General features: G+C 42.0%; 4 protein-coding genes across 8 annotated transcripts in view; 3 read left to right on the top strand and 1 right to left on the bottom strand.

The window, feature by feature from the left end:
- The first annotated feature begins 23,007 nt into the window (after positions 1 to 23,007).
- On the top strand, positions 23,008 to 48,217 carry LOC111950608 (histone-lysine N-methyltransferase, H3 lysine-36 specific). 3 transcript variants are annotated; one of them, XM_070434426.1, is made up of 23 exons: positions 23,008 to 23,115; positions 24,470 to 25,296; positions 27,245 to 27,386; positions 27,616 to 27,788; positions 27,905 to 29,939; positions 30,170 to 30,282; positions 30,370 to 30,625; positions 30,812 to 30,900; positions 31,028 to 31,073; positions 31,302 to 31,504; positions 31,702 to 31,839; positions 32,003 to 32,126; positions 33,059 to 33,259; positions 33,562 to 33,741; positions 33,927 to 34,083; positions 34,412 to 34,617; positions 37,793 to 37,905; positions 38,020 to 38,289; positions 39,853 to 39,969; positions 43,292 to 43,433; positions 43,734 to 43,840; positions 44,108 to 44,309; positions 44,585 to 48,217. In XM_070434426.1, exons 2-23 carry the CDS (start codon positions 24,487 to 24,489, stop codon positions 45,226 to 45,228), a joined length of 6,468 nt encoding a protein of 2,155 aa, XP_070290527.1. In that variant the 5' UTR covers positions 23,008 to 23,115; positions 24,470 to 24,486; the 3' UTR covers positions 45,229 to 48,217. The 3 variants fall into 3 exon arrangements, with proteins under 3 accessions (XP_070290527.1, XP_070290528.1, XP_023824101.2); XM_023968333.2 differs by lacking the exon at positions 23,008 to 23,115 and adding an exon at positions 23,343 to 23,799; XM_070434427.1 differs by lacking the exons at positions 23,008 to 23,115; positions 39,853 to 39,969; positions 43,292 to 43,433; ... (1 more) ...; positions 44,108 to 44,309; positions 44,585 to 48,217 and adding exons at positions 23,338 to 23,799; positions 39,358 to 39,581.
- A 1,619-nt stretch (positions 48,218 to 49,836) lies between these two features.
- Positions 49,837 to 56,952, bottom strand: LOC111950720 (ras-related protein Rab-24). 2 transcript variants are annotated; one of them, XM_023968537.2, is made up of 9 exons: positions 56,580 to 56,952; positions 55,866 to 56,041; positions 55,678 to 55,746; positions 55,402 to 55,480; positions 53,954 to 54,021; positions 50,802 to 50,901; positions 50,612 to 50,662; positions 50,427 to 50,486; positions 49,837 to 50,273 (listed from the first exon to the last, which is right to left on the bottom strand). In XM_023968537.2, exons 2-9 carry the CDS (start codon positions 55,977 to 55,979, stop codon positions 50,209 to 50,211), a joined length of 606 nt encoding a protein of 201 aa, XP_023824305.1. In that variant the 5' UTR covers positions 55,980 to 56,041; positions 56,580 to 56,952; the 3' UTR covers positions 49,837 to 50,208. The 2 variants fall into 2 exon arrangements, with proteins under 2 accessions (XP_023824305.1, XP_023824306.1); XM_023968538.2 differs by having other exon boundaries at positions 50,109 to 50,273; positions 50,616 to 50,662.
- A 30,238-nt stretch (positions 56,953 to 87,190) lies between these two features.
- Positions 87,191 to 89,618, top strand: LOC111950599 (membrane-associated progesterone receptor component 1). Of its 2 annotated transcripts, XM_023968314.2 has the most exons (4): positions 87,191 to 87,525; positions 88,303 to 88,458; positions 88,542 to 88,599; positions 89,028 to 89,473. In XM_023968314.2, the coding sequence occupies exons 1-4, from the start codon at positions 87,231 to 87,233 to the stop codon at positions 89,035 to 89,037; spliced, it is 519 nt and encodes a 172-aa protein (XP_023824082.1). In that variant the 5' UTR covers positions 87,191 to 87,230; the 3' UTR covers positions 89,038 to 89,473. The 2 variants fall into 2 exon arrangements, with proteins under 2 accessions (XP_023824082.1, XP_023824081.1); XM_023968313.2 differs by lacking the exon at positions 88,542 to 88,599 and having other exon boundaries at positions 89,028 to 89,618.
- Positions 89,619 to 122,984: 33,366 nt separating this feature from the next.
- LOC111950397 (phosphoglycerate kinase) overlaps positions 122,985 to 140,362 on the top strand; it is a 38,745-nt gene continuing 21,367 nt past the window's right edge. The window contains exons 1-4 of the mRNA XM_023967941.2: positions 122,985 to 123,239; positions 132,175 to 132,225; positions 136,619 to 136,774; positions 136,973 to 137,117. Of these exons, the coding sequence (XP_023823709.1) occupies positions 123,175 to 123,239; positions 132,175 to 132,225; positions 136,619 to 136,774; positions 136,973 to 137,117 (417 nt within the window). The 5' untranslated portion in view covers positions 122,985 to 123,174. The remainder of the gene's footprint in view (positions 123,240 to 132,174; positions 132,226 to 136,618; positions 136,775 to 136,972; positions 137,118 to 140,362) is intronic.

Here is a 140,362-nt window from a genome sequence, read left to right as displayed (position 1 = left end):
TGTATTTCTGATCAATTTGATGTTATTTTAATGGACAAATAATGTGCTTTTCTTTCAAAAACAAGGACATTTCTAAGTGACCCCAAACTTTTGAACGGTAGTGTATGTAGTACTGCATTGACTCAGATGACAGATGGTTGGTTAAAAGAAATGGATAATAAAATTATATTTGGAGCTGTATTTTTAGATTTCAGTGCAGCCTTTGATGTTGTTGGTCATAAATTGTTATGGAAGAAACACACTTGCTATGGATTTACATCACCTGTCCACACATGGTTGGAGATTTATTTATTTAATAGAACCAAGAGAGTGTTCTTCAATGGAAGATTCTCTAACATCAGATACTGTATGTGCAGTTTGGTGTCCCTCAGGGCAGTTCCCTTGGGCCTTTCATTTTCTCTATTTTTTACAAATGATTTGCCACTGTTCTTACACAAAGCTAAAATGATTATTTGTGCGGATGATTCGTCACTCTACATGTCAGCACCCAAAGCCAGTGAGCTCACTGAAATTCTAAATAAGGAGTTTGAGTCAGTATCAGAATGGGTGATTCATAATAAACTGGTCTTAAATACATCTAAACTAAAATCTTTTGTATTTGGTTCAAACATTAAAAAGACAAAGCCTAAACCTCAACTGGAGTTGTGCATAAAGGGTGTGACCATTGAGCAAGTTGAGGAAGCTAAACTCTTATTGTAGGTATAACATTGAATGGTGTCATAACTCTCCTGTGACAATCTGAAGGATTAGGTTACAGTGGGTCCGCTCCACAGCGTGCTCTCTCTCGTAGAGAGAGAAGTCGGCTGTTTTATGGCCGGTCATAAAATACGCTGCCCCTATGCTCTGTAGTGTTCGAGATTGGAATGTAAACTGTGGAACACAGAGAGACACTTGGACATCAAAAGTTTAAACAATATTTCTAATTTTGAGAATGTGGGAGTGGTCCGTGGACACTTAACTTCTCTGCGCTACGGATCCCTTTTACGGAATAATTTTCCTAAACAACCGCTGATTTGCAGGGCGCAAAATATTACAAAAAATATTTATAATCATGCAATCACAAGTGAAATATACCCAAACACAGCTTAGCTTGTTGTTAATCCACCTATTGTGTCAGATTTTAAAAATATGCTTTACAGAGAAAGAAATCCAAGCTTTTGTGAGTGTATCAATCAATGCTRMAACAGCTAGCCATAAATTAGCATGGTMACGAAAGTCAGAAAGCAATAAAATGAATCGCTTACCTTTGATAATCTTCGGATGTTTGCACTCACAAGACTCCCAGTTACACAATAAATGTTAATTTTTGTTCGATAAATATTACTTTTATAACAAAAAAATGCCATTTGGGTTGCGCGTTATGTTCAGAACACTACAGCCTCGTTCCGGTGCTGAAAGGCAGAAGAAAATTCCCAAACGTATCAGATTCAAAAATATTACTAAAAATATTTATAATCATGCAATCACAAGTGAAATATACCAAAACACAGCTTAGCTTGTTGTTAATCCACCTATCGTGTCAGATTTTGAAAATATGCTTTGCAACGAAWGCAATCTAAGCTTTTGTGAGTGTATCAATCAATGSTAGAACAGTTAGCCTTATATTAGCTTGGTTAGCTTGGTCACRAAAGTCAGAAAAGCAATMAAATKAATCGCTTACCTTTGATAATCTTCGGATGTTTGCACTCACGAGACTCCCGGTTACACAACAAATGTTCTTTTTGTTCGATAAATATTACTTTTATAACAAAAAATTTAATTTCGGTTACGCGTTATGTTCAGAAAACCAAAGCCTCGTTCCGTTCGGCGAAAATTCCAAAAAGTATCCGTAATGGTCGTAGAAACATGTCAAATGTTTTTTATAATCAATCCTCAGGTTGTTTTTAACAAACATAATCGATAATATTTCAACCGGACCGTAACCTATTCAATAAGACAGAGAAAAGAAAATGGAKAGCTACCCTCTCGCGCGCAGGAACTAATCAGAGGACACCTGACTAGTTTTGAAAAATCTCTCTCATTTTTCAAAATAAAAGCCTGAAACTATGTCTAAAGCCTGGTCACAGCCTGAGGAAGCAATTGGAAAAGGAATCTGGTTGATACCCCTTTAAATGGAAGAAAGACGGGCCAGGAAACACAGATTTAACAAAAGAAAAATAATTTTCGCCTGCAGAATCAGTTTTGTTATACTCACAGACAATATTTTGACAGATTTGGAAACTTTGGATTGTTTTCTATCCTAATCTGTAAATTATATTCATATTCTACGATCTGGACCTGAGAAATAGTCCGTTTACCTTGGGAACATTATTTTGAAAAATAATAATAATCTGACCCATACAGTCATGACGAGTGTGTTTCATTTGGTGATCTCATGAAGGACAGGAAACACACATAACTGTATCTCTTAAAGTGTACATTTCCCAGATGTCAGGTTTACATCTAAATATTGTGAAACGTATGTGATTAAACATGAAACTATTTGTGAAAAGATGTAATGTGATGTTATTAACCTTCTAAATGAGAATATATGGGTTTTCATGTAAAGTTTTACCCCCTCAGTAACCACACCCACGTGAGCATAGACATTACGTCGGAGTCGTGGACCGCCCTTTTCTCAGAAGTGTATAAAACCCACTCCTGACGAAATTTACATTAGAGCAAAAAATATGGAGCTGTCGCTACATGTTGAAATACTTAAGAACTACAACTCTATAGGCGAAAGAGACCATACAGCTGTAGTTTTGGCTACACAGCTGGAAATGGTTAAACTCTGAGACAATCGATCACTACAGAATAAGAGCAAATGCTAGACGTATAATTACTAGTCTGCAGCTGTAAATTACGTAAGTCTAGTACAAGAATACCGACAACCGCGGAAGCATCTATTCTATGCAATGACCATCTGTAGGCCTGACGTATCCATTACAACAGACACTATCCAGAGCCGCAGAGAAAGCTACAACCACGAAGAACATTGTGACTTCTGGGGAAGTTAACCAGAGACTCTCTGAGGAACTGACTCTCCAGCAGACGAACTGGCAATTCCAACAGAGAATACAACAATGACATACGGTCGTAAATATATACATTGCAATTATTCTCAAATGAGCGGCTGTTCATGTGCAAAGGATTAGCATTTCAATTAATATAATTATCAACTGTGTGTAGTGAATCCATTTTGTCTTTCCCGCTCTTTTCGCAGTCCCCACCCCTTTCCTTTGTCTACCAAGCTGTCATATCGGCTTCGTCCGCTAGGGACTTTTTCTTTGTATCATGTAGTAACCCAAATATCTACTGTTGTTTGTTATGTATTTCTGTGATTATTTAGTTAGTTAGTAAATAAATAATTAAGCCAATTTGTATATTGCTGATTCATCATTTAGGCTAGGGTTCGTGCAGAATATCCTAGGGTTTGCAACGTTTAGTAATGAGAACTGCTGAGGTAATAATAATTCATTAATAAGCGGCTGTTTTGATAAGATATGAAAGTATCTGATGAGTCGATTCGGGAAATAGAGACTCTATAAAAAAAAATCCCGTGGTGCCCCGACTTCCTAGTTAATTAAAGTTTACATGATTAGTTTAATCACGTAATAATAATTACACATATAGAATTGATTTGATAAAATAATAGACTATCATTTAATTCACATTTAATGATAGTCACAGACACGACAATGGTCAATTATCATGGTCAAGACATATTCAATATCATGGTGAAGTTGTGAAGATGGGGAGGGGTATGTCTGTTATAAAAAATATGATAGCATTTTTGACACAAAAATCAACTGTACTAGTTGTTCAGGCTCTGGTCTTGTCCCATCTTGATTACTGTCCTGTAATATGGTATGGTCCAGCACAGAAAGACCTGCAGCTGGCTCAAAACAGAACAGCACACCTTGCCCTTAACTGCACCTACAGAACTAACATCAACAAGATGTATGCCAGTCTTTCCTGGTTGAGGGTTGATGAGAGAGTAGCGTTTTCTTGATGTCAATGACCAAAAGCACCCTCTTAGGCCTCATGGGCGGAATGTTATTAATATTTTTCAAAATGTCATAATTAATTATGTTTATTTTTTTTACAGACGAAAATCCAGTGTTTCTATGTCAAACAGTTTTGTTATATTTCAGTCTTTGGTGATGTATATAAAGTGTAATATTCTGATGCAAACTCAAAATGAAATACATTTTAACTCTATATCTGACATTGTACAGGTATCTTCTTTTTAAAGGCCATAACCATGTGTGTGAAGTGTATACTTTTGTTTCAAAGTAGATTTGTTTAAGACTACCAAGAATCACTCTGTGTGACCCTGATTTAGCCCACTGCAGAAAATATTTTTAACTGTTTCTCTTCCAGTTTTTATGAGAAATATTACTGTGATGAGAATTCCAGATTGTCTGCATAATCAAATAACATTCAGCTCAGACACCCATACATACCCCACAAGACATGCACCAGGGGTCTCTTCACAGTCCCCAAGTCCAAAACGAATTCACGGACCCGCACAGTATTATACAGAGCCATGATCACACGGAACTCCTATCCATAACCAATTACTCAAGCAAACAGCAAAATTACCTTTAAAAAACGGATTCAACAACATCTCCTGGAACGGCGGGGACTGTGAGGTGACACACAAACACAGACACACTAACACATACATCATTTCTTTGTTGTATTATTTATGTTGTTTTTTAGGTGTATTTGTTGTGTTTATCGATGTATTTTAAATTTGTGTGACTGTCCTTGTCTATCAGTGGATTTTGTTACTTCTCATGTGAACTTTTTTATGGACCCCAGGAAAAGTTGCTGATGCTTCTGCAAAAGCTAATGGGGATCAAATAAACAAATATATGTCTCTACCTCCCATACTTTCTCTGTCACTAGGATTTTCCTCTAATCTTGTGTCCCTGCTTTCATTTAATTCTCCCGCTGTCTCTCTGTCTCCGTCACGTCTTTATTCTATGTGTCTCCATCTCCCACACTATCTCTTTGTCTCTCTCTGTCTCTCTGTCACTCCCACATTCTATTCCCAGCCAGCCTTATTGTCCTGATAGATGTGGGATTTTGACATCTCTCCTTCTCTCTCATGCCCTCTCTTTCGGTCACTCTCTCTTTCTCTCTCATGCCCTCTCTCTCGGTCACACACACACACACACACACACACACACACACACACACACACACACACACACACACATGCACTGCTGCCCTCCTGTCACAACTCCAGCAAGTCCAATGGTCTGGCATCTGACAGACGTTCTTTCAAAGGTTACATGTCAATCAGTTTTGACAACCATGATGAAGATTTAACCCTGCAGCAGCCAGACTCTATGGTCATGAACTAACCCCTTAACCTTAATCTAGCTACTGAAACCTAAAAGATGGTTCGATTTCTCTCAGACTAGTCCTTATCAGCCAAAAATATACATCCAGGTGGCTTAACCCTATTTGTCTTGGCATTTTTGTATGTTTAGGAGATAGACTAGACCTCCTAAAAAATATTTATTTGCTTATCTCCCAAGTATGTTCCCATGGTGCTGAGTTTTAATGCAGTATGTTATTGGATACAGACATAAATAAAGAGAAAGGCTCTGTATGGTTGCAATACAATCTGCCTCTTCTTCTTCTCCTCCATTCCCCAAATTTGGACCTGATGGGTCTGTAACCATGGTGCTGCAGGGATCATATTTAGAGGTGGTGGGAGTGTCAGTTAGGTCTCTTTAGCAGAGCCAGAGGGAAGAATAGAGAGGGACTTGGTTAGCATTAGGTCATCACTCCCCCTCCCCCTTTACACACCAGCCCCCATCACCCCCCAATCTAGACTCCCTACTATTAGTCTATCTCAAGCTATGACAGAGCTCATCTCACAGTGCTACGATGCAGATTGACATCTCAATGAGAGGACAGCGGCAGTCTTTTACAAGGACCATTTCACGGCTGCAGGCTTTGTCTCCCCGCGCCCCTCTGGGCAGAACCTCCGTTTTTGGGGGGTTCAGAGGGGTGGGAGGTGACCACAACAGGCTGAAGGGGAGTGCGGGGTGGGGTAGGAGGGGACACCGTCATGACCCAGTGCCCCTCAATCAGAGTCTGTGTAACTGGCCGCAAAACTGGCTCGCTCCATATACCTTGCCTTTGCATATGAATTGGCTAGCCATTGTCCAGGCCAAAATGCACATTAAACCTGACTGGAAACAAGTGAAAGGAAAGGAGGCCAAAACCTTTTTCTCTCCCTCCTTAATAAAACAATTAATTAGACTATGGGTTTCTAGAAGAAGGACCTCTTAGTGCAAATCTCTTTATTTGTACCCAATGGTATAATGTATCCTGTAAATAAATAGGATGTTTATTGTTTTACCAGAGAGAGATAGCATAGTGCTCGGTCTGTATCTGTGCCTTTGTCTGGCTCCAGATTGAGATTTGGGTTTTCTCGTCTTGGTGTGGGTGGTAATAGACTCGTTGAAGGCTGACTGGTCTGTGGATGACACCTTGGTCTCAGAGACGCCATACGCTTTTGTGCTGGTCACTGAGGAAACAGAGCAGTAAAAGAGTGTCTGCTRAAGAGACAGTTTATTTCAGAGTTTATGAAGCTAATCAGAGTTGGGGTCAATTCCAATTCCATAAATTGTACATTCCATGGCTAAAAGTAAAATGACTGAGTCTATGTGTTAGGTCTAAGGCCTAGATTCAATCAGATCAAGCATTAACCGGCGATAGCAGTCACGCGTATAGCGGATGTTTTGGCAGTGTCAGAGGTGGAACTGCGTTGAAGCCGTCAAATCGGTGAGCAGCTGCTCTTGCGATCACTATCACGAAGCCACACCCGCCCCACTTGAGTTTGAAGTTCAGAACGAGAAAGTGCATGTAGAAAAATCACGCTCAAATTGAAAAATCATTAAACAAAATAATTTGTATTTCCATCAGCCTAATCAAGGTGTAGATTACGTCTCACATTCCAGTGTTTGAACTTGTAAACAAGGCTGCATGGGATATCTGTTCATGCAGCTCCATGCAGCCAATGGCAATGTCTGCTTTAGGTATAATGCCAGGAGCCACTTGTGGATTTGGCAGCTCTAACTCAGTTCCACCTCCGACACCGCCAAAACAACCTCTGTGTGGATGTCGGCTAAAGCGGGTCTGATTGAATAGAGCCATGAGTATACATGTAAACATAAATGCCTTTGGGAGAACTGTATAGGCCGAAAATATTGTATTCTAACATTTTTAACATAAAGGTTTGATTTTCAACATCTTATCAACTCTCTTTTTGTGCCTGATCAATGTAAAGCACCCCTAGCTAAACTCTCTACTGTTAATTCAGAGGCATCCCTGTCCACGGTGAAAGAGTGGAGAAAATTCTTCTGGCATAGCCCCTCACTGTGCTTTGTGCTCTAGGCCTGACAGGCGGTTTGGACTGGACGGGCCCCATGTAGGCCAGCCCCGGCCTTCTCTCTGGGGTCCTGAGGAGCAGGGTCCTGGCGGGACACTGTCTCCAGCTCCAGGCCCAGCCATGCAGCCGTCAGCAGCCCAGTGGGGTTTGTTTGTGACGGGTCCGAGTTGGTCCACAGCAAAGATCCGGCACAATGTCCAGCCTGCTGGTTCGGAGGCCGAGCCAAGAGGCCAACTGTAGGGGCCTCTCAGTCAGGGGCCCCCAGGGCCAGTGCTGGGCTCTCACCATCACAACGCATGCAGCTGCGGTAGGCAACGCAGGCACAGCCCCCTCTCCCCTCGCCTACACAGGTTCCTTCAGCAATGTGGCAGGCTGTGGCCCTATGAGACACAGCTCATATACATAATCCAGCAGGCCCCCAGCTCTCTGAATAGGGGCTCCCCTCCTTTAGGGCCCAGAGCCCCTCAAAAGGAGCCTGCACCTCCCGGTATTGGGGGCCATGTGCGCAGTGAGAAAATGAAGACCTCTGCTCCCCTCTAAATCCCCAGGAATTTCTCATTAAACGCAGGTCTCGGGCTCCTGAAGACCCCGGCCCCCCCTTGAGGAGACTCAACCCGGGCAGAGAGAATGGCTACTCCAGTCCACTTTGTGTCGGCTGCTGTTTCCCAATGCTTGTTATTCACATCTTCCCTTTCTCCCGGCACAAGAGGCTTCTCCCAATCGCTCTTTTCAAAGCCACTCAAGATTTCCTCTTCTTTTCACTCTATTTTAATGTGTGAGTGAGTGTGTGTGTGTAGGGGTGTGTGGAAGGGCCCAAACCTTGGGTTGGAGAGAAAATAGTAATTGAAGTGACATGTTTTTTATGGTTTCCTAAGATATTTGGTGTGGAAGTAGCGAGGACGGATTCATCCGGACACTCATATCAAACAATAGGTTTTTGGTGCCTTGTTCTCAAGTTAGAGATATGCTCAATGCATGTGTATGGAGAGAGTGAAGAGCTCTGAGAAAGGCAGAGAGGATGTTTAAGGCAGTCTTTAAAAACATATCTGGCTAGTGATTCAGCCGAGGGCGTTATCACTTCTAACTTTTTGCTGATGTAAAGATGATGATTGATCTAGTTTATTTTACAATTATGAAAAAACAACAGTGTAATATCAAATCCCTTCTTGTTTTATTGTAATTCTTCATTCCATAAGTAGGTTGCTGTGTCCTGTCCATCCCAGTCTATTACCATTGTTTAAAACTACAAGCTTTGAATATTGTTTTAGACAGATTTTGAATATAAATCTGAAAAACTGCATTTAGACTATATAGTACCAATGGAATTGATGGAGTGCTCAGATCCCCCTCTGTTATCCCCATAAATAGTGCATGTCATTTTGCAAACACAGCTACTGTCACGACTTCCACCGAAGGTGGCTCCTCTCCCTGTTCGGGCGGTGCTCGGCGGTCGTCGTCGCCGGCCTACTAGCTGCCACCGATCCATTTTTCCTTTTCGTTTGTGTCTGTCTGTTTTTGTTTACACCTGTGTCCTATTAGTTCATTTCGGGGGGTTTATTAACCTCCTCTGCCTACTAGTCTTTGTGCGGGATTATTTGCTGTGTTTGCTCTGTTAGGGGTGCGTGTTTGCCCCACAGTTTTTTTTCTCTTACAGTCGTTGTACCGTTGGTACTGTATCAGGAGTAGAGGTTTCTCCTCCGTGTGTCTCATGATTTTCCCTATGTGTGGTGACATCGTTGGGGTGTGTTTCCCCACCTGTTGTTGCTGGGTTGGGACTTTATAATAAATGACTGTGCCACTGGAAATTCCTTGCTCTCCTGCTCCTGACTGCTGCACCTACCTCTTCTTAGGAGGCACCTAACAGCTACTGTATAAGAGATGCCCTTACCTCCCCTTAAGGGTGTTAACGTACCTACAGGAGAAAGTTAAAAGCAATCTTGTTAACCTCTTATGGCTGAGATCGGCTAAGATCCCGTTAACGGGATTGATTTGACAACAGCCAGTGAAAGTGCAGGGCGCCAAATTCAAACAACAGAAATCTCATAATTAAAATTCCTCAAACATACAAGTATTTCACACCATTTTAAAGATAAACTTGTTGTTAATCCCACCACAGTGTCCAATTTCAAAAAGGCTTTACGACGAAAGCACACCAAACGATTATGTTAGGTCAGTATCTAGTCACAGAAAAACACAGCCATTTTTCCAGCCAAAGAGAGGAGTCACAAAAAGCAGAAATAGAGATAAAATTAATCACTAACCTTTGATGATCTTCATCAGATGACACTCATAGGACTTCATGTTACACAATACATGTATGTTTTGTTCGATAAAGTGCATATTTATATCCAAAAATCTCAGTTTACATTGACGCGTTACGTTCAGTAATGTTTTGCTTCCAAAACATCCGGTGATTTTGCAGAGAGCCACATCGATTTACAGAATTAGTCATCAAAAACTTTAATATAAGATACAAGTGTTATGCACAGAATTAGAGATATACTTCTCCTTAATGCAACCGCTGTGTCAGATTTCAAAAATCTTTTACGGAAAAAGCAAACCATGCAATAATCTGAGTACAGCGCTCAGACACCAAAACCATGTTGGAGTCAACAGAAGTCAGAAATAGCGTTATAAATATGAACTTACCTTTGATGATCTTCATCAGAATGCACTCCCAGGAATCCCAGTTCCACAATAAATGTTTGATTTGTTCGATAAAGTACATAATTTATGTCCAAATACCTCCTTTTTGTTCACGCGTTTAGCCCAGTAATCCAAATTCATGAGGCGCAAGCAGACGAAAAGTCCAAAAGTTCCGTTACAGTCCGTAGAAACATGTCAAACGATGTATAGAATCAACCTTTAGGATGTTTTTATCATAAATCTTCAATCATGTTTCAACCGGAGAATTCCTTTGTCTTCAGAAATGCAATGGAACGCAAGCTAACTCTCACATGAATGCGTGTGGTCAGCTCATGGCACTCTGCCAGACCCCTGACTCAAAGAGCCCTCATTCCCCCCTCCTTCACAGTAGAAGCATCAAACAAGGTTCTAAAGACTGTTGACATCTAGTGGAAGCCTTAGGAAGTGCAATATGACCCCATAGACACTGTACATTGGATAGGCAAACCTACAAACCTCAGATTTCCCACTTCCTGGTTGGATTTTTTCTCAGGTTTTTGCTTGCCATATGAGTTCTGTTATACTCACAGACATCATTCAAACAGTTTTCGAAACTTCAGAGTGTTTTCTATCCAAACATACTAATAATATGCATATCTTAGCTTCTGGGACTGAGTAGCAGGCAGTTTACTCTGGGCACCTTATTCATCCAAGCTACTCAATACTGCCCCCAGCCATAAGAAGTTTAACAGCAAGCGATTGAGCAGCATAACTCCTGAAGAATTTCAACATGGGCTATCCGCATGTGGGCTACAAACACAGACAGTGTATTATTTGTTTTCGAGACTGCCACAACAAACTGCAGTTCCTCACATTACAGTTAATTTATCAGCTGTGCGTAATACTGTGCCCATTGGGATATGTAGGAATGAATGGGTCAGAGGCATGTTACTTGAGTCCTGTCAACAGATTTGATGGGAGAGGGTCCATATGTTCCTTTCACTCATCATGTTCTCTATGAATTCACCATGATGCAATCAAATCAGTCCCCAAATCCCAGTTTACATGAAACTACCTTTGTAAATCAAGGTTCTCTGTGTGGAGAGATGGGTAGAATAATAGGGCAATAACGAGAGAGAGAGTAGAGAGAGAGAGTAGAGAGAGAGAGAGCAATAGAGAAAGATAGAGAGCGTAATAGAAACAGAATGGGATAGAGAGATAGACGGAGAGAAAGAGGAGAGAGCTGTCACCGGCAAGGACAGCTGACAGCTGAGATCGGGGAGGTGAAAGGTCGGGGGTGGAAGCAGCGGGGGAGTGGAGCGGAATTTAAAACAACAGGAAGAGTATTCCACATACTGAGTTCCGGGAGGGAGAGGAGGATAGCGTGGGCCTCCGGAAACTCTCCTTTGTGAGATAGTGACAGAGACGCCTAAAACTTAATCAGCGAGGGACCTCACCCCCCCACACACACACACATACATACACACATATGAACGTACAAAAACACAAATAAGCATACACACACATACATAATTATGCATACATGCCTACACACACCCAATTATCACCCCAGTCGGTACAAAGGTTAATGCTATAGCTGCTATTCAGTGCCTAATGATGGAAAGTTTAAACTCTCAGATATTGTCCTGTTGGAAATTATGTTTCTGTCATTTGTGAATTGAGGAATTCAATGGGGCCTTATTCAAACAATTCCTGATGTGAGATCTATAATTTCCTATTCTAATCAATCTACATGTAAAATAGATATGTATTCTAAATTTTATTCATTTGTTACAATGTTAAATTGCATTATTACACATAAGACATAACACAGGTGTTACACATATCTGGATTCAATATGGTTTACCATGATTACTGCATTGTTGGGTTTTTAGTTTGCAAGAAAGGCATATCACTGTACTTGTCCATGTGACATTAAATACATGAAAGATGTGCTGCCCCTTGGTGGTAGAATCATGTCACCACAGGTTTATTTCAAAGTAAAAACATTCTAAACTCAGCAAAAAAAGAAATGTCCTCTCACTGTCAACTGGATTTATTTTCAGCAAACTTAACATGTGCAAATATTTGTATGTACATAATAAGATGCAACAACTGAGACATAAACTGACCAAGTTCCACGGACATGTGACTAACAGAAGGGGGGGACAAAATCAAAAGTAACAGTCAGTATCTGGTGTGGCCACCAGCTGCATTAAGTACTGCAGTGCATCTCCTCATGGACTGCACCAGATTTGCCAGTTCTTGCTGTGAGATTTTACCCCACTCTTCCACCAAGGCACCTGTAAGTGTAACGATTGTCGTCTGGAGAAGGAGAAGAGGACCAAGGTGCAGCGTGGTAAGTATTCATAAATATGTTTCTTTAATAAATATGAACACTAACAAAACAACAACACGACAAACGAACAGTTCTGAAAGGTGACGACAAACACTAAACAGAAAATAATCCACCTCACAACTCAAAGTGGGAAAATGGCTACCTAAATATGGTTCTCAATCAGAGACAACGATAGACAGCTGCCTCTGATTGAGAACCACACACGGCCAAACACAAAGAAATAGACAACATAGAACACCAAACATAGAATGCCACCCAAACTCACGCCCTGACCAACCAAAATAGAGACATAAAAAGGATCTCTACGGTCAGGGCGTGACAGTAAGTTCCCGGACATTTCTGGAGGAATGGCCCTAGCCTCACCCTCCGATCCAACAGGTCCAGACGTGCTCAATGGGATTGAGATCCGGGCTCTTCGATAGGCCATGGCAGAACACTGACATTCCTGTCTTGCAGGAAATCATGCACAGAACGAGCAGTATGGCTGGTGGCATTGTCATGTTGAAGGGTCATGTCAGGATGAGCCTGCAGGAAGGGTACCACATGAGGGAGGAGGATGTCTTCCCTGTAACGCACAGCGTTAAGATTGCCTGCAATGACAACAAGCTCAGTCCGATGATGCTGTGACACACCGCCCCAGACCATGACGGACCCTCCACTCCAAATCGATACCGCTCCAGAGTACAGGCTCAGGATTTACAGGATTTGGCCTCAGTACAGGAGGCCAAATCCTGTAATCTCAGTACAGTCAGCCTCAGTACAGGCCTCAGTACAGGATTTGGACTTCCGGCGCCGAAAAGAGATGGCCGCCTCGCTTCGTGTTCCTTGGAAATATGCAGTATTTTGTTTTTTTACGTGTTATTTCTTACATCGGTACCCCGGGTAATCTTAGGTTTCATTACATACAGTCGGGAGGAACTACTGAATATACGATTAACGTCAACTCATCATCGTTCCTACAGGATATGACTTTCCCGAACCGGATCCAGTGTTTTGCCTTCCACCCAATACAATGGATCTGATCCCAGCCGGCGACCCTGTGCGACGCCGAAAAAGGGGAAAACGAGGCGGTCTCGTGGTCAGGCTTCGGAGACGGGCACATCGCGCTCCACTCCCTAGCATACTACTCGCCAATGTCCAGTCTCTTGACAATAAGGTTGATGAAATCCGAGCCCGGGTAGCATTCCAGAGAGACATCAGGGATTGCAACGTGCTCTGCTTCACGGAAACATGGCTAACTCAAGGGACGCTAACGGGTCGGTGCAGCCAGCTGGTTTCTTCATGCATCGCGCCGACAGAAACAAACATCTTTCCGGTAGAAAGAGGGCGGGGGGTATGCCTTATGATTAACGAGAAGTGGTGTGATCATCATAACACACAACAAGAACTCAAGTCGTTCTGTTCACCTGATCTAGAACTCCTCACAATCAAATGTCGACCGCATTACTTACCAAGGGAATTCTCGTCAATCATAATCACAGCCGTATAATTCCCCCCCAACAGACACATCGATGGCCCTGAACGAACTTTATCTGACTCTTTGTAAACTGGAACACCACACACCCTGGGCTGCATTCATCGTAGTGGGATTTTAACAAGGCTAATCTAAAAACAAAACTCCCTAAATTCTATCAGCATATCGATTGTGCTACAGGGCTGGAAAAACACTAGACCATTGTTATACTAATTTCCGCGACGCTTATAAGGCCCTCCCCGCCCCCCTTTCGGAAAAGCTGACCACGACTCCATTTTGTTGATTCCAGCCTCAAACAGAAACTCAACAACAAGCTCCCGCGCTCAGGTCTGTTCAACGCTGGTCCGACCAATCTGAATCCACGCTTCAGACTGCTTCGATCACGCGGATTGGAATATGTTCCGCATCGCGTCAACAAAAATATTGACGAATATGCTGATTCGGTGAGCGAGTTCATTAGGAAGTGCATTGACGATGTCGTACCCACAGCAACGAAAAAAACATTCCCAAACCAGAAACCGTGGATTGACGGCAGCATTCGCGTGAAACTGAAAGCGCGAACCACTGCTTTTAACCAGGGCAAGGTGACCGGAAGCATGACCGAATACAAACAGTGTAGCTATTCTCTCCGCAAGGCAATCAAACAGGCTAAGTCTCAGTACAGAGACAAAATCGAGTCGCAATTCAACAGCTCAGACACAAGAGGTATGTGGCAGGGTCTACAGTCAATCACGGATTACAAAAAGAAACCAGCCCCGTCGGGACCAGGATGTCTTGCTCCCAGACAGGCTAAACAACTTTTTTGCCCGCTTTGAGGACATATATGGCCACTGACACGGCCCCCTACCAAAACTGCGGGCTCTCCTTCACTGCAGCCGAGGTGAGTAAAACATTTAAACGTGTTAACCCTCGCAAGGCTGCAGGCCCAGACGGCATTCCCAGCCGCGTCCTCAGAGCATGCGCAGACCAGCTGGCTGGTGTGTTTACGGACATATTCAATCAATCCTTATCCCAGTCTGCTGTTCCCACATGCTTCAAGAGGGCCACCATTGTTCCTGTTCCCAAGAAAGCTAAGGTAACTGAGCTAAACGACTACCGCCCCGTAGCACTCACTTCCGTCATCATGAGAAGTGCTTTGAGAGACTAGTCAAGGACCATATCACCTCCACCCTCCCCGGACACCCTAGACCACTCCAATTTGCTAACCGACCAATAGGTCCACAGACGACGCATCGCAACCCCACTGCAACACTGCCCTAACCCATCTGGACAAGAGGAATACCCATGTGAGAATGCTGTTCATCGATTACAGCTCAGCATTTAACACCATGTACCCCAAACTCTCGTCATCAAGCTCGAGACCCTGGGTCTCGACCCCGCCCTGTGCAACTGGGTCCTGGACTCCTGACGGGCCGCCCCCAGGTGGTGAGGGTAGGTAACAACATCTCCACCCCGCTGATCCTCAACACTGGGCCCACAAGGGTGCGTTCTGAGCCCTCTCCTGTACTCCCTGTTCCCCCACGACTGCGTGGCCATGCACGCCTCCAACTCAATCATCAAGTTTGCGGATGACACACATGTGGTAGGCGATTACCAACACGACGAGACGGCCTACAGGGAGGAGGTGAGGGCCTCGGAGTGTGGTGTCAGGAAAATAACCTCACACTCAACGTCAACAAAACAAAGGAGATGATTGTGGACTTCAGGAAACAGCAGAGGGAGCACCCCCTATCACATCGACGGGTCAGTAGTGGAGAAGGTGGAAAGTTTTAAGTTCCTCGGTGTACACATCACGGACAAACTGAATTGGTCCACCCACACAGACAGCGTTGTGAAGAAGGCGCAGCAGCGCCTCTTCAACCTCAGGAGGCTGAAGAATTCGGCTTGTCACAAAAGCACTCACAAACTTCTACAGATGCACATCGAGAGCATCCGTCGGGCTGTATCACGCCTGGTACGAAACTGCTCCGCCACACCGTAAGGCTCTCCAGAGGGTAGTGAGGTCTGCAGAACGCATCACCAGGGGCAAACTACCTGCCTCCAGGACACCTACACCACCCGATGTCACAGGAAGGCCTAAAGATCATCAAGGACAACAACCACCAAGCCACTGCCTGTTCACCCCGCTATCATCCAGAAGGCGAGGTCAGTACAGGTGCATCAAAGCAGGGACCGAGAGACTGAAAAACAGCTTCTATCTCAAGGCCATCAGACTGTTAAACAGCCACCACTAACATTTAGCGGCCGCTGCCAACATACTGACTCAACTCCAGCACTTTAAAAAATGGGAATTGATGGAAATTATGTAAAAATGTACCACTAGCCACTTTAAGCAATGCCACTTAATACAATGTTTACATACCTACATTACCCATCTCATATGTATATACTGTACTCTATATCATCTCTGCATCTTGCCATCTTTATGCAATACATGTACCACTAGCCACTTTAACTATGCCATTTATGTTTACATACCCTACAGTACTCATCTCATACGTATTACTACGTACTCTATACCATCTACTGCATCTGCCATGCCGTTCTGTACCACCACTCATTCATATATCTTTATGTACATATTCTTTATCCCTTTACACTTGTGTGTGTGTGTAAGGTAGTAGTGTGGAATTGTTGGTTAGATTCTGTTGGTTATTACTGCATTGTCGGAACTAGAAGCACAAGCATTTCGCTACACTCGCATTAACATCTGCTAACCATGTGTATGTGACTAATAAATTTGATTTGATTTGATTTGATTTGATTTTCACTCATTCCTTCTACAATAAACACAATCTGACCATCACCCTGGTGAACAAAACCGCGACTCGTGAGTGAAGAGCACTTTCTGCCGGTCCTGTCTGGTCCAGCGACGGTGGGTTTGTGCCCATAGGCAACATTGTTGCCGTGATTCTGGTGAGGACCTGCCTTACAACAGGCCTACAAGTCAGTCCAGCCTCTCTCAGCTATTGCAGACAGTCTGAGCACTGATGGAGGGATTGTGCGTTCCTGGTGTAACTCGGGCAGTTGTTGTTGCCATCCTGTACCTGTCCCGCAGGTGTGATGTCGGATGTACCGATCCTGTGCAGGTGTTGTACACACATGGTCTGCCACTGCGAGGACGATCAACTGTCCGTCCTGTCTCCCTGTTTAGGCGTCTCACAGTACGGACATTGCAATTTATTGCCCTGGCCACATCTGCAGTCCTCATGACTCCTTGCAGCATGCCTAAGGCACGTTCACGCAGATGAGCAGGGACTCTGGGCATCTTTCTTTTGGTGTTTTTCAGAGTCAGTTTTAGACGAAGCGCCATACATTCTAGGTGTCGTAAGCTTTTCATGAACTTGTGACCTTAATTGCCTACCATCTGTAAGCTGTTAGTGTCTTAACGACCGTTCCACAGATGCATGTTCATTAATTGTTTATGGTTCATTGAACAAGCATGGGAAACAGTGTTTAAACCCTTTACAAAGAAGATCTGTGAAGTTATTTGGATGTTTACGAGTTATCTTTGAAAGAAAGGGTCCTGAAAAAGGGATGTTTCTTTTTTTGCTGAGTTTAGTAGGCCTATGTATTGTATTGCTTTTTATTTAAATGTTTTCAGTGAAGGCCCAAGATTCAACATACTTCTGCTGTAGGTCAATGTTAATGGTTAATCAGGAAATTATATTTTAAATGTCTAAACATTTACCATTACTGTACGTCTAATTATCTTTACATTCATTATGCTAATGTATAATATCATATTGAATGCTTTTGTTTTTACTGAACAAAGCCATATCTATACATCCCTTGTAGAACCTATTACAGCCTACTGAAACAATAAAAGTCGCTTTGGGTGGCAGAGGTCAAACTTATATGTGACCACTAGGTGGAGTAAGGAGTGAGTTGTGCAGTGGCGCCTGTTGGCAGCAGGCCCGGTAGAGTCGTCTGTACAGCCAGAGAAAAAGAGGCGAAGCGAGATGTTTCACTGCCCAAAATCTCCACCGAAAATAAGCCCACGAAGTGAGGAATTTTTGTATGGAGGTCAATGAGAGTCTTTCTATGCCTGCTACGTTAAGTTAACGAGAGTGTCGAATTTTGTCAACAAAAAATGTAATTGCTAATTTGCTAAGAGGCTTATTGGATAAAATAGGAGTTTCGTAATGGTTACGTTGTTACAAATACCCGATATAAGTGGATGCACGTGGCATTTCGGCAACTTTGAAAAAAGAACTTTCCATCAGTGTGCTTGTTTTCATAGAGATAGATAGAGGACTCATCATGCATATGACAGATTTTGCATGGATATTGCCAATAAGCATGGTTACATGCACACAAAAATATAATTATGGTGGATAGTCAGATTACTATAATAGTTTAAAATGTTTACATGCTTTGCAAGAAGAACGATTTCCCTAATAATCCTGTTTACATGGACACCAGAGGATGCTGGTCGAAAGAGCTATAGGAGGACAGGCTCATTGTAATGGCTGGAACGGAATCGATAGAATGGCATCAAACACATCAAACATATGGAAATCAAGTTTGACTCCGTTCCATTAATACATTCCAGCCATTACAATAAGCCGGTCCACATATAGCTCCGCCAACCAACCTCTACTGATGGACACCTCTGAAATCAGGCTACGTGATGGGACTTCTGTTAATGCAGAAAATTGGCAATCAAAAATAAGCATTCTACCACAGTGACCATGTTATTTTTGTGAAACGTATTTGATTCTGAGTTTTTGTATTTTTWTTTAWTTTTTTTWAACTAGTCAAGTCAGTTAAGAACAAATTCTTATTTTCAATGACAGCCTATCCCGGACGATGCTGGGCCAATTGTGCGCCGCCCTATGGGACTCCCAATCACGGCCGGATGTAATACAGCCTGGATTCGAACCAGGGACTGTAGTGACACCTCTTGCACTGAGATGCAGTGCCTTAGACCGCTGCACAACTTGGGATTTTGGACATATAAAGTTTGTATGTGAAAACTATTTGTAAGACGCATACTTACTCACGCATAAGAGCGAGGCTTGCGCTACTGGTGCTGGCACATGTGCAGATCAAATACACAGCTGGGATGAGATTAAACTGTTTATATTTCCTAATCATTCAAAAGCTTGCTCAGAAAACCAGATGTTTTAATCGGTGTATGCTTACTTCAATTTTGACCTTACACCGATTAAGATAAGCAGAGTAAGGTGTTTACATTACTATTTCCATACTCGGCCTACTGCCATAATTAGTTTAATATTGAATAATTAGTGTGCATGTAAATATACTAATTGAGGGCTTCCACCATTTTAAAGTAGTCAACTGGCTGGGGATTCCTATGGTTTGGGCCATTGAATAATAATAAGAAAATTGACTACTTTAAAATGGAGATAGCCTCAATGGCGCTGCCCATTCAGTCACATACGTTATAATGGCACAGATAGAAAGAAGAGTCCTCTATCTATCTCTATGGCCATTTCACACGTATCTGCCCTCTCATTGGCTAGAATGTTCCCACCTGATCTCGCCTCCTCCCATCTGCATTCCGTCTTTCAGAACATGTATTTCCATTGTCAGAGCGGTTACTTGACTATCTTGTCAATATAATAGACCATCTTTACTACACCTACAAAGTCACAGTTATGGCAAAATCCCGCCCATTTCTATAATTTATCTTCTTAAAATCGGATTTTAAACCTAACCCTTACATTAACCCAAACCTAAACCACACTGCTAACGTTATGCATAATCCTAGCCTTAAATGAAGACCAGAAAGCACTTTTTTTTGTTCATGAATTTTTCATGATATAGTCCATTTTGATTTTGTGGCTGTGYTAACTAGTGACAACCGAATGAACGTCTGGGACATTTGGCCGCCACACTTGAGAATGAAATAATTATTTTGTGCCCTGAATTATATACCATACAAACGCCATACAAGTACAGTATGCCAGTTCTTCTAGAGTCTGTTTCTGTTTTGGGGTGCACAGAGAGAGGTTGTATTTGTCAATGTAGTTGAAATCGTATTATAATAGTGTTATTTACTGTAAACACGTTCTAGAGAGAAAATATAGTGCTTTCTATGTAAACCAACATAAAGTGCAAACACGTTTTTTAAATTATCTTATCTAAAGATTAATTATATTGCACTGGATGTTTAAATATTTAAGACTTGGAGTTGTAGGGCTTTCTTAGGCCCTCTTGATTCGAACATCTTTAATAAGTGGGTGTAGCCATGTCCAGCTGCATATCCTCTGAGCCAATTGGCTCCTGTCTCATACATAATGCTGCAGGTGGGTGGGGGGAGGAATGGCGTGCCACTAAGGGGCAGCCTAGTTCCTGATCCCAGGGCCGCGGGAAACAGCCGCCCTCCCTCCACCCTTCTTCCCTCCTCTCTCTCTCTGGCTTCCAACAACAGAGCCTGGCGCGAGCCTGTGAGTATACCAACCAGGGCTTTAACTCACTGCTGCATCCACCGCACAAACAGACAACGATGATAATGCAATGCATGCATCGTGATAATTTTGATTTGATTTCAACACACAAAAACATGTTACTGTAGTTTTGGTGGTTCTGCCCTCTTCCTTCCCCACCTGAATATGTGTCTGCTTGAGGAACACTGTATGGTATTATGCTCCAATGGCTTAGCTGAAGCACTCATTCTTATTCAGGAGAGAGGTTGTTTCGTTCGAAGACACTAGTAGCAATGTGATAGATGAGATGACAGAAATAGAAACTGTCACTCCTCTGAGACATCTAATTTATAAGTAATAAGGACAGTTTCTGTTTTTTTGCCAAATGAGTCATAACTCATAAGTGTAACAGTATAACTTTAGACCGTCCCCTCGCCCCGACACGGGCGCGAACCAGGGACCTTCTGCACACATCAACAACAGTCACCCACGAAGCGTCGTTACCCATCGCTCCACAAAAGCCGCGGCCCTTGCAGAGCAAGGGGAAACCCTACTTAAGTCTCAGAGCAAGTGACGTAACTGATTGAAATGCTAGTAGCGCGTACCCGCTAACTATTTCACATCCGTTACACTCACCCCCCTTTCAACCTCCTCCTTTTCCGCAGCAACCAGTGATCCGGGTCACGGCACCAATGTAACAGTATAACTTTAAACCGTCCCCTCGCCCCGACACGGGCGCGAACCAGGGACCCTCTGCACACATCGACAACAGTCGCCCACGAAGCATCGTTACCCATCGCTCCACAAAGGCCACGGCCCTTGCAGAGCAAGGGGAAACCCTACTTAAGTCTCAGAGCAAGTGACGTAACTGATTGAAATGCTAGTAGCGYGTACCCGCTAACTAGCTAGCCATTTCACATTCGTTACATAAGCAGGTTGGTTTGATTGGATTTGAAGGTGATGGTGGGTAGGGAGGGGTGTGGCATCTTCATTGTGGTGATAGTGTTACAGTGGATTTGAAGGGTTGACTGTCACCATCCTCAGAGCACAAAACCCAAATTAACCAGTAAATACTGTAAAAAGTWATAATTTGCTGTTACACAATTACAGTCACACAATCATGAAGTTGTATTATGTATAATCAATGCATCATGACTTAGTTGTTTAGTTTCCAGGGTTAGTGACTTAGTTTCCAGTTTTTTTTGTATTCACCACCAATAACTGTAGGGTTAGAGGTCGTCTAGGGTTAGATCTGATTGACCCACTGACCTCAAATGATCAATGGGCCAATTACAGTTTTCTATACTCTTAGTAGTGTATTGAACAGATAATTAAACTTTACATAAACTTTCAATCATAAGGGCTACATAACACTGTTGTAAAAATACATTATATATATAATTCAAGGTCATGACAACGTTAATTAGCTAAGCCAGTGGGGTCATTTTAAACCTAGCCAATTAGCTGATCATGGCATATGTCATCATAAATCATAAGCTGACTACTGTTTATAACAAATGGCAGTGTTATAACAGTGTTATAGGCCTAACAGTGTAATGTAGCTTTTTTGACAGAGACTTCATTCAAGTAAAGTGTTACCAAATAAAGTATGAGTATGAAGACTGAACAAATGACTGAAATACATTATAGTCATGTCATGGACAGAGCCATTAACATAAGTGACAACATTGAGCTGTCAGTAAGTAGACTAATGGACAGTGACAGACTTTATAATGGGCTTGTCAATCACTCTGCCACAAGAAGACATGATGGAGACTTGTGTACAGGTAAGATACTCCTAAGGGTCCACATTGTAGGGGTGATTAGTGAAAACACAGCTCGGGTAAAGATGGAGGAGCACAGGTCTATAAACCAGGCATGACAGGTAAGCATGTTGTGTAAAAGGAGATAAGAATAGAGTGGTACATATAGCTGAGTATTGTGCAACTGAAGTGCTGATGTCTCTAACCACCATTGTTTTTCTGTTCTGACTGACTGCCGACATTACGAACTGCACAGACAGAGCACAGCGTAGAGGAACACACTTCACATACTGTATAGCAAGATAATGATTCAACAGTTTACTTCAACTCGATTTCTTGACGGATATGTAAATAGAGAGGCTTTAAATCATGTTATGGTATTTTTCTCGTTACAAATCTGTCTAAAAACGAAAGAAAGATGGGTTTATTAGGGCTTGGAGACGCATGAATGTGTTTGATCTGTCGGGGCGCTGTTTTGACTGTGTGTTTGCCGTGCACTGCAGGCCCTCTCCCACCAGGCTCATGCGAGCGAGGCTGAGCAGGCAGCGCAGTTCTTCCGTAGGCTTCAGTTTTTCCACTCGACGAAAAATATCGCATATTCATCTTATAGAGAGTGTGAAGACATATCTCGCCTTTTCGAAATACAGAACTGTTAATCAAGCAAATAAGCCAATACGTGATTAAAACCACATTTTGATGTTCAGGGCAAGATGGATTCTTTATGGAAATTAGCATTATGGCACACTGTCCCCCTACACACACCAGTTACAGTTGCCCGTCGTGAGTCTTCTGTAACCTGTCATATTATAGCATATACACTAAATAGCGTAGACTAAATATTATTGTGGAATGTAGTTTCTTCGAAGGTGTGTAATTAATGCAGCTTTGCATTGAGGCTTTGGAATGTTTTGGATTGATTGGAAACGTGTGCGTAATTGCGGTTACATTTTGTGCGCTTTGATGTGAACTTTATATCGAGCATATTTTAACACTTTGTGGCCTGTTTTTTTGTGAACAGACTCCATTTTGAAGGACCCGGTGAGCAGAGGAAATAAGGCTTTGCAACTCGTCTAAAGGAAAGGAAGCCATCTGTTTTCCGGGTATAGCCATATTAGAATGCATCTACATGAAGACATAATCCTTTAATTTAAAAAGCGCATGAGGTTTCCATTTGGGGTATGATATTATGCCATTGTTGGCACAAGTTGAGCAAATGGCACGCATGTCATTAGTGATACATGTGAATGACAGTAATTAGAAATTAATGTGATAATTCATCGAGGATTGGACCAGTAGAGAGGAATATCTGCGTCTTTTTTCCATCCCACATATCTTTAGGATTTTTGGTGGCACTCAAAGCCTCAGAAATACTTCATGCTGGGGGTTGGGAGGTAGTGACGATTGGTCCGCTCTCACAGACAGACACGGGCAGTCAGGGGCTGCAAGGGGCAGGTCGACAGCTAGGAAATAGTAATAATTGATTAGAATATGCATTGAATATGAGGTAACAAGGAATTAGAAACGTATAGCACACTATGATATGTTGCTGTAAAGGGGTGGTTCTCTCAGTAAGTGAAATGCATGCATATATTTATCTTTTGAAGGGGCCGCTGGTGGAGTAACAGCTATCGCAAGTAGAGACAGTGTATGTCCACAGGATCCTGGCCTAGTATTGCTGCTACTGGGATTCTCCTTATCCGATTTCACAAAATTGGAAAACAGCACATTTAATTATATAAATTAAAGGGTTGACAGTTGTTTTTGCGGTGACGGACATTTCAATGGTAAGATTATTGCGGCATATCATTGACATCCGCTTTTTTTGTTTAAACATTCCGTGATTGTGTATGTACAGTAGACATCGGTCGATGTTAAGTCTGTACGAATGTGTGGCTGTGTGAACTTGTGTGTCCATACTGTATTGTAGCTTGCCAGCTATGCACTATCTCTGGTGCCTCGTGAGCCATGGCACACAGAGTTGATGCACAGGCGGCAGGCGCTGTCAAGAGCTGTCCATTTTATTCATGGGCATTCGCGATTTCTACATCAGCCTTTTGAAATCAATTTAACCCTTCGTTGACGCTGGGAAGGACAGCGTGTCATTACAGTTATGCTGGTCTAATTTGAACATGACCGTTGGCCTTCCAAACGTGCAGTAGGTTGCCACGATTCCACGTTCTTGGCGGGGTGGAATGATGACGATATTATGGCTGCCTGATACCTAGTTTCATTCTTCATCTTTTTTTTTGAGGTGGGGCAAGATAACTATTTAATAGATAATGAAGCTCAGTAATAACTTTTTATCATATTTTTGTTGACATGCTCTTTGATAGCTTACAATAAATAGACTATAATTATAGACAACAAAATGTATGTGATCAATAATTGAAAATCCATCCAATTAAAGTTGCTATCACTTTTTTAAACCTATTTCTGTTTTACTTTTATGTTTAGGGTGGAGACATGGCAGCATGAGTCAGCCCTATGAACTGCCCATCAAAGATGCTCAGGCCTGCTGCTCTGACCCAACATTGACCTCTGCCCCCAATGACCCTGTCTCCCCCTGCTCAAAGCACCATAACCACAATTCAAGACTAGACCCTCCACGTGCCATGCAGCTGTCCACCGCCCCTGCCCCGAAATCTACATCCACCTATGGGTTCATCAAGGACCTATCTTCCTCCTACAGCCCTCTGAGAAGGCTACAGCACCTGACCACCATGGTCAGCCACCCAGACCTGGTCCTACCTGGAGTCGGGGAGAGGGCCTCCCAGGGCTCCAGGGAAGACTCGCATACCCGGAATGCTGTTGGGAAAACTGACATCGGAAATTCCTTGGCCCTCACAGCTACCCAGCCAGGCAGCAGAGACACAGACAATAGTAAGACTAATCTTAGTGTGGAGAAGAAGAGTGACTGTTGCTTCTCTGACCCACCCAGTCCAGCTTTCTCACTGGATAGCAACAGCCCCTTTGCAAATGGCTATCTGCACTTTGAGTCCACTTTGTTTGATGATGAGAATGATGATGATAATGCAGAGGATGATGAGGATATAGCGTTGCCTCTGACAGACAGAGAGAGAAAAGTTGGAAAGTCACCTGAACCTCTTCCTGGACTTTTAAACTTGAAGGTTAAAAATATACCAGAGCCAGGGCTCTCTGTGGGTAAAGGCTTGCAGTCCCCTGGTGTCCCCCCATTTACAGCACATGATGGGTCAGACGAGGACTGGGGGAGTGACTGTGAGCCTCTCTCTCTTGGGAATAGCCCCTCTGGGCCTGCAATGGCAAGTCCTACTACTGAGCTTTTACATAACATGGCTATTCACAGCAACATCATACAGTACCAAACAGCCCTCGTATTTAAATCCTGTAACATGTCACAGTTCTGGCCTGGGTACTTCCTTGTCAGTCCAGACCACCTGTTTTACTGTGCAACATAAATTGTCAAGCTTATGGGTTTTGATTATATGTGAAATGTTAATGAAGATAGTGAGAGGCCTAAATTCTGGTTAATTAGCCAGAAAGGTCAAGCAAGATCACTTCCTCTATAATCGATAAGCTCCTCCTACTGTAGCTGGAGAGGATCCATGTCATTCAGTTGCTGTTTGGCTCAGTATACGCCAGCATCTCATGGTAAATTATAGTCAATAGTTTTTCCTTTTGCAATCAATAAAAGATGTGCACAGAGAAACGTCATTAGTCAGTCCATATCCAGAGCTTTGTTTAGTCTCTGGGATGTTTGCATGATCAGTTGATACAAGGTTAGGGGGATTCCTCGCAAAACTAGAACTAAAAATGAGCATGATTTTGGGGGTTTCACAAAATTTTATCCATAGAAGGGTTCTTTAGAGGAAGGATTCTTGACATATATTTGACATTTGTATCTAAAAGCATAGGCCCAGGCCTCCTTTTCAGACTCCTTAATGTTTCATCTGTAGGTGCTACAAAGCAARAAATTGTGTCATATGAAGCTTTACGGCTTGCTCTGTAATATGAGTAGTATTTTGATTTAAAGAAAACATTTATTACATTAATTTATGAATTTTGAAACATATAAACATGAATATTGAAAATAACCCATATTTGATTTGGCACATTTTTTGATATATTGTTGAACATAATATATTCTATGGGCATTTCAAAGTTCTAGAGTGGAATCTCTGCTAGTTTTAAAGTTATGGCCCATTTTATAGAGAGAAATTGGCATAGTAGGCAATGTAACCACAGCCCTCCTTGTATCATTGCACATCCTGCAATTCATGAGCAGAAGGTGAATATTTTAAATCCATTTTCACATTCACTGTGTTGGTAATGCTTACAAATTGGATCATAACTAAAAGTAGAAGAAATCCCACTCTGGAACTTTCAATGCCTGTAGAGTTTATTATGTTCAACAATATACTTTTATATTTGTTTGCCAACTCAAAAGTTTAATATTTTCAAAATTCATAAATGAATGTAAGTGTTATTGAAATCAAAATACTACACATATTACAGAGAAAGCGGTAAAGCTTCATATGACAMCATACATTTGGCTAAGGCCAAAATGTCACAAATATTCCAACTTCTATTAATTATGTCTTAATTATGCTTTAAGATACAAATATAAAATATACTGTATGTCAACAATCCTTCCTCCAAAGAACTCTCCTATGGATTTAATTGAGTGAAAATCCCCCAAATCATGGTCGGTTTTATTCTGTATAGTTTCGTGAGGAATCACTCGTTAGTAAGGTTGACTGACATCTAGGCCAGAGAGTGTGTACAGAGCTGATATATGCATTTAGAGTGTTTAAAGAAAGTTTCTTAAACATTTTAAAAGATAGTTGATTATATAATATTGGTTTGCACTATGTTGCATCTGGCAAAAATTAGAATAGAGTTGCAAGGATTTAACTTTGCCTATCGACGCCGGCTCTGTCATGCGCCAGCAATTTGAGACTGGGGACGAGTTTAAACTTTACCTAACCTAATTTACCTCAATACCAACCAGATTGGTTGTAGATGTTAAATGACTGTGGTCCTGGCCACTCGTCAACGTATAGTCTTGGAAAATATTGGAATGCTTGTATATGTTTGAAGATAAAGATTTTGACCAAATTTTTACAGACATATTTGCATATGTGAAAGAGCATGTACATTCTGATATAGTAATGTAATACATAACATGAATTGTTTTGAAACATGACTTGAAGTAATTTAAATATTGTCTTATTTGGTGTCTGTCAACAGATGGGCAGCCCAAAGAAGAAGTCCTTACCACCTGTAAAGTTTTTAGAAGGTGAAGTTATATGGGCAAAGTTCAACCGAAGACCCTGGTGGCCTTGTGAGGTGACTGTTGACCCACTACAGGGAACCTATCACAAAATGAAAGGTAGGCCTTGGTCCTGGATATTATTTTAACAAGCCGTTGTTTGGTTTGAGTTAATCTTGTTGAACAGATTTGCACTACCATGGAAGTCTTGTGTTTCGCAATCCACTTGTCATATCTTGCTCTTGCAAAATATATGTTATATCTGTGATAAAGGTTAAATTAATAGAAAATCTACAAACACTAATACCTAGTGGCCTTGGTCCTTTGCCCCTGTGTGATGATGCTGCAGAGCCCAGTGACAGGCCTTGTCGGCTGTACCACATCAGGACCTTTGGGCAGCCTGTGGAACTGGCCTGGGTCACAGGGAAAGCTATACACACATTTCATGGAGGCTTTGAGTTCGAACAGCTCCCCTTGCTGCGCAGGAGAGGAAGGCAAAGGGACGAAGACTACAAATACATTGTAAATATGTGGCACAGCTTTTGTATATGTTGGACAATAATGAATCATGTTTTACCTGAATGTACCTAAAAATACAAATATTTGTGATTACAGAAAAGCTTTATTTGCCTTCATAGATACCCAAGAGGTTTAATGCATCTTGGAAAACCAGTGTAGCTGAAGCAGAATCTGTCCTCCCAGAGCGACCCAAAACGGATGTCTCTATACCTGACTCCATAGATACAACCCTCTATGATGGGTCCACATCAGAAAAAGAGGGCAAGGCCCTTCCAACTCCCCCTTCCAATCCATCCAACTGTATACCCCTTGCACCAAGCAACTTAACATACGGATCTCTGTCACCACACAGTAAACATTCCCCAACAAAAGTAAGCACTTCAAAGAAGCCTCAAAGCAAAAAGAAGCCAAGTAAAGCGTTTAAAGCTAAAAATGAGTGCTTGAACACCAAAACAACATTTGACAGCACTAACAAGCCAGAGGGGGACATAAAAGAATGTCCGTATTCGGACCTTGACTCTATCCCCAATATTTTGTGTCCTAAAGCACTTGAGCGTCAATCCAAGCATGCTCAGACTCAGCCCTCAGTTCCAGTAGTAAAAGAGGTGAAGAAGCAGCCTGAAGGACACAGTCGCCTGTGGTTCAGCAAACCAGGAAAAGACAGGCGTCTCAACACTACCGCCTCCTTATCTAACCACAGTGCCTTCAGCAAGGGCCCCTGCAAGAAAAAGACTCAAACTGCAGCTGCTGTCAACAGAAAGACTCAAGCGTCCAGTGCGGCCATCAAGGAATGCTCTATTGATCAGTCGAAGACTCCAGTGTCCAGCGTAATAGTCAAAGAACACCCTTCTGATCAGTTGAAGACTCCAGTGTCCAATGCAACATTCAAAGATATTACTGGTGATCAGTCGAAGACTCCAGGGTATAGTGTAACAGTCAAAGAACGTCCTGTTGATCAGTTGAAGCCTCCAGTCTCAAGTGTGCCCAAGCCTCCTGATGAGTCGAAGGCCCTGGGCAAGCAGCCTGCACATCTGCCTGCTAGCAACCGCCTGATGACCAGAGCTCTTAAAGCTATGGAGTTAGCAGTGCGGAAACAGAATCTGTTCTCCAGCCCAAAGCCTGGCTGTTTCCTTCCTATCAACAAGACAGAGGAGGAGGTGTCATCTTCCACAAACACTCCTTCTGATAAACCAGAGACCAAAACAGACTGTTATACAGAGGAAAAACTTTTAAAGGTTGACAACGATAATCAGTCCTCCTCAAAGTTCACCAGGTCGAAGGACTTTGAAGCAGAGGTTAAGACTGAAGATGAGGGCTTCTTGATATCCCAGATGCCTGTGGACTTTATACCTCTGACATCTGGGAAGGCAAAGAAAAATAACTGTGTGTCTGACATGTCCTCCTGTTCCTTGCCATGCTTCTCTCCCATGGACGCCTTCAAAGACATTAAAGAGTTATCTTTCAAGTCCCTGGAATCAAGTGAGGGTGATGGGAAACCTGTGTCTTTTAAACCAGACACTAACTACAAGTTCAGTACTTTCCTCATGCTGCTGAAGGACATGCACGATACCAGGGAGAAAGATGGAACTCCCTTGGAGCTGGAAATCGGACCACCTAGTGCTCATGTAAAAGAGGAGCCTTCCGTGATTCCACCCTTACTGGGAGAGGAGTCACTCGGTCAAGGCCCGAGTCTCAGTAAAAGTCAACAAGGCAAGAGCAAAACCAAGGCCAAGCCCAAACCCAAATCTACTCTGAAGGTAGAAATCCCACAACTTGAAGGCAGCACAAACCAGGTCGTGAAAAGGCTAGCCAAAAACAGAGGCTCGTCCGAGACTAAAAAGAAACCGAATGGAAAAGTGCCTTTTGGTAAGAGGTCTCCTGGACCTGGCTACCTTGGGATAGAAGCCTTGCACCATCTTCCGAGCAATTCTTGGGAGAAGTTTGACCAGGATTTAGAGACATTAGGGGGGGTGGGGGAGGGCTGCAGTAGGCTAACGAATGAGAGACTACAGAACATGGTGCCTTTGGAGCAGGGTGGTGCAGAACCATCAGTGTCCTTTCAGCCAAAGACAGCATTGGACGAGCAGACTATCGCTGCCACAATTTCTGCAAACACTACACAAAGTACTGGGGAAGGCCAGGAGGCACCCACAGGTAAAGAGTTTTTGTTATTTCCTTGGTTTTACAGAAGGGTATCCTAAAGGAGATAATTACTGGTCAATGCATTAACTTTGCTTCTGAAGTCATACCATAATGAAAATATCAACAGCTATGAAGTAAAAGTGTCCGATGCAGGGCCATGAACTTCTGTAGATCATGACATGTAATGATTTAACATGTGTGGTGTACACTAATCATACTTTTTGCACACTTATCCTCCACAGCACATAAACGAATTCGAAAACCAAGCAAAAGACTCATAGAATGGACAGAAGAGTACAGTCAGATAATCTGCACAAGGAAGAAACAGAAAAAGCCCCTCCAGTCTTTGGGAAAGGTAGCTCACTCAAACATATTGCATCTCTTGGATTTTCAGGGTTTTGTATTATGATCCCAGCTCTATACCCTCTTCATGTTATTCCAGGTGGCACATTCCAACAGCAACAAACCAGATCCCCTACCATCAGGGAAAACCACACATGACCACGCCCCTCTGAACCCACTTCCTGAAATACAAACTCTGCCCCCAGACGAACGATCCAAGACCCCCACTGGACAAGCCCCTCCCCCAATAGAGAATACTCCCCCTCAGGATGCACCTATCCTGTCCATAGATACTCTAACCCCACCTCCTGAAGCAGACCCTTCGCTGCTGAGTGACGGTCTGACAAAGAATGTTGGTGAGAAACTATTTATATATAAAATGTATACTTTGGTTGGATTGCAAAAAATTACTAAATGTTTTCAAAATGCAATGTGCCGTGAAACCAAGTAATTGCTGTTTTTATTACATTACTCCTCTGTAGTAGTAGTCATTATCCCAGATGTGTGTAAAGGTCCATAGTAACACTGTTGTCTTGTGGCAGGTGACGTTCCTTACTTGGAAACCATCCGTAAGAGACAGAGGAAACCAACTCCGAAGATTATGGAGGCTGCCACAATTCCAAAGAAGAGGGTATGGAGGTGTTAGGGAATAGTTGTGCTTTGTTCAATAAGGATTTTTTTTTGTATCTGATGGTTCCATTTATCTTCACAGTAATGAAGGCCTTAAAACAGGTTGACTGGTTAATTATCTATTACAGGTCAAGTCCCTGAAGACCATCTTATCAAGTCATCCTCTTCCTTCAGGTCAGTCTACACAGGAAGGATCTCCCTCAAACTGCCCATATTACACACTTTTTAAGAGTCTTTCTCACTTTTGATTAAGATGAGTATGGAACTAGCATCAATACATTTGAGACTATACACTGTTTATCACAATTCTTTGTCATACTGCTGTTGTTTACTTAATGATTGTCAATTCAAAGGGCTGATTGGTCTTGGGGTCAAAGTTGACTTGACTGTTTTTGTTCCCAGGCTCTGGACAACTCTTTTCTAAATCAAAGATCAAGCAACCTACCACAGCTACCCCTGCACCCTCCACGTTTACACCCTGCACCCCTGCACCCTGCCCCCTGACCCAGAGCAGCCTGGAGAAGGGGTCAGACTGTGACGTCACCAAGCCCCCCAGTGAGGAAACTGATCTTCATGACGATGGGAGGGATACCCTAGACCCAGAGGTCAGACAATAGGTCAAATCTCAAGCTCTATTTTATGGTCCATGTTTGACCCGATAATAACATAGAAAGTACATGGTAAAATAGACATTACTCAATAATGATCTAATAATGAAAATAAATTTAAAAAATGTTTCTACATGGAATCGTGTTACAGTGTTTGAACTCTCCTGCTGATTTTCCTCTTCTTTGCTCCTCAGGGTTTTACATCCAGTTTGGATGACAGCTTTTCATCCATGAGGGAGGAGTCTTCACTGTGCGATGGCCCACTCTCCCCCAATAAGAAGATCATAGGGGACAGAGGGGGCGCTGCCTCATTGAAAGAGAATGTGTGTCAGGTGAGTAGGCCTCGCATCACCAATGTAGGAGTGGTTACCTTGTGTTGTTTTAATTTGCAATATGTGATTATGGACTGACTGCATTTGCTCTTTACTCATTGTTTCAGATAGTTGTGTAAATGTTGTTGTAATGTTGTCTCAATGTTTATGGACTGTATGGTAGGTGTGTGAGAAGACTGGGGAGCTGCTGCTGTGTGAGGGCCAGTGTTGTGGGGCCTTCCACCTCCAGTGTATCGGCCTCACAGACCCTCCTATAGGGAAGTTCGTCTGCCAGGAGTGCAAGTCTGGTGGGTCAAGCACATATTCCTTAAAAACACAACCACTCTATACTCATTAACCAGGTTTCCATCCAACCTTTTTATGGGAGTAAAGTTCATGTCGGATAAAAAATGTCATTACAGGTCTGATGGAAACAGAACATTTTTCAGTTAAATGTTCAAATGTTGACAAAACAAAATGCGGCAAAAAAGGTGGGAATGTTTTGTGTCTGTAAAATGATTTATGTGAGAAATGTCAGTGGAAAAGCTTTTAATGCACAAGTATTGATATAATAACCATCTTATCGAAGTAAACTTGGAGTCACGCGATGACATGTTGTGTGGACTTAAACGTCACAGGGAGATGAGGTGCAAGGTGATGATCTTGATGCTCCTTTCCAATAAATATTGATGGTCTTATTCTGGTGACATGATCATCAATACTTGGCTGCCATTTGACAAATAAAAATAATCTTGCTCTTTTGTCCATAATAATCTCATCATGTAGGCTATACGTGCGTAGAGTTGAAAATGCGATGGAAATCCATTTGAACTTGTATTTGTTATTCGGTACATGGGAATTTAACCGCAGAAGCTATTTTTATGTGCACTACGTCATCACGCACAGCCTTTTATCTGCAACAAGTCAATTTGATGGAAACACATCTCTACTGGGAAAATGCGCATATTGTTTTTATGCGGATTTTAGAATATTTGTATGAAAATCTGTCGCCAATTCAATGGAAGCCTAGCTAGTGTCATGTTTTTAAGCTCCATTACTGCTCAGACCAAATTATGGAAAGACTATTATTAGTTGCACATAGAGTTTTAAGTGTTCTCTCTGATTGTTTCACACACTATTTTGCTGATTCTCCCCTGTCATCCTCTCATCGTAGCATCCATAATTCTCTCTGGCTAGTAAAAGCAAATCCATTGATTAAAGCTGATGTGTTTGTTGCTAGGTCTCCACACCTGTTTTGCGTGTAAGAAGCCCGGGGAGGACGTGATGCGCTGTATGATCCCAGTGTGTGGGAAGTTCTACCATGGAGAGTGTATAGCTAACCACGCTCCCACTGCCCCCCTGCACCTGGGTTTCCGCTGCTCTCTCCACGTCTGTCTGTCCTGCTTCATAACCAACCCTGTCAACCCCTCCGTCTCCAAAGGTGGGTGCTGCTCTGCTTAACCCAGCACAGTTTAGCTTTGTTTTATGCAATTCTGCTCAATTGAAATCCYGGTATATTGCTAACTCCACAGGAGAAATTATGATGTTGGAGTTAATAAATATAACAATTTTTGCACACGTTTGTGCTAAAATAATTTACATTTTTGCACAGCAGTTCAGTTTATTTCAACAGCATGATAGAAAGACAAACTAATTAAAGTGAGCTGTGGGAAGTAAATGTATACCAGATATTCTAACTAACAGCTCATTCTGCCTGTCTCCCCTGTGTTGTGTGTCCTGTAGGTCGTCTGACGCGCTGTGTGCGCTGCCCTGTGGCGTACCATGCCAATGACTACTGCATGGCAGCGGGCAGTGTGGTCCTAGCCAACAACAGCTTCCTGTGTCCCAACCACTTCACCCCCCGCAGGGGTTTCCGCAACCATGAACACGTCAATGTCAGCTGGTGCTTTGTCTGCTCCGAAGGTACGCCGGCCTCCACATATGTTGTGTTGTTAGAGTCAGATATGCATAGGTACGCTATTATGTCATGTACATTACATGATCAGCGTCCAATTTTCGCAGAACATGTGATCAGCGTTCTTAAACACTAGAGCCCAGCCCGTAAACCAGTTCAGTAGCCAAACTGTTATTCTTCTCCCATGCTCCAGGGGGCAGTCTGCTGTGCTGTGAGTCGTGTCCTGCTGCCTTCCACCAGGAGTGTCTGAACATCGACATGCCCGAGGGCAGTTGGTTCTGCAACGACTGCCTGGCCGGGAAGAAGCCCCACTATAAGGACATCCTGTGGGTCAAAGTGGGCCGATACAGGTTAGTACAGCTGCCTGGGTACCAACCTTACTGGCTCAGCATTGGTTTGGCAAAACAACAGCAAGTTGGCTAAAGCAGAAGCAGATTGGCATCCAGTGTATTAGTAAAAGTCCTCCCCTGCCTTAACCACATTCCCCATGCTAAAATATCCTAACTCTGAAGTGTTCTGACATTACTAAACAACCAAGGTACTGAGAACCAAAATGCACCTGCATTTCTATTCACAATATGGCAGTGGTTGCAAAATGATAGGGTCTTTCTGCCATGGGCCGTGACCCATTTTCTTTTCTTATTCATATCGTCTTTTCCCTTCCTATCCTCTGTCTAGGTGGTGGCCTGCGGAGGTCAGCCATCCCAAGAACATTCCGGAGAACATCTTACGTATGAGGCACAATGTAGGAGAGTTCCCTGTGCACTTCTTTGGCTCCAACGACTACCTGTGGACCTACCAGGCCCGAGTCTTCCCCTACATGGACGTAGACACCAACAACAAGGAGAAGATGGGGAAGGGTGTAGACGCCATCTACAAGAAAGGTATTCACACCAACAGACCTGGGCAGAAAATAGTTGTATTTTGTAGTTTATTTTAAAATACCAACTTTTAAAATAATTGAGGTAGTCGAATATAGTTTATATAGAGTTTCAACTAAAAGGAAACTTATTTTATATTTTATAAACAATATAAAACATACACATACAAACTACAACATCATACAAACATCAACTACATAATACCTGCACAGACCCACTAGCACACACCCCCATCTCCAGCGCCCCCATCACTCTACGCCACATGGTCTCAAAATGCACCATTTTGTTTCTCTCCCTCGCCCATGCAATTTACATTTTTAGATAATAAAGCATTTGAACTTTCCATTGCGTTAACGACGGAAGATTGGTTGATTTCCAGTTTTTGATTGACGAGAAAAGTATCGTCCAACCCATCGGGTATCTCACTGCGCCCTCATATGCCATGTCTTGAAATATCCAGACAGACGGACTAAAAGTGAATTTACATTGTAATAGTTCTGACAGCCAACTTTCTAACTCCACCCATAACTTTTGGACTTTATAACATTCCCAGAAGGCATGGATTATTGAGTCATCGTTAGTGTTACACTTCAGACAACTCTGCCGTTGTGCTGTAGAATTTGTGAATTTTGTCTCTTGTATAATACATTCTATACATTCATTTATACTGGATTAAGAGTACATTTYTGTTAACTGTAATCTCATTAGTTTTGTTCCAACATTCCCTCCATCTTGTGCCATTATCAGTTATTTTTAAGTCTGGATTCCAATAGTTTATATTTGTTTCTAAGAGATTGTCAGTTGGATAGGCTCTCTGCAAGGTTTTGTACAGCTTACCTATCATATGAATATCCTTCTCTGACTCAAATAGGATTACCTCAAGATTGCTCTGATGTCCAAAAGATTTCTAATCAACATTTCGTGATATAAAACTTAAGTTGGATGTACTTGAAAATATCTACATTAGTCAATTCAAAATTTTAAGCTGTCATGGAAATACATTTATTTCCTATTACCAAGTAATTTATGGTTTTTATGCCTTTAGTTTTCCAAGTGGACCAATTTATCGGTGAATTCTGAAAAGCTATCCAAGGATTGTTCCATAGGGTTGTGTTATAAGGGAGTGAGATTGGTTCTTGTAGAATACGTTTCATTTTCTTCCATGTTGTTCTTAACTAGGAAGTTGTTAATATTCTTAGCTTTATCCTTTGAAAATTGACACATAAAAATATTCTGAGGGATGAGCATGCACATCTTCAATATGTACCCATTGTTCCTCTTTAGTGCATTTAACTATATGTCTCAAGTAAAAGCCTTGGGTGGTGAGTTGATACAATTCCACGTCTGGAAGGTTAAAACCACCCTCAGACTTAGGAAGATGTAATACTTTCCTTTTAATTCTATGAGTTTTATTTGCCCCTCTGAAGTCTGTTATGACCGAGTATACTTTTGTAGCCCTTTCCTGCAGTTAAATGACCTAGTGGCCTCATGTGTGGAATGTTATTCATATATTTCATTATCTCATAATTCATTTTTTATTTTTTATATATGGTGTTTCTATGTCAAACGGTTTTGTAATATTTCAGTCTTCTGTSATGTATATAAAGTGTACTATTGGGATGCAAACTTGAATACATTTGAACTCTATTTCTGACATGGTGTAGGTGTCTTCTTTTTTTTAAGACCATAACATTGTGTATGAGGTGTATACTTTAGTTTCAAAATAGATTTGTTTAAGACTACCAACAAACACTGTGTGACCCTGCAGTAAAAGGTTATTAAAGAATGTCTTCATGGGGTAATTGGTATTACCGAGAATAAGTATGAAAACTTTGGGAGCCATGCAGGGCCGGCATTATGGGAGGGCCTTAGGGGGCCTGGCCCGCCCTACCTACCTCCTTGCCCGTCCAAATAAAATATTGAAATATTGATCATTTATTTGACCGAGACGCACGCCAACAGAAAGACGCATCAATCTCAGATAAAGTATCCAAGAGAGCGAATCAGCGCTCTCTGGTTGTGTCTAAACTTGACACTTACATGCGACTTCTGCTATCAGAATACGAAGCTTGCAATTGTCTAGACGCACGAAAGTCGCTTTGTGGTCTGATTGTGTTCAGATCTGTCTGTCAGATCTGTCTGACTTCAGGAGGTGGTCAGGGTTGCATTTTGTGCCGRTTTTTCCTCAGTCTGGACGCAGTCAGGCTACCGAAAGCGCATACAGTGGGCGAAGTCATCAGCACTCCTCCCACAACTCATAAAATGTGTGTTTTTGGGACAGAGGCACCTTTTCATTATAATGTTGACGGAAATACGTTCCTAGGGTGTGGGGAAAGTGTTTGCTGGCCTCATAAATGCTAGCCAGCGAGCTAATATTTAGATGTATTTATTTTATTTTTATGCTAACTCGTTTGCAATCCCTCTWGCATTGCTTGCTAACTTGCTGGCTGGCTACAGAGCTTAGCTGGCTACTTAGCTACAGTAGTTAGATACTGCCATCAGCTGTTGTTTTACCTATTCCACCTTTTATAGAATGCATACTGGCATTTGAATATAGTGCGGGAATGGATACAATGTGGGCAAGGTGGACACATTTAAATGTAAATGTAGACAGACGCATGACGTGTTCGGAATTTTATGATCAGAACTCCATTATCAGAATACAAAAGCGTCATGAACTGTCAAATCCAACTAGACACGGCCTCTGTCTCAGTATGTGTAGACCATATATAGCTGATGCTGTCTGGACCAAAAGAGTATGACATGTCATACTATTTCTAGCCAGACTGGATTAGATACATGGGCTACATATAGTAAGACCGAGGGGAGCTGTTTCGCTCACTCGGATGCTTTCTCCGGTGAGAGTTTCAGCAGAGAGGAAGAGGCGAAGCGAGAGGGCTCACTCTCGCCAAAATCTGTCCAGAATAAGCCCAATGCGTTTCTATGGGCATAATATGCAGACCTAAGCTTGTCATCTGCCTTCCCGCTTTTGGGACAACGACTCTCATTGTTAGGGCGGAAACATGAGCATCTCGTCATTAAATACACATCTCAGGTTTTTGCCTCTTGCGAATTGGAAAGGAAAACTGGCAGGTGCACAGTGCACTATTAGGACACTGACTTTCCACAAAGCAAAGTTAAAAGGATTGTTTTTTACTTAATGTTAATCTTTCCCCAGCTTTGGAGGAAGCTGCTAGCAGGTTTCTGAAACTGCAGGCAGAGAAAGAACTGAGACAGCTTCAGGAGGACAGGAGGAACGACAAGAAACCCCCGCCATACAGACACATCAAGGTAACTGCCACACCTTTTGCCACACAAAATGTATATATGAAGTTTGAGCTGTAGAAGTATTAGAACATCCCCTTGACATCTTAATTCCTCTGACATCACTCTCCTACCCCTCAGGTGAATAGGCCAATCGGGAAGGTGCAGTTCATTACGGCCGACCTATCAGAGATCCCGCGCTGTAACTGCAAGGCATCGGACGAGAACCCTTGTGGCATTGACTCTGAGTGTATCAACCGCATGCTGATGTATGAGTGCCACCCTCAAGTGTGCCCAGCAGGGGAAGGCTGTCTTAACCAGGCCTTCACCAAGCGCCAGTACAGCCAGGTGGAGATCTTCAGGACGCTGGCACGAGGCTGGGGCCTCCGCTGTGCCCACGACATCAAGAAGGTAATACATGTCAACTATAGAGTAAATTAAGTAGAGATCAATGTGCCGCCATGAAACTGTMTCCCCTGGGGCTAAAACTATTTTCAAAAAGCTATGGAATTGAAAGGGGACTTTGATTCTTCTGCAATCCCGACAGATTTCAGTCCCAGCAGACTTTTTTTCTAGAAAATGTGCACAATCTTTTGGCTGTTCAAGAAATCATAGATTTAATTTCTTACCGGTACGGGACCCCCCAAGTATACTACAAAAATTACAGGGTAGCCTACTCTGCTGACACTGACAAACAGATCAATAAATACGATATTGTCTGATTCATATAATCGGCCTACGAAAAGGGGAGACACAAATACAATATGACGTCCATCTAACCTGGAGGAGGAAATGATTGTCCAAAAACAAACAAAAGGAACACTGACCCAATGATAAAGACAGTGAATATGCACACTCACCAAGGATATGGCTGATGTTCTCCGCTGGTGCCAATGAGATAGGCTTCTGTTCGATCAATTAAGTTAAGAATTTTGATAACTCATAGACAGATTGGTGTCTTTTCAGTGTTATCTCTACACAGCAATAGCCATTTGCTTTCCAAACAGCTTTTACGCGATTGTATTTTAAATATTGCGATATGCCTGGCTGGCTGGGTCTCTGCTTTTCACTGACAGTCGCAACTCAACAATCTATTTGGTATTTGCAGCACGCGCTGCACAAATTGCGGGCTCTTCCGACTGTAGGCCATGCGATTTAAAACAATCCACAGCTTTTATTTTTAAGAAGTCAATGATCCTCTGTGGCCAAATCATGCTTTCTGTTGTAGTAGCCTATGTTGAATAATTTTATTTATTTCTGTATAGACAAGAGTAAGCTAATTAGGTTATATAATGTTGTCAATTTAATTACATATACTTTAGGGAAAACTTAGTTTCCCTTAGCCTTATGGACACGCCCCCTATCCATTTTAATGTGGCATAAACACAAGCAATAATGATTTTTTTCATCTGATTGTCAAACAATCACTTAACAAAGGCTACCCGCGCACATTAAAACTTGAAACATTTGTAATTTCAGCATCCAAACCCCAACAGTGCACTGTGCACCTGAAATTTGATGAATGGAAAGAGACATCTGTTACAAAACACCTACAGTACATGTATTGTAATGACATTCTGCGATTGTCATTAGGCCTACGCTTGTAGCCTGAATTGATGTATCCACTGTTGTCCACGCGCGCCTTGGTCTCGGCTACTCATCTCTGCCTTGACAAAATGTAAGTGTTCTCCTCGAACCACAACGCAATTTGGAGCGTATACAGTCAATTCGCAAATTTTTCTTGCAGCTGACATTCAGTAATGTTAAGTAATGACGTGATTGACTATATTTTTTKGGGCATGTTGTATTAATTGTGATCGGCTCACGTTTTACCAGCACAGTGTACCCCCACAATTTATTTTGCCGGGACGCCGTACTGGTCTGTACCGCCTTACTTTCATACCTGATGATTAATATTAGAATGAGTGTTCCACCGTATCTCTCCTGCTGACTGTCATGGTTGTGTGTTCTCAGGGGGAGTTTGTGAATGAGTACGTAGGAGAGGTGATCGATGAGGAGGAGTGTCGGGCCAGGATCAAACACGCCCAGGATAACGACATCTGTAACTTCTACATGCTGACTCTGGACAAGGTAGGGTTCAGGAGTCAGGACTTAAAGGTCTAATGCAGCTGTTTTTATCTCAATATCAAATCATTTCTGGGTAACAATTTAGTACCTTACTGTGATTGTTTTCAATTAAAATGGTCAAAAGCAAACAAAAATAGCTTCTTAGCAAAGGGCAATTTCTCAAGCAAGAATTTTTCTAGGACTGTCTGGGAGTGTTTTGAGCGTAGAGAGGAAGCTGTTGGCAGAGAGGTTTGGAACTCTCTTTCTTATTGGTATATTAACTAATTTACCACCAGGTGATGTCAGCATACTATGGAACGCCGTTTGGGTCTTTGCGTGTCAAAAAAGATACACGTCAAATAACACAATTCTATTATAGAATGTTGTGTGTGCTGAATTTGCACGTGCAAGCCAAGTGCCCCCACTACTAACAGTAGCACTGTCAAAGCTGAACAAAAAAGTCTGTAAACAAGCACACACCAGCCACGAACGATGTGTTTACAATAGTGCGTTGGTAACAAGCCATTATTTGCTTCACCTCTACTTCTGGGGTAGCTAGTTAGCTTTAGCTTGGTACCTAGCTAGCACCAATACAACTAGCCTGAAATCGATGAGCAGTAGAAACTGCAGTCATTTTCATTATTCTTAGCAATGATTTAGGAATCCTTGTGAGTAAGTATTAGCTAGGTTGCCACTTGTTCACCTATTGAAATTGAACTTCAGTTCATGAAAATAAATAGCTAGCCAAATACTTAACCCTGTTGCCCAAAGCTAACGTTATAAGCACCCAGCTAGCTTCATCTGGCTAGTGAGGCTCAACCGGACCGGGTTATGTGTTTTGAAGCTAGCCACAATAAGGATTAGGCACAATAGTGAAATTTGCGGTTTGCCTTCAAAATAAAAGTACCCCTTTGAAAGTGATGCAGAAGGTTACAATTGGTGGAATTATGCCATATTTAGACTAGATAATGTTAAACAAGGTTGGAATGTGAAGCAATGAAATGGGGTATCAGTCTACTCGGTGACACCCACAGAACACAACTGTGAAGAGTTACGCAAATATTAGCGTTGTAGCTCTTATCGCGGGACTGTAACTGTGTGAAATCACCTCCCCAGTCAGCTTATTGTGTGTATTGACATTCATATTTTACTGTACAGCTTTACCCAAGGATTGGGGATCAATGAAATGGGGTATCAGTCTACTCAATAACCAAGATATTTTTCCCAACGCCCTCCTCAGAGTTATCAGACTCCAAAACATCCACACAGTATTGTTTTTCTTTTGGAATAATGTTCAATACACATAGTAGGTTGACAATAAATGTGGCTCAATTCAGTTGTTTCAGAGTCCCGCAATAAGAGCTACAACGGTAATGTTCTTTGGGTGTCACTGAGAAGACTGATACCCCATGTCATTGATCCACAATTCATAGGTAAGGCTGTACAGTGAAATAAGTATGCCCCCAATGCAATTCTAAATTCTAATACATTCAGTGTGATTTCAACATATTTTTGTCAAATTAACAAATTATTGGCTTTTGTTGATTTTGTATAACAACGTTCCAACCTCGTTTATTATGATCTATTCAATTATGGTGTAACGGATGTGAAATGGCTAGCTAGTTAGCGGGTACGCGCTAATAGCGTTTCAATTGGTTACGTCACTTGCTCTGAGACTTGAAGTAGGGTTTCCCCTTGCTCTGCAAGGGCCATGGCCTTTGTGGAGCGATGGGTAACGATGCTTCGTGGGCGACCGTTGTTGATGTGTGCAGAGGGTCCCTGGTTCGCGCCCGAGGTCGGGGCGAGGGGACGTACTAAAGTTATACTGTTACAATGGCATAATTCTACTATTTGTATTCATTTGCATCACTGTCAATGACATACTTTTATTTTGAAGGCTAACTGCAAAGTCAACTATTGTGGCTAATCCATATTGTGGCTAGCTTCTCATAGATGGGTCCGACCACCATTAATCAAATAAGAACTGTTTTATAAATTAGGGTTATTTTAGAGCTAACGATAGCTACTGAAACAGATTATGTTGTTTTGCTATGTTTTTGGGGAAGAACATTGTTTGCATCCATCAGCTAGCTAGCTTTTTTTATGACCAGTACTGTAGGTGCGAGAGACAACCTTACCAGCATCATAGCATACGTATCGATGAATCGTTGTGACATATGAAATATGAGTGATAGCGTAATTTCCATGGAAATTAACTTACTAAATATGATAGGCTAAAGTTGTGGCTCCGGAATTGACTGGAAATAAATATTGAAAACACATTTATTTGTGTCTGCCTGCAAATTGCACAGTGCTATCAAATATATGCCAGATTATTTCAAAACGGTTATCTTTGTTTTGTAGGCTATTTGCCATCTATTGTATTAAAAGCACCTCTGTTGCAATATTCACAAACTCTAATACCCTCATTCTTGCTGATTGACTAGTTTCAGTAGCCTACATATCTTCTCTTTTGTTGGGCGTGTGAAATCAAGTGTGCCTGTATGGGTGGTCTCAATTAAATAGCATGTAGACTATACTATATGGGTGGAGAAGCACAGCATAGCCCTGTCTAAGCCGGGGGAGGAGAGGGGGGTTTCTACTAAACTACATTATATGGAATTATTTGAAAAGGTTATACCAAGGATCATTTAGCTATTTGATTTAGAATTTTAAGACGCCTTGAGGTATCACAGAATATATATAAAAAAATGATTTGATGAAAAAAATGTTTGGCCTTACTACTATTAGCCCATACAAATGCATTGAATAACAGATTCACTACATGGAACAACAGAAATCTAAAGGAAGTTTGTTCTGAAGTGTCTGTCCCATATCTGAGAGATATAAGAAAGATCAAATCAAATCAAATTTTATTTGTCACATGCACATGGTTAGCAGATGTTAATGCGAGTGTAGCGAAATGCTTGTGCTTCTAGTTCCGACAATGCAGTAATAACCAACAAGTAATCTAACCTAATAATTCCACAACTACTACCTTATACACACAAGTGTAAAGGGATAAAGAATATGTACATAAAGATATATGAATGAGTGATGGTACAGAACGGCATAGGCAAGATGCAGTAGATGGTATAGAGTACAGCATATACATATGAGATGAGTAATGTAGGGTATGTAAACATAAAGTGGCATAGTTTAAAGTGGCTAGTGATACATGTATTACATAAAGATGGCAAGATGCAGTAGATGATATAGAGTACAGTATATACATATGAGATGAGTAATGTAGGGTATGTAAACATTATATTAAGTGGCATTGTTTAAAGTGGCTAGTGGTACATTGATGATTGAACAGTGTTGTTAATTTCGGTGTGTTTGTCAGGATCGGATCATCGACGCTGGTCCGAAGGGGAATCAGGCCCGCTTCATGAACCACAGCTGCCAGCCCAACTGTGAGACCCAGAAGTGGACGGTGAATGGAGATACACGTGTGGGGCTCTTCGCTCTCATAGACATCCCTGCAGGTGAGCGGAGATTTGGCATGAGGAGTTTGTGCTATGTTAAAGCTTTGACTTTTGGCAACACTTTTCATTACATAGGCATTACAGGAGAAATATAAGAGCATTGAACTAGTTAAAGAAGAAAAGGAAGTTGCATAATATTCACCAGGACAGAGTAGTCCATAGGCAGTATATTTACAGTACTAGTCTATTATAAGGTAATTATATAGGTAAATCTATCAGCAGTTCATGTCCATCTCTGCATCACTTGTTGTGTATACTGGTTTATATCTGTCCTCTATGGGTCATTCTGCCTGTCTCCAGGCACAGAGCTGACGTTCAACTACAATCTGGAGTGTCTGGCCAATGGGAAGACTGTGTGTAAATGTGGAGCTCCAAACTGCAGCGGCTTCCTAGGAGTCCGGCCAAAGGTGAGAGGAGACACTGGAACGAGATGTTGTTATTGGGTTTGATAACATGATCCACAGAATGAATAAGATACATGGGATAGTAGAATGACATAGTAGAAACAATATTAATTGCTATTTTAAAATCTCTTTCCACAAATCCAAGGGCACTTGATACAGTAGTCAAAATATTAGTAATGTCAAGGGGAATGAGATATTTGATTGACAGGGGCATCATCAGTTTGGGTGTTTGTGTCTCTATTAACAGCCTGACTCTTCATCCTTCCCCAGAACAACCCTCCAGCAGACGACAAGGGCCGCAAGCTGAAGAAAAAGGTCCAGGCTAAACGGAAGAACAAGATGGAGGTGACCAAGGAGAGGGAGGACGAGTGCTTCAGTTGTGGGGATGGGGGACAGATTGTGTCCTGTAAGAGACCAGGCTGTCCCAAGGTCTATCACGCAGACTGTCTCAACCTCACAAAGAGGCCTGCAGGTCAGTGGCCCAGTTCGGTTCCTGTCAGAGGACATTTTTGAGTAGTTATCATAGCTTGTAGTGGTTTGTTCTATTTCCTCGCTGTTACTGTAGGATTGTGTGATTGTAGAATTATATACATGACGTATTTCGTGCATTTTCACTGTTTGATGTCTGTCAGATCACTGGTTAGCAGTCTCAGTGTGCTGATTACTTCTCTGTTACTGTTGATGCAGGGCTGTGTCTGACTGCTTCTGTCTGATATACTGCGTCTGACTGCCTTTTCTGTGCTGCAGGTCGGTGGGAGTGCCCGTGGCACCAGTGTGACCTGTGTGGTAAGGAGGCGGCCTCCTTCTGTGAGATGTGTCCCAGCTCTTACTGCACACTGCACCGCGACGGCATGCTCTTCATCTCCAAACTGGACGGACGGCTGTCCTGCAGCGAACACGACCCCTGTGGACCAGACCCCCTGGAGCCAGGGGAGATCAGGGAGTACCTACCCGACACTGGGGCTCTCTCAACAGGCCCGGGGGCTGGTATTGTACCCCCTCCTGCTGCTGCTGTGGCTGGTGCTGCTGCTACTACAAGGGGGACAGGGGACCCCCAACCTAGCCCTGGCCCTGAGTCTTTCCCCCCTCTCCCCATCTCTTGCCCCATCTCTGGCCCCTTCTCTGGCCCCATCGGCACCCCTCTACCCAGCTCGAAGGCCCTCGATAGCTCTCACCTATTCCTTCCCCAATACTCACCCATCTCTTCCTACGGAGATGAGAAGGAAGAAATTGAGGATCCTTTTGGTGATGAAGAGGGGGATGGAGAGGGGATTGAGGGAGAGTTGGAGGATGGAGAGATGGAAGGCTTAAAGTTGAAAGATGAAGAGGAGGAGAAAGAAGAAGAGGAGGGAGAGGGAGAAGAAGAGGAGGGTGAGGAAGAAGAGGAGTAAAGACCAATGTCCTTTTTCAACAACTCTGCATCCTGGCTAATCATTCATGGGGGGGTGGGGAGAAGAGCTACCTGCTTGTTCTTGAGGGTGGGACTGTGCTCAGCATCATGTAGATTCACTCATCTTTGTATATAAGGATCCATGTACAGATGATTTATAGATCTGTGAATTTGAACACCACCTTGTTCAGACAGACCCCTGAGAAATAGCAGGATGAAACAATGTGGCCTGGAGCTGGAGTGTCGAAATGGAGTAGGAGGGAGTTTCCTTTGGACACTGATTTATGGTCAATTTTCCCCCTAATAGTCCCAGTTAGGGTTTGTGATAGGTATACTGATCCTAGATCTGTGCCTAAGGGCACAATGGGTATGATAGTAACTCTAGTCATATAGATAGGTCCATTTGAATCTCTTCTTTGTTCATTGTCATAGTTGTTGGTTTGTGGTTTTAATAACATGTTTACATTTCTGCACCTCCTCTTGGAGAACACGGCAACTAATGTATCTGAAGCTTCACCTTTATCAAAGGGGAGACTGAAGAGAGGAGAGGAGCAGTACTGTCAAAGGCACAGAAATCCCCTCATGAGAAAGTAGCCTATGGTGTGTTAGATGGGCCTGTCAAGCTGGTTCTCTCTGTAGCAACTCTCCTACATGGCACAAATGAGTAATGCTGTGAAATTAGTGCGTCAGCAATGGAAATTATTAGTCACGCAATCAGTCATTTCAACCTTGTCATTGGTGTACAGTCTATATCCATACCTATTTGATGATGATGAATCTATCGTTTCTGCTGGCATCTGCCTTACCACACCAAATGATACAGACACCTAGACAATACACATGAAATCAAATGGCTTAGTTAGTAAATGTGGGTAGTACATCAAGGTGATATTGATATTGAACATGCCTATATCCTAATCCATGACTGCACTTTGCGTTTTCCCTTAACCCTGGCATTGCATTGCCGATAGCTCCTCTGTACTGATATCTATTTGGGGTGCAGTTGGCTGTACTGTAGGTCTTTGAACACAACTGAAATCTGATTGAGTGGTCAACTAACGTAAATTCAATGTGAAATCAACCAAAAATGTCACCATGTCATTGGGTTTAGGTTAAAAGTTGCTGACTTTTTGAAAATCCAATCAGTTTCCACGTTGATTCAACGTCATCACATTTCATTTTTTGGGTTGAAATGACGTGGAAACAACATTGATTCAAGCAGTTTTTGCCCAGTGGGAAGCTTCCTTACATGGTCTAGCTTTCCCTTCAAACTGAACTGAACCTTCAATGTGAAAGTGCCAGAGTGTACTCAGCAGTTGAGTAAGCTACTTGACTTAACCTTGACGACAGCTAGCTCACTTGTGTGTATTATATTCTCTATGACATATTTATATTGACTTTTATAACGCACAAATGAAGATGGGACTGACTTCTAGTAGTGATATTGCTGTATGTCACTTTATATAATCCATACTTTCTGTTTGCTCGGCTATACTCCTTGCCATTAGTTTAGCACTAAAAAGTACACTGGTCCACTCCCCTGCTAAAATGCTTTCACTACAGTATTTGTCTCAGCTATGTGTTTTCTCCCTCTTGAAGCTTGTCTCTACATCACTCTTTGTTGTGTCAGTTTTTCTTCTCTGCTTATGCCTTTCCAATTGAGTCAATCAGTGTTGGGGTTTTTGTGAAGTTGATTCTAGAGGGCCAGAGAACAGAATGAAGTGGATTTGCCACTTTCCWGTTATGGAATGTTGTGTTTCCATTTCTGAAGCTTATAACACACCTTTACTCCAAATCTGCACAATACGCACTATTTTTACTGCTTAATGTCTCCCAATTTTGTCACTTTAGTCATGTCGAAGTATCTCTAGCAGCCTTTATCTATTAAAACTTAACTGGCTTAGTTTTAGATGAGGCCCATGAAAAGATATGTGCAATTTCTTATATTTTAATAGAAAACCAACCTGTTTTTTAATGACTTGAAAAATTGGTAAAACGGTTCCAAGGGTCCCTTGTCCATATACTGTACTGTAAAGGTTGCCATGGTGCCCCCTGCTGTTGTTCCGATATACAGATACAGGCACCCACCGTCATGGCCAAAGTAAATATTTATCTGACTTGAACATATTTATAGCACTAAAACGCCTACGAATTTTAACAACACAGATAGATTTAACTGATCTGTTGGAAGAGTATTTGTACATTTTAGATTGGCCTAGCCTGTCCTTCCAAAATCTTATATAATATGTATATACATTTTGTATATGAAAGCTATATATGATGAATGATTAAAAAACAAGAGCTAATAATGAGTGTAGAGCCAGTGGATATCATGCGTTCTCTGGTCTCAGCTTTGTCATCAACCATTCCCACAAACAGGATCACTTCCACTTTGATACATATTTGTTGTTTACGGTTGAGTTGCTGTCAACAGACGTGGTTAATAACACTTTATATTGATGTAACAGTATCACAGTAATCAAACAGATAATAGTAGGCTATGAAAGCATACAGTATGAGGAGGTCGAGGATCATTTCTGGTCACGACATGAGCTGGGAATCGGAAGAGTCGGGAGATTGAAGGCTCAACTATCACTACAGTACCTTTGGGACTTGATATGATAATGAGCTGTATATCTTTTTGCTTTAATATATTCCGTTTCTACATTGTCAGTTACCCCTCCCTCCTCTTTGGAGGGTTCTTTGATGTGGCACAAAGGAAGAGTTGGGAGGCTGTAAAATGTTTTTATACATACCTACGTATGTAACAAAGCTGGACATTGTTTTTCTACTGCTGTTTTTGTTGTTGTTGCCGTCATGCTTCTTAGCTTCTGACTCTCTTCCCTCTCTGCCTTATTAAGCCTTGTGTAATTCATCTGTTCAAATTGTAACTGTTGAAGAGTTCAATAATATCCTGCTGCCTTGTGAGGATATTGAAATGTGCTGGAGTCCTTTGTACATAATAAAGAAAAAAAATTAAGTTGCAATTACATCTGTTTTTCTTCAACTCTGTTTTTGGCATTTTGATTTGGGCCAGAGGTTTGATTGTTACCTTTCCCGACTGAATAATCAAGTTCGTAGGCATATTACTGTAATAACAGTTCACGATTGCATTGAGCAGGGGTAGATTTGTTACCATAATCCACTATAGACATGCTTATGATATAGCAACTGGCTTTAACACATCCATAGCTCAGTGTACTATAAGCCTTGCTAATAACTAAACTGACCACTGTGCTAACCACTGTTTCACTTCACATACTGTACGATAAAGTGAAGGAAAACAATGGTGAATGCAGCAGTCAGTCTGGTTGACCAGGCTAATGTAGTGTAGGTGTCACACAGACACTAACACAGACAGACTTGCAGAAATCTAGTCTTTATTTTTTCAATTTACAACACGCTACAAAACAGTCCACACAATGAATGATCATATCAGCTGACTCTCTGTGGACCTGTAATAGTGTTGGGACTATATGCATGTTATAATATCTACAAGGCCTCAGATAGACGTAGGACTGCAAACAACCTCTTGCTTTGTGCCTGTGCCCCTTGCCCCTTGTAATAACAGTCCTGTAAACCATTCATAAAAATGAGCTATGTGAACTAGTCCTCTTTCTCAGGCACCAGGTCTGCGTCCGTGGGGAGTGGCACCATAKAAGGTGCTGTGTGTGTATAAGCAATAACACATTTGATGAAGTGTATGTACACTTGAATGGAGCCTTCTATACACAGCTAATGATGGATATGTGATTCATGCCTGTGGGCCCATTGCTGCTGCTTACTACTAGTACCCTACAGGCACAACTTCAGTGGGACTGAGATAAACCCTCAGAGGTTTCAGAATTTTCTTTCAATTATCTTTGTACTCAAATGCAATAATAGCTCTAACTAAGCTACATTTTCACACACATTGGTAAAATCAAGTAAAAATCTGCCATTGGCTAGACTGTCTCAAAAGGTCAAAGGTTTCTTAAAGTGTAAACAGTAACAATACATTCACAGAAAATTGCAACTTCTCATTGTGTGGAGTAACGACAATGGTCAGCCACGGTGATGAGGCGTCCGTAACATTGAAATAGTGACTTGATGGAGATTTCTTTGAACATTAGTTAAACATAGCCGTATGTAGGGTTTCTTTGAGTATATATATATAAATAAATAAGCCATTTAGCAGACAGTTTTATCCAAAGTGACTTACAGTAAGGCATTCATATATTTTACGTATGGGTGGCCTAGGGAATCAAACCCTCAACCCTGGCGGTGTAAGCGCCATGCTCTACCAACTGACTTACAGAGGACCACATAAGCTATATCTTGTACTTTTAGCCATGGCGACATAACTATCATATTACATTTACCCACAAGCTTTTTCCTGTGTTGGTGCAATCTTTCTAGTTGCATTCCATACTTTCAACTGTATCAGAACTTATGACGCTAAGAAAAACATATTAGATGACAATAAATGTGCAGGTACATAGTTTGGCAAGTACATTTCACCATGAAGAGTAGACAATGAAAACAGTGTTCACAGAATGCTTATTCAAATCAAGTCATTAAGAAGCACACTCACTCAAGGCATTTGACTGAGTGATGAAGGCCATTTGTGTCATCAGCATAATTCATTTATATAAGGTGGGTTGATAGACACTGAGGAAATCAATGTTATTTTTTWTTTTTTTAAGTGGGGTTGAGGTGCTAGTTCCTCGTATGCTTCATTCAGATATCGCCCTTGGCAGGTCCTTTGTCATGGGAGAGGGGTCGCGTCCAACTATTGTGAGGACTCCTTTAAATGCAGTGAGCATGTAATCGTCTATGGGACAACGGAAAAAAGCTACCAAGAAAAACCAGCAACACTGTTTGGACTCCTCTCTTTCTTTCTCTGTTTTAAATGGACAGGCTCCAGATGGGATGTGTAGCATCCATCCTGCATTTTCAGGTTGCTTTTACAGCAAGTGATCGCTGTCCATCCAGTAAAGGCTCAACTGTGGCAGCAGGAATAGAAAAAAGAGTCCTTCTTCTGACCCAAGTCAATACCGGTCTCTTCTGTAAAGAGAAAGCAGAGATTTGTCAATCAGACCCATTCAGGAATGCATTAATTCGCTACAGTGGAGATTAAATTGACAACTCATGCTAGTAATACTACCATTGCAGACAAAATGTGCACTGACAGCTAAGCTATTGGAGCCAAAGTCTCACCGGTCAAGAATTGAAAGGAGATGCTGTTGTAGTCCTCTGCAACCTTTTGGAACAGCTCATCTGGAATGTGGTTAAAAGACAGTATGAGTCTACATCTGCATTTTTGGAAATGTTGTCTTATGAGAATGGGTTATAAATAAGGTTACACTATATTTGAAATTAACTGACCATGAGGTGTCACTTACCCACATTGTTTCCTGTTTTACTGGATGTTTCAAAATGTTTAGCTCCAATCTCTGAAGATGAGAATGGGGAAAAACACTAAACATGAGCCCCTTTAAAACAGCCAGTCCTTATACTAATCAAGAGGATGTCTGGTCAAACACTCAGACTACATTAAGTGGGAGTTAGTGATGATTATCATTAGCAATTTACCATCAGCAAAGTCCTGAACGTCATGGTAGTCTACTTTCCGCAGGCCCCGGTCACTCTCAATCAGGTCAATCTTTGTGCCACACAGGTATATCTTGCAGTGCTTCAATTGAGATCATAGAAAAAAAATTGAATCTGTGTCATTGTGGGCAGTTACATACATAGGATAACATACTCTCATCAGACAGTTTATTAGGTACACCATCTCATTCACAGATCGCTCCTAAAGACTGCGTTACGTGGCCATGACTTCCTATATAAAGCAGGCAGACATGCATTGAGGCATTCAGTTACTGTTGGATTGAACGTTAGAATGGGCAAAACAGGTGACCTAAGCGACTTCGAGCGTGTTATGATCGTCGGTGCCAGGAGCGCCGGATCAGGTATCTAAGAAACGGCCACCCTCCTGGGATTTTCACGCACAACAGTGTCTAAGGTTTACCGAGAATGGTGCAACAAAACATCCAGTGAGTGTCAATCCTGTGGGCGAAAACAGCTCGTTGATGAGAGCGGTCGAAGGAGAACAGCAAGAATTGTGTACGCCAKGGATCATCAACTAGATTCAGCTGCGTGCTGATTTTTTCTTGAGGGGATGGTTGGGTGGCCGGAACATAATTACAAATGATTTCTAGACTGCAAATTGACCTCAAGAATCCCAAATAGATATAATATTTAACTAAAACAATCATTTCAAACCTTACATTTGTACATGATCACGTCTCCAGTATGGATAGAAGTACTTGGGAACAGATTTCCCAATCTAAAATCGCTTGGAGCTGATTTCCTGGTGTTTTTACAGTTTATCTCCAACAGAAAACTTGGGGGACCAAATAAAACCACATGCATGCCAAATTCAGCCCGCGAGCTGCCAGTTGGGGGACCCTGGTGTAAGCTAACAGGAGGGCCACAAACAGGCAAATAATGGTGCAGTACAACAGTGGTGTGCAGAACGTCATCTCGGAATGCAAAACTCGTCAATCCTTTTCACGGATGGGCTATTGCAGCAGATGACAACAGCGGGTTCCACTCCTATCACTATGAACAAGAAGCGGCTCCAGTGGGCCTGCGATCACCAACACTGGACAATTGAGGAGCGGAAAAACATTGTCTGGAACATGACAGCGAGTTCAGTTTACTTGAGTGGCCTGGTCAGTCCCCAGACCTCAACCTAAAATGAGATGGAACGGGCTATTCACAACATGAATGTACTGCCCTCCAATCTGCAGCAACTGCATGATGCCATCGCGTCAGCATGGACCAACATACCTGTGGAATGTTTCCGTCAACTTGTAGAATGCGCTAAAGAATTTAGGCAGTTCTACATTTACATTTTAGTCATTTAGCAGACGCTCTTATCCAGAGCGACTTAGGGTAGAGTGCATACATACTTTTTTCCCGTACTGGTCCCCCGTGGGAATTGAACCCACAACCCTGGCATTGCAAGCCATACGGGACCTGGCAAAGGGGGGGGTCCAACCTGGTACTAGATTGTGTACCCAATAAACTAGTACAGTGCATTAGGAAAGTATTCAGACCCCTTGACTTTTTCCACATTTTGTTACGTTACAGCCTTATTCTAAAATCGAGTAAAATTACCCCCCTTAAATCTACACACAATACCCTACAAGGACAAAGAAAAAACAGGTTTTTAGAAATTAGGAAATATATATTAAAAAAAATATCACATTTACTATGTATTGAGACCCTTTAACTCAGTAGTTTGTTGAAGCACCTTTAGCAGCGATTACAGCCTCAAGTCTTCTTGGGTATGACGCTAMAAGCTTGGCACACCTGTATTTGGGGAGTTTCTCCAATTCTTCTCTGCAGAGCCTCTCAAGCGCTGTCAGGTTGGATGGGGAGCGTCGCTGCACAGCTATTTTCAAGTGTCTCCAGAGTTGTTCGATCGGGTTCAAGTCCAGGCTCTGGCTGGGCCCCTCAAGAACATTCAGAGACTTGTCCCGAAGCCACTACTGCGTTGTCTTGGCTGTGTGTTTAGGGTCGTTGTCCTGTTGGAAGGTGAGCCTTCGCCCCAGTCTGAGGTTCTGAGCAGGTTTTCATCAAGGATCTCTCTGTACTTCGTTCCGTTCATCTTTCTCTCGATCCTGCAAGTCTCCCAGTCCCTGCCACTGAAAAACATCCCCACAGCATGATGCTACCACCATCATGCTTCAACGTAGGGATGCTGCCAGGTTTCTTCTAGATGTGACGCTTGGCATTCAGGCCAAAGGGTTCAATCTTGGTTTCATCAAACCAGAGTATTTTGTTTCTCATGGTCAGAGTYCTTTAGGTGCCTTTTGGCAAACTCCAGGTGGGCTGTCATGTGCCTTTTACTGAGAAGTGGTTTCCGTCTGGCCACTCTACCATAAAGGCCTGATTTGTGGAGTGCTGCAGAGATGGTTGTCCTTCTGGAAGGTTCTCCCATCTCCAGAGGAACTCTGGAGCTCTGTCAGAGTAACCATCAGGTTCTCGTGTCACCTCCCTGACCAAGGCTCTTCTCCCCCGATTGCTGTTTGGACAGGCAGCCAGCACTAGGAAGAGTCTTGGTGGTTCCAAACTTCTTCCATTTAAGAATGATGGAGGCCACTGTATTCTTGGGGACCTTCAACGCTGCAGACATATTTTGGTACCCTTCCTCAGATCTGTGCCTCGACACAATCCTGTCTCAGAGGTCTACGGACAATTCCTTTGACCTCATGGCTTGGTTTTTGCTCTGACATGCACTGTCAACTGTGGGACCTTATATAGACAGATGTGTACCTTTCGAAACCATGTCCAATCAATTAAATTTACCACAGATGGACTCCAATCAAGCTGTAGAAACATTTCAAGGATGATCAATGGAAACATGATGCACCTGTGCTCAATTTCTAGTCTCATAGCAAAGGATCGGAATACTAATTTAAATAAGGCATCTTTTTTATTTTTTATAAATTTGAACACATTTCTAAAAACCTGTTTTTGCAGTGTCATTATGGGGTATTGTATGTAGATTGATGAGGGGGAAAATGTATGTAATACAGTTTAGAATAAGGCTGTAACGTAAAAAAAAATAAAAGTCAAGGGGTCTGAATACTTTCCAAATGCACCTTATGACAAAACCCATCATACAATTCCCATTGGCAAGTGAGTTGAGTTTTTATGAAAGAGTCTGTAACCTCGTCACAGTTTTGCAGTTCCTTCACCCAGAATCTAGCTCGCTGGAAACTGCTTGTGTCCGTCAAATCTACAGGAGAAAAAGTCACACAAATTAAGGTGAATGACAACATAAAACTTAACCAAAACAGTGTATGTTTTCACAGTTATGAAAGTGTATTTGACCTAGAATATTTTGTAGTATTAATAGTAATATTGCAATGTAAATCAGCCCATAAAAACAACACTAAAAACAGAACCAGATAAAAACTAAAAGACACTTAAATGAGTCATCAACTGGGGAAATGCCTCATTGGCTATTTTCCAAACTGTAAAAAGTCCCCCAATGAGGGAAATAAGAGTGGAGGACACTCATATATGCAGAAACCTCCATTGCACTCAACAAGAATTTCTACAATTAAACATTTAGGATATAACAAAGCCATTAGTGCTTGCCAGGGACCTCACGATACGACATTATCATGATACTTAGGTGCCAATACGATATGTATAGTGATTCTCACAATTCTATATGTATTGCGATTCGATAATGCAATTTTACTGTGATTTGATGTTCCAAACATATTGCTCGACACTGAGTATACAAAACATTAAGAACACCTGCTCTTTCCATGACAGACTGACCAGGTGAATCCAGGTGAAAGCTATGAACCCTTATCGATGTCACTTATCGATGTTAAATCCACTTCAAAATCAGTGTAAATGAAGGGGATGAGACAGGTTAAAGAAGGATTTTAAACCTGGAGACAGACATTGATTGTGTACATGTACCATTCAGAGAGTGAATGGGCAAGACAAAATATCTAAGTGCCTTTGAACGGGGTATGGTAGTAGGTGCCAGGCGCACCGGATTGTGTCAGGAACTGCAACACTGCTGGGTTTTTCACACTCAACAGTTTCCCATGTGTATCAAGAATGGTCCACCACCCAAAGGACATCCAGCCAACTTGATACAGCTGTGGGAAGCTTGGAGTAAACATGGGCCAGCATCCCTGTGGAACGCTTGACACCTTGATGAGTCCATGCCCTGACAAATTGAGGCTGTTCTGAGGGCAAAACGGGGACTTCAGCTCAATATTAGAAGGGTGTTCCTAATGTTTGGTATACTCAGTGTATGTCTGCTACAGCGAGACAAGAGAGCATGAGAAAATTTGTTTTGATCAGTAAGGTAAATAAGTGCTGAAAAAAGGTTCTCACTATTTAAAAAGAAGATGTAGAACAAGCTATCGGATGAAAGGAGGAGTTTTGGAGCAGGTACAGACGACTATCGCTAGCTAATGCTACCTACAGTATTGATACTTGGAGTCAAATATTGATAATAATATAGTCCAAAAATAACATTTCAATATGTAACTATAAATTCCCCCCATCACTAAACACCATAGTAGCAAAACAAAACAAAAACGTAGCGTGATATTGATAGTGTCATTCCAAGGGGATAAGAACTTACCATAGCAGACAATGGCAGCCCTGGCTCCTCTGTAGTAGATTCTACTCATAGCCTCGTAGCGCTCTGATCCTGCCGTGTCCTGGGTTGCAGAGAAGGAATCACTTATAGTCTATCCACACATAGCCTGTAGCTACCTCATATCGGGCTACAATGGATTTATTAATTAAATTATTATGCAATGATAATAATAAACCAGGCAACTCCCTACGGAGTATAAAGACTCATGCAAATCCTTTTTCCATTTTATAAAGGATGCCAGCAGTCATCCTCACTCACCCATATTCCCAGTGTAACCACCTTGTTTCCCACCTGGATTGGTTTGGCAACGAATGCAGCCCCAATAGTCTATCAAAGAAAGAAAGATTGCAAGAAAAATATGTAGCAAGTACAATTTTGAGAACTAGTCTTCACACTAAAGCAGAGAGCTTCCCACACACCGCCCTAGGCAATCAACTGATACTCACGTTCTGGTAGGGGCCGACAAGAAAGCGGTGGTGAACATATCTCTCCACAAGGCTGGTCTTGCCCACACTCTCTTTCCCAAGCATAACAACTTTGGCATCCACACGCATGGTCATAGTGCACAGGACCAGGACAAGAAAGGAGGAGCAGGAGAGGGGTAGACCAGGATGCTGAATTGCTGTGTAACAGTTGAAAGAGACAAAAAATTATAATAATAACAGCAACAAGTAGATAGTATGATTAAGAAGTTGGGCACGATAAAACAGTTCCTATATTCCTTCTACTTTGTTCATGGCATGACAACATGACTTCGATGCAGCATGACTTGGCAGCCACCAACAGTACCAACACCACAGAATGAGTTTGAGACACTGCACTCGAAGTTGCCACAGCATAATTTGTCTGAAGAGAGCAGTTGGCAGGATACATTTCAAGACATGTCATGACATTTGTGGCAGATGTCAACAATTCTAAGAAGTGAACTTGAGCTAAGTTAAAACGGGCATGGGTGTGTAGCTAGCAAAATAGTTAATGCTGTCATTAGCTTAACTATCAACAAATGGTACACATAATTAACAGACCTGAACGATTACACGAAATACAAAAGAACGTTTCGTTAGCTAGCTTCACAGTAGCATTTATTAGCTAACTAGCCATCTAACGTTAGCTAATGATGACTTGATAGCTAGCTAGCGAGCTAAAACCAAAACACTTACCTGCTTGATAAACTCAGCTAAATGTGTTCAAATTGAAGTATCAGAGCCGAGTGAGATTAACAATATAGGTAAATGGTCGAATAGCTCTTAAAATATGAACATTTCGCTAAGAGTTAGCTAGCCAGCCAATGTTTGAGCCACTTGGTGTTGTCAGCACGTAACGTTAACGTTACATTTTAGCTAAAAACTAAAATTACAATATACAGAAACATCCCTAACATTTATATAGTCTATGCCATTGCTATGTCATATGGCAAAGCTTACTCGACTTGAACTTCTAGACCCCATTCGTTAGCAAGCAAGTTAAATACAAAATTCCAAGAGGCTTTGTTATGAGGGAACTACTTCTTCTTTAAAGTTTTAGGGCAGACTACACCTATTGGTGTATGGCCGCCACCTCTTTGATATTATTGCGGTCCGCCAACAAATGCTAGTAGTGCATGCCGCCACCTACTGTTTTGGCTGTATATCAGCCCAAATAAATAAAATTTAAATTAACTAAACAAAACTCAATGTACTCCTTTATTCAGATTCAACTGCCAACGCCCATCCCTACAGGCTCTGGGGCCTGACAAGGAAGAGCTGAACAATTAATCAAATGGCCACCGGATTATTTACATTGGACCCCCCCATTTGTTTTTTGCACTGCTGCTGCTCGCTGTTTATTGTCTATGTATTTATTTATTTATTTATTTTTTTCACCTTTATTTAACCAGGTAGGCTAGTTGAGAACAAGTTCTCATTTGCAACTGCGACCTGGCCAAGATAAAGCATAGCAGTGTGAACAGACAACACAGAGTTAACAGGAGTACACAATAAACAGTCAATAACATGGTAGAAAAAAAGAATCTATATACAATGTGTGCAAAAGGCATGAGGTAGGCAATAAATCGAATAATTAAATTAAGCAGATTAACACTGGAGTGATAAATCATCAGATGATCATGTGCAAAGAGATACTGGTGTGCAAAAGAGCAGAAAAGTAAATAAATAAAAGCAGTATGGGGGGTGAGGTAGGTAAATTGGGTGGGTAGTTTACAGATGGACTATGTACAGCTGCAGCGATCGGTTAGCTGCTCGGATAGCAGATTTTTAAAGTTGTTGAGGGAGATAAAAGTCTCCAACTTCAGAGATTTTTGCAATTGTTCCAGTCGCAGGCAGCAGAGACCTGGAAGGAAAGGCGTCCAAATGAGGTTTTGGCTTTAGGGATGATCAGTGAGATACACCTGCTGGAGCGCATGTTGCGGGTGGGTGTAGCCATCGTGACAGTGAACTGAGATAAGGCGGCACTTTACCTAGCATAGCTTGTAGATGACCTGGAGCCAGTGGGTCTGATGACGAACATGTAGCGAGGGCCAGCCGACTAGGGCATACAGGTCGCAGTGGTGGTCGTATAAGGTGCTTTAGTAAAAACGAATGGCACTGTGATAAACTGCATCCAGTTTGCTGAGTAGAGTATTGGAAGCTATTTTGTAGATGACATCGCCGAAGTCGAGGATCGGTAGGATAGTCAGTTTTACTAGGGTAAGTTTGGCGGCGTGAGTGAAGGAGGCTTTGTTGCGGAAATAGAAAGCCGATTCTTGCTTTGATTTTGGATTGGAGATGTTTGATATGAGTCTGGAAGGAGAGTTTGCAGTCTAGCCAGACATAGGTACTTATAGATGTCCACATATTCTAGGTCGGAACCGTCCAGGGTGGTGATGCTAGTCGGGCGTGCGGGTGCAGGCAGCGAACGGTTTGAAAAGCATGCATTTGGTTTTACTAGCGTTTAAGAGCAGTTGGAGGCCACGGAAGGAGTGTTGTATGGCATTGAAGCTCGTTTGGAGGTTAGATAGCACAGTGTCCAAGGAAGGGCCGGAAGTATATAGAATGGTGTCGTCTGCGTAGAGGTGGATCAGGGAATCGCCCGCAGCAAGAGCACATCATTGTGTATACAGAGAAAGAGTCGGCCGAGATTGAACCCTGTGGTACCCCATAGAGACTGCCAGAGGACCGGACAACATGCCCTCCGATTTGACACACTGAACTCTGTCTGCAAAGTAGTTGGTGAACAGGAAAGGCAGTCATTAGAAAAACCGAGGCTACTGAGTCTGGATAAGAATATGGTGATTGACAGAGTCGAAAGCCTTGGCCAGGTCGATGAAGACGGCTGCACAGTAATGTCTTAATCGATGGGGTTATGATATCGTTTAGTACCTTGAGCGTGGCTGAGGTGCACCCATGACCGGCTGGAAACCGGATTGCACAGCGGAGAAGGTACGGTGGGATTCGAGATGGTCAGTGATCTGTTTGTTGATTTTGGCTTTCGAAGACCTTAGAAGGCAGGGCAGGATGGATATACAGTGGGGAGAACAAGTATTTGATACACTGCCGATTTTGCAGGTTTCCTACTTACAAAGCATGTAGAGGTCTGTAATTTTTATCATAGGTACACTTTCAACTGTGAGAGACGGATCTAAACAAAAATCCGAAAATCACTTGTATGATTTTTAAGTAATTAATTTGCATTTTATTGCATGACTAAGTATTTGATCACCATAAACACCGTAAGATCCGGCTCTCACAGACCTGTTAGTTTTTCTTTAAGAAGCCCTCCTGTTCTCACTCATTACCTGTATTAACTGCACCTGTTTGAACTCGTTACCTGTATAAAAGACACCTGTCCACACACTCATCAAACAGACTCCAACCTCTCCACAATGGCCAAGACCAGAGAGCTGTATAAGGACATCAGGGATAAATTGTAGACATGCAACAGGCTGGGATGGGCTACAGGACAATAGGCAAGCAGCTTGGTGAGAAGGCAACAACTGTTGGCAATTTTAGAAAATGGAGAAGTTCAAGATGACGGTCAATCACCTCGGTCTGGGGCTCCATGCAAGATCTCACCTCGTGGGGCATCAATGATCATGAGGAAGGTGAGTTATCAGCCCAGAACTACACGCAGGACCTGGTCAATGACCTGAAGAGAGCTGGGACCACAGTCTCAAAGAAAACCATTAGTAACACTACACCGTCATGGATTCAAATCCTGCAGCGCACGCAAGGTCCACCTGCTCAAGCCAGCGCATGTCAGGCGTCTGAAGTTTGCAATGACCATCTGGATGATCAGAGGAGGAATGGGAGAAGGTCATGTGGTCTGATGAGACAAAAATAGAGCTTTTTGGTCTAAACTCCACTCGCCGTGTTGGAGGAAGAAGAAGGATGAGTACAACCCAAGACACCATCCCAACGGTGAGCATGGAGGTGGAAACATCATTCTTTGGGGATGCTTTTCTGCAAAGGGTACAGGTGACTGCACGTAATTTGAGGGGAGGATGGATGGGGCATGTATCGCGAGATCTTGGCCAACAACCTCCTTCCCTCAGTAAGAGCATTGAAGATGGGGTCGTGGCTGGGTCTTCAGCATGACAACGAACCCGAAACACACAGCCGGGAACTAAGGAGTGGCGCCGTAAGAGCATCTCAGGTCCTGGAGTGGCCTAGCCAGTCTCCAGACCTGAACCCACTAGAAATTTTGAGGGAGCTGAAGTCGTATTGCCAGCGAAGCCCGAAACCTGAAGGATCTGGAGAAGATCTGTATGGAGGAGTGGGCCAAAATCCCTGCTGCAGTGTGTGCAAACCTGGTCAAGAACTACAGGAAGTATGATCTCTGTAATTGCAAACAAGGTTTCTGTACCAAATATTAAGATCTGCTTTCTGATGTATCAAATACTTATGTCATGCAATAAATGCAATTATTACTTTAAATCATACAATGTGATTTTCTGGTTTTTGTTTTAGATTCCGTCTCTCATAGTTGAAGTGTACCATGATAGAAATTACAGACTCTACATGCTTTGTAAGTAGGAAACCTGCAAATCGGCAGTGTATAAATACTTGTTCTCCCATGTAGGTCTGTAACAGTTTGGGTCCAGGTGTTCCCCTTTTGAAGAGGGGATGACCGCGGCAGCTTTCAATCCTTGGGGATCTCAGATGATACGAAGGAGAGGTTGAACAGGCTGGTGATAGGGGGTGCGAATGGCGGCGGACAGTTTCAGAATAGGGGGTCCAGATTGTCAGCCCAAGCTGAATTTGTATGGGTCAGGTTTTCCAGCTCTTTCAGAAACATCTGCTATCTGGATTTGGGTAAAGGAGAGCTGGGGAGGCTTGGGCGAGTAGCAGCGGGGGGGCGGGCTGTTGGCCAAGGTTGGAGTCGCCAGGAGGAAGGCAGGCCGCCATTGGAATGCTTGTTGAAGTCTTCGATTATCACGGATTATATCGGTGTGACCGTGTTCCTAGCCTCAGTGCAGTGGGCAGCTGGAGGAGGGTGCTCTTTTCTCCATGGACTTTACAGTATCCCAGAACTTTTTGGAGTTAGAGCTACAGGATGCAAATTTCTGCTTGAAAAAGCTGGCTCTTTGCTTTCTGACTGACTGCGTGTATTGGTTCCTGACTTCCCTGACAGTTGCATATCGCGGGTGCTCTTCGATGCTATTGCAGTTCGCCAAGGATGTTTTTGTGCTGTCGAGGGCAGTCAGGTCTGGAGTGAACCAAGGGCTTATCTGTTCTTGGTTCTGCATTTTTTGAACGCGGCATGCTTGTCTAATATGGTGAGGAAGTACACATTTAAAGAATGACAGGTCCTCAATGAGGGATGAGGTCAATCCTTCCAGGGTACACGGGCCAGGTCGATTAGAAAGGCCTGCTCGCAGAAGTGTTTTTAGGGAGCGTTTGACAGTGATGGGGGTGGTCGTTTGACCGGGACCGTGGGGATACAGGCAATGAGGCAGTGATCGTGAATCTTGATGAAGACAGCAGAGGTGTATTTGGAGGGCAGGTTGGTCAGGATAATGTCTATTAGGGTGCCATGTTATCGGATTTAGGGTTGTACCTGGTGGGTTCCTTGATGATTTGTGTGAGATTGAGGGCATCAAGCTTGGATTGTAGGACTGCCGGGGTGTTTAGCTATCCCAGTTTAGGTCACCTAACAGAACAAACTTTGACTGAAGCTAGATGGGGAGCGATCAATTCACAGATGGGTGTCCAGGGCACAGTGGGGCTGAGGGGGTCGGAGCAGGCGGGCAACAGTGAGAGACTTATTTCTTGAGAGAGATTTTTTTTACATTAGAAGTTCCGAACTGTTTGGGCATAGACCTGGAAAGTATGGACAGAATTTGGCAGGGCTATCTCTGCAGTAGATTGCAACTCCTCCCTTTGGCAGTTCTATCTGACGGAAAGTGTTATAGTTGGTATGGAAATCTAGAATTTTTGGGTGGCTTCCTAAGCCAGGATTCGGACACGGGCAAAGGACATCAGGGTTGGCAGAGTGTGCTAAAGCGGTGAGTAAGGCAACTTAGGAGGAGGCTTTCTGATGTTGACTGCATGAGGCCAAGGCTTTTTCGTCACAGAAGTCAACAAATGAGGGTGACTGGGGACATGCAGGGCCTGGTTTACCTCCACATCACCCGAGGAACAGAGGAAGTAAGTAGGATGAGGGTGCGGCTAAAGGCTATCAAAACTGGTCGCCTAGAGTTGGGGACAAAGAATAAAAGGAGCAGATTTATGGCGTGGTAGATATGATTCTGGGCATAATGTGCAGACAGGGGTATGGTGGGGCGTGGGTACAGCGGAGGCAAGCCAGGCACTGGTGATGATAAGAGAGGTTGTATCTCTGGACATGCTGGTCTCAATGGGTGAGGTCACGCATGTGTGGGGGGTGGGACAAGGAGGTATCAGAGGTACGGAGAGTGGAACTACAGGGTCCATTGCAAACCAAAACAATGATAATGATAACTAGCCTGAACAACAGTATGCAAGGCATATTGATATTTGAGAGAGACATTACAATAAGGCATAAAGTGATTGCGGTCTTGATTGGGAGAGCTAGCTAAAAACAACGGTAAGATAACAGCAAGCAATAACAGGTAAAAATGGCGACGACTAGGCAGAGAGGGTCGGATTAACTACACACAGATCCTGAGTTAAAGCACAGAAGCCGACAGATAAAACACAAATAAACAGAATGGAGTACCGTGAATTAATGGACAGTCAAGCATGCATCAGCTATGTAGCCAAGTGATCATAGTGTCCAGGGGGCAGCGTAGATGGAGCAGGGAGGCTCCACTAAGCTAGCACGCGGCGTTTAAAGTTAGTAGCCCGGGGGTGTCTGCTCAGACGGAGGGGTCTCAGACGTGGTCGTGTCGACAGAGAATCCAAGCCAGATGGCGATGGCGAAAGAGAGGTTGTGAATTGTAGAATTGTGTTTGCTAACTGGTGCTAGCTTCGTGGCAGTGGCGCTAGCTGCGCTAGCCGCAAGCTAGCTGTGAGGATCAGAAGCAGTGGCTCAGGGATTACGGCAGGAATCCGGCGTTGTTGTCGAGAGACAGTCCGATGCTGGTAAATTGGTGAGTAATATCCAGGCTAATAACAGGGCTGGTGTCTGTGCAGAAGGTAAAAGCTACTAGCAGCGGCAAAAAAAWATATATAGTCACTTCACCCCTACCTACATGTACAAATGACCTCGACTAACCAGTACCTCCGCACATTGACTTGGTACCGGTACCCCTTGTATATAGCTTCGTTATTGTTATTTTATTACTTTTTATTATTTTTTACTTTAATTTATTTGGTAAATCTTTTAACTCTTTCTTGAACTGCACTGTTGGTTAAGGGCTTGTAAGTAAGCATTTCACGGTAAGGCCTACACGGTAAGGCCTGTATTTGGTGCAGGTGACAAATAAAGTTTGATTTGATCTGATCTTTGGACAGTATTCTTTGCAAGTCCTGGAAACCCCAAAAACTTTTCAGCCGCAGATACTATTATGTCCAGTTTCTTGGACTTTTTGTTCGTTTGTGCAGTACAATKAATCACATCTGTGATAAACACCAGGAAATCCACCTTCTTCATAACCAGCATATCAGTTTCCCTCAACTGTTGAACAACACCCTGAATCTCCACAGTCTATGGAGTATCCATCACCATATCTTCAGCTCCCCTCGCTCCTTCAACTATTTCACGTGCCTCTGTGTAGGAGACCTGCTGAATAGTCCTGATCTTTGCCACTTCATACTTCTTTACCCTAACCGGGCACTCCGGGGAATTGGGAACTGTGAACTAGTTGCCAGAAGATACCGACCCTACCGTTACGCTTGTTTACACTACGCTGCACTGGAATCAGAACGCAATAGACTACCACAGTATGAATCATAATACCCTTACAACCTAGCACTATTCAAGGAAATGGTTCCAGTCGTTTTTCCACCATAAATTTATCCCATAGGGGAAGAGGGGCATGACAGCGGCCGCTTTCCAAACTTTAAGAGTCTCAGACGATACGAAAGAGAGAATGAACAGACTAGTAATAGGGGTTGCAACAATGGTGGCGGATAATTTTAGGAAGAGAGGGTCCAGATTGTCTAGCCCAGCTGATTTGTAGGGATCCAGGTTTTGCAGCTCTTTCAGAACATCAGCTGCTTGGATTTGGGTGAAGGAGAAGCAGGGGGAGGCGCTTGGGCCAGTTGCTGCAGAGGGTGCAGAGCTGTTGGCCGGGGTTGGGTTAGCCAGGTGGAAAGCATGGCCAGCCATAGAGAAATGCTTATTGAAATTCTCGATTATCGTGGATTTATCAGTGGTGACAGTGTTTCCTAGTCTCAGTGCAGTGGGCAGCTGGGACGTGGTGCTCTTATTCTCCATGGACTTTACAGTGTCCCAAAACTTTTTGGAATTAGTGCTGCAGGATGCAAATTTCTGCTTGAAAAAAGCTAGCCTTTGCTTTCGTAACTGCCTGTGTGTATTGGTTCCTGACTTCACTGAAAAGTTGCATATCGCGGGGACTATTCGATGCAAGTGCAGTACGCCACCGGGTGTTCTTGTGCAGGTCAAGGGCAGTCAAGTCTGGAGTGAACCAAGGGCTATATCTGTTCTTAGTTCTACATTTTTTGAAAGGGGCCTGCTTATTTAAGATGGTGAGGAAAGCACTTTTAAAGAACAACCAGGCATCCTCTACTGACGGGATGAGGTCAATATCCTTCCAGGATACCCGGGCCAGGTCGATTAGAAAGGCTTGCTCGCAGAAGTGTTTTAGGGAGCATTTGACAGTGATGAGGGGTGGTCGTTTGACCGCGGACCCATAACGGACGCAGGCAATGGGGCAATGATCGCTGAGATCCTGGTTGAAAACAGCAGAGGTGTATTTAGAGGGCAAGTTGGTCAGGATGATATCTACAGTTGAAGTCGGGAGTTACATACACCTCAGCCAAATATATTTAAAGTCAGTTTTTCACAATTCCTGACATTTCATCCTAGTAAAAATTCCCTGTCTTAGGATCACCACTTTATTTTTAAGAATGTGAAATGTCAGAATAATAGTAGAGAATTATTTATTTCAGCTTTTATTTCTTTCATCACATTCCCAGTGGGTCAGAAGTTTACATACACTCAATTAGTATTTGGTAGCATTGCCTTTAAATTATTTCACTTGGGTCAAACGTTACGGGTAGCCTTCCACAAGCTTCCCACAAGTTGACTGAATTTTGGACCATTCCTCCTGACAGAGTTGGTGTAAGTGAGTTAGGTTTATAGGCCTCCTTGCTCGCACAAGCTTTTTCAGTTCTGCCCACAAATTTTCTATAGTATTGTCAGGGCTTTGTGATGGCCACTCCAATACCTTGACTTTGTTGTCCTTAAGCCATTTTGCCACAACTTTGGAAGTATGCTTGGGGTCATTGTCCATTTGGAAGACCCATTTGCGACCAAGCTTTAACTTCCTGACTGATGTCTTGAGATGTTGCTTCAATATATCCACATAATTGTCCTACCTCATGATGCCATCTATTTTGTGAAGTGCACCAGTCCCTCCTGCAGCAAAGCACCAACACAACATGATGCTGCCACCCCGCGCTTCACGGTTGGGAGGGTGTTCTTCGGCTTGCAAGTCTCCCCCTTTTTCCTGCAAATATAACGATGGTCATTATGGCCAAACAGTTCTATTTTTGTTTCATCAGACCAGAGGACATTTCTCCAAAAAGTACAATCTTTGTCCCCATGTGTAGTTGCTGTCAGGATTTGGCCAGGATTGTTCAGGTTTTGGTCACTAGATGCCCCCATTGCGCCTTTTTGAACCTTTTGTTTTTCCCTTGTTCTAGTTATTATTTGCACCTGTGCCTCATTTCCTTGTAGGTATTTAAACCCTTAGTGTTCCTCAGTTATTTGCTCTGTGTTTGTATGTTAGCATAACATGTAAATGACTTAAATGTAAATGTAAGCACCCAGCCATGCTGTGAACATTTGTTTCTCTAGTTGGATTTTCTTGAGGTACTCTGGTTTTGTTCTTGTTTATTTTTTATTATTCTTTTGAGGTTTGTTTTTTCCCTGCTGTTCTTACCACTTTGTGGATTTTCATTGTATCTTGGAGGATATTCATTTTTTCTCTTGGCATTACTTTTGGCGTTGTGGATTTATATTTTTTGCCTGAAGATCTTTTTCCTTTATTAAACCACCGTCTCTAGTACTGCTGTGTCTGCCTCATCTTCTGGGTTCTGCCGACTATTAGTGACTGTTTCTCACACCGGGTCCTGACAGTTGCAAACCGTAGTCTGGCTTTTTTATGGCAGTTTTGGAGCAGTGGCTTCTTCCTGGCTGAGCGGCCTTCCAGGTTATGTCGATATAGGACTCGTTTGACTGTGGATATAGATACTTTTGTACCTGTTTCCTCCAGTATCTTCACAAGGTCCTTTGCTGCTGTTCTGGGATTGATTTGCACTTTTCTCACCAAATTATGTTCATCTCTAGGAGACAGAACGCGTCTCCTTCCTGAGCGGTGTGACGGCTGCGTGGTCCCATGGTGTTTATACTTGCGTACGATTGTTTGAACGTGGTACCTTCAGGCGTTTGGAAATTGCTCCCAAGGATGAACCAGACATGTGGAGGTCTACAAAAGGAATTCTGAGGTCTTGGCTGATTTCTTTAGATTTTCCCATGATGTCAAGCAGAGAGGCACTGAGTTTGAAGGTAGGCCTTGAAATACTTCCACAGGTACACCTCCAATTGACATTTTCTGGAATTTTCCAAGCTGTTTAAAGGCAGTCAACTTAGTGTATGTAAACCTCTGACCCACTGGAATTGTGATACAGTGAAATAATCTGTCTGTAAACAATTTTTGGAAAACTTACTTGTGTCATGCACAAAGTAGATGTCCTAACCGACTTGCCAAAACTATAGTTTGTTAACAAGAAATTTGTGGAGTGGTTGAAAAACACGTTTTAATGAGTCCAACCTAAGTGTATGTAAACTTCCGACTTCAACTATATGAAGGTGCCCATGTTTACGGATTTGGGGTTGTACCTGGTAGGTTCCTTGATAATTTGTGTGAGATTTAGGGCATCTAGCTTAGCTTGTAGGACGGCCGGGGTGTTAAGCATATCCCAATTTAGGTCACCTAACAATACAAACTCTGACAGTAGTTGGGGGGCAATCAATTCACATAAGGTGTCCAGGGCACAGCTGGGAGCTGAGGGGGGTCTTTCAAAAATGGCAACAGTGAGGGACTTATTTCTGGAGAGATGGATCTTTAAAAGTAGAAGCGCGAATTGTTTGGGCATAGACCTGGATAGTATGACAGAACTCTGCAGGCTCTCTCTACAGTAGATTAAATTCCGCCCCCTTTAGTAGTTCTGTCTTGATGGAAAATGTTGTAATTGAGGATGTAAATTTCTGAATTTTTGGTGGCCTTCCTAAGCCAGGATTCAGACACGGCTAGGACATCAGGGTTGGCGGAGTGTGCTAAAGCAGTGAATAAAGCAAACTTAGGGAGGAGGCTTCTGATGTTAACATGCATGAACCCAAGGCTTTTTACAGTTGCAGAAGTCAACAAATGAGAGCGCCTGGGGACACACAGGGCCTGGGTTAACCTCTACATCACCAGAAGAACAGAGGAGGAGTAGGATGAGGGTACGGCTAAAGGCTATAAGAACTGGTCATCTAGTGCTTTGGGAACAGAGATTAAAAGGAGCAGATTTCTGGGCGTGGTAGGATAGATTCAGGGCATAGTGTACAGACAAGGGTATGGTAGGGTGCGAGTACAGTGGGGTAAACCTAGGCATTGAGTGACGATGAGAGAGGTTGCATCTTTGTAGGCGCCAGTTAAGAATCTCTGGATTAACTATCTAATGTTAGTTACATTTTGTCATTAATAAATTGGCTAAATGTCTTTAAATTGACAATTCTGTGAACTGTCTTGTGCAAGTTTTAATTTGACACAATACCTGTTAGCAAAGTTGTCAGCTAGAGATGATGTGTAGGAGCTGGCAGGGATTTGTAGTCTTGCATGATGTCTACTTGGATGCTAATTAACATTTTTGAATCCGAGAATAAATAGAGCCGAATATATTGATAAAAGTCACCTTGTCCAAGAGATATACATGGTTATCGTCACACCAGGGTAAGTCTACACGAAGCACAGCCATTATTTTAAGTGTTTCTAAAATGTCCTATGGGAATGGTGGAAAAACAATTGGAACCATTTTCCTGTTAACACACTATGGCGCCAGGATGATATGGATCAGAACACGTCCCTCTTCTTCTTTGGTAACATGGCGTTCGCACATTTTCTTTGTGCATGCTGCCACCTACTGTGCAATAGCGTGTGTTTAATCACATTACATTTTGTAATACAAAAAAAGTGGGGGAAGGAAAACAAAAACAAATTGCACCACCAACTAACCCTACACCTATATACCACTATTTCATAAAAATATATAGAAAATAAAAACCACCACCACATTCCACTACTTTGACCCTATCTGCTCCTGCACCATGCCACCAACCTGGGAGGACAGGACGCCATCACTCAACACACTCTGTAACTCTTCTGAAGTCAGATCTCATATACCCAAACACTTCTCTACAGCTGTCACTACAACATCTATTTTCTGTGATTTACATTCCATTTCTGTGGTACAGTTGATTACCATTGCTATGCATGTTAAGAAGCCAACCTTACTGAAGCATATATCACTTATTGACCAATCACTCTGTGCTGGCACAGATCCACTACCCACAGGAATCCTCTCAGGATCCCTCACCCTTGACCCACTCTCCTCTACTTTCTTCACTGCCTCAGCATACGACACCTTCTTCACTACTCTGACTCTGGCCACCTCAACCTGCCTCTCTCGCACTGGACACTTCTAATCCCCAGCAACATGGGCACCACTACAGTTGACACACAATTTTATCCACTACACAATCCTCTGTCCCATGCCCTCCTGCACACTTCCCACATCTTGGCATCTCCCTCATACACACTGCTGCAACATGACCATAAACGTTGCACCTACAAAAGCTCTAACAGGATAACTGATACATACAGTACATCCAAACATGACTTTGTCGGGTAAAAACTCTGACTCAAAACTCAAAAGGACTGATAGTGACTCCTCTGTTTCACCTAGCTAGATTCAACTGCACCCAACTCCTTTCCCACCCAGCCTGAAACCACAAATGACTCCGCCAAAAGTCAAGGATCCAATGTCACTCCTACTGGACCAGGTTCTTCTTTATCATGTCCATCGATGCCAGGCTTGGGCTCCGAGCTCTTCATCACACCTTCCACCTCACTTAACTCGAGCTCATTCACTTCCATTTCACCTCCAGAACTCAGTTTGGCACATGGCTCACTCTGCACTTGACACCAATCTTGTTCAACATCCCATCTCCATTTTTATTGCCATCTTCCTCAAATTCCACCCTTTCCTTTCCTCATTCTCTTTGACCTCTTCTTCCACCTCCATTCCTCCTCAGGAATTCACTTTTCTGTGTCCCTGTCCCAATATTCCTCTTTTGTCGCTATCTTCAAACCCTGCCTTGGTTCTCTCCCTCGCTACAAGCAGCCATTCATTGTCAGTGAGCACAGCACATGCCTAAAACATAACTCAATAGAGCTCACCAGCTTTTAGTCCTAAAACCAGTAAATAAGTTACCTCTGGTTCATTCAGCCATCCCTATTAGAAAAATGTATGGGGAAAGAATTGGGTTTTGAAATAAACGCCGAAAATAACGTCTGAGGTTAACACAGGCTTAGGAGATCTCAAAGAACAAAACGTATAAGATAATAGCAGTCAGTTAAGACGACCTTTATGAATTATGAAGCCTTTGTGATTAGCTTTTTATTATTACATACATTCTTCAAAATTCACAAAAAGTGACATTAGCTGATGAAGATTATCTCATAGATCAAAACGTATAAGATCTCCTAAGCCTGTGTTTACCCCAGACCTTATTTTCGGCATTTATCCAAAACGCCATTAATTTTCCTCATAGGCTTTGTCCAACAAACCATGGCGGAATTAGTGCCTACAAAAAGATGCCATTACTATTTCTCTCTTTGCCGGGATGGGATATGCCACTGTACTCCAAATTTTACCTTTATCCACACTGCTCCAACGAGAAGATAAAAATGTATTTGGAAAACTGCCCTTTTCGTCATCATGCTAGCTAGGTCAGGGGCATCGAATCTACTGTTACCCAACATTAGTAAGCTAGCTAAATGCATGATGTCCAAAATAACAAAGCAGGTAGCTAGCATAGAAGTCTGTATAGTCCAGTCAAAAACACACTTGCACATGTTTTTGTGTTCATTTAGTCGTTTTGACTAGCTAACAGCGAACAAGGTTGGTAAGCTAACTGCATGGTAATGCCCACAATAATAAAGTAACTTTTGCAAGCAGCTCCCGAGTGGCGCAGCGGTTTACGGCACTGCATCTTAGTGCTGGAGGTGTCACTACAGACCCTGGTTCAATTCCAGGCTGTATCACAACCAGCCGTGATTGGGAGTCCCATAGGGCGGCGCACAATTTGCCCAGCGTCGTTAGGGTTTGGCTGGGGTAGGCTGTCATTGTAAATACAAATGTGTTCTTAACTGACTTGCCTAGTTAAATAAGATACAAAATAAATGTACAATATGCATAAAACGGTATTCAATATAATTTGCAGTGAGAGACTTCAGATGTGCTAAACCTAGAAGAAGCTAGCTAGAAAAATGTGTATTCAATCAAATCAAATATTATTTGTCACGTGCACTGAATACAATTTACAGGCTCTAACCAATAGTGCAAAAAAAGGTATTAGGTGAACAATAGGTAAGTAAAGAAATAAAACAACAGTAAAAAGACTGTTGAAAATAACAGTAGCGAAGCTATATACAGACACCGGTTAGTCAGGCTGATTGAGGTAGTATGTGCGTGTAGATATGGTTAAAGTGACTATGCAAATATGATGAATAGCAGTAGCATAAAAGAGGGGGTGGCGGGACACAATGCAGATAGCCCGGTTAGCCAATGTGCGGGAGCACTGGTTGGTCGGGCCAATTGAGGTAGTATGTACATGAATGTATAGTTAAAGTGACTATGCATATATGATTAACAGAGAGTAGCAGCAGCGTAAAAGAGGGGTTGGGGGTAAAAACTGTTGAGAAGCCTTTTTGTCCTAGACTTGGCACTCTGGTACCGCTTGCCAAGCAGTAGTAGAGAGAACAGTCTATGACTGGGGTCTTTGACAATTTTTAGGGCCTTCCTCTGACACAGCCTGGTGTAGAGGTCCTGGATGGCAGGCAGCTTAGCCCCAGTGATGTACTGGGCCTTACGCACTACCCTCTGCCTTGCGGTCGGAGGCCGTGCAATTGCCATACCAGGCAGTGATGTAACCAGTCAGGATACTCTCGATGTTGCAGCTGTATAACCTTTTGAGGATCTCAGGACCCATGCCAAATCTTTTCTGTTTCCTGAGGTGGCATAGGCTTTGTTGTGCCCTCTTCGCGACTGTCTTGGTGTGTTTGGACCATTCTAGATTGTTGTTGATGTGGACACCAAGTCAATGCAAGCTAGCTAGCAAGCTAGGTGTCTGTTCTGAAAGAGTTAGCTACAGACATGTAGGGTTGTTAAGTGTCCACTTCTATTAAATCAATTGCAGCTAGTTGTGAGACATACCAAATGATGCTGCCAATGTCCATAGTGAAGTCTATAATCTATAGGAAAATCCTGCACTGTAGCAAGCTGTTCTGCTAACATCATTAGCTAGCAAAATATCCATCAATGTCAGCTGAGCTAGCCATGGTTTTGTACTAGCTGGCTAGCTGATAATCCACCTTGCACTTTACATTTTTTTGTCAATTTTACCTGGTTAGTCTCTAGCAAGATAGCCTTCTAAAAAGGCACTTATTTTTGTATTGTTGTCAAACGGAAAACATTCTCAATGAGGCTACTAACATGCATTGTAATCTGGGCTGCCTATCAGACCAACCATTCAAGGGATGTCATTGATGACACGTTATCAAGATGGCGGCATGCAGTAGTCAGATGAGGCCATTTTTAAAAGTTTTAACAAAGTAGTTTTTCAGCGGTTAAGGAAACATGCTTATTTATCACATTTTGTTATAAAAATCACCTTAACTTACTAAAATGTTTCAGTTCATATTTAATGTTACCATGATTGCATTCTGACCCCAGTGCAGCTCAGTGTAAACAACCGCGATGGTAGGTTTGGTATCTTCTGGTTAGGAGAACTAGCTAAATTACCACAGAGTTTCTAAACCCAAAGGCACAACATCACGAGACTTCTGGGAATGCTTGCGAAACAGACCAAGCAGACAAGGCCAGAATTTGGGGTCACTGAGAGTCAATGAGAGAAATTTTAAAATCTTCCTTAGTTGTTAATTTTCTTGAAATCTAAAGGCACAAACTAGATCCAAGCCAATGTCTTAAGTAGTTGAACAAGTTATTACTCCAACCTCGTGCAGTTCGGCACGAGACGACCGTTAGACCAGATTACATGTTTCTGCACATGAGTTTAGCTAGCCAGGTGTCGCTATTTTAAAAGGCAACTTTAAGGGTCATATACTGAGCAGATAATGCAGGGAGATGGATTATGCTATTGGTAGATGTCAACCACATTAAATTCATTGTTGTGAATACGTATGCTACCAATGACAAGTCAAGTAAATGTATTTTATTTAGAGACATTGAGGGGAAAATAAGTAAAATTGTCTAAATTTCCATTAGCCAAAGTAATATGGGGTGGAGATTTTATACAGTATTACATGATAATCTAGATAGATGGCCTCCTTAAGGATAGCAATTCTGATTGTGAGATAAAGAATATATGTCTACGGTTAGGTGTTCTAGATATTTGGAGACATAAGAACCCAGATAAGTGTCACGATCGTCAACGGGACTGAGAGAGGACCAAGGCGCAGCGCGTGGAAAGTACATCTTTTATTTTAAAGAAGGAAAAAAACAAAACAACCGTGAAGCTATACAAAAATCAGTGCTGACACAAAACACTTCGACATAGACAATACCCCACAAACAGCTAAAGCCTATGGTTACCTTAAATATGGCTCCCAATCAGAGACAACAATAACCAGCTGTCTCTAATTGAGAACCCATTCAGGCAACCATAGACTTCCCTAGACAACTACACACAACCATAGACACAGCTAGATACCTATACTAAACATAAACCCAACTACTCTAATAAACCCCCTAAACCTTACAACCACCCTAGACACTACAAAAACACATACACTCCCCATGTCACACCCTGACCTAACTAAAATAATAAATAAAACAAAGAATACTAAGGCCAGGGCGTGACAATAAGATTGTGTTTACATGGAGTACCAAAGATTTATCTATACAATCCCGTATTGATTTCTGTCTGATATCTGAAGATATGGCTGACAAGGTTGATACAATCTCAAATGAACCATCGATTTTAACAGACCACAAAGGAATTTCAATAAAGATAAATATGCTTGGTTTGTCTACTAAAAAAGTTAGTAAAGGTTTCTGGAAATTGAATAAGACTTTACTAGAGAATTAAGTATTTAAGAAGGAAGTAGCAGGAATTATTGGAACCGTGCGTGTGTTACGTTTGGAAGTTACTGGGAACTAATGACATTTAATGTAAGGGTGTTGGCTATTTCAATGGGGAAATAAATTGCTCGTGCCAAGAGAGAGAAAGAATATAACATCATAAAGGGAATAATGAATTATACAAAAAAACTGATCTAACTAATCAGGAATTACAGGAGCTATCATCACTGCAAATGCAGTTAGACTGTATCTACGAGGAAAAGGCCCGGGGAGCGTTTGTAAGATCAAGACGAAAATGGATGGAAGATAGAGATAAAAATACAAGATATTTCTTTCATTTAGAAAAAAGAGCAGGTGAAATGACTTCCGTATATAAATTAATGATCAATAATACTCCCAATGAAAATCCAAAATAAATCTCTCAGCATGTTACTCAGTTTTATCAGAATCTGTATATCAGCCCAGTCAACTTCCAATATGGATTGTTTCTTAGACAATGTAGCAAACATTGCTAAGAAGATAGATAATGATTTCAGGGATTTCTGTGATGATGAGTTACCCTAAATTGAGATAAAATATTGTATTAAAAGTCCTAGGGACAATAGATCCCCTGGAAATTATGGTTTAAAAAGCGAGTTCTATAAAAAGTTCAATGATCGATTGATTCCTTACATTCTTGCTATGTTCCAAGAATCAATAGAAAAGGGGGAGTTACCGACTTCCTTCAAGCAAGGCGTAATTATTTTGATTCCCAAACCAAACTTAATAAGGATAGTCTTTATATAGACAACTGGAGGCCCATTAGCCTGTTGAATAATGATGGTAAGTTATTTGCCCTTGTATTTGCTAAGAGGTTTGAAACAAGACTTACATCACATAATTGATGAAGAACAATTCTGGTTTTATGCATGGTCGACACATTAGTAATAACATCAGGTTGATCTTAGAAATTATTGACTATAAATGACCTAACCCTTGATGATAGTTTTCTTATGATTGTTGATTTTTATAACTCTTTTGACACTGTAGAACATGAGTTTATGTTCAAAGCAATACGTTTTGGGGGGTTTGGTGACTTTAAAAAAATTATTTACAATTTTATTTGGAGGATCAACCCTTACTATCTACGGAAAGATATTCTCAGTAATACCCAAGAACAAGGTCTTGAGGTTTTAGATTTCAATACTCTAAATAATACTTTTAAAATAAATTGGATTCTGAAGTATATTAAGAACCAGGAAAGTATTTGGAATGTCTTCCCTAAGTATTTATTTGACTCTGTTGGTGGTTTACAATTTCTGCTTCGGTGTAATTTTGATGTTGATAAAATCCCAGTAAAATTGGCCAAATTCCATAAACAGGCACTTTTAGCTTGGATGTTAGCCTATAAACAATTTTTCCCCTCACAGATACTTTCTATGGAACAAAAAGATATACGATTTAAAAAGTCTCTTTTTTTTCGTAACTGGTTTAAGAATAAAATTATTTTGGTTGGTCAGTTACTGAATGAGGATGGATATCTGCTCTCATATGGGGAATTTCTTGATAAGTTTAGAATTCCAAAAACCCTGAAAGAATATGCAATTGTATCAGTAACCAGGTAAAGGAAGTTTCATTTAAAATGTTACATAGAATTTATCCTGTTAAACATGTTTTGGAAAGATTCAAGCTGAATATTGACTATAATTATGATTTTTGTGGAATGGAGAAGGAGGCCATTTTTCGTCTTTTTTTACCTGTATTTATAGTATATGTAACGGCTTTATTCTGTGGACGAAGGAGAGGACCAAAGCGCAGCGTGGTTAGTGTTCATGTTTAATAAAGACAATAAATGTGAACACTACAAAAATCAAAACAACAAATGTGAAAAAACGAAACAGTTCTGTCTGGTGCAGACACACGAAGACAGAAGACAACCACCCACAAAACCCAACACAAAACAGGCTACCTAAATATGGTTCCCAATCAGAGACAATGACTAACACCTGCCTCTGATTGAGAACCATATCAGGCCAAACATAGAAACGGGAAAATAGACACACAACATAGAATGCCCACTCAGCTCACGTCCTGACCAACACTAAAACAAAGAAAACACAAAGAACTATGGTCAGAACGTGACAGTATAATTTGTTGGATTGACAGGCATAACTTTGTTACAAAGAAAACAGGACAGGTTGTACAATTTAATGGTTTTTATATAACGATATATTTCAGAAATTCTGACATTGATGAAGATGTAGTTATTTATTTCAACTGCTAATAATATTAGGTACATTTGATTTATTTCACCTTTATTTAACCAGGTAGGCTAGTTGAGAACAAGTTCTCATTTGCAACTGCGACCTAGCCAAGATGAATCAAAGCAGTTCGACACATACAACAACACAGAGTTACACATGGAATAAACAAACATACAGTCAATAATACAGTATTTAAAGCCTATATTCAGTATGTGCAAATGAGGTAGGATAAGGGAGGTAAGGCAATAAATAGGCCATGGTGGCGAAGTAATTACAATATAGAAATTAAACACTGGAATGGTAGATGTGCAGAATATATATATAAATATGTATATATGAATGTGCAAGTAGAGATATTGTGGTGCAAAGGAGCAAGATAAATAAATAAATGCAGTATGGGGATGAGGTAGTTGGATGGGCTATTTACAGATGGGCTATGTACAGGTGCAGTGATCTGTGAGCTGCTCTAACAGCTGGTGCTTAAAGCTAGTGAGGGAGATAGGAGTCTCCGGCTTTAGTGATTTTTGCAGTTCGTTCCAGTCATTGGCAGCAGAGAACTGGAAGGAAAGGCGGCCAAAGGAAGAATTGGCTTTGGGGGTGACCAGTGAGATATACCTGCTGGAGTGCGTGCTACCGGTGGGTGCTGATATGATGACCAGTGAGCTGAGATAAGGCGGGGCTTTACCTAGCAAAGACTTGTAGATGACCTGGAGCTAGTGAGTTTGGCGACGAGTATGAAGCGAGGGCCAGCCAACGAGAGCGTACAGGTCGCAGTGGTGGGTAGTATATGGGGCTTTGGTGACAACCCGGATGGCACTGTGATAGACTGCATCCAATTTGTTGAGTAGAGTGTTGGAGGCTATTTTGTAAAGGACATCGCCGAAGTCGAGGATCGGTAGGATGGTCAGTTTTACGAGGGTATGTTTAGCAGCATGAGTGAAGGATGCTTTGTTGCGAAATAGGAAGCCGATTCTAGATGTAATTTTGGATTGGAGATGCTTAATGTGAGTCTGGAAGGAGAGTTTACAGTCTAACCAGACACCTAGATATTTGTAGTTGTCCACATATTCTAAGTCAGAACCGTCCAGAGTAGTGATGCTGGATGGGCAGGCAGGTGCAGGCAGTGATCGGTTGAATAGCATGCATTTAGTTTTACTTGCGTTTAAGAGCAGTTTGAGGCCACGGAAGGAGAGTTGTATGGCATTGAAGCTCGTCTGGAGGTTAGTTAACACAGTGTCCAAAGAGGGGCCAGAAGTATACAGAATGGTGTCGTCTGCGTAGAGGTGTATCAGAGAATCACCAGCAGCAAGAGCAACATCATTGATGTATACAGAGAAGAGAGTCGGCCCGAGGATTGAACCCTGTGGCACCCCCATAGAGACTGCCAGAGGTCCGGACAACAGGCCCTCCGATTTGACACACTGAACTCTATCAGAGAAGTAGTTGGTAAACCAGGCGAGGCAATCATTTGAGAAACCAAGGCTGTCTAGTCTGCCAATAAGAATGTGGTGATAGACAGAGTCGAAAGCCTTGGCCAGGTCGATGAATACGGCTGCGCAGTAATGTCTCTTATCGAAGGTGGTTATGATGTCGTTTAGGACCTTGAGCGTGGCTGAGGTGCACCCAAGACCAGCTCTGAAACCAGATTGCATAGCGGAGAAGGTACGGTGGGATTCGAAATGGTCGGTAATCTGTCGGTAATCTTGGCTTTCGAAGACTTTAGAAAGACAGGGTAGGATATAGGTCTGTAGCAGTTTGGGTCTAGAGTGTCACCCACTTTGAAGAGGGGGATGACCGCGGCAGCTTTCCAAACTTTGGGAATCTCAGACGATACGAAAGAGAGGTTGAACAGGCTAGTAATAGGGGTTGCAACAATTTCGGCAGATCATTTTTTAGAAAGAGAGGGTCCCGATTGTCTAGCCCGGCTGAAATGAAGGGGTCCAGATTTTGCAGCTCTTTCAGAATATCAGCTATCTGGATTTGGGTGAAGGAGAAATGGTGGGGGCTTTGGCGGGTTGCTGTGGATCGTGCTGGGCAGTTGACCGGGGTAGGGGTAGCCAGGTGGAAAGCATGGCCAGCCGTAGAGAAATGCTTATTGAAATTCTCAATTATAGTGGATTTATCGGTGGTGACAGTGTTTCCTAGCCTCAGAGCAGTGGGCAGCTGGGAGGAGGTGCTCTTATTCTCCATGGACTTTACAGTGTCCCAGAACTTTTTTGAGTTAGTACTACAGGATGCAAATTTCTGTTTGAAAAAGCTAGCCTTAGCTTTCCTAACTTCCCTGAAAAGTTGCTTATCACGGGGGCTATTCGATGCTACTGCAAAACGCCACAGGATGTTTTTGTGCTGGTCAAGGGCAGACAGGTCTGGAGTGAACCAAGGGCTATATCTGTTCTTAGTTCAATTTTTTTTTGAATGGGGCATGCTTATTTAAGATGGTGAGGAAGGCTCTTTTAAAGAATAGCCAGGCATCATCTACTGACGGGATGAGGTCAATGTCATTCCAGGATACCCCGGCCAGGTTGATTAGAAAGGCCTGCTCGCAGAGGTGTTTTAGGGAGCATTTGACAGTGATGAGGGGTGGACGTTTGGTCGCAGACCCATTACGGATGCAGGCAATGAGGCAGTGATCGCTGAGATCTTGTTTGAAAACAGCAAGGGTGTATTTGGAGGGCGAGTTAGTTAGGATGACATCTATGAGGGTGCCCGTGTTTACGGATTTGGAGTTGTACCTGGTAGGTTAATTGATAATTTGTGTGAGATTGAGGGCATCAAGCTTAGATTGTAGAATGGCCGTGGTGTTAAGCATGTCCCAGTTTAGGTCACCTAGTAGCACTAGCTCAGAAGATAGATGGGGGGCAATCAATTAACATATGGTATTGAGGGCACAACTGGGGGCAGAGGGAGGTCTATAGCAAGCGGCAACAGTGAGAGACTTGTTTCTGGAAAGCTGCATTTTTAGAAGTAGAAGCTCGAATTGTTTGGGTACAGACTTGGATAGTAATACAGAACTCTGCAGGCTATCTTTGCAGTAGATTGCAACACCGCCCCCTTTGGCAGTTCTATCTTGGTGGAAAATGTTATAGTTGACGATGGAGATTTCAGGGTTTTTGGTGGTTTTCCTAAGCCAGGATTCAGACACGGCTAAGACATCCGGGTTGGCAGAGTGTGCTAAAGCAGTGAGTAAAACAAACTTAGGGAGTAGGCTTCTAATGTTAACATGCATGAAATCAAGGCTTTTACGGTTACAGAAGTCAACAAATGAGAGCACCTGGGGAGTGGGAGTGGCGCTAGCCACTGCAGGACCTGGATTAACCTCTACATCACCAGAGGAGAAGTAGGATAAGGGTACGGCTAAATGCTATATGAACTGGCCGTCTAGCACGTTCGGAACAGAGAGTAAAAGGAGCAGGTTTCTGGGCACGATAGCATAGATTCAAGGCATAGTGTACAGACAAAGGGAAGGTAGGATGTGAGTACATTGGAGGTAAACCTAGGCATTGAGTAATGATGAGAGAGTTATCGTCTCTAGAGACGTTTAAACCAGGTCATCGCATATGTTGGAGGTGGAACAACATGGTTGGTTAAGGCATATTGAGCAGGGCTCTACAGTGAAATAGACAGTAATCACTAACCAGGACAGTAATGGACGAGGCATATTGTTAGGATTTATTGTTTATGCACTATAGCCCGCTACCATATTGTTTTGAAGATGAATATTGTTTTGTTACACACACACACAAACAATACAGATGTATGTGTGTAAAGACTGATCAACAGAGTGACAGGCTATAAAAGCTGTGGTCAATCTGGAGAGGAGAGGGGTGCATATCTCCAGGGCAACCAGGGGGGTAGGACACTGGACAATACCATATTAGGAATTGTTTGAGTGTGAGAGCATCGGGAGCGGCACAAGACGGATCTAATCTACCCAACGACCAGATGCGGACATCTGAGAGAAGGGGACCAGTCTGAGTACCGGCGATAGGTGAGCAAAGTTTAAACCACGCTCAGCCTCTACTGTGATAGGCCAACAGATGGGTTGGAACTACGTCATCACGGTATAAGAACAGCTGTTTACGTACTTCCTGCCAGTTCCCTGTTTTACCCTGCGCGTGTGATACAGCGAACCCGTATATACGAAAATTGCATTTGCCATTTATTGTTTGCGTTAATTAAACATAATTAAAGAAAGTTAACAGACCTTGCTTTTTATTTATCCTGATACCGGATTTGATTAATGCAGCGCTCACAATATTGATATTAGAGAGAGGCATGCGTAGCCAAGTGAACATATGGATCCAGTGAGTTTGGGCTGACTGGGGACACAGCGATTCAGACAGTTAGCAGGCCGATGCTAACAAGCTAACAGTTAGTAGGCTGGGGTAAACAAGCTAGCAGTTAGCAGACCGGGGGCTGGCAAGCTAGCAGTTAGCAGACCGGCGATTGCAAGCAAGCAGTTAGCAGGGGCTAGCAGTTAGCAGACCGGGGCAGGCAAGCTAGCAGTTAGCAAACCGGGGCAGGCAAGCTAGCAGTTAGCAGACCGGGGCTAGCAAGTTAGCCTTTGGGGGAGGTCCTTGGGCAGATTATGTCGGTATTCCAGTCGTAGAGGATCGGCGGGGTTCCGTGCCCCGTACCGGCAGTAGAAGGGGTCCGGATATTGTAGCCCAGGAGTGGGCTTCGGTGGTAGCACAGGAGCCCTGGCCGAGCTAGCTTCAGGCTAATTGGTGCTTGCTCCGGGATGGAAACGCTAGCCAGGAGTGGTCACCCGGGATTGCGGTTAGCTAGTTGCGAAGATCCAGATGAAAATGTTCAGAGTTTGCGGTAGGAATCCGGGGATATGGAGAGAAATAGGTCCAGTATGCTCTGGTTTGAGTCACGTTGTTCGAACTGGCGAGAGCTTTCCGAGCTAAAGGTTAGCTGATGACCGCTAGCAATGGTTTGCTAACTGATAGCTGGTAGGTAGTTAGCTGGCTAGCTTCAGTTGAGTGATTCCAGATCCAAAGTAAATAGAAATACTTTAGAAAAAAGCAGATCCACGCCACATTGGGTGAGGCGGGTTGCAGGAGAGTATTTAGAAGTTGAGGTTTAGGAAAATATTTTTAAAAGATATGCGAAGAAAAAGATGTAAAAAGATATATACAAGGGACACGACAGGACAAAGACAAAGACGTCTGACTGCTACGCCATCTTGGATTATTATATGGGGATTACCATCTTGGATTACTATCAGACCCCTTGACACAATACCCCATAATGACAAAGCAAAACTTTTTTTTTAAATGTTTGTTAATTTATACAAAATCTTAAACTGAAATATCAGAAGTATTCAGCCCCTATACTCAGTGCTTTGTTGAAGCACCTTTGGTAGCGATTACAGCATCAATTCTTCTTGGGTATGACGCTACAAGCTTAAGTAACAGTGTTGCTTCCGTCCCTCTCCTCGCCCCAACCTGGGCTCGAACCAGTGACCCTCTGAGCACATCAACAGCTGCCTTCAATGAAGAAAATGAAGAATCATTGCTCCACAAAAGCTGCGGCCCTTGCAGAGCAAGGGAAACAACTACTTTGAGGTCTCAGAGCGAGTGACGTCACCGATTTGAAATGCTATTAGCGTGCACCGCTAACTAGCTAGACATTTCACACCGGTTACACTTGGCACACATGTATTTGGGGAGTTTCTCCCATTCTTCTCTGCAGATCCTCTCAAACTCTGTCAGGTTGAATGGGGAGTGTTGCTGCACAGCTATTTCCAGGTCTCTCCAGAGATGTTCGATCGGGCTCTGGCTGGGCCACTCAAGGACATTCAGAGACTCGTCCCAAAGCCACTCCTACGTTGTCTTGGCTGTGTGCTTAGGGTCATTGTCCTTTTGKAAGGTGAATCTTTGCCCCAGTCTGAGGTCCTGAGCGCTTTAGAGCAGGTTTTCGTCAAGGATCTCTCTGTACTTTGCTCCGTTCATCTTTGCCTCGATCCTGACTAGTCTTCCAGTCCCTGCTGCTGAAAAACATTCCCACAGCATGATGCTGCCACCACTATGCTTTACCGTAGGGATGGTGCCAGGTTTCCTCCAGACGTGACACTTGGCATTCAGGCCAAAGAGTTCAATCTTGGTTTCATTAAACCAGAGAATCTTGTTTCTCATGGTCTGGGAGTCTTTAGGTGCCTTTTGGCAAACTCCAAGTGGGCTGTCATGTGCCTTTTACTGAGGAGTGGCTTTCGTCTGGCCACTACCATAAATGCCTGATTGGTGGTGCTGCAGAGAATGTTGTCGTTCTGGAAGGTTCTCCCATCTCCACAGAGGAACTCTAGAGCTCTGTCAGAGTGGCGAGTGGCCATCAGGTTCTTGGTCACCTTCCTGACCAAGGCCCTTCTCCCCCGTTTGCTCAGTTTGGCCGGGCGGCCAGCTCTAGGAAGAGTCTTGGTGGTTCCAAACATCTTCCATTTAAGAATGATGGAGGCCACTGTGTCTAGGACCTTCAATGCTGCAGAAATGTTTTGGTAACCTTCCCCAGATCTGTCCCTTCTACGGGCAATTCCTTCATCCTCATGGCTTGGTTTTTGCTCTGGCATGCACTGTCAACGGTGGGACCTTATATAGACAGGCGTGTGCCTTTCCAAATCATGTCCAATCAATTTAATTTATCACGTGACAGTGCATGTCAGAGCCAAGTTGTATGGAAACAAGTTCAATGAAAACAGGATGCACCTGTGCTCAATTTCAAGTATCATAGCAAATGGGCTGAATACTTATGTAAATAAGGTATATCTGTTTTTAATTTTTAATACATTTGCAAACATTTCTAAAACCTGTTTTCACTTTGTCATTATGGGGTATTGTGTGTACATTGCTGAGGATTTTTATTTATTTCATAAATTTTAGAGTAAGGCTACAACTTAACAAAATGTGAAAAAAGTCAAGGAGTTTGAATACTTTCTGAAGGCACTGTATATCAATATTTGTGCATAAAGTTGTTTCCACCGCCATTTCTCGCATAATTAATTTTACATACATAAAAAGATCTCTCCATGTTGAACAAACAAATTATCGGATTGGATTTTTGTCCATCCTCCCCTGATTCAGAATAAATCATTTTCATAGTCATGGCACACTTTGTGTAAGAGCTATTGAAGATTGACAGCCCAAAAAATTATACAAAATAATAATAATAAAATAATATATACATAAACTGTGAATTTTTGACCATTCTCCCTACTCAGAATATATATGTTTCATAGTCATGGCACGCTTTGTCTAAGAGCTATTGATTAAATAAATTAAATAAAGAATTTTTACAAAAGTCCAAGATCCAGGATCATTTTTAAAAATAAATACAAAAATTAAGCCATGAAAGCTTAAACATGCATTATGCAAAAAACGCTCTGCCATTTCTTGGTTCCCCAAATAGTTTGCTTTGCCTCATTTCTATTCATGTGACAAATAAGCTAGTATAGTGTAGAGAATCATTGTACCATCTAAATCGCTGTGAAATTTTCAGCTGTTTGAAGCTGGTGTAAAAGACTTAAAAACGAAACTTAAGAGTCATTGGACAAAGGCATCTTCTGTAGGAGGGCGTTTTGTTTAGTTTTGCCAGAGTGAAGAAAAGTAGCTAACAGCTAACTGCTCTCATGGCTCATCATTGAGCAGAGCAGCCCAAGCGGAGCCATTGCTAGACTCGGGAACTCATGGGGACCATGAGCAGGTTAGATATGATTTCACCATGGGAGCAACAACTGGCTACCATTTTCAGACAAATATGTTCAACTCATAGCTAGTTTATCCAGTGACCATCGCATTTAGAAGGATAGCTACTGACTGAAATGTAGCTGGCTAGCTAGCATGCTGGCTCACACTGGCCATGCAGTAGCCATCTAGCTAGCTAATAATGGAGGCCAAAAGACTCAGCTATCTAGACTTAGGAACTCATGGGCACACAGGCCACATTAAACAACTGATTAGACATGATTACACCATGGGCAATAATAACTGACAACTAGTTCTTTTTCAGACCAATATTTTCAACTCTTCAACTTAGTTTATCCACTGACCACCACATTTAGGAGAATAGTTAATTACTGAAATGTAGCTAGCTAGATTACAGGCCAGGCAGTAGGCACTAACTAATCGTGGACGCATGACCTATTTGTATTGCTAGCTAAACAGATGGCTCTGTAGAGAATCTGTGATGTCATGCACTAGAGAAGGCTCAACCAATCACCTGCAGCGTTCTATGTTTAGACTAATGAATATTCATGAAATTGCCCCTGACTTCCTATGGAAGGACATTTCGCAGACCATATGGGCTGTGCACGCAGAATAAAGTGGTGATCTGCACATCATATGTCGGTGTTCGGAGGTTGGAACTAAACAAGTATTTCCGCACTAGGACAGGAATTAGGTCAAAATAGTGGCGTCAACTTCCTCTGGAGGGGGCCTTTAAAGATAACTGGGAACAAGGTCAAGTCATCAGTGATTTTCAGGTTCGTTTTTGTCTTGAACACACTGAAATCTGGGATTTCCGAGTTCCCAGTTGTTTTGAACACAAGACAAATACATTACGGTCCTCCCACCAAACGTTTTGTGTACACAGACAGACGCGTCGAACAGAAGCTCGAGAGGCAGTTTTCATATAGGTGACTAGGAGGAGACCTGGCTGACGACTGTGGCAGGATGGAGAGGCCAGAGAAAGCTAGACTAGGAAATTGGGCTAAGAAACAGAAGGTGGGTATTTGGAGAAAGGCCATCAGTGCGTGTTCTGTGAACAGTACAGCGGATGATGGCACAGTATGAGAGTGGTGAACGGATAGATGTGGTTATGAACAGCGAGGAAGGAGAAGAGTGTAATGCATTGGGAAAATGTGTGTTGAGGAAGAATGGCACCAAGTACAAACCATATTCTGCTGCCTCTGATGGAGGAAATTTAACTAGAAATTTAACCAGACGAGAGTGAGGATAAATTACCTGTGGTGGCAGGTGTGGTGAAGACCTCAGAGTCCGAGCCTCAGCCCGATGTTCATGCAAAGGATGATTCAGGCTTAGTGCGAGTGACATTTTTGGAGAAAGTGGACCACTGACTTTTGTCTGATCCATATGAAGTCTCAGCCTGGGTAAAAAAGAAGTTGAGTACTGTTTGTTGAAGGTAGCTCGAAGTGGACCTGTGATGATTTTCTGTGTTTCTTCCGTCCAGAAGGAGCAGGCGCTTCACGTTACGTGACTAGGGACATGACCTGTGACATGCGTTGCTCTCCAGAGCAGGGTGCACTGAAAGCAGTGATTATGCCTGGGGTGGCGTTAAGTGTTGAGGTGGAGCAATTGAAATGGAAAATTACATGTCTGTGACGCTCGCTGTTTGGTGCGACGCAGACCCAGTGGCGAGTGTGGTGAAACTGAGAAGACACTGTATGTCCTTTTTTAGTTTTGAATCAAAGTCTTTACCTGATAAAGTCATGTTAGGATATGTCAGTTATCCAGTGAGAGCTTTTGTGCTGAACCCACTAAGGTGTTTGACTCCAAGTTGATCATGTTGCAGCAGTGAGTAGGACGGAGATTCTGAGATTTGAGAAGTGTGCAGGAGTGCATGGGACAAAGGAAGGTGTAGTATCGGTGGAAAAAACTGTGTGTGTCAATTGTGGTGGTGCCCATGTTGCTGGGGATCAGAAGTGCCCAGTGCGATAGACAGGTTGAGGGAGCAGAACAGAAGGTGTCCTATACTGAGGCAGTGAAGATAGTAGAGGATGATGGGCCAAGGATGAGTTGTAGGCCGATGCAGAGTGATACAAATTTGTGCTTCAGTAAGGTTGGCTTCTTATCAACTGTACCTCAGAAATGGAACGTAAATCACAGAAAACATATGTTGTGGTGGCAGCTGCAGAGAAGTACTTGGGTGTATGAGGTTTTACTGCAGAAGTGTTACATGGTGTGTTGAACGAAAGAATCCCATCCTCCCAGGCCGTCTGCCTGGTGTAAGATCAGTTAGGGTCAAAGTAGTGGAATGGGGTGGTGATTTTTTTTTTATGAAATAGGGGTATATAGGTGTAGGGTTAGTTGGTGGTGCATTTTTATCCTTTTCCCCCCTCCTTTTTTATTTTTGTATCACAAAATGTAAAGTGATTGACCACACACTACTGCACAGTAGGTGGCGGCATGCACAAACAAAGTGTGCGAACGCCATGATACCAAAGAAGACAGTCCTGCTATCAAATATTATATATGAACACTGACGGAAGATGGCGGAAACTGAGGTTTTGTTTGAAACTGCTAGTGAGTCGAGTGAAGCTAATAGTACAGAAAGTGAGAATGAGTGGGTTACAGTGGCGAAGAAAAGGGGAAATGAGAAGTAAAGCTATGTTGGAAAAGAGGAAACCACGAGACCCATTTTTGGTCGGAGTCAGGGTTTTGGATGAATGCTACTTGGGAAATCCGCTTAACTTCTCCAGGAAAATCTGGAATGTGTTGGAAGAAAGTGTGGAGTCGGTGAGAGTCACAAGAAGTGGTCTTATTTAGATTTCTTGTGTGTCTGCAGAGCAGAAGATGTGTGTGATAAGACTCAAAAAGATATCGGAGTGTAATGTTTACTGCATGGATTTTTGTAACAGGGGGGTATTAGGGGGGTATTTCTCGGATGACGCAAGAAATAAAGGCAGAGGATATAACTGAAGACATTGATGGAGTGGTTGGTGCACGTCGATTGACCTGTATGGTGGATGGAGAAAAGAAGTTCATCCATGCTACTGTTCTTTGATGAAGAGTCTCTTCCTTGTCATATAAAGTTAGGATTCATGAGATACCCTGTAAGAGCTTTTGTGCACAGGCCCCTTCAGTGTCATAAATGTAAAATATTTGGTAATGTGTCAAGTGTGTGCAGAAGGATAGACTATCGTATGCCAGATGAAGGGGAATGCTGCAACTGTGGAGGTGAACATCTCCAGGAATTCTTGGAGTGCCCTGTTAAGGTGAAGGAGAATGAGGTGGCAAGGGTAAGGAGTGTCCAGCATGACTCCTATCTGGAGGCGGTGAAAAAATCGTAAGGAACGAGTAGCGGGGAAGAAGCAATAGTAGTAGAGCCACCAAAACCAGTGAAGGTTTCTCATCAACCGAGGGATAGTGAAATGCTACATGTTAAAAAGGTGGACTCTGTATTATTTATTGCAATGGTCATAAACTGTACAGCACAAGCGGAGAAAAAAGTCTAAGAAAATTGGAATCTTGAATGCCGCTGAATGTTTTTTGGGTCTGTGATTTCACAGCCGAGGCGGTGCAAGAAATCCTGTAGGTGAATGTAGCCCCATCACAGGCCCCTGAGCATGTGTAGGGATATATTTTAGAGTGGACTGTGATTGAAGAAGTATGATTACATTTTTTAAAACATACAAAAATAGTTGACGTGTTTTGTTTTGTATGATGTCGTTTTCCTCCTATCCCGATGTTTTTGTTGTTGTTTCTTATTCAATACCCCGTCCAGCTGGTGGCGGTAATGTACCATAAACATTGGATGCCAATCGCCGTTAACCCCATCAAAGAAGAAGATACCAAAGAAGAAGAAGCATACAGCGATAAACATGGCTGATACAAAGGGAGCAGATGAAACTACTCCAGGAGTTTTGCAGGAAATGTTCACGTCTCCGTTGAATTTGAGTCTGCTTGGCCTCTGCATATTTCTTTTGTACAAAATCTTCCGCGGAGACACACCTGCAGATATGGGCGAGGTTGAGGAACCTCTGCCTAAATTCAAGAGAAGAGATTTCACGTTAGCGGAGCTACAACCGTACGATGGCCTGCAAAATCCAAGAATTCTTATGGCTGTCAATTCAAAGGTGTTCGATGTTACCAGAGGAAAGACATTCTACGGGCCAGGTAAAATAAGTTGTAGGCTATTTGTGCTCATGTGGCGCAACACCAGCTATTTCTGCTCAAATGAATGGTTGGTGCAACCGTAGCCAACTGGCTTGCTGGTCACTCAGTTTTATTCTTAGACTTGTTACTTTGTCTATTGAATTATGTGTATATATATTTTTTAATTCGAAGTTGTTGCATTGGAACTACGACCATCTAAAACGCCACATGAACATCTCCAGGAATCTTTATGAATCACCCGCAGTCGAATTTCACAAAACGCTAACTGGCGTGTTCAGCCGAGTTGGCACAATGGCATGTAACCTCTCACCAAGTTGATTGATCCTGCACTGTCACACAACCCCTGAAGAACACCCTTCCTTAAAATGTATAGAAATTGCATATCTTCTCAGTCTGTATTGAGGTGTGTGCTTGTTGCCTTCATGCTATTTCAAAATAAAGGTTGACACAGCCTTGCACAAAGGTTGAATGTTCAATTCAGCAAGACCATATGGTTGCACAAAAAAAGTATTGTTGAGGAATACTGTAAAGCAGTACTAGCTCTCATTTAAAGGATTCAGTCTGTACCTTCTGTCAGTCTCAATATTTAGAATAGAGGACTTGTTGTTAGGGGGGGCTTATCTTTGAAGCCATCAGTAAGCTATTGTATGTATGTTGGAGAGCATGTGGAATTTAATTAGCAGATAAATAAAATTGCATATTTTCTGTCTTCACAATCACATTTTAGTTTATAGAATATTTGGCTGGATTTCAAAATCTGTGTGTGATGTTTTCCAGAGGGTCCTTATGGAGTGTTTGCTGGTAAAGATGCCTCCAGGGGCCTGGCCACCTTCTGTCTGGAGAAGGAGGCCCTGAAAGAGACCCACGACGACCTCTCGGACCTCAACGTCATGCAACAGGAAAGCCTCAATGAATGGGAGACCCAGTTCACTCGTGAGTTGATGCAGGAGTTGGTAGTATTTGCTACAAAACACTGATCTACGTTCAGATACTGTATTTTCAACTTCTACCTCTAGGGAAATGGACCCCTTGCAGTGAACATCACACGCACCCACTATCCACTCAACAGTGCAGGTTGTTGATGCACCAAACAGCTTTGATGACCCTTAGAACTATTGATGTTTAAAATGTAGGTCTATGTGCCGCAGGGAATAACTTGTCTTGTGGTGGTCCAGTCTTTTTGAGCTTAAGTCAACTACTGTGTTCCTCTTGTGTGACTTGGCAATGATAGAAGAGTTGGCTACATCACATACAAAAATATGGTACCATGCCAAGGGATAACATAATGCTACTTTGCATCAAAATCAATCTGTTAGATACACTTTCATCTACATTACATTGAATACTGCTTTAAATTTAAACCCACACATAAGAGTCTTTTATTTAAAAATAAAAAAATTGAAATGGCTGTTCTCTACCCAGTGATTATCATGTTCTTGAGATGGTCTCTGTTGTCTGAAGGTCCCCGAGGGACTCAGTCATTTTCATCTTTCCTTTCACAGAAAAGTATGACTACGTTGGGAAACTTCTGAAACCTGGAGAAGAACCCACAGAGTACACGGATGACGAGGAGGTCAAGGACAAAAAGATGGACTAGAACTCACGAGTGCACAAGGGAAATTCAGATGCCTTACTTTTTTCAGGATAATGTTATGCATATTGCCTTGTGTTGCAGCCATTGAGTGAAATGCTTTTGCCTGTATGGTTTTTGTATTATGTCATGGACCACCTCTTATGCTAATTTCATATGCCATTGACCTTCATTAATCTAAAATACACTTGATTTTGGTAAAGGTTAGAATAATTATTGAATACTGTACTGTCATTGAAGTTATACAGGTAGTATTAGTTGTAATGTAGAGGCTGTTGGAGGATCTATTACTGTAGCTCAGTGTTCATTTTGGCCATCTTCTAGATTGTCATTTTGACTAAAATATTGTCTAAGTCACGTTTTTGTCATTTGTATAATCATTAAGTCTAGTTATTGTCAAAATTATAGAAACAGTTGGCCATTTTAGTCAACTAAATGCMCTTTCGTKTTAGTCACATCACATTTGTATTGCCTCAACCTATAGTAAACATAAATAATTGACTTCCATGTGTACAAATCTATATAGCCTTGTCCTTCCAACATATTTTTCTGCATAACATATTCCCAACAGCAAAAATATGACTAACATATGTAACAGTTATCTGGGTGTGTACATTTCTAATTGAGCCTACATGATATTGAGCATTGCATGCAAAACACACACACAAGCGCAGAGAGTGTGTGTAACACAATCACCAGATGGTGCCGCAAAGTAGTATGGGTTGGTTGCTCCTCCGTCACTCGGTCGTGTCATTTCCGTTGTTATCAACGTTCCACTGCCACATTGATGTCCAAAAGTAGAACGGGCTAATGACAATTTCACCCAGTGATATAGTCAAGTCACTAAACCTCAAGTCCGGATCGAGTCACCAGTGGTCGAGTCCTGGTCCAAGTGCTCAAGTTTGAGTCACTGGGTCCACATTAACTTAAAGTTATTAACCCAGTCAGATATATAGTGTAGTGGCAAGATGGATTTAGTCAAGTTGTTTGCTACTCATTTACCATTATTGTTGTGCTATCAAATGTTTGGTAATGTTACCAGGGCCACTTTCATTTTCAAAACATTCTTGAATGTTGCAAATAGAAATTCCATTAAGAGTCAACGTTATTTCTTATTCAACATGTCAGAGGCATTTTTGTTCTACATAGCCTATTTTTATCTAAATGTTAATGAACGTTGACCTGCTGAACACGCCCTAGTTTGGCTATAACTAGGTATAGAAGTAACATGACTGAAGGTGTAGCCTTAACAAATGGTTAACGGTCTAGTCTGCAAGTAGCCTAGTTTAAGAACGTCCGCTTTGGTTTAATGAATGTAAAATGCCAATAAACAATGGAAAAACGTCGCGCCGGTATTAAGGGTCATGTCTTTTGAGCAGTAATGGCTAGAATCAAGTAGTTTTCTCTGAGGAAAAGAGATTTGGCTAGTACGTTGGCTACAGAACCTGGCTATAAAATGCAGTGGGAAAAGTGGGAGGGTTGAGCGAGACCACAAATTCAAAAATGTTTCTATACTCAAGGGAGAGAAACATAGCTAGACAGTTTTACTATTAAACTTAATGCTGCTATTTTATTTTGTAAAGCATCTTGTGTTTGTTAACCAGGCAAAGAAGGCTGGTGGGGACTTGTTAGCTATAGGGAAGCAAGAGAGTCGTCTGCACAATATGTATAATCAGAGGCGGAGCCAAAGGAGCGCCTGTCTACCCACACTCATTGCTTGTTCCCACGCAGATCACCAGCTGATGTAGGCTAGGCTGTGTTTGGCGGATGTGGAGCGTCCTTCCCAGTGCAGTATAGAACTGCCCTGAGTATCTGCTGCAAATATTAATTGTGCTTATCACTGAAAAGCCCTCAATCTTTCCAGAAACTCTTGTCCAATCCATGTAGTAGTCAGATTATAGTCTCACTTTAGTCAACTAAAATGAAAAATCATATTTGTTTAGTTATAATTTTTTTCAGGGTCTCTTTAGTCAGTTATAGTATTGCCAATTGTCACTGAAAATTAGGTGTTTGATGAATATTTGAATCACTATTTTTGTTGATGAAATTAACAGCTGTAGCTTGATATGAATTTATTTCCTTTTTTGTAATCTTGAGATGACCACAGATTTTCAATTACACAGAAGCTGAGCTAGTGTTTCTCATATGCGTTAGAGAAGATAATGCTTGATATACTTAGTCTAGCATTCACTTTCAGCATGACTTTGTAATAACACAATTGGTTGGATATTTTCACATACTACTAGTGTATGGCTTGCACTGGATGAAGTAGGTTTTTGGATGTTCATACTGTAGCTCACATTTTTTCAAAATGTCAAGTGAACTAAGGCTGCTGCCTGTATCCATTATGTATGGCATGGCAAATACTCCCAGGAATGGGCCAGAACCTGGACTCGAATACCAGTAGGCACAGGAAGGGAACACAACAAAACTCATTACTAAGGAATGTCATTGTCTGTGTGATCATGAGACTGATATTTTGATATGATAAATACATTTCCCCAAATGGATAATCAAACTGTAAGAAATGTTTTCAGTTTTTTATTGTGTGTGTGTGAATGCTGGTCATGGGCAAGATATATTCAGTAAACTAGTGACAAATATTTGAATACGATGCTAGTGAGGTATTGCTTGATGATGTGCATGATAGCCTCGAGACCCATAGAGGCGTAGTTCTTCCTGACGTATATGATTCTGTGCATGACACTCGGCTGAAATAATATAAGGGGTTTAGGGTACAATTCCGTTACATTATTTACTCATCACAATGTCCTACTTTTCTCTGAAGTGTCGATTTTTTATGATTTAATTACAAATCCTGTATGAAGGGGTTGCAGATGCGTCACAAATCGCCTAGCAACCACACCAGGCACCATGTTGGAAGACAAGAGCACACAAATAGAATGAATAGAACAGACGGACCCATTTAAATCAATGATGGCCTAATGGGTGGAATAATTATGTGTCTAAACCAATGATGTACACTGAACAAAAATATAACCACAACATGCAACAATTTCAAAGATTTTACTGAGTTACAATTCATATAAGCAAATCATTCAATTGAAAAAAAAAAAAATTTGGCCCTAATCTATGGATTTTACATGACTAGCAATCAATGGCGGTTCTATTTTTACATGACTAGGAATCAGTGGCGTTTCTAGCTTGTATGGTTCCCTGGGCCAACCCCCCCTTCAGCACCCCCGCCAACAAACCAAAAAAAGCACTATTCTGCACTAACTGTAATTTTTATTCAGACATTTGGAACAACACAAATAAATAATCATAACATTTAAAACTGTATAAATGACTAAATATATACAAAAATAAGACTCATAAATATCAAAAAGAAGTAACAAAGACAAATAGAAACAAATTGTAGTACATAAATAGAAATAAACAAGATAATTGAATTGTTACACTATTACCCTATTGCTAACAAAAAACGCACAAATAAAACTAAATTGCACAAATCCTATATCACACAAATAGAATAACACACTTAAAAAAGAAGAGAACCTGATTATTACACTACTGCACTCAAACAAGAAACAAACAAACTAAATTGCACAACTGCCATCTAAACTCTGACCTTTCTTGCCTTCCATGATGCAAAGTCATCAATTACATCATCATAAGAAATCTGCCCAGCAATTTCATGTTTAATACTGATGACAGCAATGCCACTAAGGTGTTCCTGTGACATGGTGGACCTCAGGTAGGATTTGATGAGCTTCAGCTTTGAAAAGCTCCTCTCTGCTTCAGCTATGGTCACTGGAAGAGTAAGACAAATTCTGAGAGCAGTCCACAAATTTGGATACATTTCTGAGAGCTCCCTTTCGTGTATAAATATCAGAAGCTCAAGCAGGGTCATGGTCTTCGATGGCAAGTCAAGCAAGTTCTTCAGTTCCTGTGCAAGCTCTCTGCCGTCCAAGTCTGAGTGTTCTTTATAGTGCAGTGTCATACTAGGGGCCTCACATTGTTCTGTCAGCTCCTCATTTGAGAGACTTTGGAAGGTTGACAGCACTCCAAACTTATCTCCCACATTTACCAATCTGGAAAATCTTTCCTGAAGGGCTGAGGTTGCTGCATCAACAACAACATTGAAAAATGTCACCTCCAGCTTCCTCAGGGCATCACTCAAAGGCTCATCAAATGATTTGTATGAAAAGTGCCGCTTTGTGGACCTCAGCCTTTTTTGTTGTAGAACGGCCTCCACATTCATACCCTCGCAAATATCCTTGGCTGATGTTTGTGCAGTCATAAAGCCTGTTGCTCTGTAGTTGCCGAGACCTCTCTCTGTTTTTCTGAGAAGACTGACTGCAACATCCAGATGCATACTGGGAAACTGCATCAGCTTGCTCACCTGTTGGATCATGCTCAAGATGTCATACCACACCACTGTACAGATGCTAAAGCAGTATGATCCCACATGCTCTGACAAGGACTGGGCCTCAATCTTTATCACAGGGTCTTTGGTTTGATCCCTCACCTCAATCAGTGCCTCTCTCACCACTGATGTCTGATACCTCAGTAGCTCGAACCTCGAAACTCTACCACCTTGTCTCAGTCCACATCTTCAAAGTGATGTCCACATGTTTTTTCAGGATGGCCCATCGCTGTCTGGAGGCTGAGAACAAGGTGTACAGTTTGTGTAAGATGCCAAAGTAACCTGTGGCATCACATGGCACAAATAGAGCTCTTGGATTCATTTCCAGGAGTCTAGCTTGGACACCTTTGTTTTTGCCTCTCATGTAGGCCTCATTCTCATAAGACTATCCTCTGCAGTCCTCAAAAGTAATTATTTGCTCTAATCTTTTGAGAATCAGGGATGACAAATGTTGGAACGTGGACTCTTCTGCCTCTAAAAACCCCATAAAATGTTCCTTTATTTGGGCTCCTCCTTCGGTGACACAATTCTAATCACAACTGACAACTGTTCAGTGTGGCTGACATCTGAGGTGCAATCTAGAATGATAGAGAATAATTTTCCAGCTTGATGTCACTCACCATTTTTGAAATGACCTTGCTGCTCAACAAATCAATGAGTTCATTATGTATTTGGTGGCCAAGGTAGCTGGTGGTGTGACTCGAGGTCCCTTTTTGGACACGGTTAAGGTGCTCTTTCATGACTGGATGAAATTGTGCCATCAGTTCAACCTCTTTGAGGAAATTTCCATTTGATGAAGAATACAGTGTTTCTGTGTGTCCCCTTAGTGCAGTGCTTCTCAATTATTTTCTGTTACGCCCCCCCTAGGATGAAGTAAACATTTCGCGCCCCCCAACTCTCCGCCGCGACTGTAAATAGTATAATTTGTCTATAAAATTGTTATAAGTACACCTCTGCATAACATTGTATCCGTATTAACATTAAAGAAAAGAAAAAAGAAAGAAATATAGATCAACTTACAACAAAGAATAACTTTATTAACATTGTTTTTTAGTCTGTAACAGAAAAKACTTAAAGTGCATCGATTTGCCTGAAATTTAAAAAAAAATTCAAGCCTTATTTAAACTGTAAACATTTTTTGACCATTTGATACTGAAAAATGTAATTAAATATAATCAATAAATAATAATACATTCAAATTGATCAGCACCATTAACTCAGGAGCACAATATATGAAACACTTTGACCTATAAAACAAAAATGAATAAAACAATTTGTGCTGATTTTTTAAAATCAAAATGAGGAAGTCATAGTTTTTATTTTTGCAGCACTTGTCTAATGCTGCAGGYAGTATCAGCTCCTCTGCTATGGAGTGTTTTTTTTTGCACTGAGCAATTTGGTACGCCACCTGATATGATGCTAACAGTGCTCGCTGGTTTACTGAAGTAGCATTCACAAAGCGGGACGATTGTTGGCAATATTCGGCACGTTTTCGCTGAAAAAACTCAAGCGGCTTATCAGCATGATTGGGGTGTAATGTCTATAAGTGACGCCTTAATTTATTTGGCTTCATGCTGTCCGCTGCCAACATTTTTAGACACAGTAAACATACCGGTCTTTCCTCGTCTCCCACCGTAGTCACAGTGAAGCCAAGCGCTACATACGCGTCGTCATATTTCCTCGTCTTAGCTTTCGGGAGACTTACGTTTGTCTCATTATCTCCGTCTCTCTCCGCCTTTCTTTTCATCCCTGTTAAATATTTTTCCATGGTGTCTCTTAAGGATGTTTGTTATCTGCATTTTCATATCTCCTGCTGTGTGCTCTTGTTCGGTGCAAAAAAAACTACTCCCTGCAGCAAAAAAAGCATGTTCCCCGGGGTCACACGCCCCCCCCCCGGCATCGCTCCGCGCCCCACTATTTGAGAAGACTGCCTTAGTGCGAGATTTCTAATAGCCAGAGACTGCACAATTGCAGTCAGACATGTCAACACCTCTCTCCATCTTATCCTCTCAGCCTCCATAAGTGCCATCTCATGCTTTATCAATTTTTCCCCTTTTTTGATTCTCATTGCCAGTTCTTTCCATGTTTTCATGCAGTTTTGGTGTTTTTGACTGCTGTAGTGTGAAGTCAGCAAAGAGCTTGCATGTTTCCAGTCTGTCAGTCCTGAGTTTGCTAAGTTCATTTTCTTCTTTTGAAAATAGTTTACAGCAGAAGCAGAAGAGGCTGTTGTTTCTTTCAGAATACACCAACCAACTTCTAGGGATTTTTTTATCACTCACCAAGGTCTTCTTCCATTACTCTCATTCCTTGGGAAAACAAAGTTAGGTGGTACCTCACTTGGTCCTCTGGCAAACTAGTTGTGTCTGAATTCTGTCAGTCAGAACTGATGGCCAGTCAGCAGTGTCTGTAGACAGTGGTTCATCCTCAGCAGCAGGATTTGGTGGGGATGCTGCTACAGGCATTTCTAATGGAGACACATGGGCATTAGTTTACACAGGTTATTCACAGCATTTTAAGTGGTGGAACATCCCACATACATACCCAGTAATAATAAAACCATCATGTGTACCTCAAATATGGAAACTTAAAACTTTGCAAAAGGGAAATTATTTATTTTGTTTATGTTATGCAGGATGCACACATAAACACATGTCCGGTGTACACACACACACACACACACACACACACACACACACACACACACACACACACACACACACACACACACACACACACACACACACACACACACACACACACACACACACACACACACGTGCGTGTGAACACAAACACACCTGAAGAATCCTGCTGGGGAGAAGTGGAAGCAAATGGGTCTTCATCCTCATCTTCAGACAACATTTGTGAAAACTCCTGTGTGGCTGAGGAGGTGGATGGCTCCTCATCCTGGCCAGTGCCAGAGGGTGTTCCAAAATATTTTAGAAGTGCCCCTGAATTTGCAGTTAAATACAGTATATGAGTCTGCCACCCTAAATACATTTGTTGCACAATTAAATATACATGTCATTATGCACAATTTATCAAACTTTCAGAATAGGAACCAAATGAACCATTCCATCTCCTTGGCTAATTCTAGGCATAAGACACCCCAAAAGACTCAATATATCACAAAAGATACAAAATATCAGCATAATATAGATGTCTTTTAAGTTAGCCTACAGCATTGTAAATTCCCCTTACTGAGCTCAGGACCTAGTCAATACAATCACAGAAAACCCTTATGATGTCACCTCAATAAAAGTCAATAATGTGCTAGTTAGGTTGTAATCGTTTTTCTGCAGGCTACACACATTATCATGATGAAACTGTGTGAAATATATTGTCGCCCTATGTGTAATATCATAGCAAGCAACACAGCAACATAGGCTAACAAACGTAAGTGTTATACTAGCCTATTTTATTTTCATGCATAATATTACACTCATAAAGAGATGACATAGCTGCATACCTTTATCTTTTGGACGTTTCTACTCTTCTTCTTTTCTCTTTTTCCTAAACTGGGCACCTGATGGCTTAGACCTTTTCTTATCCATTTCTGTTGATTTGGCACTCCAGCATCAATACGTTACCCATCCCCCAACACTGTCAACCAAGAGTCAAGACTAAACCAATTCACCTTGGTGGTGTGTAGACTGGTTTTATATTATTCTTAACGATTTCGCACAAACCAGAAAAAAATGCAACAATATGTCTGTGAAACTATACACAGTATTATGAAGGAATTGTGGTTTATTTGGTAGCATTTTGTAGTGTGACGGATTTTACTAATGGCATTTGTACTATATAAAGTTAGAGGTGCACTATTTGATAGATTCCCCCGCTCCCCCTACCACGGGCTTCCAGTGGGGAGACCTGAGGTCAACCTACCCCCACCCCCTCCCCACCTGGTACTTATCGATGAGTGGGAGACCTTCCCAGACAGTAGCCTGCCTAGCTCACAAACTAGAATCAGGGCGCCCCCTCTGACAAGATTAATTGATCCACAGTCCCAGACGCTGACATGAGATCATTGACGTAACGTGCAAATGAGCGATAGAAAACCGATTGGGCAAATGTCATCATTCCAAATAAAATGGTGCGGGCGCCTCGTGCTGCCCCTGGCAAGATGTCGACCTGGGCGGCTGCCCATGTCACCCATACCTAAATCCGCCACTGCTAGGTATACAGATATGCATCTCTTGGTCATCGATACCTTAAAAAAAGGTAGGGGCGTGGATCAGAAAACTAGTCAGTATCTGGTGTGACCACAATTTGCCTCATGCAGCGTGACACATATTCTTCGCATAGAGTTGATCAGGCTGTTGATTGTGACATGTGGAATGTTGTCCCACTCTTCAATGGCTGTGCGAAGTTGCTGGATATTGACGGGAACTGGAACACGCTGTTGTACATGTCGATCGGCCATGGAACATGTCGGCCATGGAAGAACTGAGACATTTTCAGGTTCCAGGAGTTGTGAACACATCCGTGCACATAGGGGCCATGCATTATCATGCTGAAACATGAGGTGATGGCGGCGGATGAATGGCATGACAATGGGCCTCAGGATCTCATCACGTTATCTCTGTGCATTCAAATTGCCATCAATAAAATGCAATTGTGTTTGCTGTTCGTGGCATATGCCTGCCCGTACCATAACCCCACCGCCACCAAGGGGCACTCTGTTCACAATGTTGACAACAGCAAACTGCTCGCCCACACGGTACAGTTGAAACTGGGATTCATCCGTGAAGGGAACACTTCTCCAGAGTGCCAGTGGCTATCGAAGGTGAGCATTTGCCCACTGAAGTCGATTACGAGCCAAACTGCAGTCAGGTCAAGACCCTGGAGAGGACGACAAACACGCAGATGAGCTTCCCTGAGAAGGTTTCTGATAGTTTGTGCAGAAATTATTCCGTTGTGCAAACCCACATTTTCTCCAGCTGTCCAGGTGGGGGGTCTCAGACAATTCCGCAGGTGAAAAAGCCAAATGTGGGCTGGCGTGGTTAAACGTGGTCTGTGGTTGTGAGGCCAATTGGACATACTGCCAAATTCTCTTAAACGACGTTGGAGGCGGCTTATTGTAGAGAAATTAACATGACATTTTCTGGCAACTGCTCTGTTGAACATTTCTGCATACAGCATGCCAATTGCACGCTCCCTCAAAACTTGAGACATCGGTGGCATTGTGTTGTGTGAAAAAACTGCACATATCAGAGTGGCCTTTTATTGTCCCCAGCACAAGGTGAACCTATATAATGATCATGCTGTTTAATCAGCTTCTTGATATGCCACACCTGTCAGGTGGATGGATTATCTTGTCAATGGAGAAATGAGAGATGTAAACAAATTTGTGCACAACATTTTAGAGAAATTAGCTTATTGTGTATGGAACATTTCTGGGATCTTTTATTGCAGCTCATGAAACATGGGGCCAACACCTATTATAAAAACTCTAGATTGCCGATTGCTGTGTATTGGCCAATGAGAGGCTTTGAAGCCACCGGTCGGCCATATTGGCACTCATTCGAAAATCAGTCCTCCATGGGAATGAATGGAAATATACAGTATTTTATCAAAATGTTTCAAGAACAAAATTACTTATTTTTTGTTGTTGTAGTGGGGACAGTAACATTTGTACTTTTTTCATTTTTTAGCTCATATAATATAATTTAAGTATGCATTAAGGTGTCTGTAATAGAATAAATGTGGCAAAAATAAATGTAGACATTAGTAAATGCGTTTCTATAGCATCCAAATAATTTTTTACAATGGTGGGGGCGTGTCAAGATGGAGGCACGGTGGCTCCAAAACAGCATCCCCTGGAATTCATCTAGTTTATATATAAACTATTAGTATAAACCCTTGATGACTGACAGGGGGCGCTGTTTTGATGCCACCGTGCAGCCATTTTGAAAAATTATTCTTTAGTTGTTAATTTTCTCAAAATCTAAAGCCACAACCTAGATTCTACCATGGCTGCATTCCAAACACGTAAAATACACACCTTCTCCCCTCAGCCCTCAAATTAAGTGTACACTTCTGATGATGTATCATGACGTATGATGAGTTGATACTTGCAGGGCAAGGGGCGAGGGAAGAATTAATACATTTTAAATGGACCGCCCTTATCCGGAAATGTGTCACTCGTTCATCCCACGGTTGTGTTTTCAGTCATCGTGGAACCGCCGGTAGCTGTTGTATGTACTTTATATGCGCTACAGTCAATTATAATTGCATTTCATATTTTGTCTAGAAGACAACGCATTCCCAGACTCGAATGCTAGCCATCCGACAATATCAGGTAAATTGAAAATTACAATGTATAAGTGTATAAGTGTATAAGTGTAGTACATTTGTATGTGCTAGCTAATGTTTCCAAAAGCTAACCAAAAGAAAACATCATTACTTTTGCGTTACGTGTTTGTGCCATCATGTGCATTAGTGTAACTGCTTACTGACTGTACACTGTAACGGTACTGCACGATTGTAGGGTTTACCTCCCTCATCTTAAACGGCACTGAGCGCCACTGTACTGTACCAAAGATTTCTATAACTAAACCAAGATAGACCACAGCCCGTCGTTTCAAACTCGAACAAATTAGTCATAGTGGGCAGAACAAGCAAAGAGGTGGGCAGTGCCAAGCACGAGCTAGCGAGATCCTATTGGCACGTTGTAGCATATATTTGCACATTTCCATTTGGGAACGCCTACTCTGTGAAGTGCGTGTRTGCAATAACTCAATTCGCCTTTCCACTCCTTCTAAACAATGCCATTTTTTAAAACTTTAGCAAAGGGTAAAGTCTACAAAACTTAGTCCACTCTGTAACAGGTTATAGTTTTAATTGAAAAGAACATTCCAAATTCCATCTCGTTCCATCTTCTCCCACTGCCGGACACTTGGCTTCTTCTCACTACTGTGGAAATGCCAAGCGGATGCTTCACATTTATACATCCGGTGAAATATCTGTCTAATTGGTCTATCTGTGACTGTACTGTCTTCGCTGTTAACTTCTTATGGCTGCAGGGGCAGTATTGAGTAGCTTGGATGAAAGGTGGACAGAGGTGCCCATAGTAAACGGCCTGCTCCTCAGTCATAGTTGCTAATATATGCATATTATTGGATATTCCATGTGTATAACTTGTATTATCATCTACATTTATGATGAGTATTTCTGTTGAAACGACGTGGCTATGCAAAATCACTTGATGTTTTTGGAACTAGTGAATGTAACGCGCCAATGTAAACTCAGATTTTCTTATATAAATATGAACTTTTTCAAACAAAACATGCATGTATTGTGTAACATGAAGTCCTATGGGTGTCATCTGATGAAGATAATCAAAGGTTAGTGATTAATTTTATGGCTGTGCTTATTGTGGTTTGGTGGTGACCTAACATAATCGTTTGTAGTGCTTTCGCTGAAAAGCATATTTGAAATCGGACACTTTGGTGGGATTAACAACAAGATTACCTTTAAAATKATATAAGACACATGTATGTTTGAGRAATTTTAATTATGAGATTTCTGTTGTTTGAATTTGGCGCCCTGCACTTTCACTGGCTGTTGTCATATCGATCCCGGTAGCGGGATGCAGCCATAAGAAGTTTTAATGTACAAAAGCGGAAGTCGCATCACAGGCTCTCTCTCTCATCTGTTGTTGGGGACTCGGCAGAGGTCAGAAATATTAGAGAAAGGTATCTCTGGTGTGCTTGTAGCCCAAAGGCTACAATAAGAATGTGCACTGTTGGGGGACCGAAGTTGGGAACCACTGGCCTACAGTGATGGCATTGCAATGCACCACTTGACATTGTGAATCTGAAGCAGAGAATAGCTGAACTCACACATTGTTTACATATTGTTAAGCTAAATGTTCTCAATTTATAAAGGAAATATTTAAATCAATGCACCCTCTGGAGGGCCCTGCGGTTGCGGGCAGTGCAGTTGCCGTACCAGGTGGTGATACAGCCCACAGGATGCTCTCAATTGTGCATCTGTAAAAGTTTGTGAGGGTTTTAGGTGCCAAGMCAAATTTCTTCAGTCTCCTGAGGTTGAAGAGGCGATGTTGCACCTTCTTCACCACACTGTCTGTGTGGGTGTACCATTTTAGTTTGTCAGTGATGTGTACGTCAAGGAATTTGAAGCTTTCCACCTTCTCCACTGCGGTCCTGTCAATGTGGATAGGGGGGTGCTCCCTCTGCTGGTTCCTGAAGTCCACGATCAGCTCCTTGGTTTTGTTGACGTTGGGTGAGAGGTTATTTTCCTGGCACCACACTCCCAGGGCCCTCACTTCCTCCCTGTAGGCTGTCTCGTAATTGTTGGTAATCAGGCCTGCTACTGTTGTGTCATCTGCAAACTTGATGATTGATTTGGAGGCGTGCGTGGCCATGCAGTCATGGGTAAACAGGGAGTACAGGAGGGGGCTGAGCACACATCCTTGTGGGGCCCCAGTGATCAGGATCAGCGAAGTGGAGGTGTTGTTTCCTACATTCACCACCTGGGGGTAGCCCATCAGGAAGTCTAGGACCTAGTTGCACAGGGTGGGGTTCAGACCCAGGGCCTCGAGTTTAATGAGGAGCTTGGAGTGTACTATGGTGTTGAATGCTGAGCTATCATCAATGAACAGCATTCTTACATAGGTATTCCTCTTGTCTAAATGCGATAGGGCAGTGTGCAGTGCGATAGTGACTGCATCGTCTGTAGATCTGTTGGGGCGGTAAGCAATTTGAAGTGGGTCTAGAGTGTCAAGTAAGTTAGAGGGGATATGATCCTTGACTAGTCTCTCAAAGCACTTCATGATGACAGAAGTGAGTGCTACAGGGTGATAGTAATTTAGTTCAGTTACCTTTGCTTTCTTGGTTACAGGAACAATGGTGGACATCTTGAAGCGTGTGGGGACAACAGACTGGGATAGGGAGAGATTGAATATGTCCGTAAACACTCATGCCAGCTGGTCTGCACATGCTCTGAGTGCCCCGACTAGGGATGCCGTCTGGGCCGGCAGTCTTGCGAGGGTTAACACGCTTAAAAGTCTTACTCACGTCGGCCACAGAGAAGGAGAGCCCACAGTCCTTTGTAGCGGGCCGCGTTGGTGGCACTGTGTTATCCTCAAAGCGGGTGAAGGTGTTTAGCTCGTCCAGAATCAAGACGTCGGTGTCCGTGACGTGGCTGGTTTTCTCTTTGTAGTCCGTGATTGTCTGTAGACCCTGCCACATTAGTCTTGTGTCTGAGCCGTTAAATTGCGACTCCACTTTGTCTCTATACTGATGTTTTGCCTGTTTGATTGCCTTACCGAGTGAATAACTACACTGTTCGTATTTGGCCATATTCCCAGTCACCATGCCATGGTTAAAAGCGTTTGTTCACGCTTTCAGTTTTGTGCGAATGCTGCCATCTTTCCATGGTTTCTGGTTAGGGTAGGTTCTAATAGTCACATTGGCTACATCATCTCCTATACACTATATACTTGCTGATAAACTCATCAGTATATTCATCTATGTTGTTCTCGGAAGCTACCCGGAACATATCCCAGTCCGCGTGATCAAAACACTCTTGAAGCGTGGATTCCGATTGGTCAGACCAGCGTTGAATAGTCCTTAGCACGGGAACTTCCTGTTTGAGTTACTACCTATAGGAAGGGAGGAGCATAATCGAGTTGAGATCAGATTTTCCAAAGAGAGGGCGGGGGAGGGCCTTGTAGGCATCCCAGAAGTTGGATTAGCAGTGTTCGAGTGTTTTGGCAGTGCGAGTACTACAGTAAATATGTTGATAAAACTTCGGTAACGTTTTCCTCAAATTTGCTTTGTTAAAATCCCCAGCTACAATAAATGTCGCCTCAGGATATGTGGTTTCCAGTTTGCATAAAGTCCATTTAAGTTCTTTTAGGACCTTTGTGGTATTGGCTTGAGGGGGAATATCCATGGCTGTGACTATAACCGAAGAGAATTCTCTTGGGAGGTAATACGGTCGGCATTTGATTGTGGGGTATTCTAGGTCGGGTGAACAAAAGGACTTGAGTTCTTGTTTTATCACAATCACACCATGAGTGTTTAATCATGAAACATACACCCCCGCACTTCTACTTCCTGGAGAGATATTTATTCTTGTCTGCGCGATGAAATGAGAATCCAACTGGCTGTATGGACTCAGACAGCATATCCCGAGAGAGCCATGTTTCCGTAATGTCCCGAGAGAGCCATGTTTCAGAGTATGTTACAATCCCTGATGTCTCCCTGGAAGGAAATCCTTGCCCTGAGCTCGTCAGCTTTATTATCCAGAGACTGAACATTAGCGAGTAATATACTCGGAAGCAGTGGGTGGTGTGCTCCTCCTGAGTATGTCTAAAAGTTTGCTCTTTTCTGCCGGCAGGGTTTTGGAACAGCCTCTGGAATCAGTTCAATTGCCATGGGGGATACGAACAAAGGATCCGGTTCGAGAAAGTTGTATTGTCACACCCTGACCTTAGAGAACCTTTTTATGTCTCTATTTGGTTTGGTCAGAGTGTGATTTGGGGTGGGCATTCTATGTTTTGTTTTCTATGATTTTGTGTTTCTATGTTTTGGCCGGGTATAGTTCTCAATCAGGGACAGCTGTCTATCGTTGTCTCTGATTGGGAACCATACTTAGGTAGCCCTCTTTCCCTCCTTTCATTGTGGGTAGTTGACTTTTGTTAGTGGCACTAAGCTTCACGGTTGTTTTCTTCGTTTGTTGTTTTGTTGGCGTCATTTTTTCTAAATAAAAGGATTATGTACGCTCACCAATGCTTGCAATGCTGGTAATGCTGGTGAGTTACTGCCGCTTTGATATCCAAATGTTCTTCCTGGCTGTATGTAATAACAAAAGTTTCCTAAGAGCTCGAAGCACGGCAGCCCTATCCGTCAGCGCCATTTTACAATTATCTGTAAGGTCCCTCAGTCGAGCAATGTATTCCAAAAACAGATTCAGCCACAAAGACCAGGGAGGTTTTCTAATGCCTCGCATAGAAGGGCGCCTTTTGGTAGATGGGTAAAAATAAGAAAAGCAGACATTGAATATCCCTTTGAGCATGGTGAAGTTACACTTTGGATGGTGTATCAATACACCCAGTCACTATAAAGATAAAGGCATCCTTGCTAACTCAGTTGCCAGAGAGGAAGGAAACCGCTCAAGGATTTCACTATGAGGCCAAAGTTTAATGGCTGTAATAGGAGAAAACTGAGTACTACAACATTGTAGTTACTCCACAATATTAACCTAACTGACAGAGTGAAAAGAAGGAAGCCTGTACAGAATAAAAATATTACAGAACATGCATCCTGTTTGCAGTAAGGCACTAAAGTAATACTGAAAGAAGTGTGGCAAAGTAGTTCATTTTATGTCCTGCATACAAAGTGTTATGTTTGGGGCAAATCCAATACAACACATTACTGAGTAACACTCTCATATTTTCAAGTATAGTGGTGGCTGTACCATGTTATGGGTATGCTTGTAATCGTTAAGTACTGGGGAGTCTTTCAGGATAAAAATGCTAAGCACAGGCAAAATCCTAGAGGAAAACCTGGTTCAGTCTGCTTTCCACCAGACACTGGGAGATTAATTCACCTTTCAGCAGGACAATAACCTAAAACACAAGACCAAATCTACACCGGAGTTGCTTACCAAGATGACTGGGAATGTTCCTGAGTGGCCTAGTTACAGTTTTGACTTAAATCTGCTTGAAACTATATGGTAAGACTTGGTTGTCTAGCAATAATCAATAACAAATTTAACTAGGCAAGTCAGTTAAGAACATATTCTTATTCACAATGACGGCCTACAACGGCCAAACCCAGACGACGCTGGGCCAATTGTATGTATCCCTATGGGACTCCCAATCACAGCCGGTTGTGATACAGCCTGGATTCAAACCAGGGTGTCTGTAGTGACACCTCTAGCACTGAGATGGAGTGCCTTAGACCGCTGCGCCACTCGGGAGTCACTCGGGAGCCACTCGGGAGCTTGAATAATTTTGAATAGAATAATGGTTAAATATTGTACAATCCAGGTGTGCAAAGCTCTTAGAGACTTACCCCAAAAGACTCACAGCTGTAATCTCTGCCAAAGGTGATTCTAACATGTATTGACTCAGAGGTGTGAATACTTATGTAAATGAGATATTTCTGTATTTCATTTTCAATAGACTTTCAAAAATGCCTAAAAACATATTTTCACTTTGTCATGATGGGGTATTGTGTGTAGATGGGTGAGAAAAMATTTTTTTTAATCAATTTTGAATTCAGGCTGTAACACAACTGTCACGTTCTGACCTTTATTTCCTTTGTTTTGTCTTTATTTAGTATGGTCAGGGCGTGAGTTGGGGTGGGCAGTCTATGTGTGTTTTTCTAGGTCCGAGAAAAATTGCCTTTTATAAACATTTCATCAATTCAATGTGATTTTACATATTAGCGGAATCTTTTTTTAATAACACACAAATTACTGAAATTACAGGCTAAGAATGGACAGAGAGATAGGCCTATGTGTTCATCTTATCATATTTCTCCAATGCCAAATCAGTGTGTCTTGTTTGTAACAAAACTGTCCTTGTTTGAAAATCATTTAATCTGAGACGTCATTAGGAATCTGAGCATGGTACTTTCAAAAGATAGGCCTACCTTTCCACCTTAGAGAGAGTAGGCCTACCGACGCAGAAAAACGTAAGCTTTATCTCTTCTTCCGTGGCTTAACCCAACGAGAGAAGGTCACAAGTGTTTCCATAAAAGCTGTCTGGGTTTAAACATTTTCTGTTGAATAGCTTAATCAATTGATAGTGACAATTGACGTAATTTCTGCCAGCATGTCACCTGTGCAACTAGAGGTGAAAAAACACTAGATCACTTTTACTCCGTACACAGAGACTCATACAAAGCTCTCCATTGCCCTCCATTTTACAAATCTGAGCATAATTCTATCCTCCTGATTCCTGCTTACAAGCAAAAACTCAAACAGGAAGTGGCGAAGCAGATGCTAAGCTACATTGACTATATGTACATATCCCAACCAGAAGCCATGGATTACAGACAATATCCTCACTAAACTAAAGGCTAGAGCTGCCGCTTTCAAGGAGAGGGACCCTAACCCAGACGCTTATAAGAAAACCTGCTATGCCCTCTGACGAACCATCGAAAACAGGCAACTTGTCAATACAGAACTAAGATTGAATGCKGTGACTCAGAGCATGCGGTGACCAGCTGGCAAGTGTCTTCACTGACATTTTCAACCTCTTCCCGACCCAGTCTGTAGTACATGTTTCAAGCAGACCACCATAGTTCCTGTGCCCTAGAAAGCCAGGGTAACCTGTCTAAATAATTATCACCCTGTGCACTCACATCTGTAGCCATGAAATGCTTTGATAGGCTGGTCATGGCTCACATCAACACCATCATCCCAGACACCCTGGATCCGACCGCAAAGTGCTACAGAGGATAGTGCGGACGGCCCAGTACATCATACCATCCAGGACCTCTATACCAGACGGTGTCAGAGGAAGACCCTAAAAAAGACTCCAGCCACCCAAGTCATCGACTGTTCTCTCTAACGTACGGCATTCGGTACCGATACATCAAGACTGTAACCAACAGGCTCTTGAACCGTTTCTACCCTCAAACCAAAAGACTGCTAAATAGTTAGTTAAATAGTTAACCAAATAGCTACCAGGACTATCTGCATTGACCCTTTTTAAACTAACTAACTTTATTCCAAGTTATATGTACATATCTACACCAATTACCTCATACCCCTGCACATCGACTCAGTACTGGTACCCCTTGAATATAGCAAAGTTATCGTTACTCATTGTGTATCTATTATTACTTTTATTATTATGTGTTTTACTTTTGTATTATTTATCTATTTTCTTTCTCTCTGCATTGTTGGAAAGGGCCCGTAAGCATTTCACTGGTAGTCCACACCGGTTGTTTATGAAGCATGTGACTAATACAATTTGATTTGAAGAAGTAGGAACAGTTTCTAAAATTGCTAAAAAAATAGCTGATCATGTTTGGTCCTTGCTATGCGCCGCCCTTGGGACTTCCCAACTCTGACGTTACCCCATTGAAGTTGACGTGTAAAATGGTTAAGGTGAGGGTTAGGGTTAAGGTTAGGATTAGGGTTTAAGGTAGGGACGTCCGAAGGATCTCAGATAGCACTAACCGAGGTTTAGCACATTATGCGCATACGCGTATGAGTTACTTTTAACCCGTTTCCGGTAATTGTCGTAAACGTTCTTCCAGTTTGATCTTCAAGGGTATCTACGAACTCGAGTCAACATGCTTCGGTTTACTAAAGCAGCTCTGAACGTCTCCGGTAAGAGATCGTTTAAAAGGGATAGATTGCTGCTCCTTCATCTTGTGTCTGTTTGAACATTTCTGTAAACTGGAAATTATTTTTCAGTGTTATAAGTGACTGTCCTTACTTAGCCTAGCTAAACTATCTGACAGCTAACTTAGTCTGTAGTGAGCTAGCCTACCTAATTTAACCATATTACGTTTGCGCTTGTAAATTGACTGACAGTGATTGTAGTAGTATCTAGTAACGTTAGTTGGCTTGCGTTCGCTAGCTAAGTTAGTTGTTGAAGGTTCTTTACTTAGCTAAGTCCACTTTGAACATTGGTCAGGTCTGTGTTATTTTTCGTGCAATTCTTGTCATTGTTAGGTTAGTTTGCCTTGACACTCATTTACAGGCAATGAGGAGCACAATTAGATGGTCACTTACAATGTCAACTTGCCTCCTAGCTAGCTGTCCTCACCTCACCCCTTCCCCAGAGTCATGTATTGGTTAGCGATTGCACCATTTTAACATATTCAAGGGCGTTTTGGTGTTAAAGTCAGATACTCAAGATACCGATGTACTTTTTAATATAATAATCCAACATGACAATATAGTTAAACCGTGCAGAAGTAATCTTGACATTCCACCCCACCACTCTTTGGATAAGATGAGAGAGAAGTTCTGGGGTACTAAAACGGAGTAGTTCGAATTCCGAAGCCTGTTAATTGGCCCAGCGTCGTCCGGGTTTGACCAGGGTAGGCCGTCATTGTAAATAAGAATTTGTTCTTAACTGACTTGCCTAGTTAAATAAATAMAAAATAACCAAGGGCTCATGACCTCTGAATCACTGACATAAAATCACTGTGTGGATGTTGTGCCTTTTCCTTTACATTTTTGTTTTATCTATTCAATGCAGGACAAGGTGCCCGTCATGTGAGGCTCAGTTCGACGCATGCCCCCGAATTCCATGCCAAGTATGGCACTGGCCTGATGGTTGGAGGATTTGTGTTCTGTGTATCAGTCTGGGGATTTGTATGTTTATTTTAATCTTTGTTGTGCCAAGTTATAGTAGGCCTAAAACAGTGTATAACATTTGTATAGCCTAGTCTTTCTTGTGTGTATTATTCTTTCCCCACACCAACATAAATCCTAACTTGCTGTGTACACACATTTGTTATTTGGGATGCTCAACATCTGTCCTCGTTTTCAGGTACTAACACAAACCGGCATCACATGGAATCTGTCTCCAGTTGGGAAGGTCCAACCCAAACCATGGAGGGAGGTGGAAGAATAATGGACTGAGACTGCTCTCTTTTGAGAAATCGACCACAGCAGACCACAAAACACTTATCCCAGATATCCCTATAAACATTCTGGTTGTACAGATGGATACCCATGTTTTTAACTTGTTGCCGTCCTGGCATTACCCATGTAATCAGTAAATTAAATGTAAACCAAACGTTGACTGAATATCTTTTACTTCAGCACTCTGTTGTGGTGTCCCCTTTCATGTACCTTTCAAATGGTAGGGGGTGCCTTTGTCAAATGGAATCAGGAAAGTAAGAGTCAAGAATATATCTGTACTACCATGTTTTTCAAAAATCCTAGAAGAATTGGTGTATAGGAGAATGTTGCCACATTTAAATCAACACTGTATTAGGCCATCATTGTAAATAAGAATTACTGTCATGTGTAGTTAAATATAAGCACCAATTTGTTTTTGTAAGAACTACTCTACAGATATTTTGCAACTTGCTCTTTTGCAACTTGTGGATAAAATATTTACAGCCCTTAACAACAGTGAATACCCTCTTGGCATCTTTAGATATATCCAAAGTGTTTGACACAGTTGATCATGAAATATTACTTTCTAAAATGCATTATTACAGTTTTCATGATTATACATGTAGTTATGTTTATAGAGAATTTGTTTGAACTGCTGTGCATCTACCAGGGCCAAGAGAGGATTGGATAATTGGACCTTGTTATTCCTAATCTGTATCAATGACCTAATCAAATGTTATTTGTCACATGTAACGAATACAACCGGTGTAGACCTTACCATGAAATGCTTACTTACAAGCCCTAAAGAAAGACTTAAGAAAATATTTACTAAATAAACGAAAGTAAAATTAACACAAAATAACGAGGGCCTTCGTCTGACATTGCCTAGTATATATAGTTGAAGTCGGAAGTTTACATACACTTAGGTTGGAGTCATTAAAGCTTGTTTTTCAACCACTCCATAAATTTATTGTTAACAAACTATAGTTTTGGTAAGTCGGTTAGAACATCTACTTTGTGCTTGACACAAGTCATTTCTCAAAAATTATTATTTCACTTATAATTCACTGTATCACAATTCCAGTGGGTCAGAAGTTTACATACACTAAGTTGACTGCCTTTAAACAGCTTGGAAAATTCCAGAAAATTATGTCATGGTTTAGAAGCTTCTGATAGGGTAATTGACATAATTTGAGTCAATTGGAGTTGTACCTGTGGATGTATTTCAAGGCCTACCTTCAAACTCAGTGCCTCTTTGCTTGACATCATGGGAAAATCTAAAGAAATCAGCCAAGACCTCAGAAAAAAAAATTGTAGACCTCCACAAGTCTGGTTCATCCTTGGGAGCAATTTCCAAACGCCTGAAGGTACCACGTTCATCTGTACAAACAATAGTACGCAAGTATAAACACCATGGGACCATGCAGCCGTCATACCGCTCAGGAAGGAGACGCATTCTGTCTCTTAGAGATTATTGTAATTTGGTGCGAAAAGTGCAAATCAATCCCAGAACAACAGCAAAGGACCTTGTGAAGATGCTGGAGGAAACCGGTACAAAATAATCTATATCCACAGAAAAACGAGTCCAATATCGACATAACCTGAAAGGCCACTTAGCAAGGAAGAAGCCACTGGTCCAAAACTGCCATAAAAAAGCCAGACTATGGTTTGCAACTGCACATGGGGAGAAAGATTGTACTTTTTGGAGAAATGTCCTCTGGTCTGATGTAACAAAAATAGAACTGTTTGGCCATAATGACCATCGTTATGTTTGGAGGAAAAAGGGGGAAGCTTGCAAGCCGATGAACAGCATCCCAACCGTGAAGCACGGGGGTGACTGGTGCACTTCACAAAATAGATGTAATCATGAGGAAAAACAATTATGTGGATATATTGAAGCAACATCTCAAGACATCAGTCAGGAAGTTAAAGCTTGGTCGCAAATGGGTCTTCCAAATGGACAATGACCCCAAGCATACTTCCAAAGTTGTGGCAAAATGGCTTAAGGACAACAAAGTCAAGGTATTGGAGTGGCCATCACAAAGCCCTGACCTCAATCCTATAGAAAATTTGTGGGCAGAACTGAAAAGCGTGTGTGAGCAAGGAGGCATACAAACCTGACTCAGTTACACCAGCTCTGTCAGGAGGAATGGGCCAAAATGCACCCAACTTATTGTGGGAAACTTGTGAAAGGCTACCCGAAACATTAAACAATTTAAAGGCAATGCTACCAAATACTATTTGATTGTATGTAAACATCTGACCCACTGGGAATGTGATGAAAGAAATAAAAGCTGAAATAAATAATTATCTCTACTATTATTCTGACATTTCACATTCTTAAAATAAAGTGGTAATCCTAACTGACCTAAAACAGGGAATTTTTACTAGGATTAAATGTCAGGAATTGTGAAAAACTGAGTTTAAATGTATTTGGCTAAGGTGTATGTAAACTTCCTACTTCAACGGTAGGTCCTGGATGGCAGGAAGCTTGGCCCCAGTTATGTACTGGGCTGTACACACTACCCTCTGTAGCACCTTGCGGTCTGTTTAGGAGCAGTTGCCATACCAGGCAGTGATGCAACCGGTCAGGATGCTCTCGATGGTGCAGCTGTAGAACTTTTTGAGGATCTGGGGACCCATGCCAAATCTTTTCAGTCTCCTGAGGGGGAAAAGGCGATGTCGTGCCCTCTTCATGACTGTCTTGGTGTGTTTGGACCATGATAGTTTGTTGGTGATGTGGACACCAAGGAACTTGAAACTCTCGGCCCGCTCCACTATAGCCCCGTCGATGTGAATGGGGGCGTGTTCGGTCCTCCTTTTCCTGTAGTACTTGATAAGCTCCTTTGTCTTGCTCATATTGAGGGAGAGGTTGTTGTCCTGGCACCACACTACCAGGTCTCTGACTTCCTACCTATAGGCTGACTAATCGTTGTCTGTGATCAGGCCTACCATCGTTGTGTTGTCAGCAAACTTAATTATGGTCTTGGAGTCGTGCTTGGCCACCCAGTCGTGGGTGAACAGGGAGTACAGGAGTAGACTAAGCATGCACCCCTGAGGGGTTCTGTGTTGATCATCGTGGCAGATGTGTTGTTGCCTACCCATACCACCTGGGGGCGGCCCGTCTGGAAGTCCAGGATCCAGTTGTAAAGGGAGATATTTAGTCCCAGTGATGAGCTTTGTGGGCACTATGGTGTTGAACGCTGAGCTGTAGTCAATGAACAGCATTCTCACATACTGTAGGTGTTCATTTTGTCCTGGTGGGAAAGGGCAGTGTGGAGTGCTATTCAGATTGTGTCATCTGTGGATCTGTTGGAGCGGTATTCGAATTGGACGGGGTCTACGGTTTCCGGGATGATGGTGTTGATGTGAACCATGACCAGCCTTTCGAAGCACTACATGGCTACCGACGTGAGTGCTACAGGGCGGTAGTCATTTAACAGGTTACCTTCGCTTTCTTGGGCACAGGGACTATGGTGGTCTGCTTGAAACGTAGGTATTACAGACTCGGTCAGAGAGAGGATGAAAATGTCAGTGAAGACACTTAACAGTTGGTCTGTGCATGCTCTGAGTACACGTCCTGGTAATCCTTCTGGCCCCGCGGCCTTGTGAATGTTGACCTGTTTAAAGTCTTTCTCACATCGGCTCAAAAATACCATACTTCCCATTCTCTTTGCTGATGATAACAATTAGATTTTATCTCTCAAGAATTTTGATTCACTAATTAATGACACCAGCTCCGGTATGGGCAAATTTTCTGAATGGTTCAAGATATTCTTTTAAATCTTTAAATGTTAAAAAATCCCATTTTATTGTATTCACTAGTAAGAATAAGAAACTTTGAAGGAAAAAAAAGATCCAGAATCTCAATTGGTGGCAATGAAATGGAACAAGTCACACCCACTAGATTCCTCTGAGTTCTTATTGATGAACATTTATCCTGGAAAGATCCTATTCAATTTGTCTGTAGCAAAGTGATGAAATCTGTTGGTATCATCAGAAAGATTAATCAAATCAAATCAAATGTATTTATATAGCACTTCTTACATCAGCTGATATCTCAAAGTGCTGTACAAAAAACCCAGCCTAAAACCCCAAACAGCAAGCAATGCAGGTGTAGAAGCACGGTGGCTAGGAAAAACTCCCTAGAAAGACCAAAATCTAGGAAGAAACCTAGAGAGGAACCAGGCTATGAGGGGTGGCCAGTCCTCTTCTAGCTGTGGCGAGTGGAGATTATAACAGAACATGGCCAAGATGTTCAAATGTTCATAAATGACCAGCATGGTCAAATAATAATAATCACAGTAGTTGTCGAGGGTGCAGCAAGTCAGCACCTCAGGAGTAAATGTCAGTTGGCTTTTCATAGCCGATCATTAAGAGTATCTCTACCGCCCCTGCAGTCTCTAGAGAGTTGAAAACAGAGGTCTGGGACAGGTAGCACGTCCGGTGAACAGGTCAGGGTTCCATAGCCGCAGGCAGAACAGTTGAAACTGGAGCAGCAGCACGGCCAGGTGGACTGGGGACAGCAAGGAGTCATCATGCCAGGTAGTCCTGAGGCATGGTCCTAGGGCTCAGGTCCTCTGGGAGAGAGAGAGAAAGAAAGAGAGAAAGAGAGAATTAGAGAGAGCATACTTAAATTCACACAGGACACCGGATAAGACAGGAAAAGTACTCCAGATATAACAAACTGACCCTAGCCCCCCGACACATAAACTACTGCAGCATAAATACTGGAGGCTGAGACAGGAGGGGTCAGGAGACACTGTGGCCCCATCCGATGATACCCCTGGACAGGGCCAAACAGGAAGGATATAACCCCACCCACTTTACCAAAGCACAGCCCCCACACCACTAGAGGGATATCTTCAACCAACAACTTACCATCCTGAGACAAGGCCGAGTATAGCCCACAAAGATCTATACTGTTGGATAAATACATGGATGCTAGCAGTGGGTATTATATACTGAACAAAAATATAAACGCAACATGTAAAGTGTTGGCCCCATGTTTCATGAGCTACAGATAACAAACACAATTGCATTTTATCAATGGCAATTTGAGTGCACAGAGATACCGTGATGAGATCCTGAGACCCATTGTCTTGCAATTAATCCGCTGCCATCACCTCATGTTTCAGCATCATAATACACGGCCCTATGTCACAAGGATTTGTACACAGTTTTTGGAAGCTGAACATTTCTCAGTTCTTCCATGGCCTGTATAATAACCAGACATGTCACCCATTGAGCATGTTTGGGATGCTCTGGGTCGACGTGCACGACAGTGTGTTCCAGTTCCCGCCAATATCCAGCAACTTCGGACAGCCATTGAAGAGGAGTGGGACAACATTCCACAGGCCACAATCAACATCCTGATCAACTCTATGCAAAGGAGATGTGTCCCGCTGCATGAGGCAAATGGTGGTCACACCAGACTGGTTTTCTGATCCACGCCCCTACCTTTTTTTTAAGGTATCGTTGACCATCAGATGCGTATCTGTATTCCCAGTCATGTGAAATCCATAGATTAGGGCCTAATGAATGTATTTTAATTGACTGATTTCCTTATATGAACTGTAACTCAGTCAAGTCTTGAAAATTGTTGCATGTTGCGTTTATATTTATGTTCAGTGTATTTAGAGTTTAGCGATCTAGTTAATATGTTTTTAGTTTCCAGTTTCCATGATCGCATGGAACACCCATTTCCAATTACTCAAGCAAACAGCAAAATTACCTTTAAAAAACAGATTAAACAACATCTCATGGAACTGCGGGGACTGTGAGGGGACACACAAACACAGATACACTAACACACAAGTCATTTTTGTTGTTGTATTGTTTGTATAATTTTTTGTTGTATTGTTTGTTTATCATTGTATTTTACATTTGTGTGACTGTCCTTGTCTATTAGTGTATCAGTGTTTTTAACTCGTCATGTTTGTGTTTTTTGTGGACCCCAGGAAGAGTAGCGACTGTATTTGCAAAAGCTAATGGGGATCCAAACAAATTCCTCAGGTGTTGATCCCCAAATTAATTAGACTATGATATTAGTTAGTGCACATAAAGATGTATGTAATACATTTTTATTGAACAGTTGGCGGCGCGCACAGTGATGTGGGTGTAACAGTATTGCTTCCGTCCCTCTCCTCGCCCCAACCTGGGCTTAAACCAGGGACCCTCTGCACACATCAACAACAGTCACCCTCGAAGCATCGTTGACTATCGCTACACAAAAGCTGCAGCCCTTGCTGACCAAGGGAAACAACTACTTCCAGGTCCCGGAGTGAGTGATGTCACCGATTGAAATGCTACTAGCGAGCACCGTTAACTAGCCAGCTATTTCAAACCGGTTACATGGGCTGGTGCAGATCAAATGCCAGTGCCAAAGTTTGGGCCCAGTCCGCCCCTGCTGCTACGTAAACAGACCATCAGTCCAGATACAGTGGGGCAAAAAAGTATTTAGTCAGCCACCAATTGTGCAAGTTCTCCCACTTAAAAAGATGAGAGAGGCCTGTAATTTTCATCATAGGTACACTTCAACTATGACAGACAAAATGAGAAAAAAAATCCAGAAAATCACAATGTAGGATTTTTAATGAATTTATTTGCAAATTATGGTGGAAAATAAGTATAATAATGATAACTCAGTTCTAGAATGTTGTCAGTGATTAGAATGAATCTAAAAATATATTGGCATTCAGAATTGACTTTGCTTGACAATATTTATTTATTTGGAGTGGTACATGCATTCACACGGTCTTGATTTGCAGGATACTTCCCACTATATCCCAAGTTATCAATGAAAAGTTTATTGAAAAACTGCACTTGTCCTCGTGAAAATGACAATTTATTTAATATTCTACAGCTGTAATGACATCAAACAAATCAAACTTTATTTATATAGCATATTTTTTTACAACAAATGCATTTCAAGATGTTCAATGTCATGCATTGAAAGGCATGTGGAACTTAAGTTTCTTCCTCTTGGCAGGTCTCTATAGGTGACCAGCAGAGCTGGCCCTGGCCATTCTGCCGCCCTACAAGAATAGTCCCAGTAAGCAAAATTACATTGAAAATATGTCTAAAATCTGAATGAAAGGTGAAAAGACGTATTTTCCGGATGTTGAAATCGAGTTAATTTTCAATTCTGAATGAAAGTTTAAAATGTAATTTATAAAAATCTATGTTTAGGCCAAATCAAGGCTGGTCCAGACCTGACAAAATCTGAACCAACAGAAGAAGAAAAAACATGTCAGCCAGCAATGGAATTGTATGAATACCCATCCATGGGGTAGGCCCACCATTTGTAAAACAGGTCATATGTCCTGATTCCTGTGACTTATCAATGTGGCTATTTAAGCTCTGGATATCAGCTACCCAACTCTATCAGGAGGAGTTATCCTGAGCTCATTTGCAATGTGCTTACAGCGGGAAATGCAGAAGTATTTTCTTTTTCGCTATGATCAGCTCGTAAAAAATGTACTGATACAAACTTGAAACCACTGATCATGACAATTGAGCCCACGGGATGAAACTCCTGGACAGCAGTTGTGAGTAACCTGATTGTCCATTACATATTGTCCATTTTACTTTGACCTGTCTTGTTTTTAGGATATGTTGTTTGTTGTCAGCGCATTTTTTATTTGTTTGGGCGCCATTTAGGTTAGGCTATTTGATTGGAGAAACGTGCATGATGTAAAAAGTGTCCGTCTCATTACATTGTCATACATTTTATCACCAGCAGCCTGTAAGCTACAGAAAAGGTCACATACTATTTCTACCAAATGCTATATCTGCTACATGATTTATATTAGATACTTTTTTTGACTGAATGTTGGTGGAGCGCCACAGCGAAGTCTCTCCAACAGCACCCTGGAGAGGTGCACTGGGATATTTATGTAAGGTTTTGTTGTTGTTGGATGTGCGTCTTGGTCAGTGTAGCTCCAGAAAATGCTGCCCTCGTAAATCTGCCGCTATAGGTCACGTGCAAGAGGAGGATTTTTACACCACCTTTACTCCACACATAGAGATGCATACAAAGCTCTCGCCTGCCTTCCATTTGGAAAATTTGACCATAATTCTCCTGATTCCTGCTTACAAGCAAAAACTAAAGCAGGAAGACGCTGTTTTTACGCTACAGGACTGTTTTGCTAGCACAGACTGGAATATGTTCCCGGGATTCATCCAATGGCATTGAGGAGTATACCACCTCAGTCATCGGCTTCATCAATAAGTGCATCGACTACGTCTTCCCCACAGTGACCGTACATATCCCAACCAGAAGCCATGAATTACAGGCAACATCCGCATCGAGCTAAAGGTCAGAGCTGGACACTAATCCGGACACTTATAAGAAATCCCACTATGCCCTCAGACGAACCATCAAACAAGCAAAGCGTCAATACAGGATTAAGATTGAATCCTACTACAATTGCTCTGACGCTCATCGAATGTGGCAGGGCTTGAAAACTATTACGGACTACAAAGGGAAACCCAGACGTGAGCTGCCCAGGGAAGCCAGCTTACCAGATGAGCTAAATGCGTTTTATGTTCGCTTCGAGGCAAGCAACACTGAAGCATGCACGAGAGCCCCAGCTGTTCTGGATGACTGTGTGATAACGCTCTCAGCAGCCGATGTGAGCAAGAGCTTTAAACAGGTCAACATTCACAAAGCCGCGTGGCCAGATGGTTTACCTGGACGTGTACTCAAAACATGCGTGGACCAACTGGAAAGTGTCTCCACTGACATTTTCAACCTCTCCCTCCCTGACTGAGTCTGTAATATCTACATGTTTCAAGCTGACCACCATAGGCCCCTGTGCCCAAGGAAGCGAAGGTAACCTGCCTATCTGATTACCGCCCCTGTAGCACTCACGTCGGTAGGCATAAAGTGCTTTGAGAGACTGGTCATGGCTCACATCAACAGCGTCCTCCCAGATATCTTAGACCCACTCCAATTTGCATACCACCCCAACAGATCCACAGATGACGCAATCTCAATCGCACTCCACACTGCCCTTTCCCACCTGGACAAAAGGAACACCTATGTGAGAATGCTGTTCATTGACTACAGCTCAGCGWTCAACACCATAGTGCTCACGAAGCTCATCACTAAGCTAAGGACCCTGGGACTAAACACCTCCCTCTGCAACTGGATCTTGGACTTCCTGACGGGCCGCCCACAGGTGGTAAGGGTAGGCAACAACACGTCTGCCACACTGATCCTCAACACTGGGGCCCCTCAGGGGTGTGTACTTCTGTACTCCCTGTTCACCCCACGACATGCATGGCCAAACACGACTCCAACACCATCATTAAGTTTGCTGACGACACAACAGTGGTAGGCATGATCACCGACAATGATGAGACAGCCTATAGGTAGGAGATCAGAGAACTGGCAGTGTGGTGCCAGGACAACAAAGGAGCTGATCGTGGACTACAGGAAAAGGCGGGCCGAACACGCCCCAATTATCATTGACAGGGCTGTAGTGGAACGGGTCGAGTGTTTCAAGTTCCTTGATGTCCACATCACCAACGAACTATCATGGTTCAAACACACCAAGACAGTCGGAAGAGGGCATGACAAAACCTTTTCTCCCTCAGGAGACTGAAAAGATTTGGCATGGGTCCCCAGATCCTCAAAAAGTTCCACAGCTGCACCATCGACTGGCATCGGACCGTAAGGCGCTACAGAGGGTAGTGCGTACGGCCCAGTACATCACTGGCCATGACCAAAATTACCAATATATATTGTCCTGCTAATAACAGGGTTAATACTATATCTGTGAGAATATCCAAGGGGCTTTATATAATTCTAAATTAATAAAAATAATAATAATAATAATCGCTTTGTTTAAAAAATAACAATATTTTTTAGATTATTTTGTTTTCAAATAATGTAAAATGAGCGAGAAAAAGGCCATTCTTGAACATGGGGTGAGACATTGTTACTAATTTGTAAGTAAAGCCAGTTTCTTATTTTGAATTATTTATTGCTATTTTTAGAGTGAGAGAAACAAAAAACCTACAGTCATCTCATGGGTCTCCCAGTCGAGGCCAGTACGGGTATTGAATCAGCATCTGTAGCAACACAGCGATTCTGTGTCTTAGACTGCTGTGCCACTTAGGCACTGTACAATGTGACCGGTCGGGAGAGACACAGTAGCGCCATGGGACCCAAAAGCATAATCAGTGCTCTAACTCCCCCTTGCGCTGTTCTGGAGCAATGAAGTAGTGACGCAGGGTACTGTACTAAACCACAAATGACCTCTAAGTCCTGCAGCATAATCACAAAACCTTTAGTGGAGCAACCACTGTAGTCACTTCACCCCTACCTACATATACAAATTACCCTTTCTCACCCTGTGCCTTTAGTGCTTATGTCAAAGCTTGCGACAGGATGTGTAGTTCTGTATGATAGCCACATTAGCAGCTAATTAGCATTTTATTTTGGGGCGAATATACAGGCGAATATATTGATAAAAGTGACCTTGTCCGAGAGAGATTTGCCCGGTTATCAAAACGTCACACCAAGGTAAGCCTACACAAAACACATACCTTGTATGAAGTATTTCTAAAAACCCCTATGGAAATAGGAATGATAGAAATACTATTGGAACCATTTCTGGGTTTTACCGCTAGGTTTTATAGGAATTATGACTCATACTGTATACTCAATGGAGGGCAGGGCTCATATGACCGGCACTGACATAACCCAATGGCAGGGCCTAGAAAATGGCATCCCTTGAGGGAAAGAACAATATGTATGTCAGGAAAAGTGCAGTATTATCATAAGGAGATGTATACTTCAAATCAAATTTTATTAGTCACATGCGCCGAATACAACAGTGAAATGCTTACTTACGAGCCCCTAACCAACAGTGCAGTTTCAAAAAATACAGATAAGAATAAGAGATAAAAGTAACAAGTAATTAAAGAACAGCAGTAAATGAATGGAGGGAAAAAGAGAGGCAGAGGAGGTCAAAGAGAGAGGGAGGAAGAGCATGTGCTTGAATCGGTTAAAAATGGTGGGAAAAAGGGAGATAGTTTGTTAAAAAAGAATGGTAAAAAGTGTAAGCAGAGTGAGCTGTACGCCGGATTGAAGACAGGAGGAGAAATGGAAGTGAGCGAGGGCGAGGTAGCGGAGGTGGTAGGTGTGGTGTAGTTCTCGGAGTCCGAGGCTTGCAACGAGGGTCAGGATAAAGATGAGTCTGTGACGGTAGGAGTGAAATTCTTTGAAAAAGTGTACCATTGCCTTTTGGCTGATCCATTTGTGGTTTCAGGGTGGGTGAAAACAGAATTAGGTGCTGTGGAATCGGGGGAAGGTTACCAGAAGTGGTCTTGTGATAATTGTTTGTGTTTCTGCTGGTCAGAGGGAGTAGGCACTCCGTGTTAAACGAATGGGGGCAAGAGATGTGAATTGTTGTGCTCTCAAGAAAAGGGTGCCATTAAAAGGAGTGATTACTGGGGTAGCGGTAAATGTGAAAGTTGACCAACTGAAGGGGAAGATTCCCAGTGTTTGTGATGCTCATCGTTTGGTGAGACGCACAGGCTGGCGTGAGTGAGGAAACATAAGAGTCGTTGCCTGTTCTTTTAAGTTTTGATGTTGTGTCGTTGCCTGATGAAGTGATGTTAGATATATAAGTTTTCCTGTACGAGCTTTTGTGCAGAATATATTACGTTGTAACAGGTGTCAAGCTTATGGGCATGTGGCAGCAGTGTGTAGGAAGTAGGTTCAGCGGTCTAAGGCACTGCATCTCAATGCAAGAGGTGTCACTTCAGTCCCTGGTTTGAATCCAGGCTGTATCACATCCGGACGTGATTGGGAGTCCCATAGGGCGGCGCACAATTGGCCCAGAATCGTCGGGTTTGGCCGGGGTAGGCTGTATCGCATCCGGTCGTGATTGAGAGTCCCATAGGGCGGCGCACAATTGGCCCAGCATCGTCTGGGTTTGGACGGGGTAGGCTGTTATTGTAAATAAGGCTATTTACAATAACAATAATCCCTCTCCGAGCTGGGCATCTCCGGCGCGGCCCACGCTTGGATTGCGTCCTACCTGACAGGTCGCTCCTACCAGGTGGCGTGGCGAGAATCTGTCTCCGCACCACGTGCTCTCACCACTGGTGTCCCCCAGGGCTCTGTTCTAGGCCCTCTCCTATTCTCGCTATACACCAAGTCACTTGGCTCTGTCATATCCTCACATGGTCTCTCCTATCATTGCTATGCAGACGACACACAATTAATCTTCTCCTTTCCCCCCTCTGATAACCAGGTGGTGAATCGCATCTCTGCATGTCTGGCAGACATATCAGTGTGGATGACGGATCACCACCTCAAGCTGAACCTCGGCAAGACGGAGCTGCTCTTCCTCCCGGGGAAGGACTGCCCGTTCCATGATCTCGCCATCACGGTTGACAACTCCATTGTGTCCTCCTCCCAGAGTGCTAAGAACCTTGGCGTGATCCTGGACAACACCCTGTCGTTCTCAACTAACATCAAGGCGGTGACCCGTTCCTGTAGGTTCATGCTCTACAACATTCGCAGAGTACGACCCCTGTCTCTTATACACATCTAGATGTGTATAAGAGAAGGTCCTAATCCAGGCACTTGTCATCTCCCGTCTGGATTACTGCAACTCGCTGTTGGCTGGGCTCCCTGCCTGTGCCATTAAACCCCTACAACTCATCCAGAACGCCGCAGCCCGTCTGGTGTTCAACTTTCCCAAGTTCTCTCACGTCACCCCGCTCCTCCGCTCTCTCCACTGGCTTCCAGTTGAAGCTCGCATCCGCTACAAGACCATGGTGCTTGCCTACGGAGCTGTGAGGGGAACGGCACCTCCGTACCTTCAGGCTCTGATCAGGCCCTACACCCAAACAAGGGCACTGCGTTCATCCACCTCTGGCCTGCTCGCCTCCCTACCTCTGAGGAAGTACAGTTCCCGCTCAGCCCAGTCAAAACTGTTCGCTGCTCTGGCACCCCAATGGTGGAACAAACTCCCTCACGACGCCAGGTCAGCGGAGTCAATCACCACCTTCCGGAGACACCTGAAACCCCACCTCTTTAAGGAATACCTAGGATAGGATAAAGTAATCCTTCTAACCCCCCCCCCTTAAAAGAGTTAGATGCACTATTGTAAAGTGGTTGTTCCACTGGATATCATAAGGTGAATGCACCAATTTGTAAGTCGCTCTGGATAAGAGCGTCTGCTAAATGACTTAAATGTAAAATGTAAATGTAAAATAACAATTTGTTCTTAACTGACTTAGTTAAATAAAAACACACAAAAAATGAATGTGTAACATTGGGGAAAGTAGTGGTATGTGTTTATTGTAGGGGTGCCCATGGGCTGGGGATCAGAAATGTCCCGTGCGAGAGAGGCAGGTTGAGGTTTCCAGGGTTAGAGTAGTGCAGAAGTTGTCGTATGCTGAGACAGTGAATAAAGAAGTGGAAAATRGGTCAAGAGGGAGGGACCCTGAGAGGAGTGGTATGATCTGTACCAGTACAGAGGGATAGGTCTACAAGTGATATATGCTTCAGTAAGATTGGATTTTTWGCAATGATTATCGACTGTACAGCATGTATGGAATGTAATTAGCAGAAAATTGAGATTGTGGTGGCAGCTGCAGAGAGGTATTTGGGTGTAGAGACTTGACTTCAGAAGAGTTACAAGGTGTGTTGAGTGGTGGTGTCCCGTCCTTTCAGGCTGATGGCTTGAGGTAAGGACTAGATAGATTTAAATAGTGGAATATGGTGGTGGGTTTTAGTGAGTGTAGGGTTAGATGGTAGGACATTTGTTGATTAAATATAATTGTCTTTTTTTTTAAGCAAAGTACAAGTTATACTCCACTGTAGTAGGTGGCGGTAATGCAAAATGTATTGAATGCCAACCGCCGTTAAACCGCATCGAAGTAGAAGAAGAACAACCCAATGGCAGTGCTGATGCAGCAGTCTCGTATTAGCTTTTGACCAAAGCTAACGTCCCGTCCATCAGAAGTTCCTCCCTGCGCTAAGGTAATTTCATTCGGGAACTACCCGGCATCAGCAGAGTGAGGTGAAGATCGAAACGAGGAACAGAGCAGGTGCAAGTAAAACATCAAAATGTCGCTGTCAAATAAACTCACCCTGGACAAGGTGGACGTAAAGGGGAAGCGCGTGATCATGAGGTGAGTTCCAATTATGTGACTTCGAAGAGCCAGTGGAAAGGGGATTATACCATCGCTAGCGACCATCTTTGCCACGGTGATTCGTAACAAGATCGCTACCGAGTTGCCTGCCAATTCGTTACGGTGCTTTCACACCAGTTGGTTTACCCCCTTAGTTCGGTTCGTTTGGGCTGGTGTGAACACTATTCGCACTCGGGAGCCCAGGTAGCACAAACATCTGGCCTGATTCCGGCATGCCAAATCTAAAACTGCTGGCCTGGGTCTGGCAGACAGATCCGGCCCGTGTCCGAAATGAATGACGGTAGAGCCAAAACTGCCATTTTAGGCCCGGGGGTAGTAATATTGCAGCTATCAACCGAACTATAAACAACATAAACATAAAAAAAAATGCATGTTCTAGTTATAAAACGTGTATACATGAAATGTACTTTGTGTGGGTGTCATCCTTCAACAGGCTTTCGTATGTACAGTAGCATGGATGACGTGACTGTGTTAGCAATAGGGTGTGTTCGTAAATTTAAATCTGGAGTGCCAGAGTGTGCTCTGGGCGTTCGTTAACGCAGAGCGTTGTCAGATTGCCCGTTTGAAAATTCAGAGCGTTTCGTTCTCCGCGCGTTTAGAGCGCAGACAGGACGCTCTGGAGGAGAAGTAGTCTTGATCCGAGAGTTCTGACCTAACAGCTGTCAAGCTTGCTAGCTACTTCCAGACACAAATGAGAGAACAGCTCACTCTGACCATTTTACTCGCCCTAGCAGAGCTGGTTAGGCTGTTTTTACGTTATCCAGAGCGTTGGTGACTGCAACTGTGCTTCTGGCAAAAAAAATGTATTACACATTTTTGCCAACGTTTACTGACACCGGTCATTTTCAACAAGCGTTTGTAAATGTGTCAGTTATTCTGCGTTCTGGCACACAGACGAGAGTGCTCTGAAATCGGAGTAGATAGTTGCAGAGGGAAGTGTTCATTCCCAGGATCCTAAACTTGGCGGGACAATGTTTTTTTAATGCTGAGCTGTAGTCAATGAACAGCATTCTCAGATATGTATTCATCTTATCTAGGTCGGTGAGATCAGTGGAGTCTAATTGAGATTGCGTCATATGTTGGTGCGATGTTTTTGTGTGGTGATTTTCTGATCATTTTTTTGTGCATGGTCATGAGGCCGAACACAATTTCTTAATTTGTAGACTGCAAGAAGCCCAAACAGATAACATTTGAAACCTTGCTACAGGGGTTGGAACCAGTTTGGGGAACAGAACCGAAAACTGCAAGAGTATGAAATTATTTGAAGAACAGAAGCGGAAACGAACATGATCTATACTGTTCCAGAACAGAACCGTTATTTTAAAAGCATGGGAACCGAATAATGTTATTTTACGTTCCAGGCCAATTTTTTTCACCTGTCCCACAAAAATTGCAACAAAGTGATTTTGCAAAGCACTCTGTCACTCAGAAAGGTATTGCTCTAGCACTACACAGCTGATTTCAAATAATCAAAGCTTGATGATGAGTTGTTTTTTAAAAATCAGCTGTGTAGCACTAGGGCAAAAACCAAAAYGTGCACGGGGCCCAGTACTGAGTTTGGAAAACACTGCCTACTGACAACATTACAAGCATGATTCCGAAATTAGGGAGAGATGTTAAAAATAATGGATTTACTTTTTCAATACTGGTTAAGGATACTATAGTTATCACGTTTCCCWTTGGATGTATTAACTACAAAAAGGTATGATGTGTTTTTAATTCTAATGCTTCTCTGCTCACACACACACACTTGTTAGCTAGCTAGATAACGTTTGCGCTGGTCCAACGTTAACCAACTTTGTAGTTCAATGACATTTTAAGTTCCTCCATAGAAACCGCTCTGCCGTATGTATAATTATGTGCCTAATTCAGATAATGCATGTAATAATCCTAGTTAAGGATACTATAGTTGGATTTATTAAATCCCCTAGTCTATTGATGCACCGGTGCGTCAATCTAAGTAACATAATAACACAATCYCCATCATAATTCCTTAGTTTAAGCTAGAGATGTTTTTTTTATGGGCTGCGTCTCAATCCACCACATCCGCCTATGTCGCCCTTCTGCATCTGCGGTGGAAAGTGGCAGAGCTACAGCGCTGTTTGACAGACTAGGGCCCAGATGTACAAAACATTTCTTATGCAGAAGCTTCTTAAAAAAAGAATACAAAAAAACTTCATAAGATTGTTCGTAAGTGCAATTCCTCAACAATATCTTCAGATTTCATGATTTTCATTATATTTATTACAAATCTATTTACAATTAAATATCATCTTAAAATGATTCTCACTAGGCAAATGATTTTTAGCTAGCTATCTAGCAGGCAATGGCAATCATGTTAGCATATTTCATACTGAGATTACTGTTCTAAAATGTGTTATTTAGTTTCAAATAATATACTTAAACTTTCAGATGATGTTTGAGTGAATTCATTTGCTTTCATTAGCTTATTGTCTCAATGCCCTGAGTTTAAGACAAGGGTTTAGCTATCTTTGAATTAAGAACATTTCAAAGAACAAATCCAAGAGCTTTATTTTCAAGAATCTAATTTCTTAACTTTTGGCTTAAGGAGAAACATAAGAAATAACGCAAGAACATTTCCAATAAACTTTGAGGAATAGGAACTTTGCGTAACTTTCTTCATCAGTCTGTAGTTAAGGAAAAAATTGCAGGTATGAGGAAATGTCTTAAGGATCGGTGTCCTGTCAACGGACAAAACAGTTTTTTTCTCACCGCGATAGGTTTGATAAATTCACCTCTGAAGGTGAAATGTGTACTTGCATTCTGAAATCTTGCTCTGATTTATCATCCAAAGGGTCCCAGAGATAACATGAAGTGTTGTTTTGTGAGATAAAATCCTTTTTCATATCCTAAAAAAGTCCATATAGTATGCACGATCGATTTTTGCATGTCCACTCGTTCAATTTGCAAAGAAAGGAATCTGAAAATCTCACCCTAAACGTGGTTTCAACGAGTCAAATCACGTTCGTATCTATTCCTCAGAGATCCTAGAAGGTAACAAGACTTCACTATCTCATTAGGGTTGTAGTATGTCCTATAGGGCAACATATTTGGTTAGAGAGCGACACCTTCATGGCACGCCGATGACGCGGGCGGCCATCACTTGAACGACTGTATCTTTTGTCAAATAAGCACCAATCGGGGTCTAACAAAGCTAGCTAGATAGCCAATGAGCTGGGCTTTATGGGAGTATCCGGAAACCATGTATATGTCGTAAAATGTAGCTACTAACCTTGTACGACAGCATGCCTTTTCATTTTGGACAAAAATTATAAGGATATTCAGAGTTATGAAGTTATGAAAACTGGTTATTTTGCAAATGTTGAACTAATAATATGGCTACTAATGCTTGGAAAGCTAAATCAAAGTCCAAGTATACAGATTTGACGATATTCTTGCAGAAAAATGGAATATGAATGCGAATATCTCCTTCACGATTTGCCCAAGTGTACATGGGGACTTCACACTAAAAGTCTTAAGGATCAGTCATACTCCAAGTTATCCATCTGAAACTTTGCACAATCACTGCTGCCATCTTGTGGACTCTATCGGAATATAGTGATGGCTATAACAGACCTTTCTCTTGCATTTCAAAGGTGGTGGTAAAAAAAAACATKTTTATTTTTTTTCTATTTTCTTCTACCATATCTATTGTCTTATATTCTCCAACATTATGGAGGTAGTTTTATGTGAACAAAAATAAGGTGTTAAATATGTGTAAAAAAAAATCTATACAGTACCAGTCAAGTTTGGACACACCTACTCATTCCAGGGGTTTTACTTTATTTTTATGATTTTCTACATTTTAGAATAATAGTGAAGGCCTCAACTCTGAAATAACACATGGAATCATGTAGTAACCAAAAAAGTGTTCAACAAATCTAAATATATTTTATTTTTGAGGTTCTTCAAAGTATCCACCCTTTGCCTTGATGACAGCTTTGCACACTCTTGGCATTCTCTCAACCAGCTTCATGAGGTGTTATTGACCTGGAATGCATTTCAATTAACAGGTGTGTGTTGTTAAAAGTACATTTGTGGAATTTCTTTCCTTAATGCGTTTAAGCCAATCAGTTGTGTTGTGACAAGGTAGGGGTGGTATACAGAAGATAGCCCTATTAGAACAGCTCAAATAAGTAAAGAGAAACGACAGTCCATCATTACTAAAATATATAGGACAAAACACACATAACAAAAGACAACACAACATTACATAAAGAGAGTCCTAAGACGACAGCATAGCATGATAGCAACACATGACAACACAGCATGGCAGCTTCACAGCATGGTAGCAGCACAAAACATGGTACAAACATTATTGGGCACAGACAACAGCACAAAGGGCAAGAAGGTAAAGACAACAATACATCACACAAAGTAGCCACAAATGTCAGTAAGAGTGTCCATGATTTGAGTCTTTGATTGAGAACTGTCCATTATCAAAGCACATCTTTCGCCTATGCATGTCAAAATACCGCTATAACATTGGTCAATGCTATCCAAGATCCTTGGGACGTCCCTACCTTAATTCCCACCCTACCCTAACCTTTACCATTTTACATTTCAACTTCAATAGGGTAGGTACATCCCACAGATCCCGGAAAGCATGGACCCTATACAATTTCCCCCAATTATCTGCGCTGTCTCATACTTGCTGCCCATATGAGCTCTTCGGTAGAGAATGTGTGATCAATAAACGGTATAAGAGTAGATATGGATATTTTTTTAAAGACTTGATCCCTGTTAAGATATTTTTACTATTTCCGTTCTTCATGAGCTGATCTGCTGCCTATCTGTATAATCATCAACTTCATTTAGCCAAATATAGGAGATATTCTGTCATTAGTCGGAGGTTATCTTGCAAGACTAGCAACTTTGGTCATTTAACTTTTGTTTGACTACCGTTACAAAGTCTAGGATTTGATAATGCTATAGCATACTCGGAGTACGCTCTGTGTCGAAATGGCCTACTGCTGAAATGCGCTGAATTAATTGAGGAAGATGATAATGCTCTGAATTGATTAACTGCCTGTTAATTCACAACAATGTCATTGGCGATGCAGCACCCCTCTTATTAGGGGAGAACCCTGACATTGTGACCATATCTTTGTTTTAAATGGGCACTTCCAATTTAAATATGAATTATTGAAACTTGATGGATTTTTGGGACAATATTAATCGCTCTTGTGCAGAGTTGTATGGTTAGTTAAACTATGAAATCAATGATTTTTGTTTGTCATACAGTTTAAAGTAAAAAAAAATCTGTCTCAGTGTAATGTCATTACTGTGAAATTGACCCTTAGTCAAACAGGAAAGTGTTTGTCACTGCATTTCTTTTCAATACTTAGCCCAGTGTCATAAACTAGATTTCCATTCAATTGGCGACAGATTTTCATGCGACTATTCTAAAATCTGCAAAAACAATATGCACATTTTCCCACCAGATATGTTACCAYCAAATTGAATTATGGAAGATAAAAGGCTGTGCGCGAAGACATAGTGCACATAAAACGTTTTGAGGTTAAATACCCATATACCGAATAAAAAAAACAAGTTAAATGGGTTTCCATCACATTTTCAACTTCTCACAAAAAATGTTGCGTTATATAGGGAGACTGCCCACTTTGGTATTGGCACGTGCGAGTTCTTAGTAGCTAGCTAACGTTTTTTGTTTGGATCGCACAACGCAGTTGGCATCAGTTGCCTGGACTGCTTGTCTATGTCCTGTGATCCTTCGACCAAGGACRGGTCTGAGGAGCTATTTGGGCTTGCAGCTAGCCTAGCTGCTAGCTAGCTGCATATGAAGCAAGCAGGGTTTTCTTGAGTGCTTGAACGCAGCCCACAACACGGTTAGCCATTGTGGCTGGGACTGGGGATTGACCTGGGTTTGTGGCTGTCTAGATCCCTGCTGTTTGTTTTCAATCTTTCATGTGACCTGCCCTGTCTGGAACTGCRAGGAGTATCAGCGTAACATACATTGCTAGCTACATGACAAAGACCAAAGCCTGCGGGAGTAGCATTGAGGACAGTGGTGTCTCTCTATCATACGTGAAGGTTCTTTTAAACTAACAAAAATAGTTCTACAAGCAGTTGTTACAACAGGAAAATAGCTTCAAGTGTTTTGTCCAAATACTGGTGGATTCAACTAATAAAATAATGGACGACCTGRCCAGAGAGGTCCAGGACCTGAAGAACAGTTTGCAGTTCTCCAGGGTAAGCTCKATAAGTTGAAACAGGAGAACGGCAAGATGACAGCAATCTGTAAGTCATTGCGAGAGGTCATCAGTTCTGTATGTGAATCTATGATTAAAATGATAGTCCCTCAAGATTTATCCATCAAGGTGGAACAACATGGTTGTGGACGGAATTGCAGAATCTCATGAGACCTGGACGGAGTCTGAGGTCAAAGTGAGAGAAATTATCTGAGAAATTGAAGATAGAGGTGGAGCGTKCCCACAGGACTGGAAAACCCACCTCCAGCCCAGGTGACAGGCCCAGGCCAATAGTGGTCAAGTTCCTGAGGTTCAAGGAGAAGGTAGCTGTTCTGGAAAGTGAACTTAAAAGGAATGTATATCTTCCTCAATGAGGACTATCCTGAAGCTGTGTGCCAGAAGAGGAAAGAACTGATCCCAGCCATGAAAGCTGCTAGAGCGTGTGGGGACATTGCTTACATCTGCTATGACAGGCTCATTGTCCACCCTCCCTCCCAGATTCCTGTAGAGGATGAGAGAGCCAAGCCTATGGGTTCGTAGCTTCAGCCCCGCCTCAGACACACATACACCAATTGATTAAATGACTGCTGAATGTACACCACCGTTCAAAAGTTTGGGGTCACTTAGAAATGTCCTTGTTTTTGAAAGAAAAGCACTTTTTTAAATCCGTTTTAAAATAACATCAAATTGTTCATAAATACTGTTTAGACATTGTTAATGTTGTAAATTACTATTGTAGCTGGAACTGGCTGATTCAAAACTTTTTTTATGGAATATATACATGCGCGTAGAGGCCCATTATCAGCAACCATCACTCCTGTGTTCTAATGGCACGTTGTGTTAGCTAATCCAAGTTTAGCATTTAAAAAAGGCTAATTGATCATTAGAAAACCCTTTTGCAATTATGTGAGCACAGCTGAAAACTGTTCTGATTAAAGACGCAATAAAACTGGCCTTTTTTAGACTAGTTGAGTATCTGGAGCATCAGCATTTGTGGGTTCGATTACAGGCTCAAAATGGCCAGAAACAAATACCTTTCTTCTGAAGCTCGTCAGTCTGTTCTTGTTCTGAGAAATGAAAGCTATTCCATGTGAGAAATTGCCAAGAAAATGAAGATCTCGTACAACGCTGTGTCTCATACAACGCTGTGTCACAGAACAGAGCAAACTGGCCCTAACCAGAATAGAAAGAGGAGTGGGAGGCCCTGGTGCACAACTGAGCAAGAGGACAAGTACATTAGTGTCCAGTTTGAGAAACAGATGCCTCACAAGTCCTCAACTGGCAGATTCATTAAATAGTACCCGCAAAACACCAGTCTCAACATCAACAGTGAAGAGGCGACTCCGGGATGCTGGCTTTCTAGGCAGAGTTGCAAAGAAAAAGCCATATCTCAGACTGGCCAATAGAAATAAAATATTAAGATGGGCAAAAGAACAGACACTGGACATAGGAACTCTGCCTAGAAGGCCAGCATCCCAGAGTCGCCTGTTGACGTTGAGACTGGTGTTTTGCGGGTACTATTTAATGAAGCTGCCAGTTGAGGACTTGTGAGACAGATGGAAAAACCTTTGGAGTACTTTAAATGAAATTGTGGGCAGAAAGACAAATTCAACTTATTTTAATGATTACTTCATTGACAAAGTGGGCAAACTTAGGCAGGAAATGCCAACAACGAACAGTGAGCCATCGTATTCATGCATAAAAAACGAATAAAAACAATGAAAGAAAAGCATTTGCAAGTTTGAATTCTGTAAAGTTAGTGTGGGAGAGGTGGGGAAATTATTGTTATCGATCAATAATGACAAACCTCCTGGCATTGACAACTTAGATGGAAAGCTGGTGAGGATGGTAGCTGACTCTAGCCATTCCTATCTGTCATATTTCTTTTATCTGAACCTAGAGGAAAGTCTTTGTCCTCAGGCCTGAAGGGAAGCCGAAGTAATTCCGCTACCCAAGAGTGGTAAAGCGGCCTTTACTGGTTCTAACAGCAGACCTAAAAGCTTGCTGCCAGCTCTTAGCAAACTGTTGGTAAAATGGTGTTTGACCAAATACAATGCTATTTCTCTGTAAACAAATTAACAACAGACTTTCAGCATGTTTCTAGAGAAGGGCACTCAACGTGTACTGCACTGACACAAATGACTGATTGGTTGAAGGAAATTAATAATAGGAAGACTCTCAGTTCCATTAGATTACACATAATACTGCCTAGATTTTATTGAGAGCTAGACCAGCTCTAGCTAGCTAGGTAGCTAACAAGCTTGTGTGCAGAAAGGCACCAGAATTAAAATAAAAACACATCTTACCTTTTTGTAGTTAACTAACATTGAAGAATGAATCCATTGTTCTCTAATAAAAAATATTTGGAGGGAGGGGCAGGTAGCCTACACCATACTGGCAAATATTTTCAGCTGGCAGGCATGCAGACACTGGAATAAGTTTGAGTGACGGCGATGGCTTTGCATAGGCGTTTTTTTGTGGGACTAGGATAAATAATACCCTGAACACATTATGAACGGGTTCCGATGCTTTTAAAACAGTTCTGTTCCGAAACAGTATAGATCACTTTCTTTCTTGGTTCTGGTTCTGTTCTTCAATGTCGTTATTTTTTTGTTCTGTTCCCTGAACACAATTCACTATTACTGTGTCCAAAACTGATGTTTGACATTTCTCTTTTGCAGGGTTGATTTCAATGTGCCCATGAAGGACCATAAAATCACAAACAACCAGAGGTAAGTTTTAATTTAATCATCTATTTTTTTATTTTTTTTATTTTTTTTAAATGTTTATTTTTATTTTTTATATATATATTTTATTATTATTATTTTTGTTAAGGGGTGGATCAGCTTAATATTGCGGAAAGAATGTTGCTTCCAATGTAATTGTCTGCATCATTTCCAATCTCCCATATTTTTGTGGTAAATACAGTGGGGCAAAAAAGTATTTAGTCAACCACCAATTGTGCAAGTTCTCCCACTTAAAAAGATAAGAGAGGCCTGTAATTTTCATCATAGGTACACTTCAACTATGACAGACAAAATGAGAAAACAAAATCCAGAAAATCACATTGTAGGATTTTTAATGAATTTATTTGCAAATTATGGTGTAAAATATATTTTTCAACTGTGCTGTGATGCTTCACAAAAGATTTGAACCTTCCTATTCTCATAGCTTCTACAGATTGTAAATTAAAAATAAACATTTTTGCTAAAATAATTATTATATTATTGATTGATTGACTATGGCTTTTCAAATCCCCCAGTATTGCTATCTGTAGCGTTAGTTCTAGGCAAATGTTGCAATTCTTCAGCCATTCCTGGACCTGTGACAAAAACGAGCTACATATGGACAATACCAAAATAAATGATCTAATGACTCTGCCTCCTCACAACAGAATCTGCAGAGCTGGGAAGATTGTATACCCCATATATATAACATTCTATTAGTTGCAAGAATTTTGTACAGTAATTTAAATTGAAAAATTCAAGTTTTGAATCCGGCGTTGTTTTGCGTATCAATTCATAAACCATGTGCCATGGAATGGGTACATCGAAAATCTCTCCCAACTATTTTGCAATTTATATGGCACAGCTGTCAGTTTTTTTGGTCCTTAAATGAAATTGGTATATGTTTTATATTATCACACTTTTCTTTAACCATTTATGTTCTTTAATACAGGGCGACATACAAGTTCCTTACTTCTTCCCCCTTCTACTTGCCTCTTCCATTTTTGTGGTAATGCTGCAATTAATTGGTTGTAATTTTGGGTAGAGCAGACATTTCCACATGTCTGTGTTAGCTGCATGTGTGACAACTCCACCAGTCCTATTTATGAATCATTCACAAAAATTATACCTTTTTTAATCAATTAGTATATTTGAATTTAACCACAATATTTGTTGTACTATTGTTCCGTCCTTTCAGGTGGATTAAACTGAAATTGCAACCAACTCTCTAAGGCTTGTTTAAAAAATAAAGATTTTTTGGAGATTATTTCCTTTTCAAACAACCGAAAGTGAGCAGGTGTAATCTAAATAAAGGGGAAAAGGCCCTTCTTGAATATAGGATGAGACATTCGTACCAATTGACTAGAGAACCAGTTTGGGATTTAAGTATAACTTTTGTATGACTGATGCTTTAGTGCAGTGCTTCACAATTATTTTCTGTTACGCCCCCCCTAGGAAGAAGTAAACATTTCGCGCCCCCCAACTCCGCCGCGACTGTAAATAGTATAATTTGTCTATAAAGTTGTTATAAGTACACCTCTGCATAACATTGTATTCTTATTAACATTAAAGAAAACAAAAAAGAAAAAAGAAAGAAATATAGATCACTTACAACAAAGAATAACTTTATTAACATTGTTTTTTAGTCTGTAACAGAAAAGACTTAAAGTGCATCGATTTGCCTGAAATTTAAAAAAAAAAATTCAAGCCTTATTAAAACTGTAAACATTTTTTGACCATTTGATACTGAAAAATTAAATTAAATATAATCAATAAATAATAATCAATTCAAATTGATCAGCAACATTAACTCAGGAGCACAATATATGAAACACTTTGACCTATAAAACAAAATGAATAAAACAATTTGTGCAGATTTTTTAAAATCAAAATGAGGAAGTCATAGTTTTATTTTTTGCAGCACTTGCGTCATCCAGCAGTGACAGAGACCATGTCTAATGCTGCAGGCAGTATCAGCTCCTCTGCTATGGAGTGGGGTTTTTTGCACTGAGCAATTTGGTACGCCACCTTATGATGCCAGCAGTGCTCGCTGGTTTACTGAAGTAGCATTCACAAAGCGGAACGATTGTTGCAATATTCGGCACGTTTTCGCTGAAAAAACTCAAGCGGCTTTAATCAAGCGGATTGATTGATGTGTAATGTCTTTAAGTGATGCCTTAATTTATTTGGCTTCATGCTGTCCGCTGCCAACATTTTTAGACACAGTAAACATACCAGTCTTTCCTCGTCTCCCACCGTAGTCACAGTGAAGCCAAGCGCTTCATACGCGTYGTCATATTTCCTCGTCTTAGCTTTCGGGAGACTTACGTTTGTCTCATTATCTCCGTCTCTCTCCGCCTTTCTTTTCATCMCTGTTAAATATTTTTCCATGGTGTCTCTTAAGGGTTTGTTATCTGCACTTCATATCTCCTGCTGTGTGCTCTTGTTCGGTGCAAAAAAAAMCTACTCCTTGCAGCAAAAAAAGCATGTTCCCCGGGGTCACGCGCCCCCCCTGGCATCGCTCCGAGCCCCTGCAGGGGGGCGCGCCCCACTATTTGAGAAGGACTGCTTTAGTGAGAGGTTTAACCTGTCTAGCCCCGTGGGAAAAGACGCCTAATATCTCCGGCTTTGATTTTATTTGATAAATTTGATAATATCATCGTAAAGTATGTTTTTTCAATATAGTTTTATCCGATTATTGAAATTTTTTCGGGAGTTTAGGCGTGTTGCGTTCTTTGCGTTTGGTGACGAAGGAGAGCTTAGCGCCACTTAGCTAGTTTTGCTTGCTCATTCGAGAGGGAAAAATGCCATTCTAAAACCAAACAACGATTGTTCTGGACAAAGGACCCATTGTACAACATTCTGATGGAAGATCATCAAAAGTAGGACCCATTTATGATGTTATTTCATATATCTGTCGAACATGTTTACTTTTAGTTTGCGCCCAGATTTTGGGCTCTCTCTCGCTATAACGTAAGCTGCATGTCGTAATGAAGTTATTTTTAGAATTCTAACACGGCGATTGCATTAAGAACTARTGTATCTATCATTTCCTATACAACATGTATTTTTTAGTAAAGTTTATGAATAGTTATTTGGTCAGAATAGGTGAGTGTCAGAAATATATCAGGGTTTCTGGGGAAAAGTTGCTACGTTTTCACAATGTATAACCACGGATTTCAGCTCTAAATATGCACATTTTCGAACAAACCATATATGTATTGTGTAATATGATGTTATAGGACTGTCATCTGATGAAGTTTATGAAGGTTAGTGAAAAAATTCATATCTTTTGCTGGTTTTTCGCTATCGCTAACGTGCCTATTGCTATCGCTAACGTGCCTTGAATGAATGAATGCGGTTGTGTGGTAGGCTATTGTAGTAAGCTAATATAATGCTATATTGTGTTTTCGCTGTAAAACACTTAAAAAATCTGAAATATTGTCTGGATTCACAAGATGTTTGTCTTTCATTTGCTGTACACCATGCATTTTTCAGAAATGTTTTATGATGAGTATTTAGGTATTCACGTTGGTCTCTATAATTACTCTGGCTGCTTCGGTGCTATATCTGATGGTAGCTGTGATGGTAGCTGCAATGTAAAACTGATTTATACCTCAAATATGCACATTTTTCGAACAAAACATAGATTTATTGTATAACATGTTATAAGACTGTCATCTGATGAAGTTGTTTCTTGGTTAGTTTGGTTGGTTCTTGGTTAGTTTGGTTGGTTATGTGCAAGCTACCTGTGCTGTGAAAAATGTCTGTGCTTTTTCGTATTTGGTGGTGAGCTAACATAAATATACGTGGTGTTTTCGCTGTAAAACATATTAAAAATCGGACATGTTGACTGGATTCACAAGATGTTTATCTTTCATTTGCTGTATTGGACTTGTTAATGTGTGAAAGTTAAATATTTCTAAAAAATATATTTTGAATTTCGCCTTTTCAGTGGAATGTGGGAGGAGTTCCGCTAGCGGAACCCCGGGGCTAGACAGGTTAATTTGGGAACGATTTTTTACAAAGTGAAAACAGCGCCCCCCCTATCCCAAAGAAGTTAATGCTTTAATATTTAATAATTTCTGCCCTCCGAATTCATATTCGTTATATAAATAGGCCCTTTTAATTTTATCTGGCTTGCCGTTCCAAATAAAATGTAATGTTTTGTTCATATAATTTAAAAAGCAGGTCACTAGGTGTAGGCAAAACCATAAGCAAATAGGTAAACTGTGATATCGGACATTTGTGATTTTTCCACAAATAGACAGGTATTTTCCTTTCCATGGTAGCATTTGATCATCTATTAGCAATACACCTTATTAGACTAAATGCTGCTATGTCATTTTATAGGAGCCCTATTCCAGCCTTACTCATACTTTGTACCTGTGTGTTCCAGGATCAAGGCTGCTGTCCCCACCATCAAGCACTGTCTGGATCATGGGGCCAAGGCTGTGGTGCTGATGAGCCACTTGGGTCGTCCTGATGGGAACCCCATGCCTGACAAATTCTCCCTGGAGCCCGTGGCCGCCGRGCTCAAGAGCCTGCTGGGCAAGTGAGACCTCCTGGCTCCTTCCATGGCCCTCCATAGCTGCCTATTACCATGCGCCAAGTGAAATATTACTATTCCCAATTAATTAATCATATTTGTCATTTTGGAAATATTTGGGTTCTTTGTACTTAGTCAGTGTTTCATTATGGAGCCCAATAAAGTACTCAAATGTGCACGTGTTTGCTTTGCACTCATTCTCAGGGATGTGCACTTCTTGAAGGACTGTGTGGGTCCCGATGTAGAGCAGGCCTGCGCCGACCCCGCAGCCGGTTCCGTCATTCTCCTGGAGAACCTGAGATTCCACGTCGCTGAGGAGGGCAAGGGCAAGGACGCCTCCGGAAACAAGGTGGGTGCATATCACCGGCTGCAGCTGCAGTAGCCATTCCCAGAGGCCTTTTCTATTTACATAAATGGAGGACTCCTGCCCTGCAGAGGCCCAAGCTGCAGCTGCGTCACCATCCTGTGGTGTTAGCGTCAGCAGAGCCGCTAAGGGCAGAGAAGAAAATAGAACCAAGCTTACAGTGGCATGAGTCACCAGTCAGATATCTGACTGAAAAAACAAAAAAAATTCAGATTAAGACCAGGGTAGAGAAAATGGTGTCTGTGAGTACATCCATACTATACTTATGAAACTAGAACATAAMAAGACCATGATTTKGGGGATTTTTCACAACATTTAATCCTTTCTAGTGAGTGTACAAAACATTAAGAACACCTGCTCTTTCTATGACAGATTGACCAGGTGAATCCAGGTGAAAGCTATGATCCCTCATCGATGTCACTTGTTAAATCCACTTCAATCAGTGTAGATGAAGGGGAGAAGACCAGTTAAAGGATTTCTAAGCCTGGAGACAACTGAGACATTTACATTTACATTTAAGTCATTTAGCAGACGCTCTTATCCAGAGCGACTTACAAAAATTGAGACATGGATTGTGTATGTATGCCATTGAGAGGAAGAATGTGCAAGACAAAAGATTTAAGTGGCTTTAAACAGGGTATGATAGTAGGTGCCAGGCGCACCGGTTTGTGTCAAGAACTGCAACGCTGCTGGGTTTTTCACACTCAACAGTTTCCTGTGTGTATCAAGAATGGTCCACCACCCAACGGACATCCAGCCAACTTGACACAACTGTGGGAAGCATTGGAGTCAACATGGGCCAGCATCCCTGTGGAATACTTGACACCTTGTAGAGTCCATGCCCCGATGAATTGAGGCTGTTCTGAGGGCAAAAGGTGGGGCGGGGGGTGCAACTCAATATTAGAAAGGTGTTCTTAGTGTTTGGTATACTCTGTGTATATTTTACGTTTTGTATCTTAACACCATAATTGAGAAATAATTAATTGAAGTTTTTGTATTTGTGACATTTTGGCCTTACCTAGCTAAAAAAATGTCTACTCATGAGGTATGTAGCCCATCTAAAATCATTTAAATTCGTTTTGATGTGAATATGATGTGATGTGACTTTAAGACTCCATAATATTTCATCTGTAGGTTCTGCAAAGCAAACATTGGTGTCATATGAAGTGTACCGCTTGCACTGTAATATGAGTAGTATTTTGATTTCTATAACAAATTTCTTAGATTAAATGAGGATTATTGAAAAATATAAACCTTTATATTGAAATATACACATTTTTGTTTTGCCAAATTTTTCTATATATTGTWGAACATGATAAACTCTACGGGCAAATCAAAGTTCCAGAGTGGGATTTCTGCTACTTATGATCCAATTTGTAAGCATTACCAACACAGTGAATGTGAAAATAGATTCAAAATGGTTGCCTCTGCTGGTGATTTGCAGGATGTGCAATGACACAAGTGAAAGGAGGGCTGTGATCGGTTAAATTGATTGTCTACTATGCCAATTTCTCTGTATAAAATGGGCCATAACTTTAAAACCAGCAGAGATCCCGCTCTGGAACTTCGATATGCCCGTAGAATATATTATGTTCAACGATATATTGAAAAATTGGCAATCCTTCCTCCAAAGGACCCCCTTGTATGGTTAAATGTCGTGAAAATCCCCCAAATCATGCTCTTTTCTTTATTCTAGTTTCGAGAGGAATGAGCAGCTACAACAGACAGCAGCTCTTAAGAAGGTTGCACCTCTGAGAGTATTATGTCTGCATAGGTTTATAGGATAAGTTTTGTAGTATCTATGCTTGTGCCTGAATCAAAGGCCAGGAGGCTACTTCTACCACCTCCATCTCCTCTCATACAGCCGCGGTGCTGCCCTGACCTGCTGACATTTTGAGTGAAGGGTAGTGGGTTGTCCCGGGCCTAGCATGTTGCTTTTCTTGCCATGTGAGCCCTGGCTGTTATGCAGCCCTTAGGGAAAGGGGGCAGCTGTCAACCTTTCACAAGGTCCCCCGTTGGCTGGGTGGTGGCAGGCGACRGAGTAGGTAAGCCTAGATGTTACTCCTAACCACTGATTCGGGTTCTGATATTTTTAAATTCATTTTATGGTTAAGGTTAGGATTGTGGGTAGCGTAATCTGATCCCAGGTTTGTGGTTAAGGGCACATTCTATGATGACCTGGTTGAACTGCTCTTGTGCCAACTCATGGCATTTTGATGTGACTTCACAGATCAGCCTTGACCTTTCTGTGAAAGAGTTATAAACTTGGCCTGCTAAAGTGCAGTAGGAACTGGATCAAAAGTATGTACAGTATATTGACGTGCAGTACCCTGATCGTGCAGTCACCTCCACTGGCATTACTGCGGTATGTTCACCATCTTATAGATACACTGTATAGAATCGAAGCACCGCTGCAATGCGTTATTTTATGTTGGTTACTTTCGTCCGCGTGTGCGCGAATTAACTGGGGGACAATGCATGTGCTGGTGGCTTCGTTGCTCCATGGGGAACTCGTAAAGGCTCTCATCTCTTCCGTGGGGAAAATCAGTTAAACCTGTCCTGAAGGCTCTCATATATTGGCTCATTTAAGCCCTAAAATAAATGTGTTCATATTGGCAGAATGGTGTATATAAATGTGTTCATATGGGCCGACTATTGTATAAAATACATTAAAATGCTCTGCATTCGTTGCATGCCTTTTTAGAATAAATAAAACTGGGTTGGGTGAATAACTTGAAAAATGTCATCCATAAGTCTACTAATACATTAATTAATTAATGAATAAAAAAACTTTCACATAATAAATTACAAGGTTGAAATAACATTTATTTTTCTTTCAATTTGATCTATAGAATCTAATTACCAATATAAACTAGGCCTAGCCTACTCAAACATCATTGGCTTTAGCAAGGGCTGTGTAGATTCATTCATTTTCAGCACAAGGAGTTTTTTAGTATTCAGTTTAGGCTAATTATTAGAAATACTGTACTGCTGTTTGTCGGCAGCACACACAATCTTTCAATCAATTGGAGTATTAGGTTATAGTGATGATGGCCTATGTAAAGTTTGTATCAATAGGCTAACAGTTGCATTTTTTCGATATGAAAAGGAGAGGGAAATATGACTGACCTGCACTACACACAGGAAAGTGTCCAGATGACTGAGCTGATTGTCAAGTAGGCTAGGTGTGTGTAACGGCAGCCTTCCTCTTCCTCGTCTGAAGAGGAGGT

The sequence above is a fragment of the Salvelinus sp. IW2-2015 genome, linkage group LG23 (assembly GCF_002910315.2).
Source record: "Salvelinus sp. IW2-2015 linkage group LG23, ASM291031v2, whole genome shotgun sequence".
In the NCBI taxonomy this organism is placed as follows: Eukaryota; Metazoa; Chordata; class Actinopteri; order Salmoniformes; family Salmonidae; genus Salvelinus; species Salvelinus sp. IW2-2015.
This window is presented reverse-complemented; position numbering and strand designations above follow the sequence as displayed.

Excerpts from the sequence above, each read along its gene's own strand:
- LOC111950599 (XM_023968313.2), top strand. The coding sequence starts at position 87,231 with ATGGCTGATACAAAGGGAGCAGATGAAACTACTCCAGGAGTTTTGCAG. Across the intron at positions 87,526-88,302 it reads AAAGACATTCTACGGGCCAG|AGGGTCCTTATGGAGTGTTT; the intron begins GTAAAATAAGTT and ends GATGTTTTCCAG. Across the intron at positions 88,459-89,027 it reads ATGGGAGACCCAGTTCACTC|AAAAGTATGACTACGTTGGG; the intron begins GTGAGTTGATGC and ends TTCCTTTCACAG.
- LOC111950720 (XM_023968537.2), bottom strand. The coding sequence starts at position 55,979 with ATGACCATGCGTGTGGATGCCAAAGTTGTTATGCTTGGGAAAGAGAGT. Across the intron at positions 54,022-55,401 it reads GGCTGCCATTGTCTGCTATG|ATTTGACGGACACAAGCAGT; the intron begins GTAAGTTCTTAT and ends TTTCTCCTGTAG. Across the intron at positions 50,487-50,611 it reads TAAAACAGGAAACAATGTGG|ATGAGCTGTTCCAAAAGGTT; the intron begins GTAAGTGACACC and ends ACCACATTCCAG.
- LOC111950608 (XM_070434426.1), top strand. The coding sequence starts at position 24,487 with ATGAGTCAGCCCTATGAACTGCCCATCAAAGATGCTCAGGCCTGCTGC. Across the intron at positions 29,940-30,169 it reads AGGCCAGGAGGCACCCACAG|CACATAAACGAATTCGAAAA; the intron begins GTAAAGAGTTTT and ends TATCCTCCACAG. Across the intron at positions 34,618-37,792 it reads AGACGCCATCTACAAGAAAG|CTTTGGAGGAAGCTGCTAGC; the intron begins GTATTCACACCA and ends ATCTTTCCCCAG.